The 131,786-nt window shown below is 32.4% G+C and overlaps 2 protein-coding genes across 4 annotated transcripts; both read left to right on the top strand.

Annotated features, from left to right (window-relative positions):
• Positions 1 to 19,617: 19,617 nt before the first annotated feature.
• LOC143222734 (WD repeat-containing protein 26-like) lies at positions 19,618 to 81,298 on the top strand. 3 transcript variants are annotated; one of them, XM_076449654.1, is made up of 14 exons: positions 19,618 to 20,071; positions 29,889 to 29,988; positions 33,944 to 34,000; positions 47,922 to 48,058; positions 48,469 to 48,566; positions 50,389 to 50,545; positions 52,574 to 52,712; positions 61,475 to 61,615; positions 61,916 to 62,035; positions 63,482 to 63,627; positions 70,022 to 70,100; positions 70,606 to 70,735; positions 77,341 to 77,529; positions 78,276 to 81,298. In XM_076449654.1, exons 1-14 carry the CDS (start codon positions 19,872 to 19,874, stop codon positions 78,305 to 78,307), a joined length of 1,725 nt encoding a protein of 574 aa, XP_076305769.1. In that variant the 5' UTR covers positions 19,618 to 19,871; the 3' UTR covers positions 78,308 to 81,298. The 3 variants fall into 3 exon arrangements, with proteins under 3 accessions (XP_076305769.1, XP_076305770.1, XP_076305771.1); XM_076449656.1 differs by lacking the exon at positions 19,618 to 20,071 and adding an exon at positions 28,141 to 28,276; XM_076449655.1 differs by lacking the exon at positions 33,944 to 34,000.
• A 28,051-nt stretch (positions 81,299 to 109,349) lies between these two features.
• LOC143222732 (selenoprotein K-like) lies at positions 109,350 to 117,461 on the top strand. The gene is made up of 2 exons (XM_076449653.1): positions 109,350 to 109,496; positions 116,340 to 117,461. The coding sequence occupies exon 2, from the start codon at positions 116,491 to 116,493 to the stop codon at positions 116,773 to 116,775; it is 285 nt and encodes a 94-aa protein (XP_076305768.1). The 5' UTR covers positions 109,350 to 109,496; positions 116,340 to 116,490; the 3' UTR covers positions 116,776 to 117,461.
• The last annotated feature ends 14,325 nt before the right edge of the window (positions 117,462 to 131,786 follow it).

Below are 131,786 nucleotides of genomic sequence, written 5' to 3'. Positions count from 1 at the left end.
TTGCGCAATAGACATCCAACAATATATGTCGCATTCATCAAACTGAAACACATAACACATGTAGGTATTAACACAAATGTACAACGGTAAATCCGTTGCGAATTCTACAACATGTGGTTCAAATTTAACTTAGAAACAATATATAAGCCAATTACAAAAATAATTTACGCTGAAGCCAATAATTACCAGTAATTGTAATTATTCATTCAGAAGTCATAGATAGTTAACATGGTTTTACTCAGGGAAAATTTTGTCTCACAAATCTTTTGATATTCTTTGAAAAAGTTATTACTTATATGGATTAGAGTTAGGGTGTCGATTTGGTGTATTTTTATTTTCAGAAAGCATTGTAACATAGTGCTAAGGTTATTTCCATACAAATTATACTTATAATTCAAATCATTATAACCCATATGCATTACCTTGCATTTGTTATAATCAACACGCATCTGCCATTTCTTCATCTAACTCATTAATGGTAAAATGTCTTTAGTAAAACAACTGAATGATATGTACAGCTAGCAACAATCAAGACCTTAATATCATCAGCAGATGTAGGTAATTTATTGGCACTTCTTTCATCTGTGTCATTGATGTAAATCAAAAAATGATAAGGTCCTAAGATTGAGCTTAGGCTCAATCCAGTATGGTTATACTCCATTCATAACAACCCTCTGCTTTGTTTTATCCAAGTAACTAATTTATCCCCCGCACCTACAGAGATAATTTTTTTACAAATCGTTTATATCGCACATTGACAAACACTTTATGAAAATCCAGATATATCAAATCTATATTCTTGTACTCATCTACAGAAGCAGAACCTTTTCCTTTGTTTGTATTTTATCTGTTTTAAATCCTTAGTATTGTAAATATGTTCTGAAACATAAACATCGTAAAACAATGAGAAGGAGCAGCTCAAAGTTACATGGAATAGGTTTATTCACATACAGCCAGATGTTAAGTATAAACTTGTTTGTTGACTGTAATATAGACTAAAACGCTTCTATTATCGTCCATAGAGTTGTACTTATCTCACTTAGTTTCCTCCTAAAATACACAAGTTGAGAGAAATGAGGTTTGATAAATTATATGTGTGTGCGTGTATCATGTATTTAACTCTCTGATGGCTTTTGTAATAACTATAGTTAGTGGTAGAATGAACGAAGAGAATCTGTTTTGTTTACTTGTCAAAAGATTGTTCAGCCTCGTTCTCGCGACGACCTTGACATACCATACAAAGCGAACCGTCATCTGGTCTACACGATTCCAACTTCTCGTAATGCGTTAATCTTCTGAACTTTAAGGGGTAGAAGAAATGAGCAAATGTGCCAGCCAAATTAGTGCCATTCTTTGTGGCTAAACTGTGGGAAACAAAATATCACAGATATATATGGTAGAAAGAGGTAAAACAAAACTGGGTTAAAAAGAGAGAGAGGAAAACAAAAGAACGTCTTTTTTTAAATTTCAACATACATGACTATACATACTGGGAGGAGATAAAGTTAAAAACTGCAAACAAAATATACTCGTATTGTGTAGGACCATTGATGCTGAAAAGCGGGGTTAAAGAGAAGTGTTGCACGTCAATCCACATTATATGACATGCTTGTTTATAAGAAACACGGAAGCTTTCGTTGTTAGTAACACCTGCGCTTGTCGTGTAGACACCGTAAAAAAATATTCATTATTTAAGCTAACCACAAAAAATATTTGAAACCTTGAGACGTACAGTAACTGGGTTAGTTTGAATTTCAAAATATTTAAATCCATAAACGAACAACGTTTTACAATACACAATTAAAATCTTTATTTAAACCAATCAGAGATTATTAAAGTCACTCTACATGTTTCAACGTCGTTTTCAGGAGTGTGAAAAACCGTTACCGTTGATTGGTTAAAATAAAGATTTTAATTAGGTATTGTCTATCGATAGCTACAGAGTAAAGTCGCTCAGTTTATTAATTAAGTTAAGACTAAGTAATTAATATACTGGATCTGTATTTCAGAGAAACATTGACAGAAAAAGATGGATAAATATATAAAATAACAAAGAAGTGAAAATACAGGTAATATAGAATAAACGTGCTAAACTGAACATTGTCAGACAGTAACACCTATTTGTGTGTAATGCACAGACTCTAATGTGTGAAATACTTTAACTTCACACTTAGCATTGTTTGTTTGCTTGAAGTTAAGCACAATAGGCATTTGTGCTCTGCCCCACAGATATCAAAACCCGATTTCTCACACTTAACACAAGTATCACTTTGTAAATGACCCTTATTCATAAATATCGAGAAATAAATTTTATGAAATCTAATTTATTGAATACTAACTTCTCGAGACGGTAAGAAAAAAGAGACAACACCAACAAATTAAAAAAACATTTAAAGAATTATCTAAGAAGCTATATAACCAGGGGAACAATAAAGTTTTCGCAGTTTTAACGCCCTTATGGCTGAAAAGGCGAGCATGTTTGGTGCGACGGGGATGCGAACCCGCGACCCTCAATTACGAGTCGCACCCCTTAACCCACTTGGCCATACCAGGCCTTACTCTGTAGTTATGAATATAAAAAGCTCCTATGCCAGTGAATAGCTATGAAAATATTAAACAAAGATACATTTATTTAAAAGCCTCTCGGCCCAGCATGGCCAAGAGGCTAGGGCGCTCGACTTGCAATCTGAGAGTCGCGGTTTCGAATCTCCACGCCATTTCAGCCATGGGAATGTTATAAGTTACGATTATTTCCGCTATTCGTTGATAAAAGAGTAACTCAAGAGTTGGCGGTGGGTAGTGATGACTAGCTGCCTTCCCTCTAGCCGTACACTGCTAAATTAGGGACGACTAGTACAGATAGCCTTTGTGTAGTTTTCCGCAAAATTTGAAACAAACATTCAGAAATGAAATAAGCAAGAAAATAATATAAAACATTTACAATAGTTCTTCTACTAGTAGTACTTTATGTTACAAAACTGTCGGAGAGCATCATATTTTTTTTCCAATCACTATTCATACGAACAACAAAACATCCATTAGCTCTTATACTGAATAAAATAAATTTTCTCTACAGTCGTGTAAACAGAATAATATCATAACAGTATTTAAAGCCGAAACAGAATACGATTGCATTTTTAACATATCATACCACCTAACTGAGAGCTATACTAATATTAATATCATGTGTAAGTTTTGGGAACAAAGACAAAAACAAACTTTAGAATTCAAGAACATAACTGACATATAATACTGTATAATACCAGTCTACCTGTAATAGCTCATTACGTCAAAGGTAAATATAATACAATAAAATGTAAAAATATTTAAATACTAAGGCATGAATTAAAAATAAAACGTCTTCTTCTACATCCACCAAACTGATAACACGTAAGTCAACCTACGTAGAAGTCAACAGAGCCTGCATGTAATTTAAATAGTTGATTCCAGTCTAAATAGGATAATACATCAGACAAACGTATGGCATAGTTTTATTGTTTGTTTGTTTTTTAAGAAGGAAACTCAGGTTCGAAATCTGGCTCCTACCTTCACATACAGTCTTTCCCTAATGACAACATTAAAATTATTGGTCACCTTTTATTACGACTGAAACAAGTAGTGCTAATGTAGGACTGTTTCTACAACAACGTAGCACTATGTAAAATAACATGAGACTGGGCAACAATGTCAACCGTAACATAATATAGGAATTCTAACAACTTAAAAGTGAAAGTGCCTTATCTGTTGCCGACAAGGCTTTTCCGACAATACCAAACAGACACAGTGGTGGTTGAGATAACATTTATATCAGCAAATCGCATAAACAGCAAATGATATGGTGTCAGCTAGATTAAGTTGATGAAGTGTCGTCTGTACTTATAATGTAAGTTAAAACAATTTAGGATTGTTTATACTGTATTCTAAGACTGTGTAATAAGGATGGGATTGATTGTACAATAATATTACACTGTAAAATAATGTAATAATACTGTTTATATAATTTCATGTGAACATTTGTAACATTATGAAGAACTATTCGAAGAAAGATGTTTCAATTTTTTTTCTGTGAAATTAAAAAGTTCGTTGTTATTCTTTGCAATTAAGCATAAAGCTACACAACGGTTTATCTGTGCTCTTCCAATCTTGGTATTGAAACACAGATTCTAGCATTGTACGTCCGCGGCGCTGTGCCACTAGCGGGAGAGCAAAACTGTTTGAACAATAGCGTAAGATATCATGTAATTTAATGTCGAAATATTTGAACAATTCCATGATACTAACTATGTAACATTGTAGCTCTATTTTGATAATAACTCAACACTATCTATAAATTGAGTCAAATGACCTATTCTTGCTTTTTTTTCGTTACTTAAATTATTTGCTCCATAAATCAACTCACTGATCGAGAGTCTCATTTCTATCGGTAAATGAGTTGTGACAGTTTTTGAACAAGGCTTATTTACAGAGAAAAATTCAGTTAAATTATCCGGTTCTGTTATTCATGACAAAGTAGAGAACATTAGCAACAAGTAGGCAGAGCATTTCTTCTTGGTTGAAACATGCTGACTAGTTCTTTCAAATCCAAAACCCAAATGTATTCAAGTGTTTATTACTAGTTTAAGCTCATTGATGAGTATTACGTCTCATGAGGGCACTTTATATTCTGAAGGTTTATGAATGGACAATAAGTGGTTATAATCTTTTTTCCTATAAAATATTTACTGAAAGAAATATATGAAATTCTAAAGTTCAGTGATAACACCATCCAATAGAGATTCGTGAAAAGTACTTTGATAAGTGGGATTATCACGTAACTGGACCATTATGCAGTGATCAACTGTCAAAACGAAAAGAAAGAGCTGAACCGGACGCGAACAGTAAATAGGATGGAGACTTGTGAAAATTCTCTTTATCTAAATGAGATGTTTTAACCATAAAACCTGTGAGAAACTGTCACTTATTAACAAAAAGTATGTTTGTTCAATAATAAGTATGAGAGAAATGAAAAAAGAATGGACGAAGTAAGAGTAAAACCCGTGATTCTCGAGGGAGGTTTGGGGTTATTAACCAATATTTCATGTCTGTAGTTAGTTTTTGTAAAATTTGTAGTTGTTCTATATCTCTTCGAACTACCTTTACCACAGCCGAAAACATAGTATCTATGGATAAATCAGATTTAGATTTCAAATTGGATTTAAATCACTTTTATAACAGATACCATGTACTTGGACATGCATATATCAACAAACGATTTTATTTGCTATTGAAAACAAATGACAGTTGCCACGATAAACATTATTATAACGTGTATTGAGATTGTTTACAAGTGATGCAAAAAAACAACAACACACTTATATTTGAGAGCACAGAGCTTAGAAATCAGACTTCACTGATGAAGAATTAAGTAGTTTCTGAAACGCACGACTTAATCTAAGCTAAAAGTTTCTCGTTAAAACCAACGCCTTTTACTTCAACAGTAAAATCACCCCAGTTGTATGGTGGAATCTGCATAAAACACTATTAGAAGTTCGCCATTAACTTTTACTAACTTGTACAATTATTTTAAAAATGAAATAAATTACAAGGTCTATTTTTAAATTCCTTTTTAAAGGGATTTTAAGCCTATTAGTATTCAATATTTCGCCGGATATCAGCCATTAAACGGTAAACTGTACTTTATTTTCAAATTACAAAAAGTTAGGCTGTAAAACAAAATAATGTATTGATAAATACTCAGATTATCAGTGTTACGTTCCTGCACATACAGTGTAGTTGTGTACAGCTACAAGTTTTGCTCTAAATTCTTAGAAAACCAAATATTTACGTAAAGTATTATTTTTAAAGCAAATGTCTATTAATGTGGAAAAATAATCAAAACAACAAAATCTTTAAGAATATTTATTTATACCAGGCTACGAGATTGAATGAAAAAACACTTATAAAAATTAGCAAAGAATACTTTAAAATGTATACTAAACATGTCTATTTTAAAAGCGATTACGTTTAAAATTGAGTAGAAGAGTACTGAAGAATCTTATCTTCCAAGATTTAAAGCTAATGTAAGAAGGTGTACATTTTATAAAAGGGTAAAAATATTCACAACTTTGTCGTCTTTTTTGTTGTATCGTTGTTTATCTTTCTCGGAAACATCAAAACTAAACATAGCTTTTTCTTCTCATACAACATCAAAATCTTTATCTACATATTCTTACGTTACGTATAAAAATATTACAGTATTTACAGCTTTGCTGATAATTTTTCCAATGTTTTGTAATAGAAATGGTGTGACTTGCATTTTGCATCAGCTTTGATTGTCGGTGATGAATTGTTAGAACATCAAGAAGTATAGAATTTCGGGACATTAATAAGTAAAAAGAAATTCTCTAAAGCTCATTATAAAGATATATTCAATTTGAAACAAATTAAATTTGCATTGCAAATTTATTAATACACGTTTGAGACAGTTGATTTGTTATGGTGCAATTAACGATCACCTTCTTACTACTAATTGACAAGATCGTTGGCTTCTTCGTTTGAAACAGCCCGGCATTGTCAAGTAGGTAGAGCACTCTACTCGCAGTCTGGCGGTCGTAGGTTCGAATCTACATTTCCATCAAATATATTCGCCTTTTCGGCCGTGGGAGCGTTATAAAGTTATGGTTAATATTACTACTCGTTAATAAAATAATAGTCCAAGAGTTGCCGGTAAGTATTGAAGACTAGCTGCCTTTCGTCTAGTCTTTCACTGCTAACTTAGGGACATCTATCTCAGGTAGCCCTTGTGTACCTTTACACAGAGTTCAAAATCATACAAACGATCTTTTGAAACATTTCTCCCAGTTTAAATATTCTAGTGCCGCTATCTACCGTCACAAAAATAGCATCTTGTCAGTAAGCAATTTTAAGCACAGCTCTCACAAATCTTAACTTTTTTACATATAAAAATTTTTAACCGAGAAAAAATATTTTTCATTATTTATGCACAAAAACATGCAATGTTATAATTAATCAGAGCATCATATCTAGCTAAAAATCTGGGTTAACAAGGTTAATATTGTAGAATTCTAAAAATTACTTTTTCAAATACATAATAACTATTACTGAAGGTTAATTGAACTGAGAACGACGTTCGAAGTCCCATGATGTCCTTCGAACTATTTTTTTCGTTGTCGATTCTTCTCATTCTGATAGGCATGATTACATACCACAGTTTTTATTATACAAAGTTTCTGCAAACCATGGTAAGGTCTTTATTGTATCAGAAATCGTAAAATGATTTACACAGACTCTCCACTGTATGTGGACATCAAACTCCAATACCATATCTAAGCAAACTAATTGCATGAAAGTTGACTGTAGCAGTATTAGAGGACTTGACAAATGTGTAATCAATAGCACTGATATATATGCTTCAATCTGAATACACATATGAGCTAGATATCCAGGTTAGAGACCCTTTTCAGTTCACGAAGATTGTCTTTAATTTTCTTAAGCTATATTTTTCTGAACAGACGTGGTTTCAAGATATAATTTAAAATTCGTGAGCTTTTGACTTCTAGCATTCGTCATCACTTCTTATCTTGTTAAGAGTATTAGAGTCAGAAGGTTCTTTTTTATAACTATAACTTTCTTTCTGCAGATGAAGAAAGTGCTCTGGCTTCGACTAAGGTGTAGTTTTAAAGTTCTTTGCAGATCTTATGCTCAAATGTGCATGTTTTAATGGTTCTATGAAGAACATCGAAGACCCATACCCTTTTTCATTTTATTTTTTTCCCTCAGGCACTACTCAGGTAGAATATTCTGTGCTCAACTGGTTAAAGTGGGTTTCCTCCTACACATCAAATTTTCCACGCAGAGAATTTATGGATCCTTCCCATGAAAAAATAAGGATGATAGGAACATTTTGTCTTGAAAACGCGAAGAAGATATCTACAATCTGCAGAAATCAACTTTAACAAGAAGCGCCAGCCTTCTTATGGCTTTCCTTATTCAACCTTTGCAACCAAAAGTTAATCTCATGCCAGCCAAGTACATTTTCAATTTTTGCCCAAACATTACGAACTTCCATGTATAGTCTTCTACCAATTGCGAGGCGAAGAGAAATATAATACTTCTGACTGTCCCAATTTGTCTTCTGAAGTTTCCAGTAAGCATCAGGTGATTTGCAAACAAAAATACTAACCAAAATATGGACTGAAGTCCCTCTTGCTTAAAATGCTTTTTAATTTGAGATTGAGTCGTCAATCTTGCTACATACAAGTACATATTTTCTTTAGAAAAGATTATAATATACCTTGTTATCAATAAGTTTAACCATAACAACTCATCACACCAAATGGTTGAAAATTTGCCTTGCTGTTAATTAAATTTCTAGCTGCTAAGCATTCCTCACACGAAGAAATGGTTCGTACCTGCAGTGACGCGTTTCCAAATGCAAGTTGACTTTATAAGGTACAATTACCCCTTTGTACATTTTCTATTCACTAGTTATTTAACCTACTCTTTCAAACATTTTATGGTGAAGTTAACTTCCCTGTTATGCAACATTAACAGTGGGATGATCCATTCATATGCTTACGACACTTTCAATTAAAAACCATATTTTTAATTAACAATTAATATTTGTCTTTACATTCGCCTTTATAAAAGATAAACATCTATTTGGTTTTAACTTTCTACATCAGAAATTTTTTGTATAAACTGTGAGGATAGAACAATTGTATGTTGTTCATGAGCGAACATTATGTATCATCAGTTAGAGAAAGTTTAAGACATTTAGTTCATGTATCTTTATTAGAGACAACCAAGCAAACAATAACTGTTGGTTTGTAGTTAAGCAAAAAATTACACAGTTTACTATTTGCATTTTGCTTACCATGGAAACCGAAATCCATTTTATATATTGCACGTCCACAGCCATACCTCTGTGCTACTGGTGGACCCAAAAAATAATCATGACAAGTATTTTTTTAAAAATCATTAAGTGGGTTTAGTTGTTTCCCAGGAATTTATGCACGAGAAAGCTTCAAAATTTACTGGAAATATATTTTTCATATGTTGATATTGTATAATTTATAATTACAATTGTTTTTCTACATATTTTTTTAATTATTGATTTTCCAATCATCGCTTTGCATTTTGAAATTACATTGCCACACAATAAACTATAGTTGAGCAAAGATCAAGATGCGTGTGTGTGTATTTTCTTATAGCAAAGCCACATCGACCTATCTGCTGAGCCCACCGAGGGTAATCGAACCCCTGATTTTAGCGTTGTAAATCCTTAGACTCACCGCTGTACTAGCAGGGGGTGGTCAAAATGCATCTTTTTTTTAAATAAAAGAATATTATTTGACTCAATCAAATGTTTCTATTAAATGAGACCTATAGTATTTAATTTTAGTGATCTTATGACATAACAATAACTTTTGGTGAATTTATTTTACACACAACTCATTTTCATCACAGAGGGTATAATGAAACGTAAAATGATGTATTTACAGCAGTGAACTTTTCCACACTAATCAATTTGTATGTTGTTTGTTACCATTTTACAGACTTTTCTATCTCGATATATATATAGGCCCTGTATGGCCAAGCGTGTTAAGGCGTGCGACTCGTATTCTGAGAGTCGCGGGTTCGCATCCCCGTCGCGCCAAACATGCTCGCCCTTTCAGCGGTGGGGGGCGTTATAATGTGACTGTCAAAAACAACGAATAGTTATACTTAGCTCACATAAAACATTCAAATATTTTTATATCGAGATAGTTTGTTTGATTTGTTTTTTGGAATTTCGCACAAAGCTACTCGAGGGCTATCTGTGCTAGCCGTCCCTAATTTAGTAGTGTAAGACTAGAGGGAATGCAGCTAGACATCACCACTCACCGCCAACTCTTGGGCTACTCTTTTACCAACGAATAGTGGGATTGACCGTGACATTATAATGCCCCCACGACTGAAAGGGCGAGCATGTTTGGTGCGACGTAAGCATCACCAGAACAAAAAAGTGTACGTTTCCTCATTTTCTTACTTCATGAAGTAGAGGGAGTGTTATTTTCACTTTCTTCGGAATTTATCCCCCCGCTGGTACAGCGGTAAGTCTACGGGTTTACAATGCTAAAATCAGGGATTCGATTTCCCTCGGTGGGCTCAGAAAATAGCCTGATGTGGCTTTGCTATAAGAAAACACACACACACACACTCTTCGGAATTCAAGGATTTACAAAACTCATGATATTTCTTTGTTTCTCGCACAATATAACTCATTATACTTTGATCAATTATAGCAGTAAAATATTTCATATTCTTTAGATTCATCCATGAGCCTAAGTTTATTTATAATTCCAGCATTTCTACTATCAAAAGAATGAATAAATTGATCAAAATCGTGCCTCCTTACTCATCGGGAATCAATGGATTCTGATTCACTGTCTAAATCACGTTCAGAGCTCGAAACAGCTGAATTTGATGATGATCAAAATTATGAAAAGTTTACTTCTCCATTGGAATAATTATCACGTGTTAATACTTCAAGTTCACCTTTTGATGAAAAACGTTTTCGCTTCATTCCCTCAGCTGACGCACCCTTTCTTTTCTGCTCATGACTTACACTGAGAAAATGACTCAGACGCAACCGCTTTGAGTGAGGCCCTCTATGGTTTATGTGTATAGTTCACTCTTCAGCGTACACGTGCCACGGTGTTCACAAAAATATGTGGAATTCATACGTTCTGTAATAATTGATAAACATGAATTTGTGTGCCAGAATGTGGGTAAAGTGAATGTACATCAAAAGAGATATTACAGAAAAACAGTCACAAAAAGAAATTTGATTCTGGTGACTGAGTTTACCTGTGGTACATGCCAGCAATGCATAAGTAACTTGTCTAGCAACAGCTTAATGAAATTAATTTATAGTTTTAAACTTTATCTCAATAATTAATAAGCAACTTAAATACTGGCATCAAAAGTGCACAAGAAGGCTGACTTTATCATATAAGCTGATGAGGAGGTTAGAGACCATGTCCTTAATTTTCTGACTTAGCATAAGGTTACTATTATTATTATTATCTTTGTTAGCATCTTTTGTCTTGATAGGCAGATTTACCCCAACAAAAGCTGTGAAAAAGTTTACCTACAACAGCTATACAAATTGAACATTTCAGAACCTTCCTAATACAGGCAACCAAGAAAATAATGGTAATTGATGATGGCCAGGTGACAAGTGGCAAAGCTACATTTATGGTCAGCTTAGCTTGAGATGTCTGCTGAAGATATATTGAGCCCTGGTCTGAGAAACAAATTCAATAATGGGCAAAGAACAGAAAGGTTCTTGTTGCAGATGTATCTTTACTGTCATTAACTATGGGATTTTTGTTGGTGTTAAAGCCAGTTATAATTTGATCAATTGTTCTCCTATTTGCAATCTACAAGTTTTAATCATCACATATTACATCCTAAGCCAGTTTACTAAAATCAGATAAATCCAGGATTTTTTACATCTGATACCTGTTACCAACATGCCCTGATTGAATGAGAAATTTCATGTTAAATGTAGTTATGATATCCTCATAAAATGGATTGACAAAGAACATTAATTCTTGTGCTTAAGTAAAGATTAAATATTGCAACAGTTATTTTATAACTCAATAACAAAAGAGTTCAGAGGAATGCAGATAAATATTCTCATCAAGAAAAAAACTTTAAAAAAAATAAATGTTGTGTGTGCATCACAAAATGTTTTCTTTTCAAGTTACTCTATGGTATTCTCAGATTCACTAACTACCTCACCTGGGAATCTCACCAGAAAATGTCTTGTAAAGTAAACTTTGAATACTCTTGAACTTTACTAAGTCTAAAGCAAGGAAAGAGACTATCACTTTAGTATCTTTGTTTGTATTAACTTCCCTGCAAAAATTTGTATCTTCCTACATACTAGACTGCACACAGAAACCAGTGTTTAACTCAATTTTCAGTTGTGCAAATAGATAAGAATGGTAACACATTACTGCCAGACACTCACTAGTATCTATTACACAGCTAAGTATATTGAAATAATTTAGATAAAATGTCTTGCTTGAGGACGCAACATGCTGGAAGCCTGTCTTAAATTCATAACCTCTTGAGTGAGAGTCCAATGCAACAGCCACTGTACTTTGCAGAAAACCTGAATTCTAAGTTTGAAGAATGAGACTCTATAACAAAATTAACTTTTTTTTTTATAGGTGAAGAATCTATTAAGAACTGTACTCTGAAACATTGCTTAACCCATTCACTGTGACTGGTCTTTCCAATTCTTCTGGTATTTGCATCATTCCATTAAAGTTAATGCTATCTAATAAATCCATAAAAAAAATTTGGATTTTCCACATCATAAACAGAGATTGTTGCTGTAGTAAAGATATGTTGTTGTACAGGTCTCTCTGACATTGAGAGAGAAACAGATGTATAGAAGGCAGATACAATTAACTTATTGAATGGAAACTTATAGCAAAATATCAATGAACAACACTACCACAAAAATTTATGATTTAACACCTTGTGGGATTTTAAAAGCAAGAATCCATATGTGTACCATTTGCAGTGAACAAAACAAAAATAGGAGCCATATATGTACTGGCAGCACCCACATGACGTAAGGTACTTACTTTAAAACAACATGTATTGTATTCTTGGAACATCACCTTACTTGCAAGTATAAAATATTTTTGTTTTTCTCTACATGACCTGTCCTTTGTTACAGCAATCTTCCCTATAAGAAAGGACATGTGGTATCCTAATCGAACAACCAAATTAGGGGAAGAAGAACTTAATGGCTCCTTAAATTAATATTATATTAAGAACATATACTCAATATGAATAGAAAATTTGACAAATTTATATATGAACTAAAGGGAAAGAAACATACATAGTAAGCTTGCATACTACAACAATAATGTATTTCTTACATGTACACAATAGTTATATTCAAATATTTCCTGTCAACAATGTACAGATCTTTCTTCCTCAATACACTAATCATATTTGAATGTTTTATGTGAGCTGTGAGCATCTCTTCATTGTGCACACACTAGCCATGTTTTAATGTTATTTTGCCAGCTTTTTTTGTGAAGATTTTCCTACATAACATACATACTACTCATCTAAGAATGATATTTATGAATTACTTGGAAATTCCTTTACATTTGAATGTTCATTTTGAGCTGTCTACATCACATAATAACATAGTTGAATGTTATACATCAGTTGTGTACATCTTTGCATAAACCATACATACTAGTTATTTTGAATGTTATGCTAACTGTATTGTTTTTTCATTTAGAGTTTGGTTTCTGTTTCAATACATAAATGTGACTATTACTAATTATTCATGTCTCTTGAGAGTTAAGGAGTTTCATTGAATATTAAACAATAAAAACTTTCTTTGCCAAAAAATAATATTGAGGAACAAAAACTACATTCACACATACACTATGCTATGTAGTATGCAAGAATATAAAGTGTTTTTAACTACCTTTATTTAACTTTTAGTTTATTTAAACTAGTTTCAAAAGTTTCCATGCAAGTAAGTGTGTGTTTCTAGTATTAACAACAAAACATTGGTCAGAGAAATGAATAAATAACTTTCACTCTTATTACCTATTGTTCTGGGCTATCCATCTATGGTATGACACATACTTTGTTGTGAGAAATATTTCTGTAAAATTGAACATACTAGATGAAAGTAGACAAAAATGTTTTCCAGAAGTGTTTCAGATGATACCTTAATGTTATAACCTCCTTTATGTTTTAATGGAAGTCTGGCTAGCTTGGTGTATAAGGTGCTTCACTTATAATTTGCTAGTTTTAGGACTGAAACTCATTGTAAAGCACATGCACCCATTCAGCCATGGGAGCATTATAATCTGACATTCACTCCAATTATTCATTGGTAAAGAAAAGCATAAGACTGGTGGTGAGCAATGTTGACTACTTGTTTTCACTCTAGTGACACTCAGTCTAGTCTATAACTTCAATACTGGGGACAGTCAGTGTAGATAACCCTCAAGGCTTTGTACCAAGTTCAACAAGCAAGCAAACATGTTTTGATGGGAAGGGCAAACAGTGAAGTAACAAACTTAGGTTTCCCAAGAAGAATATCATTATAGAATCCTGTAAATAATGTTGTTTTCTCAGAGTGAGACAAATTTTAAAGGTCTGTAGATTTTTTTAAAGCTTATGAATACTGATAGTAGCACTGTTTTCTGTGAATATCCTAATCATAATAATGTTTAGAAAATTAATAAACATTGTTTTCCTGTTTTTCATTCTGTCCAGTCTCCTTTATCACAACTCAGTCAGAGTAAAGAATTCAGATTTTACTCCACAATACATTTTTTTAAATCACCTATTAAGTTTTATATCCTATTCAATCACACTTAGGAGAAATCAGTGAGCATGAGAATACCACAATTATGTGTATCAGGTTTCAGGAGTGTATTTCTTATCAATGATATTGACATAAACATGAAAAACATAAGAAAATACTGAATGTAAAATCTGTTGGGTGTATTTGTTTGTACAAATTACATTAATCCAGAATCAAATTATTTAGTAATTTTGCTCTTGAGCCATTTTTCCTTCTATAACCAACACATAATATAAGCCTAATGCTCCATTATGAGCCTTTCTCTACCCTTTTTTTTCATTCAATCTGAGGAACTATAAAAAGTATCTACTTTTATAAATTCAAAATTCATTTTTTTTTACCTTATCATCATTAATGTTTCATGTTTTGACATGTTCTGTTGCTCACTGGCAGTAACAGCTTCTTCTTACTGTATTATCGTTTCTTTAAAAATAGGATTGCTTATGGGTTATTCTCTGGTGCCTATATTATTACAAAGAAACTCACATTTTAATATTGTCTTAAATTTGTGGTCATTAAAAGTGTTTTATACAAATATACCACATGTTTCTACCTTCTTTGAGAAGAATTATCAGCCACATGGATAGTGCTATTCACCCTGGATAAATGCAATACTTCTTGCAGAGTAAGGAATTTAGTCAGTGTGGTACATTAACTCAGTTTGATCAGTTGAGGATAGAAAATGTGGATAGAGGATAGAGAAAAGTAATCCTACCATGTTAACAAAGCAAGCACAATCTTGACCAAAATGTTTGCATAGTGTTATACATTGTCTTAATTGTCTACCTGCTGGACTAGTCATTGAGAAAATGTCTGAGTAATAGTAGAGAAGGTAATGTATGATCAGTGAAACACATACAAGTTGTTATTCTATGTATGTTATTTTTAAAATTTATTCATCAAAACACATATTTTGCATCAAAAGGGTGTGCACTTTTCAAATAGATCAACACTTTGTTCAGATAATTTATCTGCATTTGGTGTAGAGTCATGTCTCATCATGCTAAAAGTCAAACTGTGTTACTATCCTGATATGATACAAAGCAAAAAGACAATGTAAAAACAGTTGGATACCCCCAGTGAAATGTATCCAGAATCCTGAAACCTCATTGGAATGCAGGAAAAATTGTTCCAAAAATTCTACTAGTAGATGCCAAAAAACTACTGTCTGAGATAACTGTGTTTTGATCAGGTTAACATGCCAAGGTCAAAAGAAGTTTTGCAGCACCTTACTGTAGAAAGGATATGAAAATATTCATTCCAGCATAACCAAAAGAAAAGTGAATAGGAGACTTACTGAAAATGATTATGAAGAAGGGCTATTCACAACTCAATATTAACCAAAATTTGCTGCCATCACTGTGTTACTTGAGCAAGACAACATGCCAACTTACAGTTAGGACACTGGCAACATGTTATCTTTTCAGATGAATCCTATTTCCAACTTGTTAAAGCTGGTAGTAGGATACATGTTCATCATTTCTGGAAAGAGGATGAGAGAAGATTGTTCTTTCCCAAAGGGAACATACAGAAGGTAGTATAATAGATGTTTTACAGTGTAGAAAAACTGCTCTTCCAGAGGAACATCAATGGTCCCTCTTACAGGCATCACATGGAGATGATATTTCTGCCACATGCTTGGGTGACATTAGAAGTAATTTTTTTTTGTGTGTGGGGATTCTTCTTCTGTATTAGCTGTTTGTGAAAACTTTCTAGCACAAATGTATGGATTAAATTAGTATTTTGCAAAAATGCAATTATATGAGGGAGGTAAAGTAATTTAATTTATATGATTTCTTACCCAAACATCAAATCCACATTTATTTATAAATGACTTATAAATTATTTACACCAAAGGTTACATGCTGCTTGGAAAATTTCTTTCACTTTGAAGGATAGTATCTTGGATTTTAGGAAACATGAAGCTAAAAGATTAAAGAATTATACTAATACGAAAGGAGATAATAATATGCATATTTCATTTTAATCATAGCAGTACTAAAAGAACTTTGGATCTAACTGCTAGAATTTGAGGCTTTAGTTTTCAACATTTTTGAGTACAGATAAGTGAAGTTGTTAAAATGTTGTTTTAAAAGATCTTGAGGTGTTATTAATGGCTTGGTAAATACTGGAGGAAATATTTTATTTGTTAAAATTAAATTATGCTGAATACACAAGAAAAGGTAATATCACACAGAATTCTAAAAATGTGATATGTGCTTTAGTTGAGATTTCTTAAAGAAAAAATATTTTTAATGATTTTGTGGTCTACTGATAATGTCTTTAATAACATCAGTAGTTACACATACATGTAGATACATATTTGGCTTAATTATTTATTAAGGTTCTTGGGAATTGTTTTCTCACTTTACATGTCAAAGATGATACTGAAAAACAAACTTTTAACTGAAGAAAATATGTGTAGAAAACTTGTTCATTGGCACATGAATATTAAAAACCATGACATTGTTACTTTTGGATGTTTGTGTTGAGCCTGTTATAGAACTAATGAGAGTTTGGTCCTTAATTTTAGGGCAGTTGATTTCCATGAAATGCCAGAAGTTTGTTTCTTTTTCAGTGCAAAACTACACTATGAGCTATATGTGCTCTTCCCACCATGGCTATTAAAACTTGATTTTAAGCATTCTAAATTTTCATCCTTCTATTGAGTTACTGGGGCCATGATAAAAAGTGGAAAAAATGTCAGTGAAGCTTAGAGATTTGTCAGTTTCTATTAAACTAAATGAATGGTGTCCATCAAAAATTAAGTTTTTAACTAAAACTCATGTGGATAGTACAAGGGAATAAAAATTAAATGCCAAGCTCACAGAAATAATAAGTTTATAAATTAAATGGAAAAATGCTGACACTTTTAAAAGAACTGGAAGGTAAAGAAAATTATTAAGATTATGATAAACTATGGAATTTTCTTAATTACTGTATTTTAACTAAAGATCAAAAGATGCAAATTTATATAAACTGAAAAGAAAAGAGAGACTATCTAATATGGGTCTTTTTAGACACATCCTATTAAGTAGAAAATTACTTTTTTTTTTCTAGTGCTCATATTGATAAAATGTCCGAATACATACTGTTAAACTGATCAGTTTCCTAAGAGGGATCAAGGGATGCATATATTAATCTAGTAAAGAAAATCATGTTTTAAAAAATATTAAACTTACACGTTAAATTACAAAATTCCAACAAACTTTATCTGAAAGCAAAATAGATACTTTTTAATGGAAAACTATGAAATTTAATTATCTTTCAAAGGTTATTTGTCACTACTAAACGTGAGTTACGATATTAATAAACACTGTTAATATGATCCTTTTTGAAAACTATAAGTTACTAGTTTAACTTATGTCAGAAAAATGTATTAAATTTTAAACAAAAATTAATAAGATATAACAATGTGATTATGTTAAAATCTTTTGATGCTTTCGTAATTTTGTAAATCATACTGAAAAACATCTGAAACCGCAACTTCTGCCAATATTAATGGTTTCGCTGGAGCACTTTGGATCAAACTGTCCCACTTCCATCGTGATACGTATATGTAATGTTCTAATAATAGCTTTTACCTCCTATTTCAGTTACCAATACGACAATGCGCCGTAGAATATCATCGTCCGCATAGAGCAGACACACACTAACAGAATGGTGACCCTCATATGGTTTCTGATTCCATTTTAAACGGATCATAAAATCTCACAAGCCATTTCCTCGCTGATTAAAATCAAAAGCGTTTGACCCTTTCTAATCTACACAACATTAAAATTTCGTAGTAACGTTGAGATTAAAAACGTAAATGGTTTGGAGAATAAGCCACCTAGGTGAATAAATGAGCGATAAAGTAATTTAGTTTTATGGTAGTAACTATCATGTAGTTTAAAGAGTTTAAATGTTACTTTAAAATGCATGTTTATTTCCCACTAAGATAAAATCGTTTATTGAAACGAACATAATAATGAAGATTATTATACTTGTTTTTTAATCATTAATTATATCTTTATATCCAAATTATTTTGCACCTATATTTTTTACAATCGCATTTATTTATAAAAAGGTTTTTAATATAATTGTACGATATCTCAGTATTTGTTAATTTATATCACCAAGATCGGAATGCGGGTTCCATACCTGTGACTGATTATATCAGCGCCATAATGATGCAATCAATTACACCTTCTGGGCGGTGCTATGTGTGTGTGATATCTTTTCATTTTTGGTTTTTTTATGTCATCGAATTAAAAATTAAAAAATTACAGAAAACATATTAAAATTATTTCTGTTATAATATTTTACTTTGATTTTTTTATTAGTAATAAATGACAAAAAAACTTTTACATGAAACATAATGATGTGACGATACAGCGATACAATATAAGTTTGGTATCATGAGGCCGTAATACGATTACATCAATGCATCGGCGATCCGATGAGATTTACGTATCATCACGAAATATGCCAAGCTTTCAGTAAACATTACAGGAAAACAAAACAAATTAGATCTTTTAATGAAGTGTTTTTGCTAAAAATTAATGATTCAATAAAGGAAGATGAGTATTGAATACTAGATTTTGTTTTCATTTCTTTTATCGAGAACTTTACTTGAAAAGTAACATAACAAATTACAATAAAAAAACTTCTCTTGGCAACTGCCATTGCATTGATCATACATGAGAGTTTGCAAAAGCACTCTGAAGTAATTAAACAAGGTTAGCAATATTGATAATGCTCCCAGTGGCACAGCGGCATATTTGTGGACTTACAACTCTAGAAACCGTGTTTCGATACCCGTGGTGGACACAGCACAGATGACCCATTGTGTAGCTTTGTGCTTAACTTCAAACAAACAATATTGATACTACATTACAGACGGGACTATCAAACTGTGTAACAAACTATTGAGAAAAGTTCTATATCGATAAGTATCATATCGACTACTACTGATGAGTTGCGCACTTCTAGAACTTAAATCGTATAGAAACTGTCCACTGTGATGATTACCAAAGGCCAACGGGAAAAAGTAGGTTTCAATAATAATTTTACTTTATTATTACCAAAGTATTTATTTGTAACACTAGCACAGTTGAGAAGTGATTTACTTTTGTTTAACATTGTATTAATAAAAATAGAAAAGTTTTTCGTTTATAACTTTTGGAATGGGATCGGAAATACTCGGGTGATCGTACGGAATGTCCCACAATCCTTTGCTAGTGTCGTCACAGAGGAAAACACAGCTGAGTGGAATGTTTAAGAGTTGAGTGTTTGTTGAACGTAGAAGACCAAAGTTAATGATTGAGTTAGGTTATTTAGTAAAATTTTGATACTGGAAAGGTTTGTGGTGCAGAAAAACGCCATATCGCAAGCAAGCCTGGCCTCGAGCGCGGAGTCCGACGACGGTGGATTATCTCCCCCACCGCGGAAAAAACAACGCTTTTCTGCAGCTAACAGTAACATGCAAACTACCAATGGCTGTCCGCGGCACAATGGGGATGCTTTATCAACTGTCGATGACCTGCAGAATGGTGCTTGTCCTTCTACTGCAAACGGGCAGATTAACGGAGAAACAGATGAAGTATCTCCAAAGATAAGATCACAAGTTGATAAAGATATTATTCGTCTGATTGGCCAGCATCTCAGAAGTCTTGGACTCAAGTAGGCATATCATAAAACACACAAGTTATTCATAATGTCATTATTGAATAAATAAAACTTATTCTTAATGAGTCTTACATTTGTTTTCAATTTGCGGTTCGTTACGTATCACTGTCTCAGTTGCAAATCATACGTTATTACTACTGAGTTTGGTTAAAGTATAACTAAAAACAACATATAACGAATTGTAACACACTTCAAACTTCTCTAAAAGTAAAATAAGTTTAAAACTTCATGTAAATATTTTTTTAATTTTATAAACAAGAAGAATACCAATCTTTCAGTATCAATCAGTTTAGATTTGAAAGTTTTCAAATCTTTAAAATTGTTGTGGAAATAAAGAACTATTTGATATTTAATAACATAGCCATGTTCAGTGTATTACTAACTACTGCCAAAATTATTACTGTTAGCCAAACACAGTAATATATCGTTATCAGAATCAACGAATTTAGTTGGCATTTGAAAATACATAAGCCCTATTTATAAATATATAATTTTAATTAAATTGAGTATTTTTTCAAGGTGTAATTGTTAAACAATAGATGATAAAAAAGTTAGACCTAACTGAATGTTACAAAAAGTTTGTTTGTACGAAGTTACTTGTAATTGGAATGAAAGAATTTGCAAAATAACTTCAGTTTTCACAACTATTACAGATATTGAAATTATAATCATTAGGAGAAGATAATTGTAAAGCATTAACACTATATTTTACTGAATGAATGAAGCTATTGTTTATATTAACAGTCTTAAAGTTTCATGCACAGCCTTTTAATTGTAATTTAAGACTTCATTTAGATTTTCATAGTTCTATAAAGAAAAAGATGATACTTAAGTACAGCTTTCTAAGTTCAAAAAATTCCCACACAAACAAAATACTAATATAAAGGAAAAATGAACATAAAATTTGAACACCACAGACTATTTCTTATAGTATTCTGTGCTCCATTACAAATTAAATTTTCTAATATAATTTTAAGTAATGTTTGTAAGGGTTGATATTAATGTATGGTAGTTATTACTGTGGTATGAAATTTTGTGTATTTTTTTCAGGAGCAAAAAAAAGTAATTTATTTAACTTTGCATCAGTCTTCTGAGGCTTTACAGGTTAAATGTTTTAGAAACATCACAGACATGTGGAAGAACGAATATGTTTGTTTTCAGTAGCATAAGTATTTGGCTAGTTCGTGTTGAATTATGATACTTAAGTTTAGGTAAGAAAGAAACGAGATGTAATATTCAATGCTCATTTATTCACTAAAAAGGGAAATTATTTTTGAGTATTATTATTTAAATATTTTAAAATTAATTTTTTTGATGGAGTCTAGAAGAATGACAATGGAAAATTTTTAGAGAACACTTATGTAGGGATTTTTGAAATTCAGTTAGGTTCTTTATTAAAAAAGAAAGTCAATGATAAAAGACTAGTCACTTGATCAGAGTCACACATAAACATCCTAAATGTTAAAATAATATGTATTAAATGTAACCATTTCTGTCTATAAACTCATCAGATACTTTTTTAAAGAATTATATTACTTATTAATACTGGTGAGCTTCTTCACAAATTTAGCAATCAGTACTGAAAGGTATTTTATGTGAGAAAAAGTTGTAGGTAAACCAAGGTCATATGATGTGTATGTATAGATCTAACTCTTGCTTTTCTTATTGAAAAAAATAATGATTATAATTTATCAGATATTGAGCATAGTGTCACTAATGCAGTTTCAGTGACATTTTATTTTTCTTAATTATGATAAAAAGTCGAGTAACATTTGAAAAATATCAGAATGAATAAGAGTTATATGGGGTATAAAATGAATAATTAATTAAGGAGAATTTGAGTGAACCATGTTTAGAGGTTGAGTGCTTTATATTAAAAAGTATTTTGAAGCCTTATTTAGTCATGTTGTACCTGAAAAACAATCATCATGACAGATAGTGCTTTTGTGTAGTTTCCATTGAAAAATGCTCCACTGTAAGGCTATCATGTCCAAAACACATCATGTTTCTCTGTAGTTTTCCATAATATATCTAGTATAGGAAAACAGTTATTTTCCAGCAACCATTTCAACAGATTCAATTGTCCAGAAATTTATAAGTGCTTTATTTGGTGACATGACTGGTATGTTTTCATGTAGAAGAGCATGAATACCTATTTTGTTATTGTTGCTTAGGTAATGAAACAGTTGAACATGAGATATGTTAGATGTACAAGACTATTCAGTTTACAGATTATTACTTAGTTTATTTAATTATTTAATATCCAACGATTATTTAGCTTTCATAACTAGAGTGTTAAAAGTTAATTATTTTAAAAGCAATAGTTATGACAAGTTTCATTACACAACTGTATGAGTTGTACATTGTGTATGTAGTGAATAGCTGAATTAGGCTTTTGTAGCATTGTTGACAGTCTTACTTGAAACTTCTATGTTTTTCTCTGTGTGTGTCACATTGTTGTTACTAGGTGGTAGAATACATCTAGATTTTTCTGTTATGAACTATAAATATGTGGAGATAGAGATAGAAAGTAAGTTAGTAAAAGTGAGTAAAAAAAAAGTGAAGTTAGCCTGCATATGAGTTTAGCTGTAAGGTGCAATTTCAAAAGTGAGTTGCACAGTTTCTAGTAGGATGTAACATTTATAAGTAATATAGCTTAAGTAGTGAAATGTTTACCTTAGTTCTAAATTGTTTGTGGATTAGGTTTACATTTATTTTTACTTTTTTAAACTGTATTGCATATAGTTTAGCATGTAAATATAGCAATACTGTAGAATGTTCTGAGTGTGTGAGGTTACTATATATATCACATCTTTATAAAAAAAATTATGGTATAAATTACAATTATTAAAGATGCTGAAAAATGTTTTTAAATAATGATAACTCAATATCTAACAATATAGATTTCCCCATTTGAATTTATAATAAAAAACAGAAACAGATTATATTGTCATTAACCTTGGAGCCATTGGCATAACTAAATAAAACAAACAAATAATAGTTAGTGCTTTGTAATTTGTGGTTTTTCACTCATAGCATATTCTATGTTACTGGTCTTTCTTGCTGTATGTGTGACTGATATGTTGATAATATCACTACATAATATATATATTATCTATAGTATACATTAAGCTACTTCACTCAATTTTTTAGGCTTAAATTATTGCTATTTTTATTTTATTATTTTAGTTTTATTATAATAAACTTTAATACCAGTTTAATGTAATTTAGTAAAATATTACACATATAGTTTACTAATTTTAGTAAGAACACTTAATTGTCATGCTATTTTAAATTTAACTTTAAAAAATAAAATATTTATATTTTGTCATTAGTTTAAGACATGATCTATGATTGTTAGTTGTCAGCTGCTATTTCAAATTTATGTGTAGATAACATCATATAAATTAGTATCATTGGTAACTGTAGTGCATGAAATTTTAGTAAGTATTCTTAAATGAGTAACTGGATGCTGATCACATAGAATGTTTCACTATTTTCCAATTATAATATTGATTGAAGGTCTTGGAAGTTACAGGTACAAATTAACAAAATTTATTTATTTTCAGATATTAATATTGTGACTTATATTAGTAACCTACATTTTTGTAAAATTTCAAGAGATGAACTGATTGACAACAAATGTTTCTGACAGTGATACCTTACTTTTGCTCACAAACATGGATATTCTCATTCAGTGCTATCCTCTATTTGGAAAATTTTATTTCTGCTTGCCACAAACTTTTCACTCCTGCTCAACTCTTGATTGACAGCATTTAATTGGTTCTCGCAAGCAAATTATCATATGGCGAACCTTCACCAATAGTAGTGTTATACACCCATTTGATTCTCGTGGCTTTTTTCTGTGGTATTTTACCAAACTGTCAATTTTCATTTGGCTGTCATAATGTTCAAGTGCTTAGTTTGTGCTCTCTTAAGTGTTTTTTTTCATACCATACATCAATATCTTTCAATAAGTTTAACATTTATTATATAACAGTGATCCTTGTAATTTATTCCAAGGTAGAATTATTTTATATTTCTACCCAGTTACAGAAATTAATACAACATTGCAAATTTTTATTCCATTTTGTCAACCCAGTTATGTTTCATCATTCCTTTTGAATGAAGAATTTTGAATTTTAAGATACCACTTTGGATGTTATATGTTCTATCAGCATTTACATATGCTTCAGGTGGCAGTCCTTGATTGGAGAATTATTGTCTGAGATTGATCATCTAATGAGCTGACCTTTATCTGGCCTTGATCTGAGTTTGGTAGCTTATACATTTTGAAGTATGGTGTGTCAACTTTGGAAAGATAAGACAATGTACTGTTGTGGTTTCTTAATATTTTTACTGTTAATATTGTCATCTGTAGATATTTTGGTTCAATAGCATAAACTTAGTTAGGTTGGTCAATATTCATAGAACAGGTTTGAACTTGGAACTTAGTTGTATTTTTTGTCCCATAACATTAGATTAGGCTTAACATGAGTATTATGTTAGAATCACCTGTAATTCGTCATACTGGTATATTGTAAATTAGGTTAGTTATATTGTTTTATATTTTACAAATGTATTGTCAATACATTCTTACTTAATTTTACAGTATAACATCTATTTCATTTTCATTATTATTTATATTTCTTCATGTTAATTTTGTTTATGTGGACTCCTGGAGCTGAGGTCCATACAAACTTCTCCCAATATTGTATATACTTATTGTTAGGTTAAGGTTTCTAAATTAGAGCTTACTTATATATTTAGTCCTGCATAATTTGATTAGGATTGTCAAGTGTCTGTTATTTTCAATTTCCTGGTATTTTATCTTACAGATAAAGCAATAATTAGGTTAAGTAACTATTTTTAACACATCTTATACAAATGTTTATTTCCCTATATATAATATTAATATTGACTATTACTTTATTTTTTAGTTTTTACACTTAATTTAGTTTGTGAGGTTCCTTGGGTTGGGGTCCATCCTACCTTGTCCCAGTATTACTTTTCTTTCTTCTATGACTGATGAATTTGTTCAGGATGACCAAAAGATTAGTTTTCCTCTACCTGATCGTGGCTTGTCTTTCTAGGCCTCTACTATGGAATCTGCTAGGCCTATCTTAGCCTTTCTTAGAAATGATTCACACATTGTTTCCTGATGAGCACTTTTGTCTGTATTTTGGGAGATGTGCTTACATGTCTTGCATTATACAGGCTTTGGTTTGTTTTGCTTTGCTTACCATCAGGTAGATTATTTTCATCCTGATTCTATGTATTTAGAATCCCTGTTGCTTGTATAGAGAGTGGTCTCTGTTCATGCTATTCATTTTATCCCTCACCTAGTTTTTCCAGCTTTGTCTTACTCTGTTGACCCTCCTACAGGAAATGTCTAACTTACATCTCATTTCCTGGACATTTCACCTATATGTAAGGGGATTTTTGTGGGATACCTTGTTTTCCTTTCCTCCACATGTGGTTTCTTTGCTTTATGATCTTTTGGAGTGGGACACTGTCTTGTACTAAGTTATTTATCATCCATTTCTAATAGGGACTACCCATTCTTTACCTGCCCTGCCAATGAGTTCATCCATTTGTCATGCTTGTTCAATGCTGATTGGAATTCTGGATTGATTGGTTCTACCTTAATCACTTTTTGGTTCTTCTCTATTTTAATATGTTGCCTTTGATCACAATCAGATAGGCAGTTTCTGCTGGACTGAGAATGCCCACAGAAAACATTCTTATTTTTAATTTCTTAGGACACTTATGTTTTTCCCCAACATAATTTGTTACCAATTTCATGGCTTTCCCTTCTGACTTGTTTCAGTTCCTCTTGTCTTTTGTCAGGTGGTCTGCATTTAATCCAACTTTTGCATTATGGGAGATTTTACTTTTACTAACACCTTTACTTGAACATCTGGCTTCAGTTAACTCCTTCTGAATGATGTGATCATGACATAATCATCTACTTCTTACACAAGCAGCTTGAGGGGCTGGATTTTCTAGTTAGATAAGTATTTTCTGTTATTTACCTAACAAGCTTGTCTATTTGGGGAGTGTCTCTTTTTAGCACCCACTTTTGTTGGGACAATCTGTTCTCTTCCTCCAAATGTATTCGATGGAGCTTTCTATTATCTATGCCATTACGTTAACTATCCTGCAGCAAGCAAGGTTCTTACACACTGTGGATGTGGCTTCTACGGCAGCACTTCTCTCTTTGAGTCTTGCACATTTGCTATTTCTTCAGGCAACACTCTATAACCTATGGTTTCTTGATAGGTTCCTTTTGATTCTCCTCGTAACTTTCTTTCTTCTCTCTTTGACTATGTGCATTGGTGGTTGAACTTGTCCTCATACTGTTGGGTTTACTGATTCCTTCCCATAATCCAGATTTATTTCTTTTCCTTGATGCTCATCTTCAAAGTTGGAAAGCATGGGTCAATCAGTAGGAAGATTTAGAACAATTTTCAATTGATGAGAGGTCTTATCATGTTAATACCTTGGATCGTCTGAAAGTCCAACATGTTTTGGTTCACTTTCTTCCTCTTGTTCAAATTTGACTAATCATTTTTCATTCTGACTATTTGTTAGTAGTAGCTTATGTTACTTATTAAGGGGGCACTTATTCTTTTTCCCTTTGTAGCCAACAGTAAGTCTTGTATATTGATTCCAGATATTTGGCCTACTTCTTCTAGCATGTCATGTTTTAAGTGTTTTTGTTCTTGTTATAGATTGCCCTTCAGGTCCTGTCACACTTTCTTCCAAAGAGTGGTCTCTCAAACCTCAAATTTTTGGTGGCTCTGCAGATTATACCTGGTACAGATGTGATGAGGTTTTCCATGTATAATCCTGTTATCAGTAAGTTCTCTCATTAGAATGCCCAATGGATGTTCTTGAAGGATTCTTTGACTTTCTCTCTCATGCTTGTCCTTCTACCTATTTAGTCTGGAATTCTGCCTATGTATGTAAGTGTGAGGTACCTTGTTGGAAGTTATCTTCTTATACTGAAAATGCATTTTCAACAGGTACTTACTTTAGCTTACACTTTTTGCTCTAAACATTTCTGCCTAAACTCAGAGTGATGGTTGTGTAGAATAGTGTAGAGGGAGTCACATGAACATGTGATGGTACTATTGGTGGAGGTTTTCTGCCTGATAATTTGAATGGAAGAATTAGTTAAACCATGTATAATGAGGAGTGAGTGAGAGTGAAGGGCATTTAACATGCAAAGAAAGAATTTCACCAATAGAAGGCAGCACTGGGCAAGAATAGCTATGTATGTGAGCTGAAGCTGTTGGAAATACATTTTCAGTGTAGGAAAATTATAAACTTGAAGAAGGTTAATCTGATGTATTGTTGATAATTTGTTTTTTTTTGTGCTAGATATATATAAACTGTTGTATGTATACTTAACAAAATGTAAGGAATGTTTTTTTTGGTGATATTAATGATTTTGTGTGCTTGGAACTGAAGGACAGAAGTCGTACTGTTTTGTTTTTGCCAAAATTATTCATAACTTCCAATATGTATTTTTAGTTTTGAATTGTGAAATATAAATATCAAAATACCATCTCAAGTTGAACTTGAGATCAAGAGCATTTCATGAATTATGTGATTTTATGCTATGAAAATGAACATTTTTTATTTGATAATTTGAGTTGAATATTTATGTAGTAAGTATGACAACAAGGATTATATTGAATATGTATTTTTGGAAATTTAACACAATGGATAATTTGGTATTGCATCTCTTACTTATTGTCATGATATGAAAGATTGTTTAGTTTTTTTTATTATGAGAGTTAATAGCAGACAATTATTGGAAGTTGTGTTTGTAATTCATTGATGTCAAGAATATAGCAAACAGACAATTAAGTAATAAACTTAGTGTGAGATGAGTAAGAAAAGACAGAACAGATGAGGAAATAAAAGAAGGAGATTGGCTATAGTAAAGTTATATGTAAATTTGGCTACTCTAAGACCAAATGGTTAATATAGGCCTAATGATTAATATGTTAAAGGAAAACTAACAATAGAAAAGGGCATAAGATTAATGAATATTTTGTGAAAGTGTGTTTCTGAAGTAACTGAATCAGAGTGAGTGCACTTTGACAAAAGGAACAGAGGGTATATTGAAGAAAGAAGGCCAAACAAGTACTGGAAGAGCAGTTATGATTGTGGTACCTCACAACAATTGTAAGTGAATGATAAACAGAATAGTAGTTCAACAGAAATAGGGAAGGGTAGTTTGGCCTACCAACTGAAATTATAAACTAACTGAAAAGGCCTAAGTGGACTTTTGACAAGAAAAAGAGAACCATATAATGGTTATAATATCCTTGTGATATCTATAGTATAGAGAATTTGTTGTATATGTGTTAAACTAGTTCTTAATATATATATTATTTCGGAAACAAGTGGAGTGAATGCTGTCCATTTGTCATTGAATTTGTCACCAACAAGTCACAGACACCTGCTGTAGAAGAATCCTGTGGCCTATATATTTAAACTATTAAGAAGTATATATCTTTAATTGACAATTGATGAATATAACATCTGAAAGTTACTATGTTAAGAGTATACTCTAATTTTGATACTTAGTGGTCATTATTTATAGAAGTACTAGTTAAAAGTTTGAAGTGTGTGTTACAGGAGTAACTATTCTTGATCCACACTCAAAACTTTATAGTGGGCTGTGTTCATCATTTTATCAAAATATCTCTAGCACTTCTCAGTTATTGGTTAATTTAGTATATTGATCAGTAAAATAGTGGTCAGAAGTCTTGAATATGAAAAACTAAGGGTTTTTGTGGAAGTTCAGTAATACGACCGTAGATCCATAAAATGCCGTATATTATAATTGTGGAAACTCTGTGAACATGAGGTAGAGGAAAAGATAATTATTAGAATATTTCAGGGTTTTTGGCTATTTGTTTTTCATGATAGTAAACCTCAAAATTAGATTTGTTGAAAAAAATCACAAATTTGTGATAATGAATTTTTAACCCTTCATACTTGTTATGACCATAAATCTATGAATGTTATTTAAACTTAATAGCATTTATACTGTTTTTTAAGCATATTTTTATACTGTTAATACTATTAACAATTTCCTGTAATTGATTTCTTTGGACTTTTAAGTTAAAACTATCTTATACTATTCAAACATTTTATAATGTGCACCATTTTTGTTGAATACTTGTACTTAACAGTTTGATTAAAATTACATTTTTATACTAAGATTTAAATATTAAGCCTGATCTATCATTTTATATACTGGTGTAGGAGAATTCTACTCCTTATTGGTAACTGGGTACAAGAGTAAATTGGTGGTGGAGTGGTATATTGTATGCATAGTATTTTGGAATGTCTTTTATTCACATAGTAATCTTTTATTTATATAGGTATATCAAAAATATACAGCACTGATGTTACTAATTTATTCTTGTGAATAGACTGGGGCTTCACATTCATTTTTTAGTATTTTTAAACAGCTTATCTTACAGAATAATTCACAAGAATAATTTAGCAGCATCAATACAGTGTTCTCTGGAATTTGTATATAAATATGATTAGTTTTTCAACATAAGATGTTTAAAAACACCACAGATATGAGTTTATTTTCATAAAATTGTTTATAATATGATTTTACAATTCTTGACGTTTTTGAAGATGGGCCATAAAATACAACTATTTGTGAATGTACAAGTTAGGCATAACCAAAGTTTTATGTTTGTTTATAAAATGTTCTCAATGTTCTTCAAAGAAGCATATCTACAGTATGCTTATATTAATTTTCACTTATTAGTCGTACAACTGAACAGTTAATTCAAGAATCAGGATGCCGTCTTGACCATCCAGCTGCAGCAAAGTTTCAGACACACGTTATGAATGGGGAATGGTTTAAGGTATTTAAAACTTTATACCTAGTTTTCTATTAGTTAATTTCTTTCTAGGCTCTAATTTGTATTTCTAAATTCAAAGATATTTTTATACAAAACTTTGTGTTGTTATTTCTTTGTGTAAATTACATTTGTAAAAAGTAGGTATTAATTTCACTTTTTAATTAAAAATTGACGATGTCAAAACCATTAAAAATTTTTAAAAGCTGCACGGAAAATAATAAACTAATTGTATTTTAATAGTTTACCATTGTCTTTATTTTTTATAACTGGTTAAAAGTAAACTTTTAATCTTATGTTATATCTTTTTTCATACATTTCATGATCTTATTTATGTTGCTTCAATTTTGATTACATTATTTGTGCTAAAATATGAAATGTGAAATTAAATAGCTTCAGTTAACAAAGGTGTTTATATATGTATATCACACTGGCTATACTAGTAGTTCATATTTGCCTTGTTTATGTGTGTGGTTAATCTTTTCACAATAGGTCACATGCCAAAGGCCATGCTGTTACATTTGTTGAATTGCATTCAAAATTTTATTCAACTACTATTCTATGAATTTATGTCAAAAAGTTTGGAATCAAAATTGTTATATATAAGTTAATTTCTTAATGTAAAAGTAAATATTAAAAGAATACATCCAAATGTAGATTTTAGTGAGTCACGTGGTATGTTGAATGCAGTACTGTTTAAAATTAGATGTTTGTGATGTCAAAATACTAATTAGGAACAAATTAGAAAAAAATGGTTCTATTTCAATGAAACAATTGTCAAACATATTTTTCAATTGAATATAAGAAACTAAAAATTTCAGAAAAATGATTGGAAAATACAAAAATATATGAAGAAACAGTTTTGTCTGAACAAAAAAAAATGACAATTCAATTCATATAAAGAAACAACTTAGAACATTTGCTCACAATTGAAACATCATTAAAAACATCTTGAATAGTTATAAAAATTATAGAAATGTTGATGGTTGACTTCATTGATAACCACATTCAAGTTTTATAGTTATAATTTTTCACAACATATGCATCTTATGCTTTATCAAAGTAATGCTAAGTTTGTGCAACAGACTATCAATGTCTTTAATGTACTCAAAGTTTCATATTTTTTAAAATCCAAATATATCTTACTTAATAAGCTTACATGATAGTGGGTTTCTATGGTATCAGTGTAGTTATTTATGATTTTTGGTTATTCAACTATGCACGTAAAACCTAAAAAATATTTTGTATGATATCCTCCATGTGCACAATTTTAAAAGGCTCAGCAGCTGAGTACTAAGGTCATAGTTTAAGGTTATAGATAATTATTTGCTTTACTTCTTGATTTATTGTTCTATATTTGAAAAAAAAAAAAAGTTTATTAATATAATTTATTTCTAAATAGTAATATTCTATATACATAAAATGTATAATAATTGAAGTGTGACTTCATATTACAAAATACTCTTCCACTAAAACACAGCCAAGACCAGGGACACTAAAAGTCAGTTTTATATTAATGGATACATCACATTAGGTTACATGCACTGTGTTAATACAAGTTATGTAATAACTTGTAATAATAAGAAATAAGAAATATATGTGTGTATGTAATCTACTTAGACTAAACATTTGTATTTTTATGTTGTAATATTTAGTCATTCTGGCATGTAAAAATATAATTTATATTTATTTATGATGTTTATGAGGTTGGTCGAGTGACAGACCCCCACGTAGAGCGTAGAAAGTGATAAAATATAAAGTTTTACTGAAAAGAAACATTTGAAATGTAAATAGAAGGTTTTAGATATAACACAAATAATATTTGAGATTTTGGGAACAAAGAATAATTTTTCTAATATGAGCATAAAATCATTTTGCACTCAAACTAGTAACAAAACAGACTCTGTTTTAACAAACAAATCTTTAGAAAAATATTTAATTAAAAAATTGGATCTTTTGTAGAGAATATACTTGTAATATGTACTAAAAAGTCTACTGAATTTTGTGAAGATACACATGTTGTGTGAAAAGTTATATTGCAAATACTTAATGTGTGCAAATGTATAGATGAACTAGTGTATATTATACCAAGCCTGTAGCCAGTTAATACAAATATGCATAGAAACCATTCACTGTGGAACTATATATATGTATATATTTTATGTAGCTATTAACACATCTTGTATTGTGATGAAGCACATACCATACAGGTAATTGCACATATTGTAAAAGTCTTAATGTACTTCATAATAAATAATATTTATCATAAAAGAGCAGTCCATAGGAGTGCCCAAAACTTGTTAAAAATATATATAAAAAAGCTAATGGTTTATAGATGACAAGTACTGACATAATAAAAAATATTTAATACCTCATAATTAATAACTCTGTAATTTCCTGATCAGTGCTAGTTTTATTGCACAGGCAATTATTATATAACAGTTACATTAAATGTAAACATTTATTGTTACATTGTTTCAAAATTTCAGGAATTATAAAATTTTAACCAGACCAAGCTAGAAACTGAAAGTAATTTTTTTTATTATTTATGTGTTAATTATCACATTTCAAATTTAAACTTTTTTTCTTCCCAGTTACAGTTTATGAATAATGCTTCATGAATTCAATGTTGCTAAATAATAGTGACCAGCCATCTGTGAAGTTTTATTAAACATTTGGACCTTTTTGTATTTACAATACTACTTGCAATATAATTAAACGTCACAGAAGTGATTGGTACAGTAAATGTATTTCCAATATATATATATTGAAAAGCAGTCCATGTTGACTGTCAGCTGATGAACATGTGTATCAGCAAATAGGCTTTTTGACTGCTGAGATAGTTGAAACTGAAAGCTTTTGTGAGCTTTACAGAATTGTACTTCATACAAAGAGATTGTACAGTTGGTTCATCTGCAAAGCAGTGTATATATATTTTATGTATGAAATTGTACAAAATTAAATTTTCTGTGGGTGAGATAAGGATGATTTTACTCCTTATTGGGTTAAGCTCCTCTCCTGGCTTCTAGATATCAAAGATATTTGGCAACCTGATTTATAGAATTAGATTGAAATATATTTTCTATTAATATAGATTTGCAAAGCATTTTATGTAATTTAATGAATATAGTTTAATCTTCTTTGTTAAACTGGACAAACAAGCTATGTCAAAAAGTTATTTTGAAAATTCCTTATATAATGTTTTCCAGTGTAAAGAAAACTAGGCTCCAAGTCATTGTAAAAAAAATATGATTATTTATAAGTGCATCCAGTATTGAAGGAAGTTTCTGACAATTCATATTTCACTATGTTGTATATGTAACTCATGATATAATGTTTCCTAAATCATTTATCTCCCCAAGGCATACTCAGAACAACAAAACTAATGCAGCATTCCATTAATTGTAGCATTCATAGCAAAATTAGAATAAAGCCACACATAAAAATATCTAGAAAGCAAATCTTGATAAATGAAATGGCTTAGGATAATATTTTCACTTGGCATAACATTGATATTGTTCTATTTCATTGTAATAGTTTATTGTTTACGATTTGCTAGAAAGAATTAGGTATTGTTGTTGCATACTTAGAGCTCATCTGTGATGTTGTGTTATAACACACCTCTTGGGAAGCACTACATTATTATGTACAGAATTTAGAATTTTACTTTATTTGGACCTGTCGGCAAAATGAACCTTTTGAACTACATTAAAATAGAGGAACTAGAGACTATTTTGTTTTAGATTTTTAACAACTCTTTATTCTTTTGCATATACATTATATTTTTTGTTTTTATTTTTAAAATCATGATGCCACTTGACACGTAAACAGGATTGTTTTAATGAATTGAGTATTGTTTCAACTAGACACACTGTTATCTGTTATTTATTCAGCTAAATATAATATTTATGGTGCCAAAAACTATATTAATGCTTTTAAAATTTTAACAATTTTTTTTCAGGCAGAAATAGATCTCAATGAGTTAAAGTCGTTACTAGAAACTCCCCATGCTCTTGTGGTGAGTGTTTTTAATTGTCCTCTTTCTTTTTATATGCATCTACATAAAACCTTAATCACTGTACACAAACTGTTACTTATTTTTGAAAGATTGAATTCGTATTTAGTTTTTTAGCTCATTTGATACCTTTTAAAAACTTTTTTTTCATGTGTTTAGCTGACACTAGACTGCATTTTCCATGGACTTTCAAAAATCAGTGTATTGTATACCTTTCTTTTAGTATCTATAAACTAAAATGACAAAATATGTTAATGTTGTTCTTCTATATATATATATTTTTTCCAATAATAATTCAGTATGAATACCACTCAGACTCATCTGGAATAGTTATTACAGACAGTGAAATATTCTCATCACATTGGCACACTTCTTTTTTTTATGTATATACATGTATCAATATGAAAAAATAACTAAAAATTGTAAAACACTGGAAAAGTATAGAACTCTGATAGAATAAGGGTAATCAAGGTAATTTTTAAGTTAACAAATTTGTTATCGATAATACAGACTACAGTGTAGAATAATCATTTCCCATGTTTTCAACATTTAAAACATTTTATTTTTTAGGAAGATAGTATTTTGAAAAGATCTGAAGCAACAATAGTTTTTAACCTCTATTCACTGGATTGGTCCCTTGTGTCATGGTTTTATATATGTAGGCTTGGATTTTTTAAAAGTAGGTGTTTATGACTTGTTGGCAATAAATCTAAACAACAGACAAACACCACACAATTTACTTGTTTCAAAATAATACATAATCAAAACAAGTCAAACTTATGTAGAAAATTTCTTTACATGACAGTATGTCACAGTTCTGTGTAAAACACTAAATAATTTTTTTTTCTTGTCAAAAGTTCACACAGGCTGATTTAGTTACTTTAGAATTCAGTTGACACAATGAACAATTTTTCTTTACTGTTTCTTATTATACAAACTGCAATAAATTCACTTACATTACATCACAGGTTAACACAGTTGTATCCAGAACTTTTCTTTTTCTCAGAGCTCACATAGATAGGGTGAGTTAGAACATCCTTTGACAAAATAAATTATTTTCCTTATCTCTTTTTAAATGTGAAATTTTAAAATATTGCCCATCACAGATAAAACAACAACCATACAGCCTGTTTTCACTTTCACTAACTTTTTCTAACTTCACTTGCTTTTCACTCTCTTTGATGCCTGTATATATATTGCCAAACTGAAATCTCAAACTGTCTTCAAACTAGGAGATGCTATGATGTAAAAAATACTTGCTTAAAGTAACATGAAAAACACAGAAATTTTGAATAATGTGATGTTACATTACAACAGTTGAACAACAAACACAGCATACCACTCTTCCTGAGTTATGTAATGAAATTTGTTGTAACTGTTAACTTTAAAATAATTACCACTTTTGTTATGAAAACTAAATAATCATTAAATATCAAATAACTAAAGTAAAATAATAATAACTCTTACATTGAAAAGCTTTGTGTATCCAATAATAAGCCCTCTTCAAGAAAAATACAATTTTTTTACACTATATGCAAACACTATTCTTAGATTATTCATGCAGTCTGCACCAACATTTTCAGAACTCTTGATGGCTTTAATATGAAATCACTAGTTCTGAAGGTACAGTGCTCATCTCATAATCCTCACACTGTTGTTTTTGGTTGAACAAGAATGTCTGGCCATCACATTTGCCATTCTGATGTTTCAGACGTTCTTGTTCAATCACAGGATAGTTCTTCTCATTATGCAAAAGCTTTTTATTTACATACATTATCATAAACAGTCCTTTTCGATGTTCTTGAAGGAGTACTGCTCCAATTCCAATGTCTGAAGCATTGACCTGAATGAAGAATGGTTTTATGGGGTCTGGTATTCTAAGTGTTGATGAACTTCCCAACAAGTTCTTTAACTTCTCAAATACCACCTGACCTAGTTATTCCTACTTCACTTTGTTGGATAGGCCTTTCATGGTCAAATCAATCAGTGGTGCAACAACTTCAGCATAGTTTGGGATGAACATCTTGTAGTATTCTACTAATCCAGGAAGAATTTAACTTGCTATTTGGTTGTCAGAAATAGTGCATCTTGTACACAGATTATCTTCTTTTCCATGTCTCTCTCCCCTCGGTGTGGATTCCTGTACGTGGTGAGGGAAACCTCCCAGGGAAGGTTCTATTCTGTCTGGTTACCTTCTCTGGGATCTAAACATCCACCCACGTGTTTGCCGTGCGTGGCGACCCGTGAAGGGGAGGAGAAGATCCTGGTGGTTGAGGGGTCCAACCCTAACACACCACTTTGGCCTTCAATTCCTGTAGACAGGCGGCCTTTGGGTAGCCCCCCTTGGGTCAATCGGCTGGTCCACTTGGGCTAGAGTCAACCAAGTACCAGTGTTGGAAGTTCTCAATGGGTGTTGTGGACATTGTGCCTGATGCTGGTGTTTGGGTATAGTGCTCACGAAACCCTGGCATTGCTGCATTGTCCTTGCATGACTTTGTAGTGCGTCCCCTTGTAGGGCTCCATGGTGGGTGGGGTCAGTGGATACCGAAATTTTTCTTTTTTCCTATGGATCCTCCTTCAAAATATTTAAATAAAATAGTGAAAAAACAGTCAATGGGTAAGCGACCATGTCTTGAAGACTCTGAACAGCAATCTTCAACATCTGTAACACACATACCTCATTTTCTTATTTTACATTCTTTTTCGGAAAAACCTTTAGGGCAATTGTCCCCATTTTTTATTTAGAAGGGACTAGAGGGAGTTGCTGGCTCTCCAAAGTCAGTAAAGAAGCTTCGATCTGGAGACATATTGGTTGAAACATCCACATCCCAACACAGTAAATTTCTCTTGAATTCAAAGACAATTGGGGATATACCTATTGAGGTTACACCTCATGCTACTTTGAATTCATCACGAGGAGTTATTGTTGAGAGGGATTCGAAGAACGTCCCTGAGTCAGAGAATCTTGCTGGTCTCTCCATTCAAGGAGTTTCTGCAGTGAGGTGCATTTCTACTTGCAAAGATGGAGTTACACTGCCAACAAATACCCTCGTTTTGACATTTACTTCATCACGTGCACCTGCCACCATCAAGGCAGGTTATCTCATTTGCAGGGTACGGCCATACATTCCAAACCCTCTCCGATGTTTCCAATGTCAGAGATTCGGCCACTCAGAGACATCATGTCGTGGTTCCCTGACATGTGCTTGTTGTGGGGCAAGGACCACGATGTCTATGAATGTGACATGGACCCACATTGTGTCAACTGCAATGGTTCTCACCCCTCCTACTTTTGTTCTTGCCCAAAATGGTTGGAGGAAAAAGAGGTGCAGTGTTTGAAAACGATACATAACATGAGTTATCCTGAGGCTTGGAAATTGCTGCCCACCACTCCATCTCGGACATATGCTGATGCACTTCATTCCACAACTACAGTGGGACTGCAGACAGATCTCTCTGTGCCTCCAAGAGAATCGTTTTCAAAACAAATGAAAAGCCTTTTGACCTCCATGGTTGAAAAGGTTGATGAATCGACTTCCACACCCATCACTGTTCCTCCCATATGTTCCAACAAACCTCAAGATCCACATCCTTCAGTTTCAAATACAGGCATTTCTTCTGATACATCTTTTTCCCCCACCCCAAGAGGCAAAACAATCATTTGTTCGCGTCCTCAGTCACTGGAATCCCCTTCCAATAACAAAGACCTGCCCACTCGACCCAGGGCAGGATCCATGGAGGTTGATAGACTTCCTCCGACTAACGACAGTAAGGAAAAAAGATGTGGTTGTAAACAGAAGGGTTCTCCAGCCACTTCACCTACTCGTCATTAAAAATGCCCACTTTGATACAATGGAACTGTCGAGGTTTACGTTCTAATATGGATGATATCAAAACACTGATTGCTTCCTACCATCCTGTATGTCTTTCCTTACAAGAAACATTTCTGAAACCTGCTGATACAGTCACCATTCAGCAGTTTTCTCTGTACAGAAATGACAGGCTGTGTGATGGAGGAGTACATGGAGGGGTGGCACTATTGGTTGATCAGCATGTGCCCACCCTGTCTTTGTCACTCAACACACCCTTGGAAGCCGTAGCGATCCGTGTTTCCTTGGGTCATACCATCACTGTTTGTTCTCTCTACCTGTCCCCTGGAGAGACATATGATCAAGCAGACCTTGATGCTCTCATTGAACAGTTGCCGTCTCCATTTCTAATCCTGGGGGACTTTAATGGACATCATCCCCTCTGGGGAAGTGCTGTTATTGATGGGAGGAGTTGCTCTGTAGAGCATATGCTCTCTGAACACAATCTCTCTCTTTTCAATACTGGTTCTTCCACTTATTTTCATGCACCAAGTCAGTCCTTTACTGCTATTGATCTCTCGGTTTGCTTCCCTTCATTATTCTCCCATTTTTCATGGAGGGTTGACAGTAATCCACCAGGTAGTGATCATTTTCCTATCCTTTTGAGAGAGACTGGCTGTGGTTGATGCCACCCTACCCGCGTGCCCCCGGTGGAAGCTGGATCAGGCAGACTGGTCCACTTTCACTGTTCTCACAGAACTTGATCCTTCCATCGTAAATCAGCCATCAATAGACGACTGTGTGGCAGCGGTAACTGACTGTATTATACAAGCAGCTGCTCAGTGTATTCCTAAAACCTCGACACGTTTTCCACGATATCCTCGTCCGTGGTGGAATCCTACTTGCCACTTGGCACGGAAGGCTCAAAAACGGGCCTGGGATACTTTTTGTAGATATCCCACACTTTCAAACCTCATCGCTTTCCAACGGGACCGTGCACATGATAGGTGAGTAAGACATCAAAGCCAGAAGGAATCTTGGATTAAGTTCACAACTAGCATATCTTCTACCACCAGTTCGAAGATCATATGGGACAGGATTCGAAAGGTTAATGGGCACTACAATTCTGTCCCCCTCTCGATCTTACTCTCTGATGGTCAGGAGGTGGCTGATGTCCGGAGCATCGCTGATACTCTAGGTGAAAGCTTTTGCCGGGTGTCTAGCACTTCTGCTTGTTCCTCCACCTTCTTGGCCATCAAGACTCAGGCAGAGCGTTCACCTGTTTTCTTTTGAACTGACTGTCTCTTTGACTATAATTGTCCCTTTACACTGGTGGAACTGAAAATGACCCTTCATTGGTCTGCCAGTACATCTGTTGGACCTGATGATGTTCATTATGACATGCTGCACCATCTATCTCCTGCTTTTCTTGATGTTCTTCTGATTGTTTTTAACCGAATCTGGCAGGAGAATGTTTTTCCTGTTCCATGGTGCCAGGCTATTATTTTACCTTTATCTTAACCAGGGAAAGATCCCAAGATTCCTTCAAACTACCATCCGATTGCTTTGATGAGCTGTCTCTGTAAGACCTTAGAAAGGATGGTCAATGCTCGTCTTGTTTGGTTCCTCAAATCAAACAACCTCCTCTCGCCCATCCAGTGTGGGTTCCGACGACAGCACTCCACCACAGACCACCTAATTCGACTTGAAACATCAGTCAGAGAAGCCTTTCTCAAACGCCAACATCTTGTATCAATATTCTTTGACATTGAGAAGGCTTATGACACAACATGGAGGTATGGCATTTTGCGAGACCTCCATACATATGGGTTACGTGACCATTTACCCATGTTTATTAAAACATTTTTTAATGGACAGGAGATTCCAAGTTCGTGTGGGTTCGACACTATCCCGTTCTTTTGTACAGGAACTTGGAGTCCCTCAAGGCTGTGTTTTGAGTTTCACACTTTTCAGTATAAAGATAAATGCCATCACTGAACAACTCCCTCTCACTATTGCGAATGGTCTGTATGTCGACTACTTTCACATCTCATGTCAGTGGTCGAACATGAGATATATTGAGCGGCAACTACAAACTGCCTTCAATCGTGTACTGAAGTGGACTAATGTGAACGGCTTTAATTTCTCTCTCTCTAAAACCGTTTGCATGCACTTTTGCTTCCAACGGGGTATTCACCCTGATCCTGAACGTCATATCAATGAAATTTCGCTGCCAGTGGTCCCTGAGACAAAATTCGTGGGGCTTATCTTTGACCGTAAGCTGACCTTTATACCACACTTAAAGCAGCTTTGGGTCAAATGCACAAGAGCACTGAACATTCTCCGTGTCTCTCTACTACCAGTTGGGGAGCAGATTGATGTTCGATGTTAAAGGTATATCGTGCTCTTATTCGATCAAAACTCGACTATGGATCAATGGTCTATGGCTTTTCCAGACCATCGGCCTTAAAGATGCTGGACCCCATTCATCACCTAGGACTTCGACTCTGCACTGGGGCTTTTGTACCTCTCCAGTTCAAAGCTTATACATTGAATCTCATGAACCTTCTCTGCACCTTTGCCGTTTGCAACTATCTTTTCAATATTCTTCGAAACTTTGTTCCTTAACAAAGCATCCCACCTGGGGATGTGTTTTCCTTCCTTGGTGGGCCATTCTTTTTCAGAACAGACGATTTGTCATTGCTCCGTTTGGCCTTCGCATCCGGGCGCAATTGGATGAATTGGGTCTGTCCTTGGATAACATTGCAGGTTCCACAGGTCAGCCCATCTCACCATGGCTTATTACAGCCCCCAAATGTAACCTTTCTTTCAGTCATCTGAAAAAGGCAGATACTCCAGATTGGAAGTACCGTCTTTTGTTTAATGAAAATCTTTCAAACAATCATTCCGTTCCCATTGATACATATGGTTCCAAATCAGGTAATTCAGTGGGCTCTGCTATGGTTTGCTGCAGTTCAGTAGTTGCACGTAGAATTCTCTCTACAGCTTCTGTGTTCACTGCTGAACTGTATGCCATATCTCTTGCCCTGGATCATATTGCAGTTGAGCAGTACTCCAACTGCACTATTTATACTGACTTGCTTTGTTCTATACTGGCCCTGGAATTGCTACACGTTGGCTCACACCCTGTTCTCACTGATATTCAAAACCGACTGGCCCATTTCTCATTAACTGCTACTTCTATCCAGTTTTTCTGGATACCAGGCCATGTTGGTATTTGAGGGAACGAGCTTGCAGACATGGCAGCTAAATCTATCTGTTCCGGCACTATCACCACTATGCCTATTCCGTACATGGACTATGGTCTTGTATTCAAGGCTCGGCTCCATGCCAGCTGGCAGTCGACTTGGAGTAAGCAACGCAACAACAAGCTTTTACAAATAAAACCTTATATTGGGCTTTGGCCATCTAGCTTCCATGAAGTTCGGAAGGAGGAAGTTGTTCTAACTAGACTGCGCATTGGTCACAGTTTTTTAACTCATCGTTTTCTTTTTATCTGGAACTGATGCACCAATGTGTAGTTTGTGTAACACTCAAATCACTGTAAGCCACATTTTACTTTCTTGCCATTGTTACATTTCTCAACGACAGCAATATTTTAAACGTTTTTTCCCAAGGTTTATCTGTAACATTGGACAGTATTATTGGTGATGGTGACACTGTCCACCTAGATAAAGTTTTTAGTTTTTTAATGGCCATTAATCTTTTTAATCTCATTTAAGTGTTGCATATTTATTCATTACACCTTTCTAATTGTGGTTCCTTCTTTACAGTTTCATTCTCTCTAGTTCAATTTGACATTGGAAAATGACCAGAACATTAAATATCTCGACATCAGGACTGTAAAGGCCAACTTCAGCTGACTAACGCTGCTGTTTGAACTATCCATTTGAACTACTCGTTAGTCGTCCTGCCGAGTTGTTATTACACTTTTGTTGCAAGTCATTTAACACTTTTACTACTTTACCTTTTAGTACTGGTTATAATGACACATAACCCGGAACCAGGACTGGAAAGACCAACTTCAGGTGACTGACGGTGGTTCTTATACTTACCTGTTAGTCTTTCTGGTGGGTTATGATCATTACCATTCTGCTACAGGAAGTCCTTTACAACTTTGTAGTTGTTATTACACTTTTTCTGCATGTCATTTAACACTTTTACTACTTTACCTTTTAGTACTGGCCATAATGACACATAACCTGGAACCAGGACTGGAAAGACCAGCTTCATGTGATTGACGGTGATTCTTATACTTACCTGTTAGTTTTCCTGGCAGGTTATGATCATTACCATTCTGCTACAGGAAGTCCTTTACAACTTTGTAGTTGTTATTACACTTTTGCTGCGTGTCATTTAACACTTTTACTACTTTACCTTTTAGTATTGGCCATAATGACACATTACCCAGAACCAGGACTGGAAAGACCAACTTCAGGTGACTGACGGTGGTTCTTATACTTACCTGTTAGTCTTCCTGGCGAGTTATGATCATTACCATTCTGCTACAGAAGTTCTTTACAACTTTGTAGACTGGATGTCAACATTGGTTTTACGCCATTTTCTGTTTTAATTGCTGTTTTTTTTACCTTCATTTACTTTTACAAATTTTACTCCATTTACTTGACTTTTATCTTTTTACTGGACATTTGGCTACTCATTATTACGATTTTGCTATGTGTCTTTTAAAACTTCTATTATTTTACATTTTGATAATGGCTGCTATGACACATAACCCGGAACCAGGACTGGAAAGGCCAACTTCAGGTGACCGATGGTGGTTCTTGAACTTACCTGTTAGTCTTCCTGGAGGGTTATGATCATTACCATTTTGCTAGAGTAAGTACTTTACAACTTCTTTTACTCTGCTTTCTCTCTTAACATTGTAGACTAGGTGTCAACATTGGTTTTCTACTTTTTTTGTTTTTCAATGATGTTTAGTTTTACCATCATTTCCTTTTATGTATTTTACTACATTTACTTTATTTTTACCTTTTTACTGGACATTTGGCGCAGATAGCCTAGCTGCTTTGTGCCATAAAACACTAAATCAATCAATCAATCAATCCATGGCTCTCTGTTGGTTGCCCACCTTGTATCCAACAAATTTCAGCTCAGAATAGCCAAAGTAGCATTTTAATGGTCTGATTACACTACACAACAAAATTTTTGTTTCTTGAACACTGTTGGGTGTTCCTTATAGATTTTTGGCTGTTAATCATGAAAATCACATCCAAATTTGCCCATCATGTACCATTTTATCAATATCTTCACTTTCGCCAGGACATTGCTACAATGGAAAAACGATATCAGGGCAACTGGAATCTGTCAATGCTTGCTGACTACTATTGGACATTGCAATGTGATGCACTGGACATTGAATACAAACGAAAATCAGGAGCAAAACACATTTAATTATATTGAACTTAATAGCATATTAGAAACATAAATGCAATTAAATACGTTATTGCTGATAAACAGTTAACTGTTTATTTCTCAGAGTTCCTACGTGATGAAGCAAAACCAAAACTATATTTGTGCATACCCACCAGATACCTGTCACAATCAGCAAAAACTTTTTAAGAAGCAAAGCTTTTCAAAAAAATTGTTGTGCAGTGTTATCAGACCAGCTGCTCTCACTCATCTGAAAATATCTCTAAAAGTTTCTTCAAATGGTCTTCCCATTCATTTTTACCTTATAGTCCATTCTATTGAAAACTTCCTTCTCTTCAAAAGATCTTTTCCAGTGCAGGGTGAGTTTGTTGTCTGTAGACAGTAGAAGTAATACCTTCTGTCCAGTCTTAAAACATTGATCCTTGGCCTACTTATCATAGAAGTTTTTTTGACTGCCTTGAACTGGATACAAGCTCTCTCCAGTTATTTGAAAGGTCTCTTCTAGTTGGTTTTTGAGGTCTAACTCATGCTGATACGTGTTTCTTACTTCTGACTCTCCTTTCCCTGCCCATAGCTCTTTCAGTATTTGCATCAGACATCTAGTATTTGCAAGTATCTGTCTCAGATATGTAGTTTCTCTTGGCACATATTCTTCAGCATGCTCTTTAGGACTGCATTAACTCTTTCACAAAGTCTGTTACATCTAGGGTTGTGCAGGGTGGTAAAGAGCTGCCTACTAGTGATGAGCCTGCAAACCTCTTGCATCAGTTCAGAAATAAACTGGGTCCATCTGTTGCTCAGTACTTTTTCAGAAAGCTGACTGTGCAGAACACTTCCAGAAAGGCCTCTGCCACTCTCTCTGTTGGTATCTTCTGGATAATGTGTTGCATAGTCAGTTGTTGTCAGTACATACCAGTTTCTATTCTTAGAAATAAGTGCTAGTAGTCTGATTAAATACACAGCTACTCTGCTGAATGGTTCTTCTGTGACATCTGCCAAATGACCTGAGTAATCTTTTAACATCATTAATGACCCTTTAGTTGCTGGTGATTCTGTCTGCAGGCTTCTTTTGCTCTTAAGTATTCTTCCATAGTAGATTCATGAGCCAAATTCATTACTTCAGTCCAGTATTTTGTTGTTACTGTGACCTGTTTAACTTCTCCTGCACAACTGCCTTGATAGATCTGATGCAACATTCCCTTCCAGTTCTGTATTGTGTAAGTTTCTTTCACTGTTTGTCTTGTGGTTTACTTTCTCCATAGTAATGTACCAGAGTTTCTGCAGTGAATGGTTTTTTTTTCTGTGCTGTCTTCAGTTCTTGCAGACCTATATTTGAGATGTTGCCTTTTGATGCTTACAGGGGCTTGCTGTTTTTTCTGGAGCTGTGTAATGACTGCAGATGTTTCATATATCTTCTTTCTGTCTGGTTTCTCTAAACTTCTATTGCTAGTTACCAAGTTGCAGATGGGTGCCTTCATACACATGACATCAAGGTCCTCTCACACAGTATGGAGTGTCCATCTTTATTCTTGCTATGGGAAACATTATCACAGTTCTATCAATTAGCATACTCAGATGTACATCACCTGTCACTGTTGTTTTATTTACTAACTTAAATTACCATTGAGTACTAATCGTTCATAGAAATGGGATTTCCTTCTTGTAGCAAATCTGGCATGTTTTCTTGATTCTGTTTCTTCTGGCAGCCACATCCATTGTGACATTCAATCTGTTCTTATTTCTTTCCAGAATTATCTTTGTAGGTAGCCCTAGCTCCTTTATGTTTATTTCTGTTGGTTTTTCTTAATAATGGACTCCTTTGCAATGCACCCTATTTTTTATAACAAATAAAGCATATCTTCTCCCACTTGTCTGTTAAACTCCTGTCACCTTTGCTGGATTCCTGCTTTTAGTCAGCTACCATTGGTTTTGCTCTAACTGGTTATTCTAAAACTTGCCAGTTATATTCCTCCCTGGGCCTTTATATACTATTGTACCAGCTTGATTGCCTCGTCCTTATCATTTGGTGCTTGCTCATTTAGGAACAGTGACATGGTTATAAACTGTTCTCATATTGATATATCTACTTGTTTCTCAAAACTGTTTTCACGCTTGGCCATGTCAGTCATCTTGTGAAGTATTACTGTAAATGTGCCTCAAACTGAAATACAGTTTCTCCAATATCAGGTTGACTTCTCTGAACTTCCAGTGAAAACCTTTGGTTAATTTAGAGTGTTTCAGTAGGTCCAGTTTTAACTTCTCATAGTCTGTGACATCTTCTGATATTATTCCTGCATAAATTTACAGTTCTTTTCCTGTGAAAAGACAGATTGCCCAGTTTTGACTTTGAGCAAATCTTTCATATTTCTCCAAGAAAGCATACAATTCATCTTTCTGTTCATCAAACTTGGGCAGCTTGGTTCTGCCACCTTTGACCCCATTGTCATTCTTGGGTCCTTCTTCATTCTGTCGGATGAGATTGGTGATTTGAAGTTGTGTTCTTATTCTTTCTCTTTCCAGGCCCTCCTCTTACTCATTTTCCTCTTTCAGTTATTTTCTTTCCTTTTCTTCCTCTCTTCTATGCCTATGTTCTTCTCTCTCTTGTTCTTGTTTGACAAGCTCTTGTAGTTCACCATCTTTGAGTCCAAGATGCTAACATCTTTCTACCCATTTATCAAACTCTGTTGACATAGTTATGTAGCTTGAATGTAATCTCTGCACTATTTTCATCACCACTACAGTTTGGGATATTTGTAAGCCTACTTCTGCTGTCATTCACATATTTTTCTTCCTCCATTTAACACTGTATTCCTGGCTGGCTTGTCAGTATTGGATTCATAAGTCCCAAAGATTATTTAAAGTAGGTGTCTGTGACTTGTTAACCTGTTGTAGATGACATGTGTCACGGTTTTCTAAATATGGGCTGGGATTCTTTTACAGTAGGTGTGACTTGTTGGTGATAAATTCAAACAGTAAATGGACAACATGCAATCCACTTCTTTTAAAATAATATATATTTAAAACAAGTCAAATGTATGTACAAATCTTCTTTACATGATAGGGTATCAGTTATATCTAAAACTGAGTAATTCTCTCTCTTTTTTTTAAAACAAGTTGAGACAGACTGGTTCAGCTACTTTAGAATCCAGTTTATAAGACATTATTTTTCTCTACCTTATTTTTTATTATACAACCTACAATAAATTCACTTACATTTCCCCAGAACATTGTATCCAGAACTCTTAAATTATCATCTCATTTTAATCATAGAGCACACAGAGGGGTTCATGTATTTTAGAACACCCTTTGAGAAGACAAATTATTCTCCTCATCTTTGTTAACTTATGAAGACTAAATTGACAATCATGCATTGTATTTTTCCTTTCACTGACTTAACTTTTCCTGACTTTGCTTGCTTTTTACTCATTTTGTCAGTATAGATGAAAAAAAAGAAAAACATACACATTGCTCAACTAAGGCCTCAAACTTTCTACAGATTAAGAGATGCTGTGATACAACAGTCCTCACTTAAGGCAATGAGAAAATTACAGAAAGTTTGAGTAACATGCTGTCAAGTTACAACAGTTAAACTACATACATACACAATGCACAACTCTTAAAGAGTTACATAGCAAAATGTCTCAGAACTATTGCCTTTAAAATTGTTACTTTAAACACTATTTGTTATGGAAACTAAATGATCATTAAATATTAAGTTACTATAAAACAAATAACTCTTACACTAAACAGTCTTTTATATCCAACATCCCAAACTGACCTTAGTTATACAAAATATGTTTCTTAATTTACTAAATGTATCATCATGAAATTTGGCAAACATTTAGTAAACATTACAAGTCTATTGTGTACAAAAAATCAGAATGTTTAATAAAATGTTTATACTACAGTTTTATCTGTTAATGTCTTAAGCTTCACTGAGTTAGACCATAACTAGTGTGAGGTGAAAGGTGATTTTCGTGGGAAGAATAAAAAAACATTTATTCTTCTTACAGTTTTTGTATTTCATTCACATAACTTTTGTTATTTTATCTACACTTAGTGAAACCATAAAGGTATAGTGTCATGAAAAGCTCATAAGCATGAAATGAAATAAGGCCTCCCAGTGACACAGTGGTATATTTGCAGACTCACACTGCTAGAAACTGAGTTTCGATAGCCATGGTGGACAGAGCACAAATAGCCCATTGTGTAGTTTTGTGCTTAATTCAGATAACAAGTAAAATAAGCAAAGCCAATTTTTCTTCACTGAATGGATCATTTTGCTGGATTAATAGTCATTTCTTCAAATTGTCAACCATTGATTCATAATGTTTAATTGTATGGTTTTATTGCTTCAGAATAATATGTCCAAAAATTATTATAATTTAACTGGCTTTTAAACTAAACTATAAATATGTGAAAAAATTCTCTTATTTGATTAGAGCTGAACTAAAAACATTTACAAAAAATCAATTTTATGCATCTTTGTTATGACTGTGTGTTAAAAGTAAATAACATTAACAAAATGTTCAGCCAGATTATCGCTATATCTGTTGGTTATAAACGTACTTGTAAAATCAAAGCAGATGGTGTTGATAAGTTCATTCAGGGCTATGATATGATTGGAGGATCTTTATTGGCGGGTTTTCTAAATATATTTATATCTCAGTAATTTGAGAAGTATTTTGTGATTTATTTAGGAAATGAAGTTTCTTCTCCTTGAGCAAAAATATTTGGAACATTTAGAAAATGGCCATGTGTTAGAAGCACTGCAGTGTCTAAGAGGGGAACTCACACCTCTAAAGCACAACATATCCCGAGTCCATGAACTTAGTAGGCATGTATAAGAAACATGTTTTAGATTGAAATAGCATAATCTAGACAATTTTTCAAATTTCAAATACATATGTATAAAAACCACTTTCATTTATCTATAAATGAGTGTTATCCTAATGTTTTGCATTTTTTAAAATTTTGTAAATATTTTTGTGTTCAGTCAAACATTAGAAATTTTATAAGTAATTATTTTTATTGCAACTTGTAATTACTTTTAACTATGAATATTGTAAAAGTTATATTTTGAATTTCAGCTTAGTTATCATATTGTAAGCTATACACTGCTGTGCTTATAGTTATCAGCATGTGTTCATTACATTATACTTTGTTTTCTTCTGTCTACATTATTGTTTTAAAACTTTTTTCCACTGAGTTCCAATAACCTTTTATTGATTTATGTATAATTTTCAGTTACATGATGTGCAGTACAGGTGAAGAGTTACGAGGTATGTCTCATTGGGATGGGAAAGGAGTTCTCTCCAGACAGAAACTTATGGAAAAACTGCAAGGTAGACTTTGTTAAAGCTTCAGGAAACTCAAACAGTTAGCTTTAAACACTGAAATAGTAGGCTATAGAATTCTGTTTAAGTTACATACATTACTGTTTAATTTTAGAAGTGAAAATAGTGGTTTACACGCAGATGTAAAATTTTTAAAATATTAACCCTTTTGCAATGTGTCACGGGTCAAAGGCCATGTCATTGCAGTTTTTACTTGTGTTCAAAATTTTGTTGAACTACTATTTTGAGAATTTATGTCAACAAGTTTGGAATCAAGTTGTAGATTATAATTCAATCTTTAATATTATGTATATAAGCTAATTTCTTAGTTTTAATGTAAATATTAAAAGAACACATTTAAATATAGATTTTAGCAAGTCATGTGGTATTTTTAATGCATCACTGTTCAAAATTAAATCTTTGTGATGTCAAAATATTAAGTTTAGTTTTGTACAAATTAGGAAGTCAAATTACTAACATTTGCAAGCAAGAATATGAAATAAGAACCTTGTATCTTTTTATTTTGCTGAGATATTGCTTTTATATTGAATCAGACATTGTGGCCCATTTCACCTCTTTCCATTTATATACACTTACTTCAACATATGACATGTGAATAACCAATCAGTAGCTTAGAATGTCCACCTAGTGGTTTTCTCAGCCATTTTAATCCATGAAGAGGCTACCATGTTCTGTTGAATGGAAATCTCAAAAGATAGGTTGTGTGTTAGTTTGTTCAAAGTTTCACATTTTTGAAAATCTAAATACAACTTAGTTACTAAGCTTAATAAATTATAATGGAATTGTATGGTATTACTGTAGTTATTTATGATTGTTTTTGGTTGTTCAACTAAATATATGAACCCTAAAATAAAATTTTGCTTGATATCCTCCACATGCAAAATTTTAAAAGGCTTAGCAATCTATGTCCAGTAGCAACTGAGTACAAAGGTTGTAGTGAGAAGAGATAATTGTTTGCTTTACTTGGTTTATTGTTCTATATTTTAATAAAAAGTAGTTTAATAACTTACTTTTAAATAGTAATAATCTATATACATGTATGATGTATAATAATTGAAATGTGACTGTATATTACAAAATACTAGTCCACTGAAACATAGTCAAGACAGGGAACTCAAAAGGTCAGTTTTATAACATGGACAGATAATGAGTGCATGTGTGCTGTGTCAATGCAAATTTTGTACTGTTAGATTATACAAATAATATTTGAGATTTTTGAGGAAAAGTTTTTAATCATAACATGAAATTGCTTTGCACTCATACTAGTAATAAAACACTATTTTCACAAACAAATCTTTAGTAAAAGTATTTCATTAAAAAGTCTGATCTTTTTATATAAAATATGTGTAATCTCTACTAAAAGTCTACCAAATTTTGTGAAAATATACATGCTGTATCAAAAGTTATAGTGCAAATATATAGAAGAACTAGTGTATATTATACTGAGCCCATTGCAAGGGTTAATATTTTTTTCTTAGATGAAACTAATTGCACTTAAACATAACTTATTTTATATCACTTTACATCACTCAAGGTATTTATTTTCTGATACTTACATTTGTTTTGATTTTGTAGTGTTAACAAGAAGTGTAATATCCTGTAATTCAGTGTTGATACTCATATTTATTTTCTAATGTTAACAAAAGTGTAATATCCTGTAATTCAGTGTTGATACTCATATTTATTTTCTAACGTTAACAAGATGTAGAATGTCTGTAATATAGTATTAATAAATGTATTTATTTCTTAATGTTAACAAGAAGTGGAACATTTTGTGATGCAATGTTGATACTTGCATTTTTCCTTCCAGTTTATCTTCCAGCAACTGTGATGTTACCTCCAAGGAGACTGCAGACTCTCTTTTCTCAAGCTCTTGAGCTGCAAAGAGATCACTGTCTTTATCACAATACAAAATCTACTAATAGTTTGGAAAATGAATCATTGCTCATTGACCACATGTGTACTAAGTAAGCATGAAATTTCATTGCTTGCTTGTGGAGTAGGTATTTTATTCAGTCACTTAACATATTTATTCTTTTGACCTGAAAGTGGAGTTTTTTCAAATACATATTTTCTAAGAGGATAATTATCTATTACTTCCTCTGCTTCATGATTCCAAAGCACTTTAAAGGACTTTTAATTACTTTTATACTGAGTTTAACAGTAACTTACAAAGTGTTCATCTCATTTTTACCCAGTAAGCTAAAGGCATTTTTTAATAGCACACCACAATACTCATTCTGAATTATGTTACTATTTATGTATAAGTAAATAGAATTTTTTGTGTCTTTTGTAATAGTTAGCCTTGAAATATATATTTCAATTTTTAAAGCTTTAATTCTTGCTATAAAAAGTTTGTTTTCACCCTATCACCATGGGTATCTTTTACTGCACATGACAAAGTTTGAGTGTTTAACATTCAAAATTTTGTTAAACTAATTTTTGTTTATGTTATACCAACAAGAATAGTATAAATCCTTAGCTAATAATCTATATTTTAATAATATATAAGTTTTAAGTTCTTAATTATACAAGGTAATATTTAAAAAAATCCTGAATTTCCTCTGGTGTGACATTTTCTCTAAGCATGTCATCATCCCTATATTATTCACCACTCCTCAAAGAAGTACAAAATGAAAAATAATTTACTCTCTATAAAATCATCACTACTTAGCTAAACCACATTTATTATAGTCTTCATCAACTTTGTTTGGTTACAGAGCTATTAAATAGAAAATCAGATCCCTCTGCCACACCCACCTGTCATATCCTCTCTTTTATAATCTGCTAACAAACAACTCACTCTTACAATTTATTACCTACAACCAATATAAACTCAAGGTTTTCATCTATCAAATGACATATTGTATAACATTATGTTCTGAATGATTAAATGTCAGTTTCACTCAGAGTACAAAAATCGTTCCCATGAGAAAGTTAACAACTAGCTTGGATGAATTTGAAACGACTCTTACTATTAGTTAGAGAGTCAGAAAAATTTGGAGATGTAAGGTAATTTGTAAACATTTTGCATTTTATTAGTCTATATTGCTTATAGTATTATTTACTTAGATAAAATTTATTAATTGCAATGTTATAAGTAGTATAAACATTAAATAAGTATTTTATTTCTTACTTTTCATGTTTGTTCTTCATGCATGTTTATAAAAGTAACTAAAATGTAAAAACAAAGATATTTTTAGGTTAGTTGAGATTAGTTTAAGTAAAATAAACAGTAATAAAACAAAAATGTTTAATGAGGCACATATGTGAGTTACTTGTAGTAGTTTGTGGGTAATGTATTTTGATAGCATAACATGAGCTGCACATTCCTCAAGTAATTTACAACTTATAAGTGCACAGACAGTTGTTAATCACGGTTCAAAAGGCAATAAATCAATTAAATTTAATTACAAATTGATGTATACTATTACAAACTTAAAGACAATTAGTATAAACAAATGTGGTTTTATATTACAATATGAAGTCATTGTAGAAAGAAAAAGAAATTTAGGTTTATTTTGATTTTTATTGGTGGCTACGAGGTCCGTCAGATTTAGTAATCTTGTTTTGAATTAGGGTAGAGAAAGTTACATATAAACTATCAAATTTTACTCGAGAAAAAATAATTTGAAATATGTTTAGGAGCTCTTGGGGATTATACAAAGGAAATTTGAGATTTTTGAGACAAGGAAAGTATTTCTCATTTTATCATGAAAATTACCTTGCACATGGACTGTTCAAAACAAGTACTCAATATATTCATGGACAGATATTTATTTTATTAAAAATATTTCACCTAAATATGACTTTTTGTGATTTAAAGACTTGTAATATTAACTGAAGTACTGCCAAATTTTGTGAATATATACACTGTATTGAAAGTTAGAAATATTAAATATAAAAAAGACTAAACAATTATTAAGAGGTCACATGGTTGGTCATATATACTGAGCCTGTGTTGAGAAAGTTAATAATTATTTCATTTATTTCAGAGAGCAATTTCCATGTGACACAGTCCAAGTTCTTAATGATCATTGTGATGAGGTCTGGTTTTGCAGGTTTTCTAACAATGGTCAGAAACTAGCTACAGGCTCTAAAGATAGTACAGTTATTATTTGGGATGTTGATCCTGTGAGTAATGTTTTAGAATTATCAAGCTCAGAGTCCTTTTATTTAAAATGGGAAAGAAATGATTATTATCTAACCTTAAATATCATAATAGAATGGTTGTTTTTCTTGCTTTACATTATACTTTTCTTGTTAATCACTGTTTTTAAGGTTGAACAATCGGGTTGTTTTCGTAATATACAATATATATATTTATAAGATATATAACATTTATAATGGAGGACACTAGTATGTTTAATAGATATTTCAGACTTTCTCAAAATGAATATTCATTTCACACACTTTAATTATCTTCCTCAGCTTTTCAGTGCATTCTGCTAATGAGATTTGCATGCCACTAGCTTTGTGAAAAGTCTCATTTAATTTCATGTGAATTTGTGCCACTTTGATATGACCTCAACATACAGCACAAACTCTCTACCAATAGGAGGATTGCACAACTCCATTTGCACTAATGCTCTCTATTTATTTGCGATATTACAATTTTCATTCTTCTCCTTGGCAATGTGTTGATCAGGTATATGTTTAATTCAAGTTAATGAGATTAGCTTCATTAACAAAACTTTCATTTTCATATTCTTTAGTTTTTGTTTCAAATGCATCAATATTTCACCATGACTTCTTGAATGATGGTGTTTTATATTTAGTCCCAAATGTGGGATATTGTTTACATTTTGTCTTGTTTCTACTGTGACTTTTGGAGGTCTGTTAATTGCTGGGGTTATAATTGTCCCTTTACACTGGTGGAACTGAAAATGGCCCTTCATTGGTCTGGCAGTACATCTGATGATGTACACTATGACATGCTACGCTACCATTCTCCTGCTTTTTTTGATATTCTCATAATTGTTTTTAACAGGATCTGGCAGGAGAATGTTTTTCCTGATGCCAGGCTATTATCTTACATTTCTCTAAACCTTGGTAAGATCCCAAGATTCCTTCAAACTATCGTCCAATTGCTTTGATGAGCTGTCTCTGTAAGACCTTAGAGAGGATGGTTAATGCCCATCTTGTTTGGTTCCTCGAATCAAACAACCTCCTCTCGCCCACCCAGTGTGGGTTCTGACGAGAGCATTCCACCATGGACCACCTCATTCGACTTGAAACATCAATCAGAGAAGCCTTTCTCAAACACCAACATCTTGTTTCAATATTCTTTGACATTGAGAAGGTTTATGACACAACATGGAGTTATGGCATTTTGCGAGACCTCCATATATATGGGTTACGTGGCAATTTCCCCATGTTTATTAAAAAATTTTTAATGGAAGGGAGATTCCAAGTTCGTGTGGTTTGGACACTTTCCTGTTCTTTTGTACAGGAACTTGGGGTCCCTCAGGGCTGTGTTTTGAGTGTCACACTTTTCAGTATAAAGATAAATGCCTTCACTGAACAACTCACTCTCACTGTTGCAAACGGGCTTTATGTCGATGACTTTCACATTGCGTGTCAGTCGTTGAGCATGAGATATATTGAGCAGCATCTACAAACTGCCCTCAATTGTGTACTGAAGTGGACTATGGCGAACAGCTTTAATTTTTCTCTCTCTAAAACCAAACTTTTGCTGCCAATGGGGTATTCACCCTGATCTTGAACTTCGTATTGGTGAAGTTTTGCTGCCAGTGGTCCCTTAAACCAAGTTCTTGGGTCTTATCTTTGACCGTAAGCTGACCTTTATACCACACTTAAAGCTGCTACGGGTCAAATGCACAAGAGCACTGAACATCCTTCTTGTCCTTTCTACTGCCAGTTGGGGAGCGGATCAATGTTCGATGTTGAAGATATATCATGCTCTTGTTCGTTCAAAACTCAACTATGGATCAATGGTCTATGGCTCTGCCAGACCCTTGCCCTTAAAGATGCTGGACCCCATTCATCATCAAGGACTTCATCTCTGGGAGGAGCTTTCTGCACTTCCCAAGTTCAGAGCTTATACATGGAATCTCACAAACCTTCTCTGCACCTTCGCTGTTGCAACTGTCCTTAGTGTATTCTTCGAAACTTCATTCCTTACCAAAGCATCCCACTTGGGGATGTGTTTTTCTTCCTCAGTGGGCCTTACTTTAACAAAACAGATGATCTGCCATTGCTTTTTTTGGCCTTTGCATCCAGGTGCAATTAGATGAATTGGGTCTGTCCTTGAATAACATTGCAGAATCCACTGGTCAGCCCATCCCCCCATGGCTTATTACAGCCCCCAAATGTGACCTTTCTTTAAGTCATCTAAAAAAGGCAGATACTCCTGATTGGAAGTACCGTCTTTTCTTCACTGAACATCTTTCGAACAATCATTCCATTCCAATTTTTACGGATGGTTCCAAATCAGGTAATTCTGTGGGCTCTGTCATGGTTTGTTGCAGTTCAGTGGTTGCATGCAGAATCCCCTCTACAGCTTCTGTGTTCACTGCTGAACTGTATGCCATATCTCTTGCCCTGGATCATATTGAAGCTGAGCAGTATTCTGACTGCACTATTTATACTGACTCCCTTAGTTCTCTGCTAACCTTGGAATCACTTCACGTTGGCTCACACCCTGTTCTCACTGATATTCAAAACCAACTGGCCCTTTTCTCATTAACATCCACTTCTATCTAGTTTTTCTGGATACCAGGCCACATTGGTATTCGCGGGAATGAGCTTGCATACACAGCAGCTAAATCTATCTGCTCTGGCACTATCACCACTGTGCCTATTCCATACATGGACTTTGGTCCTGTATTCAGGGCTCGGCTCTGTGCCAACTGGCAGTCCACTTGGAGTGAGCAATGTGACAACAAGCTTTTTCAAATAAAACCCTATATTGGGCTTTGGCTATCTAGCTTCTGTAAGGTTCTGAAGGAGGAAATTGTTCTAACTAGACTACGCATTGGTCACAGTTTTTTAACTCATCGTTTTCTTTTATCTGGAACTGATGCACCAATGTGTAGTTTGTGTAACACTCAAATCACTGTAAGCCACATTTTACTTTCTTGCCATTATTACAACTCTCAACAATGGCACAATTTTAAACATGTTCTGTCCCAAGGTTTGTCTGTAAAATTGGACAGTGTTATTGGTGATGGTGACACTGTCCACCTTGATAAAGTTTTTAGTGTTTTAATGGCCTTTAACTTTTTAACCTCATTTAAGTGTTTGATATTTATTCATTACACCTTTTTAATTGTGGTTTCCTTTTCAGGATCTCAATCTCTCTAGTTCAATTTGACATTGGAAAATGGCCAGAACATTAAATAACTCGACACCAGGACTGGACAGGCCAACTTCAGGTGACTAACACTGCTGTTTGAACTACCTGTTAGTCGTCCTGGCGAGTTGTTATTATAATTTTACTGCATGACTTTTAACACTTTTATTACTTTACCTTTTGGTACTGGCTATAATGACACATAGCTCGGAACCAGGACTGGAAAGACCAACTTCAGGTGACTGACGGTGGTTCTTGTACTTACCTGTTAGTCTTCCTGGAGGGTTATGATCATTACCATTCTGCTACAGGAATTCCTTTACAACTTTGTAGACTGGATGTCAACATTGGTTTTATGCCATTTTCTATATTTAATTGCTGTTTTGTTTTTAACTTTGTTTCCTTTTACGAATTTTACTACATTTACTTTACTTTTACCTTTTTATGGGACATTTGGCTAATCATCATTAAGATTTTGCTATATGTCTTTCAACACTTTTCTTATTTTACCTTTTGATAATGGATGTTATAACAACATAACCTGGAACCAGGACTGGAAAGGCCAACTTCAGGTGACTGACAGTGGTTCTTGTACTTACCTGTTAGTCTTCCTGGCAGGTTATGATCATTACCATTTTGCTAGAGAAAGTCCTTTACAACTTCTCTTACTCTGCTTTCTCTCTTAACATTGTAGACTAGAAGTCAACATTGGTTTTATGCTTTTTCTGTTTTTCAATGATGTTTTGTTTCACCTTCATTTCCTTTTATGTATTTTACTACATTTAATTTATTTTTACTTTTTTACCGGATGTTTGGCAGAAATAGCCTAGCTGCTTTGTGCCATAAAACTAAATCAATCAATGAATCAACTCTTCTCGTGTGCATATTATTTGGTGTTCTTTTCTCTCTAGTAATGTGCTCTGACAATATACAACTGCTGTTCTCATCTTCTTCTCAGGTTTTTGACCTTTCCTGACCTTGCTCTTTACTTATATTCGTTGTCTAGATCAATCTTCTTCTCACACTTTCATTTTGGATTCCATTCTTCTATTAGTAGTCTTGAGTTGTCCCTTTTCTGACCAGTGACTATAACACTTCTAATTTTGCATGTATGTTTCCTTCTGGTGTTGGCCTCACTTTCTTCCAATAGTAATTTTCCATTTCCTCATCTTGGTTTCTTTTCTCACTCTTACTCTCTTTGCTTTTTTCCCTTCTCTCAAACATAGCTGTGGTCTTTTTCACCCATCTGCAATCTGCCATAGTCAGTGTGTCAGATACCTTTCTACACATTTCTTGACCTGCTCTCTCTTTGTTTTCTCTATCCCATTTGTCCATTTTTGAATTCTCTCATTCCTTACTCTTTGTCTCAATGATGGTTCTTTTCATATTCATTGTTATCATATGGGCATTCACTTGTCATATTCACTACCCAAGAAACTGGTGTCTCTTTTTTTGACTGTTTATATTTGTTAACCCATTCTTGGATGTTTCAATTTCTTCTTCCTCCCTTCTTTTACAGTAGCTGTTTGTTGGATGGGACTTGTCATAGGATCTGGGTCCTTTCTCACACTTACTCAGTGTTAGGTATTTTTAAACATTTCCTTCTTCTCTCATTTCAACTGAGTTCAGTCTGTCTTTTTTGCCTGAAAACTATGGCTTATCTTTTATGCTGTTGTTCTTTTTGTAAGTGAAAAGCTTTTTCCCCTTTCATAACTCTGGCTTCCCTCTGGAACTTCTTTATTTGAGGCTTGCCTTCTTTCTTGGGGTTCTTTGTCCTCGTTTTCTTTTTTTTTAAGCCTCTCCTCTAGGAATAATGAGGGTGACTGGACCATTCTCTTACTACTTCTCAAACCAGATCTTTCCCTCTTCAATGTTTCTCTCTCAGGTTAAGATACTTTTTTTTATGTGGGCAAATGTTCCGATATTTGTGCATTGGAGTAGTGTTCACTTCCCATCAATGTGCTTGACCTTTTTATTTTTCAATCGTATTTCCATTCCTGCTTCTACTGGTGGTTCATTTAGTGGCTCCTGTTTGAGAGCCTTTTTGTTTTTAGTATATAATTCTGAATTATATACTTCTGTGCCTGTTTACATACTTAACTGGAAACTGTTTTATTGTTGGAAAATTACCTTTCTTGGCCAGTCATTATTTTGTCAATGGGGTATTCTTTGCATCCTCAGATCTTCCATGGAGTTTACTCTTGGTTGGACATGTCCCACTTGAACACTTTGCCACCCTTCTTTCTCTACTTTTGCAGTTCTCTATTCTTCTTCCTTCAGCTCATGCTGTTATTTTTTTCATCTAGGCCTGGTCTTACTTGTTTATCTGTATCATTTCCCTTATTTGTCTTATTCTTCTGGTCCCCAGATTTAAACACTACTAACCTTCTTGGGTCCTATTGTTGGCACCTTTCTGACCACCTTGGTCTTGATATGCTCTTCAATTGAATCCACCTTCCTCTCACCATTATCCCCCTTTTTCTTTGTTCACACACACTCACTTTCTTTCTTCTCCCTCCACCTACATGTAAGGAATTTGTCTGGTCTGGTCACTCTACAGACTGGACTTTCTACATCTGTGATCTTATTCTCGTCACGTTATCCTTGTTCTTCCACTGTATTTGTTTATTTCCTTTGGTGGTATTTTTTTTGTCTTTGATCCTTCTATCACTAGTTTGTACTAGTTGATAATTTTGTGGACCACCTTTTTACCCTTCATACCAGCTTGTTCATTGAAGGATACTTAGTCTCAGTGTCTTGTGGCTATATCCATGGCTCTTCTTCTTTCTCAGTACCAATACATGTTTTTTAACCTATCATCTTTGTTTTGTTCTGCTTCTTTACTCTTCTCTGTTTTTCTTTCCTGCTTTCTTATCTGACTCAGACCTTGTTGGGGTTTTGCTTAATCTTGTTCTTGCCCCATTTGAACTGTTATGTTCCTGCTACTTTTTACTGTCTTTCTCTTTGTGCTTGTTCCTTCCTAATTATTTCCTGAGTTTATCATTGTTCTGATGTCTATCCTCTAGCTGCTTCTTAAACTCTCTTACACTGCATTACTTTTCTTCTCTCTATGAAACAATCCAATCTTCTTCAGACTTTGACCACTTAGAATTAAAACATACTTTTTTCCTATTTCCCTTCATCCTGTCTCTGTACTGTTGGGCTGTCTGGATCTGGCTTGGCTTATGTGTCCTGTTGAACAGATTTACTTCAAGGTTTCCATCTTATTATTCTGTTCCTAGCCTGAGATTCTGACTTTCCATGAATATCATTCCTTCTTTTTTTCCACTAGAGACCCATTAACTCCTTCATTGATATGTTCTTCTTGTGTGTATAGTAATGTTGAGGTGAATACACTATTACTGGTCCATACTACATCAAGAACATAACCTGTTCCCACAGCTAGTAAGAGACCTATAGAGACTGAAAATTAAGTAGAGATGTATAAATGTATCTACACTGTAACCACACAATACGTTGCCCTTCTCATGCAGCTGGAATTTCCCAGTAGAGATTGACAGTAGAGTTGAGGTGAATACACTGTACATACCACTGATATACACTACATGGCCAAAAGTATGAGAACATTCCTTCTAATTAATGGACTTGGCTATTTCAGCCACATCCATTGCTAACAGGTGCATAACATCAAGCATACAGCCATGTAATATCCATAGACAAACATTGGCAGTAGAATGGATCATACTGAAGAGCCCAGTGACTTTTGACGTGGCACTGCTAAAGGATGCCACCTTTCTAACAAGTTGGTTTGTCAATTTCTGCCCTGCGAGAGCTGTTCTGGTAAACTTTAAGTGCTGTTATTGTGAAGTGGAAATGCCTTGGACCAACAACAGCTCAGCCAGGAAGCAGTAGGCCACACAAGCTCACAAAACAGGACTGCCAAGTGCTGAAGTGCATAGCAGGTAGAAATCGTCTGTCTACAGTTGCAACACTCACTACCAGGTTCCAATCTGATTCTGAAAGCAACATTTGTTTGTCAGGGCTTTACGAAATGGGTTTCCATGGCCGAGCAGTCGCATATAAGCCTAAGATTACCATGTGCAATGCCAAGCATTGGCTGGAGTGGTGTAAAACATACTGCCATTGGACTGTAGAGCAGTGGAAATGTGTCCTCTGGAGTGATGAATCTTGCTTCACTACCTAGCAGTCTGATGGACAAATCTGGGTTTGGGGAATGTCAGGAGAATGCTACCTGGCTGAATGCATAGTGCCAACTGTAAAGTTTTGTGGAGGAGAAACAATGCACTGGAACTGGTTTTCATGGTTTGGGCTATGGTCTTTAGTTCCAGTGAAGGGAAACCTTAATGCTACAGCATACAACAATGAGATTTTAGAGAATTGTGTGCTTCCAACTTTGTGGCAACAGTTTGGGTAAGGCTCATTTTTGTTTCAGCATGATAATGCCCCCATGCACAAAGCGAGGTCCATAAAGACATGGTTACCAAGGTTGGTATGGAAGAACTTGACTGGCCTGCAGAGAGTCCTAACATCAACCCCATCAAACACCTTTGGAACACTGACTGCAAGCCAGGCCTTCTCACCTGACATCAGTGCCTGACCTCACTAATGCTCTTGTGGCTGAATAGAAGCAAATTCCTGCAGCCATGTTCCAAAATCTAGTGAAAAACCTTCCCGGAAGAGTGGAAGCTGTTATAGATACAAATGGGGGACCAACTCCATATTAATGCCCATGTTTTTGGAATGAGATGTTCAACAAGTACATGTAGATGTGATGGTCAGGTGTCCACATACTTGGCTGTGTAGTGTATCTCTCAGATAGTATACTCCTGCTGTTGGCAAGATTTCCACAGGAATTGACAGTCAAATAGAGTTGTATATAAGTATCTATAATGAATTAATTTCATCCAGTACCCTCCTCCTGCATCTGGTATGGGGCCTGTAGAAACTAATTGTGGAGGAGGTGATCATAGAGGTTTTCTGAAGGGGGGTCATCTATGTAATTTTTGCACCAATCTATTCACCATCTCAGTGTGGAATTATAGGTGAATAGTCGTTTCAGAAATTAACATTTTCCTTACCTGAAAATATGTTTTTGATAGATATTTACCTTTTAACATGTTTCCACCAATCCTCCCACTTCTGTTGCACATTTCTTACTTGCCTTGTCTAAGAATGAAGATTTGAAATTACAAATGCATAGAGGAGTTTGTGTGCATGGAGATGTGTCATCCTCCTATTGGTAGAGGGCTTTTGCTGCATGATGATTTCATCATGCAGTGACAAAAAGTTATGTAAAATTAAGTGAGAGTTTCACAAGGCTCTTTGTCAAAATACACAGAAAAACTGAGGAACAAAACTGTGTATGAAGGTATGTATCTATAGTACAAAACTGTGTATTAAGGTATGTATCAATAGTGCATTTTCATATAATGAAAAATGTTAACTTTAGAGATTGCTGTGAGTTTATATGATATGTTTTGTTGTTTTTTCAGGGATGGTATTATTATATGTTTGGATATTGCAGACTTTCCAGTAATGGTTGTGTGATTAGATGGTTTAATGTGACAGGTAAAACTGAAAATATATTCTTTATTTGTAGGTTACTTTAGAGCTGAGTCATAGAAAAACATTAGAAGGTCATTCTTATGGACTTTCCTATCTGTCCTGGAGTCCTGATGACAATTACCTTGTAGCTTGTGGAAGGGATGATTGCTCAGACTTGTGGGTATGGAATGTTGAGGTGAGGATCTTGTACTTGAAATGTTTATAGTATTTTTGTGAATGGCTTAACATTTACAAATTACTCTAATAACTTGATATTTGCAAGTACCTGTAAAATAGACCAGGAATTATAAAACCTAGATTCTTGAAGCAGTGTTGTTAAAAGACATTGTTATTAAAATTCTGTGATTTGTTAAGTTACTATGTGCAACTTTGATGATTTCTCAAAGTCTTGATAGATAAAGAAACTTTTTAAATTATTTGTTGTGAAGATGAACAATCAGGTTTCTATGATGTTGTAATGCGGTTATTATTACAGACTGGTAACCTGCGTGTCAAAATGAACAATTCGCCAGAGGATTCTCTCACATCATGTGCTTGGCATAAAGACAGCAAGAAATTTGTTACTGGAGGAACAAGGGGCCAGTTTTATCAATGTGTAAAGTATTTTATTTTAGTATCAAAGTATCAGTGTATGATGTTTTTCAACATATATATATATATATATATGTATGGAGTTGTATAACCTTTTGAGATAATTTGCATATATATATAAACACAAATATCAGGCAAGTAGTAGCACTGCCTATGTAGAGGTGGCCTGAATTGTTCATCAAAATTGTTTTAAATATTTTCTCAATAGGACATCAGAATTTTATAATGATGTACAGTGTTTGCTTTTATAACAATATATATGTAATGATTGAGTCACATATTCAGGGAATGTCTGTAAATATCATTGTAAAATGTGTGAATTTCTTGTTCTTCTACTTCTGTTTTATTATATGATAATTTAAAATCCAAAACAATTGTGTCAATCAATTTCTATCTAGTGATAATTTCAAATGGAGTACCTACTTTTTTAGTTATTATTAATGACTATTATGGATTTTAAAAATCATGATTTTGGTGTGAGTGATATTATCATTACCCCTTGCATTTAGTTTTCTTACAGAAATATGGTGTTTCTTTGAAAAGTTTAAATACAGTGTGAATTAGTAATTACCAGCCAAATAATAGATAAACAATAAATATTATTCTTGGAACCTCGTCATATTTAGAACTTGGTTATAAATACAACCTTCCCATGTCTGTTGAAACATTGTATTAAAAAACAACAACAAGCAAACAAGTAAAGAAAATAAAAACTTAAAAAAAAGAAAAAGAAGTAAATTTAGGAATGGCTAATCTTAATCCTTCAAAAATAATACAAACAAGATAGCAGGGATGGCACTTGCATTATCCCTACATAATAGGAGAAGCAAGAATAAACATATAGCAATATATATGTGACAAATCAATCACAAACAAGTTCATTTTATCCTATTGTGTGTGTGTGTGTGTGTGTGTCTGTGCTATTATGTAAGAGAGATGCAAATGCCATCTCTACTGTCTTGTTTGCAGCATTTTAGAAGGATTAATAGAGATCTCAAGATTTACTTTATTTTCTTGTATATACTTGTCTGTAGAAATGTGTGTGTGTGTGTATATATATATATACTTTTTTCAGTATAATTATTTCACCAATGTGTATTTCGTGTATGGAAGTATTATGTTCATATATTGTTTTTTTGTCACATCAAAGTTTGTTTAAACAGCACTGGTACCTTGTGATGTAATCTGAAATGTGTTTGAAGTACAAAGTGGAATTTTTTGTGATCATTTTTCAAACCTTTAGTTAGTAGGTGATTTCTTTCATAATTGTTACAGCTGTTTTACATTTTCTGAACTCTATTTTATATTTTACTCAAACTTCTATATTGTGGTAAATAGATGAGACTTTTTCTCCATTTGTGTGGTCTATGTATAGTTATATTAGGTAGAAATAAAAAATTTTGACATTCTGTTTTAAATAATTGATATGTGTTTCTTTCTTATGATGAAGGATTTAGATGGGAATGTCTTGGACTCATGGGAAGGTGTCCGAGTACAATGCTTACAGTACCGTAATGATGGTAAAACAGTTCTTGCTGCGGATACACATTATAGAATTAGGGGATACAACTTTGAAGATCTTACAGATTTTAATATGTAAGTTTTACTCAGTTATAAATGTCTTAAAGTGTCAACTAGTAATCTTCCATTTGAAAATCATTCAAACTAAAGTGAACAAATAAAGTTGTTTGAATTACAAACTGATTAAACATGAAAAGTTTTTTTTTAAACAATATATAATTGTTAGTTCATTTTAAATAATAAACAGATGTAGGGTAACAGTGTTTGTGAGGCTACAGGTGTAATAAAAATATGTTTGTTTTATTTTTGAATCTCGTGCAATGTTACACGAGGGCTATCTGCACTAACCATCCTTAATTTTGCAGTGTAAGACTAGAGGGAAAGCAACTAGTCAGCACCACCCAATGCCAACTCTTGAACAACGAATAGTGGGATTGACAGTCACATTATAAAGGGCAAGAATGTTTGATGCAATGGGTATTCAAACCCACAACCCTCAGATTACCAGTTGAATGCCTTATCCTGCCTAGCCATGCCTGGCCCAATAAAAATACTTACCCTTTTATTTTTTTCATCTTATTTAATGTGATGAGTAGCATAGTAAAACAATGTAGCAAATCTGCTTCATGTTGAGTATGCATATATTTTGACATTTTAAATTGCTGTTCTGTGCAAAAGTGTGTCAGTTCTTTCAAAGTTATTTTTAAATACTGTTACAGAAGTATATTATCTAAAAGGCTATTAGAATGTTAGTTAGTTGTTTTTAGGGGCAGCACCAAGTTTTCCACATTAAGGGCTGCAATGTACTAAACAACCAATTTAGAGGGCTACATTATACATCTTGTGGTCACACATTGTAATACTTTGTAAGTGAACCACATTTTACAATAAGCAGTTTTCACCGGGTGTGGTGGCTGCATGGAAGTCTAAGGCACATTTTGGAGTTGCTTCAACTCCAACAAATTCCTGACTCTGGTGATTTTATGACTGTAAGAACTTCAGTAATTAATTTTGAGTCTTAGTGTTATTTTGAAATGCTTTATAACCACATTTTTAGTAACACTTTTGCAATGGGCATCTTCCCCATGTTATGAAATTTTAATGAGTTACATTCAAAATTTAAACTACTTTATTAGCATGATATATGATATAAAAATGTAGATAATAATGCAAATTTTAATAGTATACGAGATTTTGGTTCTTAATTTTATTTGGCACTATGTAAAAAAAAAAAAAAAATCTTTTAATATAAATATTGTGAAGTTTTCTTTGTTTGCACCCATCTTTTCTAGCTTATTTACCACTCCTTCAAGAAGTATAACATTTGACATGCATTACTCATTATAATGTTCTCATCATTCAAGTGAAGCATTTTTTTATAGCCTTCAATTTTATTTAGTTACAGAGCCATAAAATAGAAAAGTGAGACTGTCTCCTCTTCTCACTCTGTCAAATGATGTGTTATATGACATTGTTTTCTGGACAGAATCATTTATTTTGCTTCCAATTCAAACACGTCAGTGAGCCTAGATGAATATTTAATGAATCTTTTGGCTTAGTTAGAAAGGCAGAAAAATTGTGTATGTGATTGTTCTGTGATCTTTTTCTGCATTATTTAATTAAATTAAAAACGTTTTTAGTGCAGTCATACCATTAGTATTAAGAGTAGAGTTAAGTGTCAGAAACAGTCAACATCAAAAAAATAAAAAGAAGATACAGGTAAGTATTTTATTTTTTGCCCTTCATGTTGATTTTTTTTATTTATTATTATAAAAGGAACTAAAATGTAAAAATTAGGAAAATAGATGATAATTTTTCAAGAAGTGTGCTCATGAGCAACTCACAAGTAACTCAGTTGTTACCTGGTTTGACAGAGTAATGTCAGCTACACATTCCCAAGTGTATTACAAACTTTATGGTGGGAATATCAGTTAGACACTGTTCAAATGGCAATGAAACAATAAAATTTAAGTAGAAACAACTGTGAGATGAAGTAACTTATTTTTAACCTTAACATTAAATTCACTTTGCACTTGGAACAGTTAACACTTTGACTCCATACATTCATTAAGAAATGGTTAGTGAAAATACTTTATTAAAAATTCTGATTTTTTTGTCCTCAGATCCTTAATGTTTTCTGAAGCTTACAAAATTTCACAAAGATGCATGAAACATGTTAGAAGTTAGAAGTATTAAACCTAAATAGACTTTAAATGAGTACAAATAGGTAAAAGGCTATGTCATTGTGTTTGTTGACGTATACTCAAACTTTTATTGAACTATGATATTTTTAATTTACATCCTTATGTTTGGTATCAAACAGAATATTAAAATTCAAATTTTAATATTATACATTATTAATTTTTAATTCAAAAGTAAATATTAAAACACCTAAACATCGATTTTTATATGTCATGTGGTATGTTGAATGCAACATTGGTTCAAATTAGATGATTGTGATGGCAAATTTACAAAATCTATATTTTGTTTGAATTAGAAATTTAAACTACCAATGTTGACAATCTACAGGGTGTTTGGAAAGTCACTGTGCAGTTTTGAAAGCAGCAATAACAGCATTCATTCAGTCTATTTCAAGCCAGCAACTGATAGCGGTGTTTAGAAACAAAATAAGAAGGATCCAAGCCTGTATTGATGCCAACGGGGTCACTTTCAACATTGTTTATAATTGTCATTCATATTTACCTCCTATATTCTATATTGAAACATGTCTGTTAATAAATATATAAGTGCACAGTGACTTTCCGAACACCCTGTATAATATAAAATAAAAACCTTTTAATTTTTGCTGACCTATCACTAGATTTAGAAATCAAACACAATGGCCTTCATTCACCTCTTTCCATTATCAAAAATTGACCCTTATATATGACATGAATAACCAGTCGAAGGCTCAGAATGTCCTCTTAGTAATTTTCTTAAGACTTAAAAAAAAAATTACATATGAAAGCCAGCCTTGTAATGTTTACTGATAATCTGTGAAATGTCATGCTTACTAATTTAAAAGTAATAGAATAAAAATTACAAGGACAAAATGGTTATGAGGACTTGCCCTATATGAAAAAGTTAAAATAGTTTATTAGCATATTATATACATAACCTTTGCAACAAAATGTAATTAATAATCCAAATTTTAATATTATATTAGTTTTAAGTTATTATTTTTATAAGGCAATATTAAAAAAAAAAATTACTTAATTTCCCTGAGGATGAGAATTGTTACATTTACTCTTAAGGTATCCCTTCTTTAATTTATATACCACCACTCTAAGAAGAAATAAGAAGTTAAACATAAATTATTCATTGAAATGTTATAATTGCCTTCAACCATGTTTGATTACAAAGCCATAAACAAGAAAGTTGGATCTCTTTTGCCATGCTTATCTGTAACATTCTGTCATTTAGAAAATGCCAATAGTTCTCCCTGATGTTTAATACTTTATAACTTATAACCTATAAAAGTCCAGGTTTTAATACATTAAATGACTTATTATATTACTGTGTTTTCTGTGTAAATAGTTATCTATTTCATTTCTAGCTCAAACCTTATTCCCATGGGAAAAACACATTGATGACCTTAGCTGAATCTTTAAGGGCTCTTGTCACATACTTAGAAAGCTGGAAAAATCGTGATAGTTATAAGACATTGTCTGCTTTTTCTGCATGTTATTATTCCATGTTTTTAGTTGCTTTATTTGGTGCATTGGTACTATTACTATAAAAAGAGTAAGGTTAAGTTTCATTGAGAGTCAACAGCAAAAACAAAGATCCAGGAAATTAATATATTTCTTGTTTTTTATGATTGTTCTTTATTTATTATTATAAAAGTAACTAAATTGTAAAAATTAGTAACTTATTAAATAAAATAAAGGAAAAATAACAACAACTTTTCACAAAGTATGCTCACAAGTAGCCTCTGCCTTTACGTAATTGGAAAGGGCAACATGAGCTACGTGTTTGCCAAGTGATTTACAGCTTGTATAGTGGGATTATTTAAGTAGAGGCAGATGCATATTGTTATAAGTTTTAAGTCAATTAAGATAAATGTAGTATCTTGTTACAACTTGCAATCATTCTAGAAAATAAAAAAGGGTTAATTTAGATTTATTTTATATCTTTTACGGAAGTTGTGAGGTCATTCAAATTGACAAATTCCATTTAGTTGGTTTACAGAAAGTAACAGATAAAATATAAAGTTTCACTGAAAAAAAGAATATGAAATTTATTTAGAAGGTTTTAGAGATTACACATGTCATTTGAGAGTTTTCATTTGAAGAAGAGTACTTTTAACCTTAACATGAAAATCCCTTGATACTTGAAGCAGTCAACACTATGACTCCATATATTCATGGAAACATTTTTAGTAAAAATACTTTATTAAAAAATTCTAATATTTTATATAAAAAAAACTTCTAATGCTGACTGTAAGCTTGCAAAATTTTATGACAATACTCAAAACATATTAGAATGTATAGTACAGAAACTATAAAGGTGAATTCAGGGTGATGATCATGGCTGATCCTGTAACAAAAGCATTAATAGAACTACCTGTACAAAAAATTTAATGCTAATCTTGCATGAATGTTAAACAAATTTTAAAAATTAAATCAACTTCATGATGCTTATTTTAATTGGAAAAGAATATTACACACTTTGACCTCACTAACTGTGATGACCATTTATGGATCAATGAAATACATTCTCAGTCAGCTGAAAAGATATTATTGCTAAGTTTGAACATTATAGTGTCATTCTAAGTGTGGTTGTTTTGTGTGTCTTTAGCTTTTAATTGCTTCTCTGAATTTTATTAATATAATATAAATCACAAATGGTTTTTTGTTGTTATAAATTGAAGAATTCTTGCTGTTGTGAGCTTTCAAATATTTGTAAATTTATTGAAGAATATAAAGCTTTGTAGCTGTTTTATTCACAAAAACTAAAGGGAAAATAAAGATGACTAGTGATAACAATAGAAAATCATCATTAACATTAAGAATTTTCAGTGTTTGCTCTAGTCTGTGATTTCTATGAGTCCTGGGAACCTCCAATACTTAGAAAAGAGATTTTTCATTATATTTTTTTACACAAAACCTAAAAACACCAACAGTTTTAATTTTCTCATCAACTACTCACTATAGTAATATTTAAATGTTTTCTGCATTGCTTTGGCTTGCTGATCATATTTTCTTTGTTTTCCCTGTCAGTGTAAATTGTGTCACATCTAAGCTAATTTATTTTGTGGTGAATTCTGTGAAACTGTAAAAGAAAACATTTCTGTTACAACATCACAAAAATCATTATGAACAATGTTATGTTGAAGCAAAATGCAGATAGAAGTTAAAATTTGTAGATCTACATGCAATAGTTGTTCTTGAGAACACTAACCTATTTTAGATAACTCTTTGTTTTTGTCCAGTGTTTTTAAATTTAAAATAAAAGCTAATTTTTATAGGCTAAAAATTAAACTTTATTATTTTTTACTTAGATTTGAGGATTTGTCTGTTAAGATTTATGTCATGAAGTGCACTTGATGAGAAGAAATTACATTTGCATATAGTTTATATAAAAGTTACTCATATAATTAATGCAAATATTTATGATATTTAACCAAGTATCTTGCACCAAACAATCTTGCCCTTTCAACAGTGGGGCTTATAATGTTATGGTCAATCCTACTATTCATTGGTAAAAAGTAGCCCAAGAGTTGGCACTGGGTGGTGATAACTAGCTGCTTTTCCTCTAGTCTTCCACAGTTAAATTAGGGATGGCTACCACAGATAGCCCTTGTGTAGCTTTACATGAAATTTAAAATAAACAAAAATAAATCAATCAAGTATTTTGGGCTGATCCCACATTGAAGAAGGAACACTGAATGCAATTCTGAATTTACTGAACATATGTACACAGGATGTGGCAAGCTTTTAATCAAATGTACAAATCTGTAAACAAAAGGTCAAACATACATTAAAAGTATTTGTACCCAAGATATGTCTGTGAATTGACAATGTCAGTCTGACACAGACTCTAACAAGGTGCAGTGCAAGGTGATGTTCAGGTAATGAACAAAAGTATTTTTATTCATCACACAGTTTAAATATTGTATTTGCATGATCTCTAGAATCTCTGAAATGCATATTTACAATTTTTTCATTATCCCTGTATCCTGTATTAGGTATTTATTCTCCTATATCACCAACTATCACTAAATTAGTAATTTAGGGTTAAATGAATAGCTGACATGTCTGACATCAAATACATAATATCATATTCAATGTCACTGTGTAGAAGATTGTAGAATGCACATTTTGACTCTCACTTTTATACATAGGTTTAATAGCAATACTAGATAGAAACTAACATGTAACCTAACTTTCTATAGTAACTATGAATAAGATTGTAATTAGTAAATTTGTTTGATAAGTTAATATTATATCAGTGTTTAACTTTATAGAATTCAAGAGGACCATGAAATAATGTCTTTTACATGTGATGACACAGGAAGACTAGCCATATTAAATGTAGCTACTCAGGTGAGTGAGAACAAGCAAACAATTCTGCAGTTTGATGTTTTCATAGTGTTTATGGAAGCTCACAGATAAAATTATCAGTAGCTAAAGTATTAAACAATTCATTGATTTAATATGAAGTATGTTCAGAAAACATTATTCTGATTGCATAATAAAGACAATATAAACGTTTTCATCATGTATCATTATTATATTTGGGAAGCCTTAATACATATAACATGTTTGTGTGAAATGATTTTGACTTTAGAATATAAAAAAAAACAACTATTAAATACAAGTCTCAAAGAACCCTTATGCCTCTTGCTTTAATCAAATGTTATTTTTGTTTTACAGTGTAGGAGGGTTAGGTATATAGAACTGGGTAAAATTATTTAGTCTATTCAAGTTTTACTTATACGATGGTATTCTTTGAACTCACTCTGAAGTTCTAAAAGACAAAATTGTAATAAGAAAGTTCAGTAAGATATCTGAAGCAGTTATTTAATCTTGATATGTTTTGTTTCTCTAGGGTGTTCACTTGTGGGATCTGGAAGACAAAGTTCTAATTAGAAAATTTCAAGGAATTACTCAAGGCTATTATTTAATTCATTCGTGTTTTGGAGGAACAAGTCAAGTTTTTGTTGCTAGTGGAAGTGAAGGTAGGAGACCACAGGGCACATTTGCTGGTCTTTACATTCTTATGGTGAAAATACCTAATCAGATTACACAAAACTTGGCATACTTTCTAAATACAGAGATTGGGTATTTTATATTAAAATTAATTTGGAGTCTCACCATACTATCACTGTCCGTATTGCCATGATTGTCATGCTTTATCTGAGGACATTGTATCTTCATAATAGCCCTCCATAAAGCAGAGCAAATTAACCAATTACTTGTGAGTGGCAGTTAGTTGTTGCTTTTAAGAATTTGTTAATGGAAGTTATTGTTACTAATTAGTATCATGTTTTTATTATTCCAATAATTGATTAATCAAAAGTTTGATTAATATCACAAAAATACAACTAATTGAAGGGAATGCAACTGACTGACAGTACATCATGACAACTCTAGCTACTTAATTGTTAACCCTTTTACTATGGGCAAGTCAAAGGGCACATATCATAACATTTTAGAAAGCCGTTTTCAAAATTTTATTAAATAGCTTTGCTATTACTTATGTCAAAATGAATTTACTTCAAAATGGAGGCTATACTTCAAAATTTAATATTATATATGTTTTAATTTATTATTTTAAAAGAATATTGTTTTTTGCATGTCAAATAACACTCCCTGTTGTGTTATTGTATCATTTATAATTAATTATGCCTACCACATAATGTGTACATTAGGTAATAACTTAGCAATTCAATTTGGAGATATTGACAAATTATAAATAAGAACTGCCTTCCTTTTTGGTTTGCTGAGATATAAATATATTTAGCCAGTTTAGTAGATTGGCTCTTCCTACTGCTACATTATTTTCATTTGTTATTTTTCTAAGACTTAATAACCAATGGAAAGAGGATTTACTTGTGTACATAAATTTTATAGCCATTTGTAAACAGATTCAAGGAGAAATCATAATTTTACCCAAACTGTTGAAGTGTGATGACTATGTTCTTGCTCTGAAGAGAATGCTGGTTTTTTGTTGGTTCTCTTGTAACAAAATTTATACAAATGTTGACACAGGATAAAAGGAACAACCAGAATCAAAGGATCAAGAATGGAAAAAAACATACTTAAAAAACTGTGTCAGTAAATTAGAGTTTACATATGTATTTTATTACAAACATTTTAGACATTGCAAACTGACTTTGGTAGATAAAAAGGAGGATAACTACTGTATGAATAACAAAAGAAAAACTTTACAAAATATTTCAGTCAAAATTTAATGTAAAAATGTAACCACTATATGCTTTGAAACACAAATATTAAAATATTTGGAAAAAAAATGTAAACAAAGGAAGAAAACAGACATAAATATAGAATCAACTTTTTTGTGTGAGGGGAAATGTAAAAGTTGTCCTAGTCTGTTGTATTCATTCATCAGTTCCATCACAATGTTGTCTCCTAAACTTTTAGATGGCATTTGTCCCTCTTTTCCATCAGACAGGATCCACTCACAGTATTTGCCAGGACTTGAATCCACACTTGACAGGTTTCTTTGATAAATGTTAAAGGAAACTAATTTTACATTTTTTGCACTGTATCTGTTCAACTGTAATTAGTTCTCTGTTAGGAGAGTGGTAGGAAACAAAAGAGTTTAGTAGATGGTCTACTATGAGAGGTCTAACTTTAAAAACATTATCATAGTTAGGGTCAGCTCTAGGAAGAGCATTAATATTGTTATTGAAATGTAAGTAATAGTGGATAGCTAAAATATTTTAATAAACCAAGGATAATGGAAAGGAAGATAGGTAGACCAATAGTCAGAAAGAGAAGGATAAGGCATTAGTCCCATTGTTAAAGTTAAACCTAAATATGCTAAAAGGTCAAAATATGTAACATCAGTCCACTTAATTTTTTTTGGGTGGTCCACCTTCGTGCTTGTGTCTGTGGTTTTCAAACTGATTTGTTTCCTTTACAATAATAAGTTTCTACAGTGAATAAAAGTTTCAATGAATCAATAATTGTGTTCAGAAAGGTGACCTATGTGGATACAGATTGACCCCTGTTGAATGAAGGTATGTTTATTTGCTTCTCCTCTGTGATCTGCTCCTAAGACCAGGTACTACTGCTGTTGAGAGACTTCTCCTGCTAGGAAAGAGCAGTCCTAGTGCATACTGAAGCTTTACCCCTTCCCCTACTGTTACTAGCTTTGTGGTGGTGGTGATGTAGCTTATCTACAACCTCGGCTTATGAAGACCATCGAGCTACTTCTTCATCTGTCCATAAGACAGAATCAAGAAAAGCTTGTTTTTTCTGAGGCCATCTTGTTTTGTACACTGATTCTGTCAGAGGAGTAACAAATGAAGCATCAGCTTCTTCAACTACTGATTCCCCTGACAGACTACTACTTTCACTTCAATAGAAAGATACATGCAGTAAAAATTGCATCTCCTCCTCATTGAGAATTTTTTTCAATTCATGACTCTTCTTTTTAAGTTCTCTTTCAGCTTCTGTTTCTAGAAGAGAAAAAACATTACATGTATATATTTTAAATCATGTATTCTCTTGTGTAACATTATTATATGTGATGTGTATTATAATTTCAGAAGAAACCCATTTTATGCTAAAATACAGAAACAGCTATAATGTATTTTGGTCAATAACTATATACTAAAACTAATAAATAGAGATTTTAGATGTATTGTAAATAATAATTAATTACTTCTACCTAAATTGTCAGTAGCAAGAAATATGTTTCAAGTAGTAGTTTGTCTAGGTTCTTCAACAAAGTATAGAGAAATAGTCAAAGTCAGAGTGTTTATTGGTTGATGAATAAGTCTGCTGAATGAGAAGTAGGATTTCACAACCTTGTGAACCAATAAGATTTTTTTGCACATAAACAGTATAACACTAATTTCTAATATCCCAGAAGAACTACCAATATTCCAAGAATTGCAGTATTTATTGTATCAGCACTGAAACCTTATAATAAACATTTTGAAAGATTCAAAATACAGTCTTATTGGTATGGAGAGAATACTTGTTGAAAAATACCTTTGGATACATAAGCTGATAAGTTCCACGTTTATACCATGTTGTTGGTATAAACGTTTATATGGATTCTAAGTGCAGTGTGATTACTAAAATTAAATTTTGTAGTAAATGCTGTAAAGTGTATAATCTAATATGTGAAACATCCTGTTATCGGAGTGGTCAAGTTGGCTATCCCTTTACATGTGCTTTATCACATTTGAAGGTATTGTATTATGGTATCATGTAAACAGTCCACTGAAACAGTCAGTGAATTATTGCTTCATTTTCAGTGGATTCGTACTTCAATCATAGACAGTAAAATACATATAAAAATAAATGTGCAATGCTTAGTAGTTGAAGCTCTCAAGAGAAGTAATTTAAAATCTTATAAACAATAAAAAAGATAACATTTTATTTTTGATTTTACAACTTTTCATCATATGTTGATATAATTTGTCTTCTGGCTGAAGAATAAAATATATTGTTAGGGTTGAGGTAATAACAGATAAAATGTAAAGTTTTTCTATAAAAAAGTTTCATATTTACTAATGAGGTTTTAGCAGCTACAAAAATTAAGGTTGTGATTTTTGAAAGAATAAGAAGTAATTTTAAGTCTTACATAAAAAAATTTTGCTCTTAGAGTAGTGAAAAAAATATTTTATTGAAAAATCTGAATTTTTGTACATATATAAACAACGTGTGATGTTTACTAAAACTGTGCCAAATATTGTGAAAATGCACATAATGTATTAAAAGTTGTAATATTAAAACTGTACACAAGTAAAAATGTTTCTGGGACCAAACATGTGTTAAGAGTTAAATATAGATCACTATAAAATGTAGGTTTACTGGTTTATTTGTTTTTTGGTGTGTTTTTTTTTTTCAGTGTATTATCTTTCTAATTTTACTTGGTAACTACATCATTTAAATATTGTATGTGCAGGAATGGATCTAGGAAAGGGAGTTTGAATCTCTTCAGCTTTTATGTAAATTAAAAATGTTGTAATGTAGTTTGATTTCCACCTTATGAATCATTTTAACACTTTCATGACAGGCATCTTTTTCTGTGGACATCATGATGTTTTACTGAGTTACATTCAAAACTTAAACTACTTTCTTATCATGGTATAAGAATACATTTTGCATGAGACACAGCTAATGTTTCAAAAATCACCAATAGTTTTCTCTGAAGTTTAATACTATATTGTGTACCATAATAGAAACCAAGACCATAATCTATCAAATGATGTATTATATTGTTTTTTTTGTACACAGAATTCTCTATTTCACTTTCAGTTCAAACTATTCCCACAGGAAACACATCACTGAGTTTAGCTGCATATTTAGAAAGCCAGAAAAAAATTGTAATAGTTATGGGACATTGTCTGCTTTTTGCATGGAATTACTCTGTGTTCTTTGGACACTTTTTAGGTTAGGTTAGGGTAAATGAAGTACATGTTTTCCATCTGATTTACATCTTATATGGCATAAATATCAGTTGAACATGATTTAAAGGGCACTAAAACAAAAAAAAAATTAAGTGTAAGCAGATTTATTCTGTTATGGGTTTAAAGCTATATGGGAGTAAGTGAAAGTAATTTCATGTTCCAATTTGAAGTATTTTTTTGTTACAAGTTTATTCAAATTAGCCAATCTTGTGTAAAGTAAGAGTAGAGAAAACAACTTACAAAATATCAAATTTTACTGAAAAAAAAATTTAAGATTTATTTAGGAGATTTTAGAGATTACAGAAATGAAATTTGAGATTTTTCAAGCAAAGAGAAATATTTTCAACTTTATCATGAAAATTTTTTTTTAAGAGCAATGAACACTTGATTCCATATATTTGTGGAGAAATTTTTATTGAAAACACTTCATAATGAAGTTATGATTCTTTATCTATAAAAGACTTAATGCATACTGAAAGCTTTCAAAATTTCATGAAGATACACAAAACATATTAGAAGTTATAATATGGAAACTATAAAGCTCAATTTTGAGGTCATGAACTTGGCTGATTTCACTGAGCACCAAGTGAGGAGGTTAATATCTGTGAAGACAACATTTAGCATCACTGTCGTTGCAAGTTTTCCCAAATGTAAACATTATACTGCCTTTTTTCTAGGATCAGAATTAAGTTATTTTCACTGAGCTGTATATTGTCACATTCTACATACTAAGAAAATTCTTATATAACTTTATTGAATTAAAATTAAGGAAGAAGAAAAGTCCACCTTTTGAAAGAGCTCAGGTTATAGGATTTTTATAATTCTATATTAAGACTTCTTGAATCTATTTAGGTGTTTTTTCTGATAACTTGTTTTACTTCTTAGAGTAGAAATACTTAATCAAATTGCATGAAACTTAGGAAAAAAATACTAAATATTAAATAGTTTTTAATATACAAAATTTGTGTAATTTCATTTGGTTTTCCAAATGTTTTAATGTTATGAAATGTACAATTTTATTGTGAGATTTTTTCCAAAAAGAATACAAACATCTCCTTTTATCTCACAATATAATTTTCTTTGTTTTTACTGTTGATAAAAAATTTCTATATATCTAGTTAATTTTGGCTCTGTTGATTTGTTTTGATGTATTTCTTTAATTACTTTATTTTAATGATTGCAGTAGTCACTACTTTTAGCTTTAAATATTAAAAACCACATAAACTGATATGTATTGATAACTCTAGACCTGATGTTTAAGAATGGTGAGAATGTAACTTACAATCTGCTCTATCAAATGGCATTTAGTTTTTTCTAGTTATTTATTTAAAGCAGAGCTTCATTAATGGTTTTTCAGATAACTTGCCATGGAAATGTAAGCTGTACAAAATTAACTTTGTGAAAGAGAAGGAAATTGCTTGATATACAAAACATTGTTAATTACAGTTTCAAGGAATATTAGTTCCTTAGCCACTATAAGTAAACCTAATCTTTGGAAGAGGCAGAAATACTAAAGAAATTAAGAAGTAGCATTTTTTCAGAGTTCTGTAAAAATCTGTATTCAAAGATTTTTATTCATTTTTCTGTATGAATTAAACTAAATCAGTGTTGCAAAAATTAAAAAATGTCAGTTCCAAAATATTATTGAGTGAAAGTCATGAAAGAGAGAGAGAATTATTATTTTCACATTATTTTAAAATTTGATGTGCGAGCACATACTTGACACTTGAAAGGTGCTCACTTTTTTGGAGAGAGTTCACCAATAATTTGACAACTAAAGACAAGATTTTTATTTTACAAGAAGCAATTGTATTCATTTAAAATATAGAAAATGCTTAATGATATATTTATGCCTTTATAATAAAATACTTAGGAATATTATGTCTTGTAGAATTGTGCATTTTTTTGTTATTGTTATATTCTTGTACTAATTAGTTTTCTTTCATTGGAATTAACTTTTTCAGTAGACTGCACATATGTCTGTATTCTAGTTCCTAACATCAATTTGTTTTGTCATAGAAGAAAATTAACATAACTTTTAAATAAGTACAATTTAGCACAAAAGCACTGATAGAGCAGAGCAAACTTAAAAAAAGTATGTCATGATGTAATTGATAAAAGTACAACTAAAGTGTTGATTAAGTAATGATTACACTTTTGTTCTTCTTTAGATAGTAGGGTATACATCTGGCACATGAAGAGAGAAATGCCAATTGCAGTATTGACAGGACACACTAGGACTGTGAACTGTGTCTCCTGGAATCCTACCTATCCTAGCATGCTGGCAAGTGCCTCTGATGATGGAACTGTGAGAATTTGGGGCCCCAGTGAACAGTATCGTGTTAAAAGAAAACACAGAAGTAAGATTTAGTTGTATAAATGTAGCTTCTTTCACCAAGTATAAAACAGTGATAATACATATAGTAACCAATTATAAATATTCATTGGTGTTGACATGTACATACACTCTTCTTAACTTCAATCGGTTACGTGTATTCTTGATGATCAGTTTATGTTTATAGATATGAATATTTTGGTTTTACAACTTATGTAATGTTAAAGTTTATAGACCTAAACTTTATTGGTGTATATTAATATTGGTTAAATTTGTTGTTTTAAGGAGCTATACACAATCTTAGTTGGTATTGTACTTCGTAGTAAAAAATACTTTCATGCAATTGTTTTAGTAATATTGTCATCTAGGAAACTAAACCATTGACGTAGGGTAACATCTATTTTACTAATGTTCTGATTTTCACATATTTTGACATAAATTGTTTGACTTGTGTGCAAGTTTCAAGATAGCTATACATTTCAAGAGGAGGGGGCTAGGTGCTCTAATGTTGTAAATAATAATTAGTTCTGACTAGTTTGTACTTTGACTGTTATCTCTGAGGTCCTACATGAAATTGCTTGGAATGACTTGAAGAAGAATTCATGAGGTGTGTGAGATGTGTTATGTACACCAAAAAATAAGTCTACAATTCTTTAAAAAATCATATGTAATGAATTTTTGCTCTATAGTGTCAGTTATTTGATATTAGTTGCTGTGTTTTTAGCTTTGTGTGGGTTAATCTGATAGTTTTCTGTTAATGATTACTTTTAGGCCAATCTCCAAGTTCAAATACAGCTGTCTAATACTGAGTGATATATCTAGGAACTGACCAGTATCATGTTCAAGTTTCAGAGAAGTATTTCAAGTTTTGGGCTCTCATCTCGTGTGTTTGGTTTATCTTCCCCTTGCAAGGATGTGTAGTTCAGTTGAAATATTGATTGAAACTTGTATATTAAATTGAGTATCCTATGAGATGAGGTTCTGCAAGTTACATACACAGGATTTTTCTAAGCAGAAACGTAGTGTTTTAGAGAAATTGAGTATTTCTTAGGCAATTTATTTAAATTTCATTTAGTGTTTGTTTTTTTTACTATAAAAATATCCTGACTTTGGAGAAAGTTGACTGTTTATTTGAATTAGGTACCACTCAGTTATTAAAAATAGTTGCATAAAATTCACTTTAAACTGCTTTTGATAATTTACAGTGGGTTAAAAATAAATTGATAATTTTGTTTAGAAAGACCCAATAACCCATGGTTTTTAAAGGTTATCTTTGCTGTGTGAGATGTATTTTGTAACCCTATGTATATCTTTTACTGTAGGAGCCAACTTTGTGATTTTAATTATTCAGGGTTAGTCATAAAACCAACCTGTTGTGTTTTTTTGCTGCTCAGCTTTTATTAAATTTACAGATTTTGTCAGTTAGAACAGCTTTAAGTTTCTCTAGTAGTGCATTAAACAAGAATATTTGTTGTTTCTTACATTTACCAATTTCTGCTAAGAGAAATCTTAAAAAGGATGATTTATGTGTTCTATCATCACATTACAGATGATAATAAGTTTTGCAGAATATTATTTCTATTATTTATGTTGTTCTAAACTGAAGTGAAAAATATTAACAAAGCCAGTTTAGATAAGACAAATACTTTCATAATTACCATTAACAAGACTATGTTAGGCCTAATAAGTGGTGCAGCCACTGCTTTGTTATGTTATTTATGGCAACTCTTATTTATGATTTTAGTATGTAAAAGCAAAAAAAAAACTCCCAATGTAAAATAAATATATTTGGTGTTGAACATTTGTTTAGAAGAACAATATGAAAAGCAATGTAACAAAACGTTCTGGTTGTTAGGTATATTTCACTTATTAGAAATATGTTTTGAAATATAACATCCACTTTTTGTATGTCATTCAGGATAGTAGTTGATACATACATTATCTAAGACTAAAAGTATAACATATCTTATTTAGTAACTTAAAACTCAGTTTAACCTATAACACTGACTATAGTTTTGTATACAAACATGTATAGAAGTAATCAATGTTCAGATATGATTTTCACTGTTGAAAGGAAATGGAAGCTACATTAAGTTAAAAAAACAATTATGATTGATAAAAATTGCAAACTTCCATGAAGTGTGGATTTATTTCTTGTGAAATAACTTTCAACAGTTTTGTTTTATTGTTTATAATGTATTGTTTCAGAATACAAATGGTTAAAGTTGAGTTTAAATACTGTTTCTTCAAATCCATACTCAAGTTTCAGTGTGGAATTTTTACATGATATGTAAGGCTTTAGACTTATTCTCAACTGTTTGCCCAGATGGTTTAATTGAGGACTTGGACTAAAAACTGCAGTTTGCATTATTCTCATAATGTTAAATGGAAGAGAACTTAATAATAAAATAGTCTTTTAGTCCTTGTGACTAATTACAATTATTTCTGACACACACTTCTCTACAGAAAACTTGTCAGGCCATGTCTAGAAGTCTATCATATTCTTTTAAAGTTATTTCAGTATTTTTACTTCTTCTAAAGCAAATAGACCAAATCATTACCAAATAAAAAAAAGTGTTGCATTGGAATTTGTAGAGAATCGAGGAGGTTTTATAAGCAATGCTTGAGTAAGGAAGCATATTATTCTAATATAATAATAACAGGTAAGCAAATAATGATTTATAAGCATAAAGAAAAGTTTTATTGATGTTGCAACATACTGCTGTTTTGATAGAACATTCTATCTATCTTCTTCAGGTATGATCAGTATGAAGCAGTACAAGGTTTATATATCATTACAAAGACAAAATCCACAGGGATTAAACATAATGGAAACAGTGTCAGCATGCTTGACCTCAACCTGTATCATGTCACCTGCTTACACAGTTACCATTACATATAATTCCTGTGTCTTTTGTCTTTATAACAATATATAAACCATGTATTTCTTGATACTGATTACCTGAATAAAACAGACCAATGTTCTATCAAAACATGTATGTACCACCATTAATAAAATTTTTCTTTATGCTTATAAGTTGTTGTTTACCTTCCTATTGTTATAAGCAATGATTATTTAACTTTAATGATTAATTTAATTTTCATTTATTACATAATTATTAAAAGGTATTCTGTAATTGGATCATTTTATTATGTTTGTAGAGTTTAGTTTCATTCACTAAACTGAAAACGTGTTACTTCTTCAGTTTAACATTAATCAAGTGAACTGAGTGTATTACTTCTCACTTTATGGGTAAACACTAGTGTTTATAGACTGAACTGAGTACAGTACCTCTTTCCTTCATATAAGTACTAAATGCATGATCTAAGTACAATATTTTTCACTTTTACTTTAGACACAAGTGCTAACCATATGAACTATGTACATACACTTCTTGTCATTTCCAATCTTGACACAAGTGGTAATTGAAAAAATTTAGAATATAGTACATGCCAATACCAGTGCTAATTAACAGAAAGGAGAATATAATATAGCTCATATTAAAGTGAGTACAGTTGCCAAATGATGATATTACAATTTATGTTTGTAATTGTTTTTATTTTATATTTTCCTCATGTTCTTAGTTTCCCATATATCTTACTAATAAAATCCATTGATCTAGAATGTGTGATAGATACCACATGTGAATTTTAGAATTTTTAGTTGTATTGTGTTTTTACATTGATGACTGTTACATCTGTGATGAATAGTGTTATCTAGAGAAGATGTGTTTACTGTCCAATTCATACATTAATATTGTGAAATAAATTATCAGTTTACTCTGTCACCTAAACATAAGTGGTAGCTATATGCAAGTGAAATTGACAGGGGTTTTAAAAAACCCTAGCATTTAAAAAGGATATTTTTCTAACTTTCTCTTTTTCTTGGGGGGTAGGATAGAATTATTTAAGATCTTTCAACTTGTTTATTCTGCACAAAAACAATAGATCATAAATGTACAAACTTTGTCATTTTTCTCAAAAGACATCACTTTTAAATATGATCATAAATTACCAGTATATTTATAGATGAAGAAAAAGGCTAAGCACATATTGTCACAAAGAATAATGAGTAACTAAACAATGAAGCATAGCACATAATCCTTATTTTTTGACTCTGATGCATTGTATGGGTATGGGTTTGTGAGAAAGTACTTTAAACAAAATAGTTCTATCACAAAAGACAACAATTTTTTTAAAAGCACTTATTACTGTCCTGACTGTTTTATTGTTTCATATAGATTATGACAGAAGCACTTACTTGAAAGTGATTGTTTAATAAATTTTGTCAACAGTTTTTGTCATTTAGATTAAGCTGTTTCTGAGGTTTTATTTATCAATGTTCATATGACTTATTAGCTCTTTGAGTTTCCAGTCTTTCCAATATTATTCATTGTACACTTCAGTATATTTCAGGAAATCAACAGGAATGTGGTTTCTGTTCTAGATTGATTTTTGCTCCTGTGATATTGCTCCTCAAGTGTAAAATTCTAAAAAAAACAACAAAAATACATATTGACCTTTTTAGGTCATCTTCATGTTAACAGAGAATATTCAACTGACTGTTACTGGGAGCGTTTTAGATACTAGAACATAAATGGGTACGAGACTATAAGGGGGCACTGCAGTTAGATGTTAGGCTATTAATTAATATTAATATATAGGTTCAATTTTGGTTTGAGTTCTTGTATAAGTAGGGTTTCTTTGATTTTGCATTTGTTTCCCTACTTAGTATGTTGGCATTTTCTATAGTAATGTTGTGCTTATTTGATTTGCAGTGTTCAAAAAGTGTGCAGAGGTGTTTTTTGTGTTAATTAATGGTTCGTTAAATGTAGACTTCTATTTTTTGTTTTTACAGTGTATTGTGTTGTATTACATACAAATTAGATAAACCACTATAAGACTTGATGTTGTGATTCACTTTATGAATGTTTCAGTTAATGTTGCTCATGTGTGTGTGTGTGTGTGTGTGTGTGTGTGTGTGTACAAATTAATAGGCATCCTAGCAGTGATGTAGATATATATGTATCCATTCAATACAACTGTCAAAGATATGTAGGCACCCACATAAAAAAAAAAATGCATTGTTAATAAACTATTATCCATTTCACAAATATGTAGAATATCACACTGAAGTGCATTACAGACAATTAGGTCTACATACAGAAGTGAAATACATCAAGAATGGCTAGGTGGCTATGCAAAAGTACCTCAAGAATAACTAGGTATCTATGTACAAGTACATTAAGGATAACTAGGTATTCACACACAGGTACATCTTGGATAGTTAGGTGCTGATTCAGGTCTATATCAATAATAGGTGTACATGCAAATGTACTTGAAGGACACCTAGGTGTTTGTGAAGAGGTATGTCAAGGATAATTAGCTGTCCATGCAGAGGAACATCAAGAGTGGCTTGGGATTTACGCAGAAGTACATTGAGGGTAGTTAGGTATCCATGCAGAAACACATGAAGGAAAACTAGCTGCCCATGCAGAAGTACACCAAGGATAAATAGGTGGCTATTTAGGAGTATGTCAAGAATGAGTTTGCAAAAGAACATCAAGAATAACCAGATACTTACACAGAGAATTGTATCAAGGATAACTAGGTGCATTGAGGATAGCTAGGTGTCCATGTAGATATACATCAATAAGATCTAGGTGTTCATGTGGAAATACATCAAGATAACAGGGTGTCATATAGAATTACACTTAGGATAGTTGGCTATCTGTGCAGAAGAAAATAAAGGATAACTATGTATCTTAGCAGAAGTATATTAAGGGCAACTAGGTATCCATTAAGAATTGCATCAGATAGAATGAAGTATCCATAAAAAAAGTGCCTGGTAGAAGATATCTAGATATTCATAAAGTGGATAAAAGGTGTCCACATCATCGATATTATAAAAGATATGCCTGTCTCCATCAACATTCCTAAAGATGTACCTGTCTTTATCATCATTTTTAAAGGTGCACTTTTTTGTGCTTATTTTCTGTTTTACTTTTTTGTATGTGTTACTATCTCTCTGTTGTTTTTTTATACATTTGCTACATCCTACAACTTACTTATGAAAAAGACATGTTTAAAGTGATGGAAGCAAATAAACATCCAGTTTACTAAATCTTGTATCAGGGGTTTTAATTTCAAAAATTAATGCTTCTTACATATGTTACAGATAAGTTACTTTTAAGTTTTGAAACTGCTAATTTACATAGCTGTATAACCTTTAACTGGTGGAATGTTAAATGTTGGTTGGTAAATAGGTATGATATTATCTCACCTTTAAATTTGTAATAATTTCAGTCACATCCACCAATATTATATGCTTTTCTTACTAAATTCTCATGAGTGGAAACTAAAGAGGAATGAGATTAAAATTCATTAGTTTCATGATAACTTGACCAACTTTAAGTATTGCTTCTTATAATGTATATTAATTTTTAAGCAGTAATACTGTTTATGCGACCAACAACTTATTTGAAAATAACATTGCTTATAGATTGTATTATGAACAGATTTTAAGTACAGATATTCATGATAAATGCTATCCTTGACTTATTTTCTAATAATTAAACGTTAGTTCATGCTTTTGATTGCTTTTGAATGCAGATGTATCTAACATATACTGCTTAGTATGGGTTTGTGTTAGCATACTGTGTAATGAATTAGAAGGTCCAAGGCATGAGAAGTAATATGCTGCTGAAAATAACCCACACTTTCAGGTTTAGGGGAAAGGGAGCACTACTGAGCTAAGAGTAACTATATTAGTGCTAGGTGCTGCTAACTGGTTATGCTTTCTCTGGTCAGCAGTCCTGAACTATGGATGTCTGTACCTGAATCTATGAGCACCTCTTATGGGGTCATTTTGCATGTTTCAGGTTCAGAATTTACTAAAAGAAATACTGCCCAAATTTTATCTTTAGTTATTGATAATTAACTCACATTACATCATTATAAGTTTATCTTCATGTTGTAATACTTGTAGCCTACACTGCCTATAATTTATTTTAAAGTAGTGGGAAATTCATGCTACTAGTTTAATATTTATTGATCTTTTTCTTTTTGTAGTAGGAAGTTGTACCAGTTTTTCTTATTGTGGTTTATAGCATTTATATGTGAAACATATCACAGCTGCACCTTGTATTGTTCTCAGTGTCTTATTTTACTGTTAAATCATATTTCAGTGTTTCTTGGTGAGTCAGTGGTAAGTTCATGGACTTTAACATTAAAATTTGAGATTTAGTTCCCTGTGGAGGATAAAGATCTGATAACCCATTGTGCAGCTTTGCTCTTAACAAAACACAAACCTACTTTAAGTGTGTTAAGGAAAAAAAGAGTAAAAAAAAATTAAACATGGTAATTCAAAACAACTGTGGGATTAAACATAATTTTTATCTTTCTTTTTTGAAATAATATTTGCTTCAGTAGTTTTATAATTTATGTACACTACTGATACAGTATATATTCATGGCAATTTCATTTGTGCTTCAGCTGTAAATTGTTGGTTGTTTAGAATTGCTGCTTGTATAAAATTTAAAACAAATGCTTAATATTTTCCAAGTTGTAAGAATACTCATGTTCTGTAATATTAATACAACACTTTATTATATGTTATCTAACTAGTTGTTGTAGTGGTATAAATTGTTAATTATAGTTGAATTTTCTTATTTACAAAACAAAAAGTATAAAACCATGGAATGGTTTCAATTCTGTGTAATGTTTTTTATGGTAAATTATTTTAACCATTATATGCTAGCAAATGAACCTATGCCTTGCACAGCATTTATTTTATTAAGGAGAATCTAGAAACAGTGTGGGTCATTTGCCATACAGGTCAACTGAATATAGAAGATCATTAAAGTTACTTGTGTTAAGTGTGACATTAACTGTCACTTCCATATGGCATCAGTCTCAGTTATTAAAAAGTGAAAATGTATGCATTTAAACTTCATGTCTGGAGCATGTGGAGCCCTACCAGGACATCGAAGTTGACTCGGGCAGTTCCTCACGATATCTTGGAATGATAAACAGATGTAATGTCTGTATGTATAGACTTATAATTGAATCTAATCATAAAGCTTTAATATCTTCTGTATAGTTAATATTTTGTCTTTTGTTCAAAATCATAATTTGATGAACTTTGCTATACAGAGGGTTGAGTACGTTATATTAAAATAATTTTGAATATACAAATCAGCAAGTTGTTTAACAGTTTATAAAGTGAGTAGTGTACCATGTTTCAGAACTATTTTGACATTATTTGGCAGTCATAGAAAGTGCTTTTTTTTTAGTGGTGGGGGCTATTTTAGTGCAAATCTACACAATAGCATCACTGTACTCTGTCCATTGCTGAGAAATGTGCCTAAGATTTTAGCATTGTAAGTCCAGAAACTTACCACTGACCCACATAGAGACTAGTGTGATGCACTAAGCATTGATTTATTTTGGATGTGAAACAGCTGTTTGCAACAGAAATAATTCATGCACTCACACTGTAATGATGCATTTAGATCAAAGACTTGGAATTTCCAAGATGTGAAAATCCCTTGTAATTAATTGCATTGAAAAACAAAATAATATGGATCTACTTAGATAATTAGGACCATAATGGTAAGTATAATTTGACATTATGTGAAACATTAAGCCTTTATCTTTATTAAACTAGTAATATTAAAATGTGTATCTTGATAGTTTAAACATTTATTTTAACAGTACTAACTAGTTATACTTCTATTTATTTTGGTTTTTCCCAACTAATACAGTTTAAATGTTTAGCTTGCTTATATTAACTACTGATAGCTTATCTTCACTGTTTCAGCTAGCAATATTTAAAACATCTTGATTATCCTAATTAGTTATAACTTAAACATGTATCATGATAAACTATGATTGTTTAAAACTTATTTGATATTTTAAATATCAACCATGTTTGTCCTTACTAGTGATAGTGTAAATGTTTAATTCAACTATCCTAACCTATAATAGTTTAAAAGTTTATACTGATTGTACTGTTTAATAAGAGATTAAATTTTATCTTGATTATCCTAACTAGTTACAGTTTAAACGTTTACCTTGACTATGTTAAGTGTTTTTTTGTATAGAAGTCTGTCTAGATTTTCATAATTGGTGATAGTTTGACTGTGTATCTTGACTGTCTTAACAAGTTATAATTTAAATGTGTCTTCTCTGTATAATTAGTAATAAAGATAAATCGTTATACTTTAAATGATTACCCATACCATCTTACCTGGTGATAGTTTATCTTGACTTTCCTAACTACTGATAATTTATTCATTTATTTTGAGTTTCCTAACTGGGGATAGCTTAAATGTTTATCTTGAATGTCATAATTAGTGATAAACATTTACCTTAATTAAAATAACTTTTGGTAGTTTAAACATTTAACTTAATTGTTCTAAGTAATAATAGTTTAAGTGTTTATATTGTGTAACTACTGATAATTTAAACATTTTGATTTTCCTTTCCAGTGATAGCTTATACATTTATATTTACTCCCATAACTAGTAGTAGGTTAAACATTTATGTTGATTATCTTGTGATAATTGAAAGGGTTATTTTCACTGTCTTAACTAGAAAATGGTTTAAAACTTCAACTGGACTACCCAAACCATTAATGATTGAAAGTTTAAATGTATATCTTCACTGCCATAACTGGTGATACCACATCTTCTCTGCCTTAAATTGTTATGCTTTAAATGATTATTGTTACCATTTTAGCTGGTGATAGTTTAAACATTTATTTTCACTGCTATCACTAGTGATACTTTGAACTTTTAACTGAAATATCCTAACCAGTAATTGTTTAATCATTTCATTGGTTGTTCTAATTTGTTGATAGTTTAAACATTTGTCTGGCCTACAATCGCTAGTGATAATTTAAATGTTTACTCTGATTGCCCTAATTAGTGATAATTTAAACATTTATCTTGACTCTCTTAACTAGTTATATTTTAAACGTTTGCCTTTAACATTTTAACTAGTTGTAGCGTAAACGTTTATCATCACTTTTCTAACTAGTGATAATTTAATCATTTACTTTGATTTTCTTAATTAGAGATAGTTTAAATGCATATGTTATTTGCTCTAATAATGATAGTTTAAACGTTTATTGTCACTGCCATGATTAGTAATAACTAGATGATTATCTTTACTGTCCTAACCATTGAGAGTTGAAACCTTTATCTTCACTGCCTTAAATAATGATAATACAAATGGTTATATTTAGTATTCTATCTAATAATAGTTTAAATGTTTATATTCTTAATCATAATTAGTGATTGTTCAAACTTTTATATTGGCTGTCATCACTGTTGATAGTTTAAACGTTTATTTTAATTGTCCTTACTAATGACAACTTAACCTTTTTGTCTTGACTGTCTCAACTAATGTTAGTTTAAACGTTTATCCAGGTTATCCTAACTGATAACAGTGTATAGGTTTTATTCAATGTATTGACTATTTGTAGTATAAACTTCTAACTATATTACCATAATTAGCGATAGTTTAAATGTTTTTCTTGATTGTACTATTGAATGATAGTTAATCGTTTACTTTGATTGACCCAACTAATGATAATTTAAACATTTATCATGACTATCCTAAGTAGTGATAGTTTAAACGTTTAATTTGAGTGGCCTAATTGGTGATAGTTTAAACGTTAACTTTGACAATCATTACCAGTAATACTTTTAGAAGTTTGAGAGAATTACCCTTAATGTTCATAGTTTAAACACTTGTCTTGACATTCCTAATTTCTTGTATTATAAACATGTATCTTAACTGCTGCAACTAGTGGTATATTATGTTGAATGTTTTTGCTAGTTGTATTTTAAACGTTTATCTTTACCATCCTAAATAGCTTATCTTGACTTTTCTAACAAGTGATGATTTAAAAAATTATTTTGGTTTATCACGTCTGACCTTCTTGTGATTGTTAAAACTCTTATATTTACTGTCAAACAATATATATATATATATATATATATATTTATCATGACTTAACTTTATTAGTGATGACTTAAAGGCTTATCTGAACAATTCTATTTAGTGGCAGTGTAAACATTGGTATAAACTGCTTTAATTAACTACTGACATTTTAAATGTTTGTCTTAACTGATTTAGTTATACCTTAAAGGTTTGTCTTCACCATCTTATCATGTTATACTTTTAACATTTTTGTTAACTATCCCAACTTATTATAGGTTACATGCCTATGCTGATTATCTTAACATTTACCATCCTAACAAGTAATAATTTAACTTTTACCTTGAATACAGTAACTAGATTTTGTTTAATCTAATATTTTGACTGCCATAAATATTCACAGTTTAAATGCCACCTGGAATGTTCTAACTAGTAATAGTTTAAACGTTTAGCTTGAGTTCCCTAAAGATTGATAGTTTAAGCATTTATCTTGACCCTTTTGGCGAGTAGTAGTTGAAATGTTTATCTTAATTATCCTTATTGATAACAGGTTAAATGTTTGTTTTGACTGTCATAACTAATGAGAGCTGAAACGTTTGTGTTGAATCTCCTGGATAGATATACTATAAACTTTTATCTTGACTGCCATAACTATTGATAAGTTAAATGTAAAACAACTGTCTAAGCCGGAAATTGGATAGAGCGGAAACCTGTACAAGTCGGAAATATCAATATTTTACAGCATTATCTTAAAAATTTCTCTTTATAAAAGGCCCTCAATATGGCGGAACCTGCGTAATGTGGACGGTAAACTATCTTTCTCCTACCTCATCTATCAGCAAGTAGGATTTGAACCTGAGTAAGGCGGAAAAATCGTTTTTGATTGAATATTAATTTCTTATTTAATTAATAATTTGTTTAAATATTAATAAATTCTCGGACATTTTGTTACAGTAAGTTATTGGTTAAATATATTCTGTTCTTTTTTCTGCCGTCATTATTTTTGCAGTTAAACTAAACAAAAGAATAGAACAAGAAAATAGGAATATTCTACTTTTCCTAAATAATGTAACTTGTCACTCAAAAGTTCAACTTTCAAATGTTCGTGTAGTCTTCCTACCCCCATGTACAACATTAGTTCTACAGCCACTAGATAATGGAATTATACTGTGTATAAAATTGAAATACAGAACACTGATACTTCAGCGTATTATTGCAAACATAAGAAAACATCTGAAAATACCATGAAAATTGACGTGTTAGATGCAATTGAATTTTTAATTCATTCAATCAAGTTGAATGCATAATAAAGTGCTTTCGAAACTGTGGATTTATTCTTGATAATGACAGATATTATGGAGAAGTTGTTTGTTATGACGATCCTTGTGAAATCCAAACTCTGATTGAGAAGATTGATGCAGATGATTCTGTGAACGCGGAAAGTTTTATAAACGTTGACAAGAATGTTTTAACAGAAACTAATGAAATTGATTTAAAATCTATAATAGAATCGCAATATGGTAACAGTGTGAGAAATTCAAAAGATGAACAAATTGGAAAAGATAGTAAGGAAATAGAAATTCTTACTTCATTGCAAGTGTTAAGTTATATCAACGCTATCAAATTGTATGCAAAAATGAAGGGGGAAAATGAACTTCATTAAAAACCCGTAGAATTGGCGTTCTCTTTTAATCGCATGAGAAAGCCCATTAAAAAAACGAGACAATTGAAATTGGATGCTTTCTTCAAGTAAATGTGATTAAGATTTTGTGTACTTATGTATATTTTGAATGTCTGTTTTTGTTCTTATTCTAATAACTATTCGCAAACGTCTCACTTCCCTTGAGTCAAGCAAGTATAACGTTCCGCTCAAAAATTATATATAATTAAGGAAATACATGTTCACTATGTGTAAGCCGGAAATTTTACTCGGTCCTGTGCAATTCTGTCTTGGAGAGGTTTTACTGTAGTGATAGTTGAAACGTCTATTTTGATTGCTCTGACTAGTGATAGCTTAAACAGCTATTTTGACTGTCTTAACTAATGATAATTCACTTACCTTGATCGTCGTAATTATTAATACTTTAAACTTTTATCTTGGTTTAAACATTTACCTCTACCATCCTAATTAATTAAAATTTAAATGTTTATCTTGTTAATCTTAAGTAGTTAAAATTCAAAGGTATGTCTTAACTTTCCTGATTTAAGATGGTTGAAGTGCTTATTTAGGTTGCTCTAACTGATGATTGCTGGAACATTTGTTTTGACTATTCATACTCGTGCTAGTTTCAACGGTCATGTTGACTGACCTAACTCTTGATAGTTTAAGCTTTTAACTTGTTCATTTTAATTATATATATAGTTCAAACGGTAGTAATATTAGATGCCACTCGGAAGATGGACGTAAACAAATATAGCCTTGATTCAATTTCGAAAAGTGACGAGTGCAGTTACCAATCGGAAGTAAACAAACGTGACCTTGATCCAATTTTGACACGTGCCGAAGGCAGTGACCTGTCGGAAGTAAACGAACATTACCTTGACCCTATTTCAACAAGCTCCTATAACATGTCTAGGGCAATGACGTAATAGATACATAAGAAACACCAGGAGCGTGTTGCTAAATTTTTTTTGTAACGTTTGCCTTGACTCAGTAAAGCCTGTTGTAAAAAAAACAACAAAAAAACAACAACATGAAACTCGTGGTATATCTAACGGTATGATACTTAAACCATTACTATCCGAAGATATGACCCAATTCCAACAAGGTAGTAGGAAACACTATGGTATGTAACGTCAATAATGGGAAGTAATTTAAAAAAAAGAAACAGTTGTGTAAGAATGACTTTAAAACAAAAGTGTATGGTATTTTATAAAGCTTAACTTTAAACCATTAATCAAACTATAAAACTTTATCTAGTTTTATTCTATCAACAAACAGTCCAAGAGAGAATGAATGAACTTTGAATATCTACCACATTATGGGAAACACATAGGTAAGTCTTCTGTTGTAATTTTCTGTTCTGTGGTGAGTAGAGCACAGATAACCCATTGTGTAGCTTTGTGCTTATTTGAAACAAACAAACAATTATAAATATTCCAACCTTATTGATATCAAATAACTATATATTAATAACAAATAAGATATATTTCAAATTCACTGTTGTTTTCTGTAACAGGTACGTAGTAAACTTGCCCACTTGCTCATAGTTTAACAACATGAGTTATCCTATATCTTCAGGAGAGGTGAACCATCTGAATATTTTCGTGCATATATGCTGGGAAATGACAGGTACACCAGTATTGTTCTATTTAATGATGAAGTGAAGATACACATTTATCAATATAGAAAGTTTAGAAATGGTATATTATACTGTACCAAAGGAGTACCATTTACACATGTTGAATGGCAAGAATTTACACAACTGATAAACATCACTAACTTGGGCCATACTTTTGAAATATATATTGAGGACCTTGTTCTGGACTATCATAAATATGCTGTTAGTGTTGTGTGTAAAGAGTAAAAAAATTGCCATTATGTTTATAACCCAATATAATATTAACAATTATATATCAAGCCTTATAGCTCTAAAAAAACTCAGAATGTCATTAGTTAAGTAAACAGGTCTATTTGATTGATTCATATCTAAATCAAATAATCCATTTGGGATCAGAAACAACATCTAACAGTATCAATGATAACTTCAAAAGATTGTTCAAAATATACACCTTACATACTTTGTCATAAAAACTTAGAAAAGAGAATTGCTATGCTTGAAAACTTGATGATCCCAGTCATGCTAGTCCTACATGCATGGTGTTAGATCTTGATGAAAGTACATTACAATATCTGAGGTCTGGTTTGACTGAAGTATAAAAAAAACATTATATTAGATGTATTTCAAGAAAGAGCTAGTAAGCTAAATGTACATACTTTTAATTATTTAAATTCCATTGATTTTGTTAAAAATGGTGAATTTATTCAAGAATTATCTGACTTCTGTAAGAGTGTATAAAATTAAGTAACTATACCATTTCAGTGTGACAAATAAAAATATTTTCTTGAAATTTGTTTTCTTTCATATAATATAATTTGCAACCAAGATTTTTATGATACAAGATCATTGTCTTGTACTTAATGAAAATCACTCTGAAAATTTATCCAGTTTTAAAAACATTTATTAACCTTTGTAGAATAAAAATTTCAATATTAGATCTACCTAAAAAGGTATATCTAGTAAACGAGTTCTTACATCAAATCACTATATAACAAATTTAAGAACAACTCTATCATTTATATCTTTCTTATATCCATAAAGTATACAATATTGTCCACATTTGACAGTTGTTGTTGATGAATGCTCCTAGGCTGTGAAACTATGGTAACAAACCAATGGGATTAAAATATTCCCCTTTCCTATTTCAATCCAGTGACTTCCAGATTTATAACTTGGATCCAAGTTGATGATGCACAGTTGTTTATCTGTATAGTTAGGTGGCTGATTGCTAGCAAATATACCCTCAAGTTCTCGTACATAAATCTTGTGAGAGCACAGAAGAAATATTTACTGTGTCCATTGCTTATTAAGTGTCAATGATAATGTTTCTGGACTGGTCAGTTTTTAAAATGCATTGAAATTTCACACAAGCTAGAATATTTGTGGTGCTAAGTAAAGCTTTACCAAATTGTATTTCGGTTCATAGATTTTACTGTCTTACTAGGTTAATGTAAGATCAAATCCAAAAATTGTATATCCTTCCAAAAATTAGTTCCACTATCTTTAACAATATTTACCTTCACATGTAGATATAATTGAATCAAACCTGTGTATTCATCTCCTGATCCTGATAAAGAAAGTTCAATGGGTCCACTGTCAGTCACCAATAAAAGAGGGATAATACTCTGTCCACTAACCTTTTCTTCATTTTTCATTGTGTTGCATTGAGAGCAAATGAATATAGCTCTGACTTTATCCACTGACAAGTCTTTTCATGAGGTAGAATGGCTATAATTACATGTTCAAATATCAGAAATCAATGATCTATCTCTCTTGGATTTAGTGATTTTAAATGCCAAGCGTTTACTGTCTTCAATTTATTAGGTAGAACAATTTGTGTGACATTATGAGCTAACTATTTAGCCTCTTTATTTGCATATTGTTTTTGTGGTATCAACAAAAGATTTTCCTTGTATAATATCTAAAGCTGAATGTATACTAGATTTAACTGCTAGTTTTTTTAAAGCTAATGCTCCCTTTTCCAGAAAAGGCATGACCAAATGAAATGGATTGCTTCATACATCTCACAAACTAAGTCCTCTTTACCCTAGACTATCTTCATAATGTGGTAAAATGCTTCCCACCTCATAATTGTAATACATGTCATAAACCACTGGATTGTTATAGTAAGGTACTCTCATGATTATAGAAGTGAATCATAATTATAATTCTCCCATGGTATATGCCAACCAATGCCATCCTTTATATTTATCTCAAGAGCCTAAAATCTCTTTTTTAGATAGAGGTCTGTAATGAGGTTTTGTAAAAGTTTCAGTGATTGTGTCTCAATCCTGATCTTTAACTTCAATGATTTGTAACAGTGGTATGTGTGCATCAAAATTGTTGAGAAAAAATAGATTGAATACAATCCTCGATGCATATTAACAGTATGTAGAGCTGTGGTTGGTTCTGATAATTGTACAATTATTTTCAAATCAGTGTGGTACAGACAATAAGGGATCAACTAATAGGTGGAATCCCTCATTCACATTAATATTTTTCTGGTGAATAAATCATATCCAAATACAGAATATGTGTTACATTCAAAAGCTAACTTTTAATTGGTTTAGTGTTCTAATTAAATTTTTAAGCTCTTTGTAATTACTCAGTTTAATATAAATGATTTTGTTGCAACCATCAGAGCTAGAAGAGTAAGTGATCCAGCTGGTATGATCAGGTGTATTATGCCAACTATGAAGATACTCCATTCTGCCAAGGTAACTCTTTATGAGCCTTCGAGGTTAATGGATCTCTGATGGCATGTAACATAATTTATCAAAGTATTATTGGTAAAATAATTCATAGAACTATTGCTGGGTAACATGTACAGCTAATCCATTAGAATAATGGATAATATAAGTATACCTAAACTTTTGTGATGGTAGTTGATTCAGATCAACTTAAGTGATCCAGCTACTATGCTTATCAGGATATCCTCTTAATTTAACAGCATACTGTTTGTTTTTACTCCTTCCTTGTTCATGTTGTATTTTTCCACAGCATATACTTCATTCCAAGACTTGATAATAATTTATAAAATTATCCATCTAATTCTTTTCCAATATAATCGTTCTTGTGAACTTGTAAGTACTTCGTCTATTAGATTGATGTTTTCCTTTACTTATTCACACTTGTTCACCACTTGAAATCGAATTTCACTTTCGTGTGTGGTATGTGGAATTTTCCACACCACAGTCCGATTAGTGTGATTAATGTCTATTCGTCTCATTATAAGCACTGACTAAATTATTTAACACTAAGATGTATTTGAATATTCCATGATAGATAAAATAATGCCACACTTTAGTTCTAATAGTATGATTAAAATGTTCCACTGTAGAAACTTTTGTTTCTTTATGCATAATAAAGGTATGAATGTCTTGTTCCTTGATGACATTAAAACACCCATTAGTAAATTATCTTCCAGCATTGGTTTTGAATTTCACAAGGTTTTCTACCTTGCCTTAAAATCTGTTTTGAGGCCTCTACTTGTGCCGCTCCTTTTTTATATATATGACTGGAACAACCTATGCGTATTCTGAAAACACGTCATTACATGTCAAAAAACACTTAATCTGATTGTTTAGTAAGATTAGTTATGATACAAAATGGTATAAATCCTATAACCCGAGTGCTTTCTAAAACACTTTTAAAAGTGATCAGATTATGTGGTTTTATCATTTTGCAGCTTAAATTAGATACATCTGCTAAATCAGTCTGACACTATTAATTAATGCAAGAAATGATTATTCTGTTACTCGAGAATCTATAACTTACAAGTTTGTGTAATGCATATGTGTATCTTGGCGTCAAATTAAGTCCTTGACTTAATTTAGACTGAAGGCTTTACTTAATTCTTTTGCTGACTTATTTAAAGCCAGTACATTGTCATATATGCTAGCAGAGTGTGAACTACTATAATAGATACATTGTAGGGTTTCCTATATATTATTTGCTACATGTAGTGAATTTGAATCAACTTTTTCGATTTGGTTAACTATTGGTAGTGGTAGTTAGAATCTGTCCTTTACAAAAAAAAATTAAATTAAACCTCAGCTGATTGATAATTTTAACAGGATTGAGTGATTGACAACAGTTTAAACAGTTCATCATGGCAATAAAAAAAATGTAATGTGAGTTCATTTATTAAAAGTGTGAGCCCATTTGGATACAAGTCATTTGGATCTTTTAAAAGTACGAACTTCGTACTTCACATACGATAATCTGTCCACATTTCTAATAACTTTTTGTGCGATATTCGTATGCAATAATTATTCTGCAATTTCTCTTCATCCAGTAGGATTAAAATTCCTTTGTTTGCTTTGTATATCGTTGTCTAGGTCGATTATATTGCGGTCTGGAACAGATCTTCCATTAATGGCTACTTCACTGCGATCATTTCATGTTACGTTTTCACATATAAAGTTTAATATTATTTCAGCATTTGTTTTACATTTTAGAGGTACATTGTCGATGATATAGAAACTTTCGCGAGTCAGTGATTCCATATTCATTTTAATAGGTTCTATGTCTTGAAAATGAAAGACTTGTGACGTTGTTTGCAGCTGATTTAACATCTTATCTTTATCATCTGCAAGTAGAGTACTGTTACGTATGACAGATTTCATATGTTTATCTATAGAGTTTAAACTTGTATGAACTAGTCTTTTATAAACATTAGGTTGATAAACCAAGTGTACAAGTTTTTCAGGAAAGATAATCATTCATTTTATAAGTTCTATTTTAAAGACGAAGAGCTTACCAGTAGCCTATCCTGCCAAACCACCAAATAATGAAAGTATTGGTGCTATGAATAATGATATATGTCTTCCTTTCTGTATTAATAAGATTCTTTTATTTATAACATGTTTTCTTATCAGCCAAACACTCGATAATAACTTGTATCATCTAAGTTTCTTTTATATGTTCATCACAATATTTAAGGCACATTTATAAATATAAGTTATAACACCACTGTTAGGTCCAACAATCACATTTTTAACTTGTTTACTTGTAGCTTTAGTCGATGCTTGGAGCAAATCCTAGTATTTAACTCTTGGTGCCCTTACACCGCTAAAAAATGGGTTTCGATACCCTTGTTGGGCAGAGCACAGATAGCCCATTGTGTAGCTTTGTGCTTAATTCTAACCAACCAAACAAAACTCTTTTTAACACTACAATAATAAGGTATTTTATTATTATGAACTAGATAGTATAGAATTAATGTATGAAGTGAATTAACTCTGTGATTAGTCTAGAGAATTGTAAGGGGACTACATAAAAGTTCGGTTTTTCAATCGCAACGGTAAACGCAACATTAAAGCTCCGTGTTAAAAACTAACCGCATTCTATAAATAGATATACCCGATAGTTTCTTCTGCGCAGGAAGTATTTTAAATATTTTAGTCGCCCAATCACATTAGCTGTAATTTGTATCTAAAAGAATTGGTTGGAAAACGGTTGTTTAAAGAAAAGCACCTGCGTGACAACTATACAAACATCTGAATACAAATTATTTGATAATGTATGGTCTGTCCTTCAGATAAACTTCTTCAATATTTACAACGGCCAAAGGTACCATGATGTGTGGACACATATCACTTGGGCAAATACTTTACAGTCTCATCTTCCGGTAATAAATCAGTTCTTAAATGTGATTGGTCAGGAGTTTGGGGCTTCAATTTGATGATTAGACATACAAAGGGATGCTGAGATAGGCTTCTTCAAATTACTTGACACACGGAAATATTTGTCTTGCTAAAACATTCAGCTGAGACTTGTTTCTCAAATTCTTGAACGTAATTATGTATTGAGAGTTGAGATTTATATTACATATTTTTATATCTTGATGAAATAAAGTCCGTATAATATAAAATACATAAATTCAAATGGTGACTTCCATGTGTAAACAGGTGGAAACTCCCCTATTTTATTCATTTTCACACGTAAGAGACCCGGCATGACCTGTTGGTTAAATCACTCGTAATCCGAGGATCGCGGGTTCGGATCTCAGTTACATCAAACATGCTCGCCCTTTCAGCCGTGAGGGCGTTATAATGTGACCATCAATCCCACTATTTGTTGGTAAAAGAGTAGCCCAAGAGTTGGCGGTGGGTGGTGATGACTAGCTGCCTTATCTCTAGTCTTACACTGATAAATTATAGATAGCCATCGTGTAGCTTGGCGCGAAATTCAGAAACAAACAAACACGTATAAATTGTCAATTATAAGGATGGGACTTTTGGCGAGAGTGAGCTAACAGATAGACATGTTTTTTGCAAGCTCTTGAGTATATAGGAGGCATAGTATAGGAAAACTTATAACCATTTTCCTGCGAGAAACACCTTCATTTATCTGGGCAAAGATAAATTACTGTACCCATTCAGACAAAAACAATTACTTATATTATAAGAAACAGTACTAGTTGAAGGAAAAAGAAAGAGAGATCCAACTAGGTCGTGGCAAGTGCGGGTCGCCAAAGAAAAAGCGACGCCGACCAATCTAGATGAAAATACAACAATGACTCCCGAAAAAGAAGGATCATCCACAACTAGTGGCCAGAAAAATAAACAAAGTTAGTCTAGTTCGTTTGGTGGCCAAAAACTAGAGTTAATTTCTAACTTAGAAAAAAATTCTCCGTTATTGGCACTTTGTAATGTAGCAAAAGCTAAACTTACATCTCTTGAATGTGATAAAGTAATTCAAGAAAACAAAAAGAAAACCCAAAAAGAAAAATAGTTAAATTAAGCAACTCAAGCGAAAATTCTGAAAACGAAGATGAAGGAGAAGAAACTTCTCATACTGAGGTAGAGACAGTTCCTTCCTCCATTAAAAATAATTCAAACATACCTTGGATGTTGATAACACTAAAACCAATCAAGAAAAAAATCTTGAACAAACTAATGAAAATCAAGAGTTTACTCTAGTAATGTCTTAAAAGAAAAAGAAATTCATTACAAAATGAAACCACACAATCAAAAGTTACACCACCTAAAACAAAACCACCCCAATATTCAATTATTATTGGAGGCGTGCCTGGCACATATAATCAACCACAACTAGCAGCAAATGTAAACCAGGTGTTGAAATAGCCAACGTTGAGCGTTTACCTAGGGACTGTGCCCTTGTTCGAGGTCAAGGAGCTGCTGACCCAAATAAACTACTTAAAGAATGGCCTAAGGACCCCTTCACACCTGGGAACATAAATATACACTTACCAGAAAATAAATCACAGCCTAAGACAGTAGTAATCTGTGGGGTGCATCACTCAATAATCGAACAGGATATTGAGAAAGGATTAAACAATCTAACCATATCTTACACCAAAGTGGAAAGAATTATATCCAAAGTCACAAATAAAGCAACAAATTTAGTAAGAGTAGACATGGAACAACATTACAATATCTTGAAATTAATAAACAATGGTATCATTTTGTGGTACCAAAAATTCCAAGTGGAACAACTAAAAACACTAGCAATAGTAATTACACAGTGTTTTAATTGCCAACGATATGGACATGTTTCAGAGGCATGTCTAGTAACACCGAGGTGCTGCGGATGTGGCGGTGAACACCATATATCGGCTTGTAAAAAAGAACAAGCTCCACTAAAATGCTGTAATTGTGGAGAAACACATACAGCAAATTATAAAAGATGCGACAAATATAAACAGATTAAACAACGCATCTATGAAATAAAAACAATAAAACCAACATAAGATAACACAACAAACACACACAACCACAGGACCAATTACATATGCACAAAAATTGAATGAAAATATTACACAACCAAAACAAAACTGACTAAAGAACAACTAAAACCACTTTACAAGAACCTAACAAAATCACAGATAGAACAAGCAACGAAGAAAACAATCTTACAGTAAAAGAAAACGCAAACGACGAAACAAGTCTAATAGTAAACTTAATTTAAAACATTCTTACGGAGTTCATTACAGAATTTATACAATCGAAAAATAACATCGACCTTTTCATAAACATAGCTAAAAAACACAACACCACACATACCACAACTAATAACAACAATACATGCTAAAATCTTAAAATTCACAGTTCTAAGCATCAACATCCAAGGTGCACTTGCTTCCAAGAAACACGAGATCGAAGATTTAATAACAGATATTAACCCTGATATTCTTATCATAAGTGAAACATTAATTTATCCTAAGAATAGATTAAAAATATGTAACTATACGTCAATAAGAAGATATAGAAGAAATAATCAAGACATCAACAGAGAAATTGTGTTACTATATAAAAACCACACATCCTATACTGAAATCCAAATGAACAGCAGCAATGAAAATATAGTGGTTGATATTCTCTTAGAAAATCACTCGAAAATAACAATAGCAGGAGTACATTGTACTCCAACAAAGTATATAGACATAAATCTAATCTACAACATTTTTTCCCAAAACCAAAATAGGTGATCTGAATTCCAAACATAAGAACTTTGGATGTAAATCCACAAACTCCAATGGCAGACACCTATTACAATTCATAGATAATAATAGCATATCCCTTATTAATGATCATACACCTACCCATACCACTTATGCAACAAATTCAAACGATATCCTAGACATCTGTCTCACTTCTTTTAATATTAGGCAAAAGCTAATAAATTTTAATGTGGAAAAAGATGTTGACAGCGACCATCTTCCAATATGGTGTGTTTTCGATCTCACCCCCTCATAAAGATAAAATCAGTAGGCAAGACAAATTTGATTACAAAAAAGCAAATTGGCGAGAATTTCAAAAAGTATTAGACAACATACTACCAGACAAAATTAAACATACAGCGAACAACGAATCAAAAATTGATTCATACAGTCAAATAATCATGGAGTGCCTTCTAAAAGCAGCTACGGACACGGTACCAAAACAACAATATATATAGCCACAAACAATGCATGAAAACCAACCAAACAACTATTAACAATGATAAAACAACGTAGATAATTAAGAAGACTATTCATGGCAACAAGAAAACAAGAAATAAAAACACAAATTAACAACATTAGAAATAAAATTAGAGCAGAAATTAAACAGCTGAAACAAGAAAAATGGGACAACTTCTGCTCCCAACTAAACAAACAAACCGACCCTAGAAAGTACTGGCTACACTTAAAAAGATTCACAAATGAACCCACGACAAGAAAATACCCAACACTGGAATATAACAACACCTTAGCACAAACCAACGAAAAATATAGAATTAAAATAAATACAGCGAAGACGCAATTAATAATATTTTCAAAGTCTACGAAATATCAAAAAGTTCAACCCCAAATCTATAGGAATGGAGAGCTCCTCCAGACTGCCAGATCTGCAAAACTTTTAAGGTTAACATATGATTCAAAACTTACATGGATAAAACATATAAATAACATAAAAACTAAAATTTGGCGAAAAATAAAGTATTCTAGGAGTCTAACTGGTAAAAACTACGGAACAACACCAGAAAACATCATTAAAATATACAAGACATACATTAGACCTGTAATAGACTATGCAGCTCCTGCATGAATTAATGTAAGTGAAAAACAATTACAAACTAAACTCCAAACATTACAGAATACGCAAATTACATCAGCATACAGAGTACCTAAACCCACTTCATCAAAGTTCATGCATAATTACTCAAATACACAAACAATACCAGATCGACTTCTACATAGTACAATAAAATATTTTGATAAAAATTGGCGAAAAATGAGTTGTTATGCGAACCAGACAGATATTGCATATATGATGAAGAGAGACCTAAACACTTCTCCCCGTTAAATTTGTACATCAGATCATTAAGATAAAATCATTTAAAATAATAACAATAAAATAGAGCTAAAATAAAACAGGCCACCTACGTTCTAGACTTATAAAGAAAAAGAAATGATGAACAATATAAATGGACATTGCCCTGAAAAGAACCAGACTAAAGTTATGATGTTACTTCAGCCATTCGTATTTACTCGAAATATATTAATCAGGCCGCTCCAAGAAAGTAATGGAAGGAGGAAGAGGTCTAGTGTAACTGACCATCCTGGGTATACAAATATATATACTCAAACACCTAGAGAGCTAGCTAGCTAGATAGATTGTCAATTATAAAAAGTTTTTTTACGTCTGTACATAATCTTGAAAATTTTCAGATAAATTTTCGAAGAAATGGATGTTAGTAATGGTTTACATTAAGTTAGTATACCACCATGGAAATTCAGTATAAAACCATAAAATATTTTCTGGAGTAGTGTAGATAATATCATTATATCTTGATAACACTTTGCAAATTAGTTGGATTTTACCAACTAAATGCTAAGTAAATGAAGAATGCTGTAGACAGTAATCCAACTTAAACTACAATGATAATATATGCATACAATATTTTTTTTTATATACAAAGGGCCAGTCTTTCTTGTAGTAAATTAATTTAATATTCATACAGCACGATATTAAAATATATTAAAAAAGCTGAAAACGGAGGATTTTTTTAAATTTTGAGTTTGTGAGTTATAGATAGTGTTTTCATATCTTGACATATTTTCTTGTCATTCATTGTTGTAATGGCATATTTAAAATATCTAATGTTTTACTCTTCATTGAAGAGAGGTTTAACTTTGACTGTTCATAAAATTAAGGGGACATTTTCTGGTCTTACAACAGGAGTTACCACCTTCACGTATGTATCTGTAATTCTTAGGTAATCCTGACTCGTGATGTGACGTCCATGAAACTCGAAGATAATTACCTTGAGTGGCATCATTACTTCTGTTTAACATTTCTTGGGTGTGGTACAATTTGAGACATGCATGAGCAGTATTGAAAGCTGCAAGAAAGATATTTGTTTGATCTTTCTGACCTAGATACTCGTGCTTTTGTCATTGAATAACGTAACATCTATTACACTTTTGCTCTTATTGTTCATTAATGGGTAATGGTATTTAAGTAAGGGTACTTAGGTCGGTTGCGTTTTGTTCTCAGATATACTTCAATGACCCAAGAAAGAGTAATGACAAAGTTTTCCAACTGATATTCTGCCTGGACTAAGTTCTGTGTTTTCGAGGGCGAGTTGCATACTTTCCTTTCGAGCGTACTGTTCAATAAATTCCAGCTTTTCCTCAGATCTAATGTAGTGATATGACCATTCTAAACTTTCCTGTTTTATTATTTTTTTAATGTGTCTATTTAGTTATTGAACAGTTGTGTTGATCTTTCACTGAAATAGTAAATTTCATAAATATGTATTACAGACCCACCCAATTGTTCTTTCACCCTTGGTAAAAGATCCATGTGTCTATAAATGATCACTCATCATTCAAGTGATTACATGGAGTGGTATTTTTAAATTGACACATGTTACAGAGGAAGACAGTTAATTTACTATAACTTCTCAGAGGTAAAGTAGAATGAGAGTTTTCTTGGTGTTAACATTTTGCATTTATCAAACTGAAATAGTTATATACATCTGAAACAAATATAATGAAGATTATTGGATAACCGTCCATATACTCACAATACTTATAGAGAGGTAAAGTCAACATACTGTATCTATTCACCTTCTTTCATACTGTACAAATGTCTAGTAGTATTGACAGTATTACCATATAAACTGCCCCATATATCAACATGAGGAACTGTGGTGTGGTTTTAAGGAAACTAATTAAATTTGTATCAACGTATTTCAAACAAGTATATATTTTTTTCCCAGATTGAAGCAACCTTATATCCCGAGTTTTCAGTTTATGTTTCCTGTTCAATATATATTATCTAACAGACCGCATGGGCTTACTTAGAACAACATTCATTTTGTCAGGATAAGTTTGGTTTGAATTTCGCGCAAAGCTACAAGAGGGCTATCTGCGCTAGCCTTCCCTAATTTAGCAGTGTAAAACTAGAGGGAAGGCAGTTAGTCATTACCACCCGCCGCCAACTCTTGGGTTACTCTTTTACCAACGAATAGTGGGATTGACCGTCACATTATAACGGCTGAAATGGCGAGCATGTTTGGTGTGACAGGGATTCGAACCCATGACCCTAGGATTGTAAGTCGAGTGCCTTAACCACCTGGCCATGCCAGGCCTGTCAGGATTGTAACATAAATTACACACATGACAAAAACATTTGTAAAATTCATATATAGTGTAACACTCCTCACAGACGTAATCAACACTGTACTTTAATATTTCAACATTGCTACCATTAAGGGCATGTTAGATATTAATATCTACATACTGCTGCATGTAGTCTAACCACCTTATACTTACCTGACTGCAGTTGTTAGTTGTTTCCATGTTTAGATACAAGAGGTATGGACTTTGGTAATATTAACTTGCTTCTTTATATGGCCATCCATATAGAAGTAACAGTCATATACCTGAAACAGTCATATAACAAAGGTGAAAAGAATCTCATCTCTGAACTGGAATATTTTAGTGTATGACCAACAGTGCCTAAACGATAAAACAAATGTGTTTCAACAAACTTTAATAAAGTTTTTTTTGCTGGATTATGTATCTTTCAATTTTTAAGAACATTCAACTTTTGGTATAATAACGTTTAATAACATAAATATCAAGAGAAGGCGTACCGTTCCTCTCAGCGTTGTTGGTTCCAGTCCAATAATTTCATTTTTACATATATTGCTATGGTTTCGGGTGAATAAAAGCTGATACCAGATATAAGGACCTTGATACTTTTGGTTTAACCTTGTGTTGTATAGATGATGTGAATATATAGAGAGTGCATAATGTTTTTCCTACCATTTTTGTTTACACCATGTGCAAATGATCAAGATATAGTGGATATGAAATGTATTTGTCACAAGTCAACTCATTTTCCTACAAAAAAAGTCCTCGAAAGTGTGATTACATAACAAACTGCATATCAAACATTCAAATGGTGTGAGTGATGGTAATTTTTGCTCTAAATTATTGATAAATTACAGAACTAAATCTGTGAGCGATAATTAGTGGTCTTTTTATAAAAACAGGTAATAGGATACATGGTGAGATTCCTATAAAAGAGTTCCCAGAGTTCACCTTTTAATTCAGTTCTTTATATATGCTTTTCACTTCTTAGATAATACTATATTATAATAAAAGCTTGTAATTATGATCTATGGAAGTAGTCTAATGCAAAGTAACTACTTTTATTAGCCTGTTGGATTTAATGTAGAAATGTAAAGGAAATCACATTAATTTCTGAAACTGCCTTTGCCACAGAAGTAGTATGCATTTCGGTGGTGTTTCACATTCGTATTTTAGAATGGATTGAAAGAAAAATGTCCACAGCTGAAATATTATGAGAGAAAAAAAGCAGAAGAAGGGAAACCTTTTTACAGTTTGTTTGCTTTCTCTCAATTTATTTTAGGTACAATTTAATCTGGTAAAGGAGAACGTGTGAAAAACAGTGGAAAAAATATCACGATGATGGACTAAAAGGAAAGCATCTAATCAACACTACCCGCTACCAATTCTTGAAATAATTTTTTGCCAAAAAATAGATGAACTGATCATCACATCATAATGCTCCTATGGCAAGAAGGGCAAGCATATTCGTTAAGGGGAATTTGAACCCACTACCCGCAAATTGCAAAGTCGAGTGCTGTAACCACTATATGGCGGTATAAATACTAGTTGTTATTGAAAACAACAGACACAATTTCAATTACAACAAAATTTGAAAGATTTGTAGCTGAAATATTTAAGATTGTTTTGGTTTTTAATTTCGCGCAAAGCTACTCGAGGGCTATCTGCGCTAACCGTCTCTAATTTAGCAGTGTAAGACTAGAGGGAAGGCAGCTAGTCATAACCGGCCACTGCCAACTCTTGGGCTACTCTTTTACCAACGAATAGTGGGATTGACCGTCACATTGTAATGCCCCTACGGCTGAAAAGGTGAGCATGTTTGGTGCGACGGGGATGCGAACCCGCGACCCTCAGATTAGGAGTCGCACGCATTAACGCATCCGGCCATGTCGGGCCGAAATATTTAAGAAAAAATATTAAGGAATGTAGAACTTTTATATATCATTAAATATGATGGAAAATATATAATATGCCACATACCACAATATCCCTCTTATCTGCTTTTCAGGATTATAGTCAAACCAACAATTAAAATTAAGCTTAAATCCAATCAACTTTAAACACACATGTTCAAGAAGCACTTGATTTTCCTTTATTCCTATGAAAAATTGCATGCCTTTTAACAAAGAATTTCATAACACAACACAAAAGAAAAACACTAACATAAGTTAACAATTTAATAAAACAATAATCAAGTAAACATTTATAATGCTTTATAAAGATCATTTTAAAAAAGTTGTATTACACGTAAAGACAAAACATTTAACATTGATCACTTACTATTTTATAGCCCCCAGTGGCACAGCGGAATGTCTGCGAACTCATAATTCTAGAAATCGGGTTTCGATACTCGTGTTGAGCAGAACACAGATACCCCATTGTGTACCTTTTTGCTTAATTACACAAAAACTAAAACAATGGTAATAAATTTTGAGAATGCAGCTCTGACAGTGCAGAAATCAAATATTTAAGATAAAAATTAATATCACTATAAAAGGTAGAAAACTCATAATATTTCCGGATACAACACTTTTCCCTGTTCTTTTTCAGGCCAACAACTGAAATTAACCTTAACATCAATCATCGTTAAACTTGCAAAATGATCCAAAACTACCTTAGCTTTACTCCGAAGCAATTCCTGAAACATGCCTGAGCCACGTAGACAACATAAGCACTTTCTGATAAAGAATGAGCAATATGCAGGTACATTTACAAAGAAAAAATACCCTTTAACAAAGACAATAGTGTACTATCAAACAAGGGAAAGTTTAACGAAGAATAACTACCTTTCTTTCAAAGTGGGTAATCTAACAAATTATGTTTACAACTAAAACTAAAATATGTTAATGAATAAGACATAAAATTCATAACGATAGAACTCAATGAAGAAAAATTTAACACTAAATGATTACATAAAAATTGAAAAAAAACAAAAATCGTTCATAATAAATATTCGGAAATACCTTTCTGTTGTCATCAAAACAATTATAAAATACCATAATATAAACTATTAACAAATATGAAATGATTAAAATAACGAAATTAAACAAAAGTCTTTTATCACAAATAGAATTCCTCAGTCGACACTTCTGCGACTATCTGACATTAGTGTATCCTGAGCTCAACAATTTGGTTTGTCAGTCAAGTGATAAAGAGGCTGAACTTTGGCTGAGGTGTTTTGGCCTGTGTTTTTAGCCAAACCAACTTCTCTCTATCATGATTTTCGGTGCTGCTGACAATCTAACAAGTGCTAGAATTAGGCTTTAGGAATACACAAAAACAGGTAACGAAAAATGCTGGGAAGATTAAAACTAATATATTCAAGCATATCCAGAATTTCATTCTTCATATGGAAGTCCAGATTTCAATGTAAGTTCAGACAAGTTACAATATCAAAATCAGGTGGGTGTGTAAGCTAAAGCGGGTTACAATGTGTCGTTACATTCAATAAGCATTTGTTGGTTAAAAAACATACTTGCAGGCATAACCAGGGGCGGATTTCGGTCAGATTGGACCTGAGGCAGTAGAATAGCATTTGCTGTTTCCTAGCAAGTAAAAGTTAATATGAATTTAAAACTTAAAGTGGTCGGGGCCTTAGGTTTAACGTGTATTGATGCCAATCCTTACCCATAGACATATGATCAAGCACTTAGAGGATTTCCCGATCCTCGAGCTCCCTTTCATTTCCATTTGACGCACTACCTATAACAATGTTATTCGTTGCCATCTTCATGAGCTAGCACATGTACAACCCAACATGATTCCTAACTTTTTTTTTGTTGTCACACTCAGAAAATTCGGTTCCAATATAGAGGTACGGAGATCGAGAATGCAATCTTCACTATATCTTTGACTGTTAGCTTTCATTATTGTTTTCACTGTCTTTTCTTAGGAAGCTCTTTTTATTTACATATCGCGTAACACTAGTTATAGTACAAATGGCACGGATATAACTTCAACTTCTCCTATGACATTTACATTCAACATTTTCACGCCTTAAAAGAGTACTGTATCATGAATTGGTTTGTTTCTGAATATTGGGCAAAGTTGCACGAGTGCTATCTGCGCTAGCTGTTTTTTATTTATTAGTGTAAGACAAGAGGGAAGGCAGCTAGTCATCACCACCCATCGTCGACTCTTAGGCTACTCTATTACCAACGAATAGTGGGATTGACCGTAACATTATAACGACCCCCTGGCTGAAAGGGCAAGCATGTTTAGTGTGACAGGGATTCGAACCCACGACCCTCGGATTACGAATCGAGTGCCTTAAACATTTGGACATGCCGGGCAACCTGCTTCATAGAAGGATAAGAAATTATGCGATAAAACTGTATGCGTATTAATAATATCCCAACCTGCTCGACCGATTACAACACTGGGTACAAAACGTGAATATATATTCTTTATGATATCTAAGCCTCTGTCTGTGAATTTCACTTGGTATTAATACAATCGATTTTCCAACAAGTATCAAACAGATGTGTGTGTGTGTGTGTGTTGTTTTTTTCTTATAGCAAAGCTAGATTGGGCTATCAGCTGAGTCTACGGAGGGGAATCAGAGAGGTAACTAAGCAATAATGTTCGGTCAAATATAAGAGGACTGTTTTGTAACTATTATATTGAATTAAGTTTGTTTTTCACATGATAAAATGGAAGTCTCGTAGTTTCCATACAGTATGCTTTGCTATGTTTAAAAGACACTGACAAACAATTTTGTTTGTTTTGAATTTCGCGCAAAGCTACTCAAGGGCTATCTGCGCTAACCGTCTCTAATTTAGCAGTGTAAGACTAGGGGGAAGGCAGCTGGTCATCACCACCCACCGCCACCTCTTGGGCTACTTCTTTACCAACGAATAGTGAGATTGATCGTCACATTATAAAGCCCCTACGGCTGAAAAGGCGAGCATGTTTGGTGCAACGGTGATTCGAAACCGCAACCTTTAGATTACCGGTCGAACGCCTTAACCCATCTGGCCAAGCAGGGCCGTGAGAATAGGGTACTAGCATTTAATAAATTAATCCCTTTAAGTTTCTGTTTATTCCTCTATATCTTTATGAATATGTATACACAATTTTCATGAACATTACTGAATGATGATTTTTTAAAATTAAACATTCGTAAAGAAGTATATTCTACCCTTTCTTATACCAGTATATTTTTTAAAGATTCTTTGTTTCGTTAATGACGTTGCTTATTTTTTCGTTGACTCAATATCAAATACACTATAATCCTCCTCTCCTCCTATTAAGAATAACAGCTTAACCTGAATGAACTGTACTTTGAAAAACTTCGGGAAATTTCCAAAACATAAGCTCTTGGCTGTGATAAGATTTAATTTTGTATAAGCTGAGAAATAATTGGAATTCTAATTTTAAAATATTTTTAACAAAGTTATGCACAACAATAACTGTAAGGCATAATTTTAGCTTTAGAGTTTTGACTTACGTATATATATATATATATATATATATATATATTTATAGGGGACGCTATTATACATAATATTATGTTGAATTCATCACTTCTATAACTGTTTACGTAACATCGAATAGACCAGAAGGGTTTACTGTATATTATTTAACGTTACGTTAAACAAAAGAAAGTAAATCCATATTTAGTGTGGGTAAAGTCTTAGAATTGTGATTACAGTAAGTTTTTTATCGTTTTGTATAGCTGTGTTTATTACAGAAAAACTACCATTTTTATTAAAAGTAAAGCTCAATGTAGACTAAAATGCTAAAGCTATTAGACTAGTAAAGACTAAGTTATTTGGCGTTTTATATTATTTGCTAACTATTTGTATTAGGAAAAGCTACAACCTTTTAGTAAAGCTTACTTTTTTTGTAATGTAGTAGAGCCAGACACGAAAATTTGGAGGAACATTAATAACTCATACTAAAATATAGAAGTTCAGCGTAATGAAATGAGTTTTAAATTTTATTCTACAGAAGGTTTAAATTACGAAGCAAATGGTTTTTACTTGCCAAGCACTTTTACGACTTCATTTTTTTTTGTATGATGATGCGTATAACTGTCGTTTTTATATTTTGGTGGTGAAGAAATTGTTTTGGAAAATCTTCGAGAATTTTTTTAAAAGTAAAAATAAATTTTAACTTTTAAAGAAAATATTAAGAAAGTTTAAACCTAACGGTTTTTTATCATTTTATACTCCCTTATTTTTGACAATTTACCTTTTTTTTTTTTTCTTGAAAAGTTGAGAGATTTGGAAACTACAGGCTTATTTCTGTAAATCAGTTAATAAGGAGTTGGAATTTAGTATCGTAGATTATTTAGAAATATATTTTCAAATTTGTGTTTAATAAGCATTATTTTGCATAAAGAGAGGTTAACCAACCTGAGGCTTTGGATGAATATATCCCAGTTTTTTTTTAATTATATTGTTTGTCTTTAATTTTTTGTTAATGTGCTACACAAAGAGTTAGTTCAGTTGATTACAAAGTTTGTGAAACGATAACGTTCAAGGATCTAGGCTGTCTCATCTATTAAACTAAACTTTTGTAAAAAACAACAAAAAAAACTAGTACTAAACACATTTAAATATTTTATAAAGTGTTCCTTTAAATTTATAAGTTTAACCACATTTGAAGGCCATTCCAATAAGTAATTACTCTGTTAGAAAAATAAATCTGCCCCAGCTGAAGTTGACTCTTATCATGATAACATTTATATTTGTGTCTCATAGTCCTACCATTCACATTATTAAAAAAAAATATAATAATAATTATGCACTGACACTCTCAATTCCTTTAATAATCTTAAACTTCTCAACAGATCCCCAATAGTTTTGGGTATCTTAACCTGCTGTCATATGATAACCTTTCCATTCTAGGTACCATCCTAACTAAGATAGGAAGCCCTATACTGAACACAACACTCGAAGTGTTGTTAATATGTAAACAGAAATCGTGTTATAGCAAAAACAGCAAAATAATTGATACATTCATGCTTTTCAAGTTGAAATAATGTAACTGAGCCTTACGTGAGCCTTATAACCTTATTTGTTTATTATTTATCTTGGAAATTTTGATACCTACATGCATTAATATTTCTAGATTTACTTATGCTAGAAATAACTGTTGACTGTTTTTTTTTCTTCAAAAGGTCATCAGTAGTTTTAGCAACTAATCTAGTACATTGAAATAGAAATGTATAGACTGAATGTTTTCTTTTAAAAGGGCATTGCTGTCATAGATAAACAACAAAGATCAGACATGATTATTGATAGCATCATAATCTCTGCTGATGAAATTTGTAAATGGAATCTTGGGTTGTCCTAGTAGAAGTTTTAAGCTTAAAAACAAAAGTTATTGTGACCTAGGTATGAACTTCTGAATTTATTATAGTTCTGATTTGAGTGCTATATAAAATGTATCAACATGCTTGACAGACTACTTGTACTAAAGCCAACTTGAAGTACCAGTTGTGTGCAAATGGAATAATCACATTTTCTGTCCTCTTTGGTGTGGATTCCTATACATGGTGAGGGGACCTCCCTGGAAAGGCTCTGTTCTGTCAGTTTACTTCCTCTGGGATATAAACATTCACCTACATGTTTACTGTGCAGGGTTACCTGTGAAGGGGAGAAGAGGATCCTGGTGGTTGAGGGGTCCAACCCTAACACACCACTTTGAACTTGAATTCCTGTAGACGGGCAGCTTTGGGGTGACCCCCGAGGTTCAGTCGGCTGGTCTACTTGGGCTAGGGTTAGCCGATTACCAGTGTTGGATGTTCTCAGCAAGTGCTGTGGACATTCTATCTGATGCTAATGTTTGGGTATAGTGCTCATGAAACCCTGGTGTTGCTGCAGTGTCCTTGTTTGCACTTTAATGCATCCCCTCATAGGGCTCCATGGTGGGTGGGGCTAGTGGGCACTGAAAAATTCTTTTTTTTTATTATTATGGATCCTCCAAATAAAAAATTAAATAGTGAAAAAACAGTCCATAGGTAAACAACCACATCTTGAAGATTCTTAGCAGCAATCTTCAATATCTGTAACACCTTTACCTCATTTTCTTATGCTACATGCTCTTTCAGACAAACCTTCAGGGTATATGTCTCCCTTCACTATTCTCCTACTTTTCATGGAGGGTTGACAATAACCTATGAGGCAGTGATAATTTTCCTATAATTTTGAGAGAGACTGGCCATGGTCAGTGCCACCAGACCCATGTGCGTTGATGGAAGCTGGATCAAGCAAACTGGCCCTCTTTCAGTGTTCCCACAGAATGTGATTCTGCCATCATTTGTAAGCCATCAATAAATGACTGTGTGGCAGCAGTAACTGACTGTATTATACAGGTAGCTGCTCAATGTATTCCTAAAACCTCACCATGTTTTCTACTATATTCTCATCTGTGGTGGAATCCTGCCTGCTACATGACATGGAAGGCTCAAAAATGGGCCTGGGATACTTTTCGTAGGTTTTCCACGCTCTCTTACCACATCGCTTTCCAGCAGGCCTGTGCACATGCTTGGTGGGTAAGATGTTAAAGCCTGAAAGAATCTTGGATTAAGTTCACAACCAGCATATCTTCTACCACCAGTTTCAAAGTTTTATAGGACAAAATTCGAAAGGTCAGTGGGCAATATAATTCTGCCCCCCTCTCGATTTCAAGATTCCTTCAAATTACTATGTAATTGCTTTGACAGTCTGTCTTTGTAAGACCTTAGAGAGGGTGATTAATGCTCATCTTGTTAGGTTTCTCAAATCAACCAACCTCCTCTTGTCCACAGAGTGTGGGTTCCAATGACAGTGCTCCATTATGGACCACTTGATTCGAATTGAAACATCAATCACAGAAGCCTTTCTCAAACGACAACATCTTGTACCAATATTCTTTGACATTGAAAAGGCTTATGATACAACATAAAGGTATGGCATTTTGTGAAACCTCCATATATATGGGTTATGTGGCCATTTGCCCATTTTATTAAACTTTTTTTAATGGACAGGAGATTCCAAATTTGTGTGGGTTCAACATTTTCCCACTATTTTCTACAGGAACATGGAGTACCTTAGGGCTGTGTTTTGAATGTCACACTTTTCAGTATAAAGATTAATTCCATCACTGAACAACTCCCTCTTACTGTTGCAAACGGGCTCTATGTTGACGAGTTTTACATTTCATGTCGTTTGTCGAACATGAAGTATATTGAGCGGCAGGTACAGACTGCTTTTAGTTGCTTACTGAAGTGGACCATAGCAAACAGCTTTAACTTCTCTCTCTCTAAAACTGTTTGCATGTACTTTTGCTGCCAATGGGGTATTTACTGTGATCCTGAACTTCGTATCAGTAAAGTTGTGCTGCCTATGGTCTTGGGGTTTATCTTTGACCATAAGATGACCTTTACACCACACATCAAGTAGCTACAAGACCACTGAACATCCTCTGTGCCCTTTCTTCCTTCACTTGGGGAGCGGATTGATGTTCTGTGCTAAAGATATATTGTTCTCATATTCAATTGAAACTTGACTCTGGATCACTGATCTATGGCTCTGCCAGGACTTCAGCCTTAAAGATGCTGGAGCTCATTCATCATCAAGGACTTTGGCTCTGCACTGGGACTTTTTGCACTTCCCCAGTTCAGAGCTTATACATAGTGTCTTGAACCTTCTATGCACCTCCACTGTTTGCAACTGTCTTCACTATAAGCTTCAAAACTTTGTTCCTTACTAGGGCATTCTACCTGAGGTTGTGCTTTCCTTTCTCAGTAGGGCATACTTTTTTCTGAGTTTAGATGATCTGCCATTGCTCCTTTTGGCCTTTGTATCCAGGTGCAGTTGGATAAATTGGGTCTGTCCTTAGATAGCACTGCTGTATCCACTGGTTAGCCCATCCCACCATGGCTTTTTACAGTCCCCAAATGTGACCTCTCTTTTATTTCATATGAGAAAAGCAGACACTCCCAATTGGAAATACTGTCTGTTATTTGCTGAACATCTTTTGAACCATCCTACAATTCCTATTTATACAGATGGTTCAAAATCAGGTGACTGTGTGGGATCTGCCATAGTTTGTTGTGGTTTGGTGGTTGTGCAGAGAATCCCCTCTACAACTTCCATGTTCACTGCTGAACTGTACACAATTTCTCTTGCCCTGGATCACATAGAAGCTAAGCAGTACTCAAACTGCACCATTTATACTGACTCATTCTATACTGGTTCTGGAATTGCTTCCCATTAATTTGCACCCTGTTCTCATTGATATTCAAAACCAACTGGCCCATTTCTCTTTAACATGTACTTCTATCCAGTTTTTCTGGAAACTGGGCTATGTTGGTATTTGCGGGAATGAGCTCACCAACACCACAGCTAAATCTGTCTGCTCTGGTACTATCACCGCTGTGTCTATTCCATACGTGGACTATGGTCCTGTATTCAAGGCTGGACTCCATACCAGCTGGCAGTCGACTTGGAGTGAGCAACAAGAAAACAAGCTTTTCCAAATAAATCCCTATATTGGACTTTGGTCATCTTGTTCCATAAGGATTGAAAAGAGGAAGTTGTTCTAACTAGTCTATGCATTGGTCAGTTTTTTAGCATCATTTTGTTTTATCTAGAACTAATGCACTAATGTGTTTGTGTAACACTCAGGTCACAATAAGCCACATTTTACTGTTTTGTCGGCACCATTTTAAACATATTGTGTCCCTAGGTTTATCCATAACACTGGTGATGATGACAATGTCCACCTTGGAAATGTTTTTAGTTATTTAAAGGCCGTAAATCTTTTCAATGCCATTTAAGTTTTTTAATTTAGACATTAGACATTTTTAATGTCATTCCCTTTTAAGAATCATAGTCCTTCTAGTTTGATTTGAGATTAGAATTGGCCGTAACATTAAATAACTCTAAACCAGAACTGGAAAGGTCAACTTCAGATGACTAACACTGCTGTTTGAACGAGCTGTTAGTCATTCTGGTGAGTTATTAAAATTTTGCTACAAGTCTTTTAAAACTTTTATTACTTTACTTTTTGAAAATGGCCATAACATTAGATAACTGGGAACCAGGACTGGAAAGGCCAACTTTAGGTGAGTGATGGTGGTTTTTGTACTTACCTGTTAGTCTTTCTGGCAAGTTATGATAATTACAATTATGCTGCAGAAAGTCCTTTACAACTTGTATTACTGTAGTTTTCTCTCACTGCTGTAGACCACATGTAAACATTGGTTTTATGCTATTTATGTTTGTTTTTTTTTAATCTTTGTTTTGTTTTACCTTAATTTCCTTTTATGAATTCTACTAAATTTACTTTAATTATAACTTTTTACCAGATGTTTGGCACAGACAGCCTATCTGCTTTTTGCCATAAAACACCAAATCAACCAACCAATCACTTTCAGTATACCATGTTGTGACCATTCACAGACCTTCTGAGAGGTGTGGGCCATTTTTATCTTTTGAGGCCCCTGGTTATAATGAAAAAAAAAATGCATGAAAATAGAATAAGACAGTCGTTATTCCAGTATTTTTATATATAATTTGCAGGTCTAATCTAAGAATGTGTTTCATATCTTGGTGTGTTTGAGGGGCACATAAAAAAGTTTGAAAACTTGACTGATGCACAAAAATGTCTAAATTTGAGACCCCTTTGAGGTTGAGGCCTGGACCAAATGGCCCTCCTGCCTCACCCCTCTAATTGGCTCTAACTATTCTTATAAATAGGCTTTGAACTAGTTGAGTATATTAATTGATCTTACATTATTAATACAAACACTTTCTTTGTGGAACTACTTGTGTTAATTAGAAAAACACTGTGGACACACATACATAAAATCAGACATGCTAATACAAGTGTAAGTATTGCTAACTCAAATATGTTTGTTTTCAAATAGGATTAAAAGACTTTTATCTTAGTGAATGTAATAATCTCTTGAATATCTAATTTTTATTGTTATGAACACCCACTTGGTAGGTGATCTGGAATGAGCAACATGTTTGAGACTGCTGTAATGAGCTGTATGCAGTTGTATCTATGCTACCTCTAGATATAAATATCACATATTATGAAAGCTAATCTTCCCAGGTTCAATTTGTAGTTTGTTTCATTGTTTAGAGCTCTTCAAGCTTCACTTCAAAGACTGAACTATTATTTTAAAAGAGCTAAAAATATTTATTTGTTAATTCTGTAGCTTTTCTCATTAACAGATAGCTAGCTGATAGACAGTCTTGAGGGTATTTTTACTGTGTGTAATTTACATTAAACAGTATGTATACTCACCATAATAAGTATTCTTGATTATATAAAATTAATGTTTTTAGAGAACTGTAAGTATTGTGTTTTTGTGTCAGATCATTATTGTTTTAACAACTTGAAAAATTATATCATAGGTATCTTTTAAAAGTTAGTTTTATCATTTAATAATAAAACAAAATGGTTAAAGAATTTTTTCTGAAACTTTCAATTTTATAATTTACATCCCTGTGGCATAATTAATAACTTGTATTTATATTTTTATGTATTTAGATTCCAGAATAGGGTTTATAACAAACTGAAGATCAAGTGCAGTTATACCTGTAGATGAAAACATTTGTGACCGGTAGTTCCGACATCTACATAAAATAACTATGATATAAGATTTTGTCAGTAGTAAATAATTTTAGAACATTCAAAGAAGATGGTATACATTTCAGAACAAGGTGTTATTTCAGAGTCCAAGTCATGGTGGAGATTGTCTTCAATTTCAGATCTTTTTTGGAATGCAGTCAATTTTATTGTACTGTTTTTCCGCAGTTTAGTTCAACCTGACTTTAATTCAAAGGAATCAAAATTTTATAATGGAACAGACTATCGCCGTGGCCCAGGTGGAGGCCCACCAAGGCCACCTGGTAGACGTTTTGGAGGATTCAGGAATTTTGGCAATGCACCAGCAGGCCCCCCTCCAATGGCTGGTGGAGGATGAGGAAGGTAACCACTCTCTGTATGTCTATTGCAACAGTACAAATATTTTGACTGTTGAAAGAGAGTGGGAAAAATATAAAGTTTTTAATTATAGATATAAAGGGGAGGAGTATCGAGTTTATTAGAAGATGTGATGATTACATTAGTGGAAAATGTTATGTTCTGCAAAACTGAAGTGTGTTGTATGAAATTAAGTTCTTAAAAATATTGAAATAATATTTTGAACTTAAAATTTTGATAACCATATTTTTTTTTTTCTGAAATTTTGGTATTCACAGCAGTTACAAGTATTTAAAAGGAAACCTCTGTGAATTGTGTTAAATTACACTTACAGGTAAATCTTAAGAATTGAAACCAGACTGATCCTTCTTAGCATTGTACATATGATGTTTTTGTGGTCAACTTGTTGATCAGGCCCATGGAAACTGAAGAATTACAATGCTACTGAAAGTAAGGTGAATTATTGACATGCAGACTACATATAGTAAAGATTATATTTTTAAAACATTACAAGTCATGAGTAATATGTGTCTAAAAAATGTTACTTTATGGTGAAATAAACTAGTAAAGATAAAATAAAATAAGTGTTTTTAATGGAAATAATTCTGAGTATATGAAGATCTTGAAACTAATTGTAAATTGGTGAAGTACTGTACAATATGAAATAAAATTCAAATTTAAGTTTTATATAGGATTTGTCTTTATTTTATTTAAATATTATTTCGGAAAATCAAATTGCTAATTCCACACTTGACTGAATAAATTATTGCTTGAAAAGATTGTGATTTCAGCTTTTATATTAACATTTTACAGTTCCAAATAGAGATGGGTGATTAAATAGATTAACTAATTAATTACCTTAGAGCATTAGTTTTTCATGTAAGGTAATCAAAATTACTCTTAAATTGTTTACTGTCCTGAAAGTAATGAACTATTTGAAGTTGGTGTTTTTGGTTATCACAATTTTTGATAATTGTAATTACTCAAGTAATTAAGATATTTATGATTTATTATAATTCCTTCTGCTCTACTAGTGCTTTCTCTACCCATACCAATCATTTTTAAATATATAATTCCTTCTATTCAAGTCTCCTGTGAGAATAATCAGTTAATGAGCCTGACAATTAATCAGTCACCAGATTCCACTAATTGCCTAGCAACTGTCTTTACTATATGCTTCAAACCTTTGTTCCTTACCAGGGCATTCCACCTGTGCTTTTTTTCCTCGGTGGGGCATACTTTTACTGAGTTTAGACTATCTGCCGTTGCTCCTTTTGGCCTTCATATCCAGGTGCAGTTGGATAAATTGGGTCTGTCCTTAGACTGCACTGCTGTATCCACTGGTCAGCCCATCCCACCATGGCTTTTTACAGTTCCCAAATGTGACCTCTCTTTTAATTCATCTGAGAAAAGCAGACACTCCCAATTGGAAATACTGTCTGTTATTTGCTGAACATCTTTTGAACCATCCTACAATTCCTATTTATACAGATGGTTCAAAATCAGGTGACTGTGTGGGCTCTGCCACAGTTTGTTGTGGTTTGGTGGTTGTGCAGAGTATCCCCTCTACAGCTTCCGTGTTCACTGCTGAATTGTACACAATTTCTCTTGCCCTGGATCACATAGAAGCTAAGCAGTACTCTAACTTCACTATTTATACTTACTTGCTTGGTTCTATACTGGCTTTGGAAACACTTCACATTAGTTCACACTAATATTTATGATTTATTATAATTCCTTCTACTCTACTAGTGCTTTCTCTACCCATATCAGCCATTTTTAAATATATAATTCCTTCTATTCAAGTATCCTGTGAGAATAATCAGTTAATGATTCTGACAATTAATCAGTTAGAAAATTCCACTAATTGCCCAGCTCTAACCACCAAAATATTCTATATATTGAGATCTGGGTTTAAAGTATGCAATTCTTAAGTTTTAAAATATTTTGAAAAAAAGTGCAGATTGTATGCTTAATAGTAAAAAGCATGAACTGACTTGAACATAATTGGTCTTTTGATTAAAATATTGCTTTGTGGTCTCTGATGTGTTCATTGATTTTTTACATGTTTTGGTTTTAGTACTTTTGCTGTGACTATTTTAATTAATAGAATTTAAAAATTATCCTTTTGTTTGTCACTGTCTTTTCTTGCACACTAATTAATATTGTGTAGTTTATTGCTAGATAACCCTTGTCTTAGTATGAATTATAGTAATACTTTTGTAGTGTGTCTTTAAGATCGATTGTTTTCCATTTTATAAACTTTTACATACTTGTGGTATTTAGTAGTGTGATGTGAAATGGTATTATTTTTGTGGTGTTTTTACACTGCAGTGTTGCACTGGCAAAAAAATGGTATTGGCAAATATGATACATAAACCATTTGTGCAATCAGTAAATTTTCTTGTTACTGCTAATCACAAGATGAAAACATAGATAAATTTCTAAACAAATATTTTCCAAAGCAGAAATCATTCTTATCATTAAGAATAACCAAATATTAAAATAGAAGTATATGTATTAAATTCAAACTAGATATATTTTGAAAAATGTTAACATTTCTAACTGTTTTGATATTTTACTTGGGTTTACTTCAGAATTAAACACATTACAAAGTCTAGCCTCTGATCTCAGTATGTCCTAATAAAACTAAATAAAGGTTTATCATATTTAATCCTTCAACCAAAAATAGTACTATTTTTTTGTAGATGGTGGCGAAAGTGTACATGCCACAACTTTTCTGCAGAGTGCCATTCAATGTGGTATTATGTATTTGGTGTTAGAGTTGTCAACTATGCATTTTACCCTATGCTGATGATTTAGTAACAGTGCATGATAGAGTAAATATCATGCAGGAATACTGAAACAAATTAGATATGCATCTTGGAGGTTCTAAACATTGTGTAAATATAATATACAAACTTTACAATAAACAAAAGTATTTTAATTTTTCACATAAATATCATTTTGCACTCCATCTTCTCAGTGTGTCAGCAATTCATAGATGTATGTTAAGTACAAATACTGATTTTTATAATAACCCCTGCTATGTTGAGGAAAATGTCTCTCAGAACATGGCGTCATATAATATGCAGCGAGAATGAGGGACAGCACACAGATACACAAGATATATGAATGGGTAAGGACTTACAGGCCACCCTGTAAATTATTAACAACATACTGGCATATCTCTCATAAGTTGCTTACATTTTAGAATACTGACAAGTGTTTCACTAGATTGCAAGTTTCAACATCACTTTCTGTACTTTTAATTAAATGTACACAGGGCCATTCACACTCAATATTGGAGAAGGAATCTTGATTATAATTTTAAATTTACCAAGTGTATCTGTGTGCTGTCCCTCATTCTCGCTGCATATTATATGACGCCATGTTCTGTGAGACATTTTCCTCAACATAGCAGGGGTTATTGTTCCACATACCATGGTAACAGCTGCCTTCAACTCATCATTATTATTATTGAATATAACATATGAATGGGTAGGGACTTATGAGCCACCCTATATTTTGCTAAATATGTTAAAATATATTGGCTACTAGTACATAAATATAGGAGAAACTTTGTAGATCTTACATGATTGAACATCTAAATACATGCATGACATCCAAACCATTATACTAACAATGTTATTGTGGAACATTTTAGGAAATAATGTGATACCACAAAGAGATAACATCTGATGTTAAACTTTTATCTAAATGCAATAGTTTTCTGGATTTCAAGATTAAAGAATGCATTTTAAAATGACCATATATAAAAGGTTAGCTTTTAGTGAAAATGATATTAGTAGAATTAAGATTTTAATATCCTTAAACTTTTATGAAGTTTCTATAAACATTTGTAATGGTTGAAATGTATTTTCCAGTTGTTTTGTGTACATATTGATAAAATAGGAAGAAACAATACTTAGATACATGTATGAAGAGATTTTTTATACATCACCTATCCTATTTTAAGTCCTATTACTTTAATAAGTTTACCTGTTGAGATGTACACTTGTTTAACATTATTAGTTTGGTTTGTTTCAGAACATAAATTCAAAAATGCTTGATGTTATATCACTATACTCTGAGCTTTGTAAACATGTAATGATGTTTGATTTACTTATGACATTCCAATTGAGATTCAATTGGATTAGTGAACCTGTAAGATATTGATAATTTCTGATGAGCTGTAGTTGCATAATACTGAGGTAATAAAGATATACTCTGATGATACAAGTTATTTTATTTAGTTTAAAAATCTTTGTTTTATTTCATACAAGCTGAGGTACCTGTACTTTGTCCAGGTTATGAACTTAAAACAATGTGGAGGTGGATGCTACAATAAATAACAAAAATCCTAACTTTCACACAATTTACTTGTTACAGTATTCATTATTACCTCGCAACAAGCTTTGTGTAAGCTTTAAGAATTCAATGTGTATACTAAAAACATTGTATACACTGTGTGATGGTTAAGGAGACTTTGTCAGAAAAAACAGTGGTAACACAGGTCTGTTCTCCCCCTTTCAAGAGCCACTTCTTAATGTCATTCCTCTGTAAAGAGTGCTACAGCACTCTCCCACGTACAAAAAATGTTTGTTGTTTTATAGAAAATTTTAATTTTTTGTTTTTGGTGTGAAAACATGGTACCATGTATGAATATAGATAACATTAACTAATGTAAAAGATAATAAATGCTCAGTAACAGGAACAATGGGGTTAATGAGGTTCACAACCTCTTCCTCCACTAACTTGCCCCTTTCAAACTATCATCCCAGAAAGTTTAGTTCAGATTGGCCCAGTGACCTAAAAGTAGGTCAGGTAAAGAATAGGCAGATTTTTTGTGCTTTAAATATATAATGTCCTTAACATTTGTATGTTTAAATTATCACTTGGACATGTACTACGGTTGCTTCTTTGAATACTTTTCTAATTGTATTTGTAGCCAATACAAAGTAAGTATACAAAGCAAAGCGATTAAACCATAATCTTTAGTACTTTTATCATTAAAAATGCACACCATTAAACATGAATATTTTCAATTATTGAACTACTTTTCCAATGGTAAGTTTCAAATATGTGAATTGTCTAACCTACATTTTTCACCACATCACTTTTCTGTGTGTGCAGTTTTTCTTTTTCATGTGAAATGAACATTTAAAATTATTTAGTAAGATCAGTTTGAAGCTGATTTCAGAAGGTTACATAATACAAGCAGCTGTTGTGTAATAACATCTGAAAATAATGAACACTAAAAACTGTGGTCTTCCTCTTCCCTCAAGTTATTTACTATCTCGCTGAAAAGTACCCAATTTAATGGAAGTTACTCATTATAATATAGCTATTGCCCAGGCAAAATACGAATTTTATGGGCTTCAGTCTTATTTGTTTATGGAGTCATAAACTAGAAAATGAGAATCATTTGTCACGTCCTCTCTTTCTGAAAGTTTTAGCTAATAGTTCTCTGACGTTTAGTATTATATTATTTATAACCAATAGGAAGCCAAATCAAATGATGTATTATATTACTTTTTAACAGGTAATTGTATATTTCACATCAAGTGAAAACATTGACGAGTTTTTTAATGGTCCTTATTGCATAGTTACAAGGTCAGAAAACTGATTGTTATGGGATTCTGTTTCCTCCTTAAGTCATATTCTGTGCTTTTAGGTGTCTTATTTAATCTAACTTAATTAAGTTTTAATTTTTACAATAATAAATAAAAACAAGAAACATAGTTCTTACCTGTATCTTTATTTTTGCTGTCAAACAAAGTCAGACTGTACTTTTTTTTATATTAATTATACTATTATACTAAATATTTTTATTTAAATAACATCAAATGGAAACATGACAAATTTTCCAAAGAAATCATACAAACAAAAAATATTTTTATATACTGAGCAGTAAGCAGAGAAACAGAGAAAGCTTTCACTGCAAAGCTCTTTACTGGCCATTTTTTTTATTGTTTTTCTTGAAAGGGATTGAGCCATTAGAGTGGATTTGGTGATGAAAATGCCAAAATATGAACATTAGTAGACATAACAAGTCCTTCTTTACAAATGGAGATATGTTGCACTACAGAAATTCCATAGTTGGAGAAAACAGCCAGAATCTCTGACATGAGGATGTTCAAATCCATCTCAATGATAACTCCTCAAGAAGAATTCAAAATAGCATAGGTACCTCAATATGTATATCCCCAGAGGTTTTTGAAATCAGGCAAGAGTTCACTGTATGTTGGTGTAGATGTTTCCAGCAGGATTTTCCCAGAACGTAGCTCCTTGACTGACTTTGGAGAGTTAGGAAGCCCTTCTAATCAATTTTGAACCAAAAAAAGGGTTTGTCTGACAAAGAATACATTATGAGAAAATGAGGTACAGATGCAGAATTGGGGGTATACTGCTGTTCAGTCTTCTAGATGTGGTCGCATATCGATGAGATGTATTTATTATTTTCTTAGGATTTGGGGGATCCATAAGATAAGGAGAAAGATTCGGTGCTCACTGATCTCACTCATTATAGAGTCCTATGAGGGGATGTACTCAATGTCAAACTAGAACATTGCAGCAATGCCAGGACTTTGTGAGTTCTGAGAGTAAAAAACAAAATCTTAATGATGAAATGCTGATGCATAGGAATCCAAGGTATGGGGTACAAGGCATGCAGACTCCAGAACTTAACTGTGTTGTAAATTAATCAGTTTGTATCATGATGTCTGGAGAGGGTGGAAATATCAGGTAATCTAAGGAAGAGGTGGAATTAAGGATGGTAAAGAGGAAGCTTAAGTCAGGGGGATATAGACAGAAGGTAACATACCTATGATACCATATCCAGGAAGAGTAAATTGTTTGTGAACATCCACAGATGGAATTCAGGTAAACATGGCAAAGGTATATAGTGGGAACAGGTTATCCAAATCTTGTCATTCTATTCATGTTCACCAGAAAACTGGTGTAAGGAGATACAGTAGGCTGTATATTGGACCTGAACTTGAGACATATGAAAACCTCCTCATCAGGTTACATGTTACAGGATGAGAGCACAGAGCCTGGAAAACTGCAGGTTGATGTACAATAGCAGGAGTAACAACACTAATAGCTCTTCAATTTAAAATTCGTAATTAAAACTGAGAGTGTAACATAGAAAACAACGTACACTATTTAGTTGCACTCAAAAATTGATTCTACTGTAAACAACAAAGCTAGTTATTTAACAAATAGTTAAAAACATTCTAAGCAAGCGTAAAAGTTAAATATGTCTGCTCTCTACTATGCTAAATCTAGAAGTGTAGACTGGACTCTACAATATAGAGGGAGTGAACGGTGTCAGAAGAGTATCTACTCCTACTGATGGTTTGTTTTTAATTAGCACAAAGCTACACAATAGGCTATTTCGCTCTACCTACCACAGGTTTAAAAACCATATTTCTAGCGATGTAAAATCAAAGACATGCCGCTGTGTCACAGTGGAGGCTCTTATTGGTGGAGGGTTGTCGCATGCTAGAATGCAACTGCATCAGGAGTAAACATGTGAGGGGAGACAGAAGTATCAAAGCTACTGGTGAGTCAAAATTGCATATAGAGGGCAAAATAGGACAAGAAGAGCTATTATGTGTAAGAGGTAAAGGGGATTGTATTGGGAAGAAAAGATACAATATAAAAATATTCGAAAACCTTTTTTTAGTTATTCTTTACTATTTTGCAAAAATAACTTTACAGAAATAAGATATTCATAAAACATGAAAATACTTCTAACTTTTTCTGATTTCTCTTTTTTTATCAGTTAGCACTTATTTGGTATCATGTTTATTAGAAATAAACAATTCCACTAGTCTTATCAAAATTCACTACAGTACATTTCAGTTTTAGCAAAAAAAAACAAAATACTGATGCTGGTGCAAATTGTTTAGTCTACTAGTTTTATTAAATCACACGCGCCATAAACTTCTGTTGAAAAGCAGTTTTCTACAAACCTGCCTCTTAAAATCTAGATTTTTTTCTACCTGTTTACATCTCCGAATTTTCATAATGTTCTTGAATTATTCTGATTACTTTAGTAAAACTTCATGCAAAATGTTTAGAGGAGGCTTAATTTTATTTCCTAGCTTTTTTATAAAATCTAGAATCCATACAGCTTGATTAGCAATGAACTCATCCACATTCGTATTGGGATCCGTCATGGCCACGTGGCTAGGGTCTCTACTTGTAATCGGCGGGTCGCGAGTTCGCATCCTCATCACACTAAATATGCTTACTCCTTCAGCTGTGGGAGCGTTATAAGGTTACGGTTAATCCCACTATTCGTTAGTAAAAGAACAGCCCAAGAGTTGGTGGTGGGTGGTAATGAATAGCTGTCTATCCTTTAGTTTTACACTGCTAAACTAGAGACAACTTGCGCAGATAGCCCTCTTGTAGCTTTGCGCGAAGTTCAAAACAAACTAACAAACCATGTTATGAAATAAAAGTAATTTATCTTGGCATTTCATTTATACATAATACTGCATATGAAATACGTGAGTTTTCTTCACCAGCGGCCTGACAAACTGCATCTTCTTATCCAGTGCCTGGCATGATTAGAGTGCTTAACTTGCAGACTTAGGGTCCTTGATTTGAATCCCCGTCGCACCAAACATGCTCGCTCTTTCAGCCATGAAGCTAATGTGACGGTCAATCCCACTATTCGTTGGTAAAAGAGTAGCCCAAGAGTTTGCAGTAGGTGGTGATGACTCGCTGCCTTCCATCTAGGTTTTCACTGCTAAATTAGGGACTGCTAGTGCAGAAAGTCCTCGTGTAGCTTTGCGCGAAATTCAAAACAAACAAACAAACAAACAAACTATGTTATGAAATATTGTAATATTCAAAGCATAACATTTTGAGCAAAAGCTTCAATAAGCCCATAAGTCTAGTCATCTGAGTAAAATAACATCATTCTTTAACTAGAGGAGTGCACTAGAGTTCTAAGTTTTGATAGGAAATATAAATAATGTAATTTATTTGTTGAAATCCAAGTTGAGAATTTCATAAATGTAACAGCTATGAATTTCAACAGTCTATAAGTAGTTTAGAATATATTTATGCTCAAATATATTATAGGTAAATTGTTTTAAAATTTTGTGCAAATGTCCTATGACATTCTTATTAAATGAATGTAAAAAACGTCGCAAATATTTACTAATATTGTTATTCAGAAAAAAATTAATATCTAATGGTTAAAAGTTTTAATAATGTTGGCCCTTTATGTGTTTCTTCTAAGTAGGGACGAATCAACCTCAAGAGGCAAAGCGGACACTTGTACAAATTGACATAAGCTAGGGAGTTTTGTTTGTTATAAAAATTGCATACAACAGCAGTGAAATATGCAAACCTGCCATCAGTGTTAAACTTGAATGATTCTAACACTAAAAACTTGGTTTTGATATTGTGACAGGCACAGCACAGAGAATCCGTTGTGCAATTTTGTGATTAACGCCAAATAATACTTAATATTTTATTATAGCATTTTGTACTTTTGTAATTTTAGCTGAATTTGGATAATAAATCAAAATTATATTTGTTTTTCTCACGTAAATACATTTTAAAAAAGCTTTCCTTCAACCATTTAAAGTTATAGCAGCCTTAGAGGCTAATCAGTAGTTGAAGTAAGAACATATATTTTTGCATTCAAAATGAATATTTGTTATTTCTTCACTTCACTTTTGTGTTCATTTACTTTCTGAATAAAATATCCGAAATCTACATTTAGCAGATACTTTTAAAGTTATCAAAATACCACAAAGACAGTGTACTCCTTTTTGTTTCTAAAACTCTCTGGGGGATTCCTGTTGAGTACATTCTTCATAACACTTAAAATACTTTAGGGGTTCGTTATGACGAGAAACCCACTTGAAGTAAAATGTATCTCAAGACGGCTTGTACGGGTATTAAAACTTTACCAGCTGTCTTGAGATGCTTTAGGGGTTAAATGACTTCATTCACTATTTTTGCCATCTCAAAGAGGAGATTTTTTTCTGAGAACTATTATTGCTATCAAACAGCTTAATGTTCACAAAAATGTGTTACATGAGACTGATGAGAACATTATTGGACTCATTCTTACAATTTCTTAATCCTTCCTTTAACAAATTTCAAGGGAAGGTAATAAGCTATCTTATGTTACCATATACTTCCAGTCTTTTTATATATTTTTACTGCTTTGTTTGTTTGTTATTAAATACAAAGCTACACAATGACCATCTGTGCTGTGCCTACCACAGATGTCGACACCAAGGTTTTAATCCTTTAAGTCTTCAGACTAACTCCTCAGCCAGTAGAAAGTATTTCTATTTTCACTTATTTGTGTTAAGGGTTTTTACCAATGGTAAGTGCTGTATTATATAACAAGACCTTGCATTTTCTACCTTTTTGTATATAATAATAAAGGGCGTGCCTTTTTTCTGTGGGTCTGTGTGAGTGCATGTGACTGCCATAGCTCCAAGAGGAAAGAACCTAAAAACCTCAAATTTTTACCCCTACTAGGTTGACCCTGTGTATTATTAGTTATCTATACGCGTGCATATCGTTTTTTATATGAACAACCACATAGAAAAGAAATGTGAACACCATAGCTCAAAGAGGAAGGAATCTAAATGCTTGAAATTTTAAGTCCGTACTTGGGGTGTACACCTGGGTATTATTGCTTATCTTATCTACATGTGTGCGCATGCGCATTGTTTTTATGAGGCAAACAAGCGAAAAACTATTTAGAAAAGAAGTGGTTCCTTATATTACAAGTTGAAATCACAGATTCTTGAAAAGCACTGGAATTTTGGGTCTTTCTTGGAATTGAAACAACTTCAGCATATATTCGAAACATGTCTGGTACTGGTATTTGGATATAGTATATAGAACCAAATATGTAATGAATCGGGTGTTTAAAATGTTTTAGTCTTTGTATAATCTTTCAATGAATAATATATTCAAGTAGCTGAAGAGAAAGATTGAAACATTTAGCATCAAGAATTACAGTAATATTAGAAATTAACACTTTAAACTGTGGAAGTTTAAATGTAGAACTGGTTTTGTTTTTCAGTGGAGCTTGTGAAATCACTTAATTGATAACGGGGTATATATATATATACACGTTGTCAGCTCAAATTATTTTAAAAGTTTGTTGGATAGATATACATGTGTGAATCGCGTTGTCAACTGTTGTTCTGATATATTAGTTAGCTAAAGGGATCTATGGTTCTAATAATAACGCTATAATAAAAATTTAGTACGTACGCCCAGAAAGCTCTGTAGATTTGATGTCAAGTTTTCTAGTATATTCAAGGATAGATTATAAATAAGGGATATGGAAAACATAGTTAAGAAGGTAAAAGTATTTCTAGCTGGTAAGATGAATAAATTAACTTGCATTTGTTTTTATCAAGTATTTAGCTGTGTGTTACATATTATGCATATTTGGTTACTTTGTAGAAGCACGTTTTTACATTAATGTAGTGCTTGTGACATATTTTGTAAGCACGGCCTGAAACTTACCACAGTGTTTGAGCTTGTAGAAATGTTAAAGAAAGAAATAAGTTAATTTGCTATTTTTAATTACTCTGTACAGCTTATTTAAGAGAATAGTGTTATGTCAATGATTTCAGAAGTTGGATTATTTTGAAGAAAATAAAATAGAATTTTGATTAAACTTCAAGATTCGTTCAAGATGACTAAAAGGTACAAAAGGAGATAGGAAACCTGTTTAACATTACAAGTCAATGAAAATAATGATAAATGTAAAGAAACAGAACATTTAATAAAGAATAAGAAAGATAAAGAAAACTGGAAAAAGAAGATAGAAATCAAAAGTAAACAAGGAAGAATTAGACTGAAAAACAGAAGAATAAAAGAGAAAATAAAAAGAGGGAGACAGAAAATTAGAAGAAGACCATAATATCATGAACAATGGAACACTTAATTAGAATAATGTGATAATAATGTAAGCGAGGAAAACAGATTTTCTATTTAAAAAGGATTAAAATTAAAAATAAATTTGATTGAAGACAACATTAATGAAGCTATAGGGAATGTACGGGTGGATCACAAAAAGAAATTTGAAGAAATGCGGTACGACATCAAAGCAGGAGTGAAAGACTGTGGTGATAAAACTGAGTATATACAGAAAGACATGAATAAAGTAAAGAAAAACATAAATGAAAGAGGAAAGCGCATTACTGAAGTAAAAAACATTAGTAAGAGCATCAAACATATAAAAAATGAATTACTAAAGGCAAATTTTAAGCTAGCCACTTCTCCTTTTGCACTGGCTCAGAGCTCTAGCTTGGAACACCATCTGATACAAAATATGGAAGAGGAGAGTTTATTTGGTCTATACCTGCTACAACAACTGCTGTGCTGTCTGTTACTGAAAGACCTTCTAGAAATACTCGAATCATAACTCTATCTCATCCAGTTCCATAATTTAGCTGGCTAGTTTAACAAGAGCTTGGAACACCATCTGATACAAAATATGGAAGAGGAGAGTTTATTTGATCTATACCTGCTATAACAACTGCTGTGCTGTCTGTTACTGAAAGACCTTCTAGAAATACTCGAATCATGACTCTATCTCATCCAGTTCCATAATTTAGCTGGCTAGTTTAACAAGAGCTTGGAACACCATCTGATACAAAATATGGAAGAGGAGAGTTTATTTGATCTATACCTGCTACAACAACTGCTGTGCTGTCTGTTACTGAAAGACCTTCTAGAAATACTCGAATCATGACTCTATCTCATCCAGTTCCATAATTTAGCTGGCTAGTTTAACAAGAGCCAATCAAGAAACTAGTGGAATATGATGAAAAAGTATCATGGGTACATATTAAGTTCAGTTTAAAATCATTTTCAGAGAGTATGGATGTAGTAGTAAACAACACACGTTTTATTTTGTTGCCATTTCAAAAGAACTAGCTTTGGCAATTAAGTAATCTTTCAGTTGAGATCCGGCCATAACAGTTATGAAGCCTTGTCCAACAAAATTGGGGAGTGACACCAGAAAATATATATTCAGAGCAAAGTTTCAGAAGATGTTACAGTAGAAAGATTAGACTATAGCTAAACTTGAGAAAGATTTGAAAAAGACTAGCCCAGTTATCTTTCACAGATACTGTTTATCAAGTGATGGAATAACTGGCACTTGCTCAATTTTATAAATGCCATAACAGATGAAAATACGAGAAGTAGTTTGAAGCAAAGTAGGGATATATCATATAAAGAAGTTCTGAAGAAATAAATATAACTTAGGGTAACGCCAGATCCAGTGGCATTAAAATATTAATTCCCGCTAATAAAATTCCATAGAATTAAAAGAATTAGTTAAATAACTTGTTATACAGAGTGGCATAAATAAGTAACAAAAATAAGTGTTTCCAATGCAATTGAAAGAACATACCGCTAAGAACTATAGACAAAAAGTAGTAGGGAATAAGAAATTGTCCCAAACAATGAAGAAAGTGTGAATTGTTATAGATATGAAAAATATAGTTATTACAGCTAGTATTGTGAAGAATTGACGACTGTTAAGACACTAAGGAAACAATATCCTTAAAATAAGCCATTGAATCTAACTATGGTATTATGAAGAAAAACAAAGGGCTAACCAGATATTGGGAAACAGGAAATATTCAGTTAGAATAAACAGTCTGTCCTAAATGGGACAAGAAGCTCATTGTTTAAATTATTAAAGATTCTATGAGTCACATTGAATTCGAATATGTCGTATTGTGCAACTAACACAATGTTCTCCTAATGGTGATGCACAGATACAAATGACAGATCATGTAAATTAGCTAGTCACATCAAATGTAACATCATGGTTTTAACGCTAAAAAAGCCATTTTATTGCATATGAGTTAGTTAATAGGATATAGATAGAAAAAATTACTGTTGATTGTTGCTTGATATTGTTAATCTTGAAGTTGTTTAATTTTTGGATACTCTTTTATTTTTACAACTTAGTTTTTTCCCTCCAGTTCCTTTATATAATTAAAATAAGTACACTGATATCTATGTTGTTTTGTTTATTAACGTTTTTATTAAGTTCTTGTTAGATATAGATTTACTAATTCCTTTTTTTTGGGGGGTAAGGGGCGATGCACTACTATGTTAGTATAAAACACTCAGTTTCGTGGCCTGGCGTGGCCAGATTGTTAAGGCGCTCAACTCGTAATCTGAGGGTCGCGAATTCGAATGCCCGTCACATCGAAACGTGCTCCCCTTTCAGCCGTGGGGGCATTATTACGTGACGGTCAATCCCACTATTCATTGGTAAAAGAGTAGCCCAAAATTTGGCGGTTGTAGGTGATGACTAGTAGTCTTCCCTCTAGTCTTACACTGCTAAATTAGAGACTGTTAGCGCAGATAGGCGTCGTGTAGCTTTGCACGAAATTAAAAACAAACAAACTTAATTTATCCGACTGGAAGGGTCTTCAGAAGCAAGTCAAACGCATTTAAAAGCTTTCCGTAAAATAAGTAAAAACAGAACAGTAAACTCCTAAAAAATAGCATTTAGAATGAATCTGCAAATACCATAAAATACTTCATTTGTATAAGACTCTAAGACATTATTATTAATTCAAAGTATACTATTTCGTTTTTAATCTTTTTATGTTACATCAATTATAGCGTAACTAACCTCTCAGAAATGGGCAAGGTAAAATGCGGAACCACTATACTTTCAAAGGAAAAATACAAATTTCACAAAACAGAAATCTTGAAAGTAATTCTCATAAAAATAGCAGTACTAGAGTTCAGAAATCTTTAAAATCTTATTGATGAAGGTACAGTTTCTTTCAGTTCACTATAAGATGCGACTCTTTCCATATGCTACGTGCAAATACATTTGAATTTATTACTACTGGTAGTAAACTCAAATAATAGATTATATATAAATATACAGAGTGCATTTCTACAGCTAGTGTTTGATTATTAATATTAAAAGCTTTTTGCTTGTTTGAAGTTACACAATAGGCAATC

The sequence above is a fragment of the Tachypleus tridentatus genome, chromosome 8, assembly GCF_004210375.1.
Source record: "Tachypleus tridentatus isolate NWPU-2018 chromosome 8, ASM421037v1, whole genome shotgun sequence".
Taxonomy (NCBI): Eukaryota; Metazoa; Arthropoda; class Merostomata; order Xiphosura; family Limulidae; genus Tachypleus; species Tachypleus tridentatus.
Note: the sequence above shows the minus strand (reverse complement) of the source record. Positions and strands in the feature narration are given on the sequence as shown.

Bases quoted from the DNA above. Each gene is read 5' to 3' on its own strand.
- LOC143222734 (XM_076449654.1), top strand. From the start codon at position 19,872: ATGCAAACTACCAATGGCTGTCCGCGGCACAATGGGGATGCTTTATCA. The intron at 61,616-61,915 runs GTGAGGATCTTG...TTATTATTACAG, and splicing joins TGTGGGTATGGAATGTTGAG to ACTGGTAACCTGCGTGTCAA. The intron at 77,530-78,275 runs GTAAGATTTAGT...GATTACTTTTAG, and splicing joins TGTTAAAAGAAAACACAGAA to GCCAATCTCCAAGTTCAAAT.
- LOC143222732 (XM_076449653.1), top strand. From the start codon at position 116,491: ATGGTATACATTTCAGAACAAGGTGTTATTTCAGAGTCCAAGTCATGG.